General features: G+C 32.1%; 2 protein-coding genes across 2 annotated transcripts; one reads left to right on the forward strand and one right to left on the reverse strand.

Moving 5' to 3' along the window:
• The first annotated feature begins 56,402 nt into the window (after positions 1–56,402).
• mAChR-A (muscarinic Acetylcholine Receptor, A-type) lies at positions 56,403–116,993 on the forward strand. Its single transcript, XM_065513791.1, has 4 exons — positions 56,403–57,334; positions 103,370–103,553; positions 103,614–103,750; positions 115,924–116,993. Exons 1-4 carry the CDS (start codon positions 56,415–56,417, stop codon positions 116,735–116,737), a joined length of 2,055 nt encoding a protein of 684 aa, XP_065369863.1. The 5' UTR covers positions 56,403–56,414; the 3' UTR covers positions 116,738–116,993.
• Positions 60,523–91,764, reverse strand: LOC135959717 (uncharacterized). The gene is made up of 3 exons (XM_065510745.1): positions 91,702–91,764; positions 90,518–91,637; positions 60,523–60,627 (listed from the first exon to the last, which is right to left on the reverse strand). Exons 2-3 carry the CDS (start codon positions 91,565–91,567, stop codon positions 60,523–60,525), a joined length of 1,155 nt encoding a protein of 384 aa, XP_065366817.1. The 5' UTR covers positions 91,568–91,637; positions 91,702–91,764.
• Positions 116,994–144,179: the final 27,186 nt, after the last annotated feature.

Raw genomic sequence — 144,179 nt, forward strand, 5'->3', positions numbered from 1 at the left:
AGTAGTGCAGAATAAGTCACTAGAATCTTGGGGTGAGTTAAGAAAAGCCTTGCGTGTACAATATAGGTCTAATCGGCGTGATTTTGAAGAACGTCGGCAAAAAGCTGCAGAGTCTATAGATGATTATTTCCAGACAATGAGAAAGCTACGAGCCAGATTGAGAATTGCATTACATGAATACGAAGCGATTCGAATTATAAAAAGAAATCTTCGCATGAACATATCCCAGATGGTATATCCTTTACAGGTAGTTTCTGTGGAACACCTCAGAGATGATTGCAAAGAAGTAGAGAGAAACTACCTAAAGTACGATGTAACAACTATGCAACAGGCAAGGCACAATTTTCCCAGAAAGAGAGTAGATGACATTGTAGAAAACCAAGACGAAGCAATAGAGGAAATATATACAAATCAAAATGAAAATAAGAACTCACACAGCAACTCTACTAGCGTAACGTATTGGAATTGCCGTACTCCTGGCCATATGTTTATGGATTGTACTTCAGCACAAAGGAGTTTGTTTTGCCACAAATGTTCGAAAAACGGAGTATGGAGTGGGAAGAAAACGGCGGAATCACGCTCCACACAGACCACCGCCGAAAATCCCAAGATATAGGTGTCCAAACTAACAATTTAGATTCTAGCCACATAAATGGTAGTACGAAGTTCAAACTTCTGAAGAAGGCAATAAGAAATGTTAATTTAGAAAAAGTTGAACAGGTTAATGAAAATGTCCTAAAGGAAATAGAAAAAAATATGAGAAAAAGTTGAAAATTTATACGAAAGTAAGGAATAGGATATTTAACGAAGTAGATAGTAAGAAATTGGTGAAAATTAGAAAAGATAGAGACAGATTTAAACAGAAAAAGTTATTATACAAGAATTTAAATAGTTCAGTTAGAACATGTAGTGCGATGATAGTAAATGAACAAGCTGATCCTAGGGCATATGCAAAAATTCAGATAGGTGACTTAGAAATAAACGGTCTGTTAGATAGTGGAGCATCAATTAGCTTGTTATGAAAAAACTCTTTAGAATTAATTGACAAAATAGGAGCTAAATTAATACCAATATTAACAAAAGTTTTTACAGGCGGTGGAAAAGGGTATGATGTTTTAGGTAGAGTTAAGATTATGGTATAATACAATAATAGGAAAGAAACGATAGTTTTTTATATATGTCCTGCTGTGATCTTGTTAGAGAGGTATATTTAGGTATAGACTTTTGGAGGAAATTTGATATAGCCCCAGAGATTTTTAGAATAGAAGAAATAAATCCAGAGATCTTATCGGAAAGATTCCCTCTAGATTTAGAAAAAGTAGAAAAACACATCCTAACCGTGGAACAAGAAGATGAATTAGATGAGGTTAAACAATCATTTCAAACGTTTGAAAGGGACGGCTTAGGACACACAAACGTAGAGGTTCATAGGATATATTTAAAGGAAGATACTGAACCAATTAAGGATAGACACTATCCAGTATCTCCTGCGGTTCAGGAACTAATATATGCTGAAGTGGACCAAATGCTAAAACTGGGGGTAATCGAAGAAAGCCAAAGTCCTTGGGGCAACCGTTGCACATTAGTTAGAAGACCAGGGAAAAATCGTTTATGTTTGGACGCAAGAAAACTAAACGATAAGACCATTAAAGATGCGTATCCTATCCAAAATATTGAGGGAATTCTAAGTCGATTGGAGGAATCCTACTTTATAAGTAGTGTAGACCTTAAATATGCCTTCTGGCAGTTTGATTTAGATAAAAATTCGCGGGCTTACACTGCTTTTACGATTCCCGGCAGACCATTGTATCAGTACGTGGTAATGCCCTTTGGATTATGCAACGCGGCTCAAAGACTATGCAGACTGATGGACAAAGTCATTCCACAGAAACTAAAAGCTAGTTATATCATCAACTTTTGAAAGCCATATGATATTATTAAAAAAGTAGCAGATTGTCTTAGAAGAGCAAATCTAACAATAGGACTTAGTAAGTCTAAATTTTGCTTTAAAGAACTGTCATATTTAGGTTTCATAATTGGTGGCGGCTGCATGAAAACAGACCCTAAGAAAATCGAAGCTATCAGAATGATACCATTGCCGAAATCCGTAAGAGAAGTGAGAAGTTTCTTGGGAACAGCGGGATGGTATCGACGCTTTATCAAGAAGTTTTCCTCCGTAACCGCTCCACTAACGGATTTAATAAAAAAGTGAACAAAGTTTATCTTAACTGAAGAAGCCATATCAAGTTTTAATCAACTGAAACAAGCTTTAACCACAGCTACAGTTTTGGCTCATCCAAACTTTAAGAAAAGATTCTACATTCAATTCGATGCCTCTAGCTATGGCATAGGTGCCGTGTTATTCCAGAAAAATGATGAGGACAACGAAAGACCAATCTCCTTCTTTTCACAGAAACTTAATCCAGCGCAAAGAAAGTATAGTGTCACTGAAAAAGAGTGTTTAGCGGCAGTGATGGCGATTAAGAGGTTCCGACCGTATGTGGAACTTATTCCATTCACGGTAATAACAGACCACGGCAGCTTGAAATGGATTATGTCTTTAAAAGATTTAGATGGTAGATTGGCTAGATGGGCCTTAAAATTAACATCGTAAAGGTTCGGATAATGTAGTAGGCGACACGTTGCATAGAAGGGTGTGAAGTTAAATTCGTAAGTTAAATACGTCCCACATATATGTTAACTACTTAACATAGCACTGTTAAATAAAGTAAATTTGAAAAACATAGTTTTTTTTTGACAAAAACATAATAAAATTAATTATTTTTATTCACCAATTAAAGAAAATACCTTAAATTTAAACTTTTAGTTAAAAAATAAAAAAAACGTCTTCATATTAAGATTAAAATTACAGTTTGAATATGTAGTATTCAAGTTCATTGGCGGGCCACTTAGGACAGACCTGAATGGGGTTTGGATATGGTAGGTGAAAGCTGGGAGGGAGTAGATATCAAAACTATATAGGGTATACCCAGTTGTTTCTCAGGGAAGGCGCTACAAGGGGCGGAATTTGTTCGATTACTTTGTTTACATTAATGTTCAAAGCGTTATAGGGGCCATTTAGGACAGACCTGAATGGGGTTTTGAGATACCGGGTGAAAGCTGGGAGAGAGTAGATGTCAAAATTATATAGGGCATATCCACTTCTTTCTCAGGAAGGGCGCTACGAGGGGTGCAATTTGTTCCAAAATTGTTGTAATGTTAAAAGTGTTATAGGGGCCATTTAGGACAGACCTGAATGGGGTTTGGATATGGTGGGTGAAAGCTGGGAGGGAGTAGATATCAAAACTATATAGGGTATACCCAGTTGTTTCTCAGGGAGGGCGCTACGGGGGGTGGATTTTGTTCCAAAATTGTTGTAATGTTAAAAGTGTTATAGGGGCCATTTAGGCCAGACCTGAATGGGGTTTGGATATGGTGGGTGAAAGCTGGGAGGGAGTAGATATCAAAACTATATAGGGTATACCCAGTTGTTTCTCAGGGAGGGCGCTACGGGGGGTGGATTTTGTTCCAAAATTGTTGTAATGTTAAAAGTGTTATAGGGGCCATTTAGGACAGACCTGAATGGGGTTTGGACATGGTGGGTGAATGCTGGGAGGGAGTAGATGTCAAAACTATATAGGGTATACCCAGTTGTTTCTCAGGGAGGGCGCTACGGGGGGTGGATTTTGTTCCAAAATTGTTGTAATGTTAAAAGTGTTATAGGGGCCATTTAGGACAGACCTGAATGGGGTTTGGACATGGTGGGTGAAAGCTGGGAGGGAGGAGATGTCAAAACTATATAGGGTATACCCAGTTGTTTCTCAGGGAGGGCGCTACGAGGGGTGGATTTTGTTGAATTACTTTTTTAACATTTATGTTCAAAGTGTTATAGGGGCCATTTAGGACAGACCTGAATGGGGTTTCAACATGGTGGGTAAAAGCTGGGAGGGAGTAGATGTCAAAACTATATAGGGTATACCCAGTTGTTTCTCAGGGAGGGCGCTACGATGAGTGGACTTTGTTCAATTACTTTTTTAACATTTATGTTCAAAGTGTTATAGGGGCCATTTAGGACAGACCTGAATGGGGTTTGGACATGGTGGGTGAAAGCTGGGAGGGAGTAGATGTCAAAACTATATAGGGTATACCCAGTTGTTTCTCAGGGAGGGCGCTACGAGGGGTGGAATTTGTTCCAAAATGGTAACTGATTATTTGTTTTGTTTGTTTATTTTGTTATTTGTAGCTTTGTAAGCGAAGTTTTTGCTGAATTTCTCAAACTACCCAGCAAAAACTTCGCTTACAAAGCTACAAATAATGTCTTTTTTAATAACTTACTTTTTAAGTATACTGTTTTTGTTTTTTAGACTTTACTATAAAATAAACAAACAAAACAAAAAAACTGTTACTTTTTTTCAATTTGCCCATTTTTTTTATTGCATGTTTATTTTTAGAAGAACAGAAAAGAATATTGCATTACTGTGTGAAAACCATTATTTGACGCACAATAAAATAACTAAGTAGTGGTGTAGTGAGTACAACAAGAGACTAGCAAACGGATGGTTGATGGTTCGACTCTTGCCTGCGACTTATTTTTTTTTTTTATTTTTTGTTTGCAAATACAAAATTCTATAAATAACTCTACTAACAAAACAACTTATTTCCGTCCAAAATATTCCAGCAAAAACTTCTCTTACAAATAAGCCGAAAAATAAGGGGAATTTGACGATTCAACTACTTATTTTTCTACTGTAAGAAGTCATTATTTTTGTTCGCGATGTCCCAAAAGTAATCCTTTATATTTTGGCCAGAAATCAGTTGTTTTGTTAGTAGAGTTATTTATAGAATTTTTATTTACACAAAAAAATAAAAATAAAAAAATAATAAGTCGCAGACCCGATTCGAACCTACAACCTTCCGTTTGGTAGTCTGCCGTTGTGCTCACTATACCAGTGCTTAGTTATTTCATTGTACATCAAATAATGTTTTTCACACAGTAATGCAATATTCTTTACTGTTTTTCTAAAAATAAACATGCAATAAATAAAATGGGCAAATTGAAAAAAGTAACAGTTTTTTTGTTTTGTTTGTTTATTTTGTTTTTTTTAGACTTTACTACTTAAAAAGTAAGTTATTAAAAAAGACATTGTAGCCTTTGTAAGCGAAGTTTTTGCTGGGCAGTATGGTTTTAATTAAATATTTTTTGTATTTGGCGATTTCCAGTCGAAAAAAGTCGGCCTTTTAGATTGTTCAAAAAGTATTAAATATACAATAACAAAAATAAAAATAGTCTGCAATTTGGTACAATTCTATTTTTTATAGTGTAAGCAAAAATAAGTACGTACATGTTTACGTATTTCTACACAAAAATTCTTCAAAAAAGTATTTGAACAAATTCCACCCCTCGTAGCGCCCTTCCTGAGAAACAACTGGGTATACCCTATATAGTTTTGACATCTACTCCCTCCCAGCTTTCACCCACCATGTTGAAACCCCATTCAGGTCTGTCCTAAATGGCCCCTATAACACTTTGAACATAAATGTTAAAAAAGTAATTCAACAAAATCCACCCCTCGTAACGCCCTCCCTGAGAAACAACTGGGTATACCCTGTATAGTTCTAATATCTACTCCCTCCCAGCTTTCACCCGGTATCTCAAAACCCCATTCAGGTCTGTCCTAAATGGCCCCTATTACACTTTGAACATAAATGTTAAAAAAGTAATTGAACAAAGTCCATCCATCGTAGCGCCCTCCCTGAGAAACAACTGGGTATACCCTATATAGTTTTGACATCTACTCCCTCCCAGCTTTCACCCACCATATCCTAACCTCATTCAGGTCTGTCCTAAATGGCCCCTATCCCACTTTGAACATAAATGTTAAAAAAGTAATTGAACAAAGTCCACCCATCGTAGCGCCCTCCCTGAGAAACAACTGGGTATACCCTATATAGTTTTGATATGTACTCCCTCCCAGCTTTCACCCACCATATCCAAACCCCATTCAGGTCTGTCCTAAATGGCCCCTATAACACTTTTAATATTACAACAATTTTGCAACAAAATCGACCCCCCGTAGCGCCCTCCCTGAGAAACAACTGGGTATACCCTATATAGTTTTGATATCTACTCCCTCCCAGCTTTCACCCACCATGTCCAAACCCCATTCAGGTCTGTCCTAAATGGCCCCTATAACACTTTAAACATTACAACAATTTTGGAACAAAATCCACCCCCCGTAGCGCCCTCCCTGAGAAACAACTGGGTATACCCTATATAGTTTTGATATCTACTCCCTCCCAGCTTTCACCCACCATATCCAAACCCCATTCAGGTCTGGCCTAAATGGCCCCTATAACACTTTTAACATTACAACAATTTTGGAACAAAATCCACCCCCCGTAGCGCCCTCCCTGAGAAACAACTGGGTATACCCTATATAGTTTTGATATCTACTCCCTCCCAGCTTTCACCCACCATATCCAAACCCCATTCAGGTCTGTCCTAAATGGCCCCTATAACACTTTTAACATTACAACAATTTTGGAACAAATTGCACCCCTCGTAGCGCCCTTCCTGAGAAAGAAGTGGATATGCCCTATATAATTTTGACATCTACTCTCTCCCAGCTTTCACCCGGTATCTCAAAACCCCATTCAGGTCTGTCCTAAATGGCCCCTATAACGCTTTGAACATTAATGTAAACAAAGTAATCGAACAAATTCCGCCCCTTGTAGCGCCTTCCCTGAGAAACAACTGGGTATACCCTATATAGTTTTGATATCTACTCCCTCCCAGCTTTCACCTACCATATCCAAACCCCATTCAGGTCTGTCCTAAGTGGCCCGCCAATGAACTTGAATACTACATATTCAAACTGTAATTTTAATCTTAATATGAAGACGTTTTTTTTATTTTTTAACTAAAAGTTTAAATTTAAGGTATTTTCTTTAATTGGTGAATAAAAATAATTAATTTTATTATGTTTTTGTCAAAAAAAAACTATGTTTTTCAAATTTACTTTATTTAACAGTGCTATGTTAAGTAGTTAACATATATGTGGGACGTATTTAACTTACGAATTTAACTTCACACCCTTCTATGCAACGTGTCGCCTACTACATTATCCGAACCTTTACGATGTTAATTTTAAGGCCCATCTAGCCAATCTACCATCTAAATCTTTTAAAGACATAATCCATTTCAAGCTGCCGTGGTCTGTTATTACCGTGAATGGAATAAGTTCCACATACGGTCGGAACCTCTTAATCGCCATCACTGCCGCTAAACACTCTTTTTCAGTGACACTATACTTTCTTTGCGCTGGATTAAGTTTCTGTGAAAAGAAGGAGATTGGTCTTTCGTTGTCCTCATCATTTTTCTGGAATAACACGGCACCTATGCCATAGCTAGAGGCATCGAATTGAATGTAGAATCTTTTCTTAAAGTTTGGATGAGCCAAAACTGTAGCTGTGGTTAAAGCTTGTTTCAGTTGATTAAAACTTGATATGGCTTCTTCAGTTAAGATAAACTTTGTTCACTTTTTTATTAAATCCGTTAGTGGAGCGGTTACGGAGGAAAACTTCTTGATAAAGCGTCGATACCATCCCGCTGTTCCCAAGAAACTTCTCACTTCTCTTACGGATTTCGGCAATGGTATCATTCTGATAGCTTCGATTTTCTTAGGGTCTGTTTTCATGCAGCCGCCACCAATTATGAAACCTAAATATGACAGTTCTTTAAAGCAAAATTTAGACTTACTAAGTCCTATTGTTAGATTTGCTCTTCTAAGACAATCTGCTACTTTTTTAATAATATCATATGGCTTTCAAAAGTTGATGATATAACTAGCTTTTAGTTTCTGTGGAATGACTTTGTCCATCAGTCTGCATAGTCTTTGAGCCGCGTTGCATAATCCAAAGGGCATTACCACGTACTGATACAATGGTCTGCCGGGAATCGTAAAAGCAGTGTAAGCCCGCGAATTTTTATCTAAATCAAACTGCCAGAAGGCATATTTAAGGTCTACACTACTTATAAAGTAGGATTCCTCCAATCGACTTAGAATTCCCTCAATATTTTGGATAGGATACGCATCTTTAATGGTCTTATCGTTTAGTTTTCTTGCGTCCAAACATAAACGATTTTTCCCTGGTCTTCTAACTAATGTGCAACGGTTGCCCCAAGGACTTTGGCTTTCTTCGATTACCCCCAGTTTTAGCATTTGGTCCACTTCAGCATATATTAGTTCCTGAACCGCAGGAGATACTGGATAGTGTCTATCCTTAATTGGTTCAGTATCTTCCTTTAAATATATCCTATGAACCTCTACGTTTGTGTGTCCTAAGCCGTCCCTTTCAAACGTTTGAAATGATTGTTTAACCTCATCTAATTCATCTTCTTGTTCCACGGTTAGGATGTGTTTTTCTACTTTTTCTAAATCTAGAGGGAATCTTTCCGATAAGATCTCTGGATTTATTTCTTCTATTCTAAAAATCTCTGGGGCTATATCAAATTTCCTCCAAAAGTCTATACCTAAATATACCTCTCTAACAAGATCACAGCAGGACATATATAAAAAACTATCGTTTCTTTCCTATTATTGTATTATACCATAATCTTAACTCTACCTAAAACATCATACCCTTTTCCACCGCCTGTAAAAACTTTTGTTAATATTGGTATTAATTTAGCTCCTATTTTGTCAATTAATTCTAAAGAGTTTTTTCATAACAAGCTAATTGATGCTCCACTATCTAACAGACCGTTTATTTCTAAGTCACCTATCTGAATTTTTGCATATGCCCTAGGATCAGCTTGTTCATTTACTATCATCGCACTACATGTTCTAACTGAACTATTTAAATTCTTGTATAATAACTTTTTCTGTTTAAATCTGTCTCTATCTTTTCTAATTTTCACCAATTTCTTACTATCTACTTCGTTAAATATCCTATTCCTTACTTTCGTATAAATTTTCAACTTTTTCTCATATTTTTTTCTATTTCCTTTAGGACATTTTCATTAACCTGTTCAACTTTTTCTAAATTAACATTTCTTATTGCCTTCTTCAGAAGTTTGAACTTCGTACTACCATTTATGTGGCTAGAATCTAAATTGTTAGTTTGGACACCTATATCTTGGGATTTTCGGCGGTGGTCTGTGTGGAGCGTGATTCCGCCGTTTTCTTCCCACTCCATACTCCGTTTTTCGAACATTTGTGGCAAAACAAACTCCTTTGTGCTGAAGTACAATCCATAAACATATGGCCAGGAGTACGGCAATTCCAATACGTTACGCTAGTAGAGTTGCTGTGTGAGTTCTTATTTTCATTTTGATTTGTATATATTTCCTCTATTGCTTCGTCTTGGTTTTCTACAATGTCATCTACTCTCTTTCTGGGAAAATTGTGCCTTGCCTGTTGCATAGTTGTTACATCGTACTTTAGGTAGTTTCTCTCTACTTCTTTGCAATCATCTCTGAGGTGTTCCACAGAAACTACCTGTAATGGATATACCATCTGGGATATGTTCATGCGAAGATTTCTTTTTATAATTCGAATCGCTTCGTATTCATGTAATGCAATTCTCAATCTGGCTCGTAGCTTTCTCATTGTCTGGAAATAATCATCTATAGACTCTGCAGCTTTTTGCCGACGTTCTTCAAAATCACGCCGATTAGACCTATATTGTACACGCAAGGCTTTTCTTAACTCACCCCAAGATTCTAGTGACTTATTCTGCACTACTAGCCAATACGAGTCCTTTGCATCTCCTTTCAATAATTTATGAAACTCTCCCTGTATTTGTTCCCAAGAACAACGATGATATTTCATCAAATATTCCAAACGGAAAATGAAATCCTCAATGTATAAATGATCATTATTTCCGTCGAAACTTATATCCCACTTATCTATCTGAAGTTGTGCACTATTAGGATGCCTACAAATCATGGAGGTATATTTCGTGATTCATTACTATTATGATTTTCCGTTTGTATATTTACCGATTCGTTCGAATTATTATTTACATAAATCATACCAAAATCTAATTTTCTTTGTGGATCATCAGTTACTACATTTTTTCTTTTTTCAGGGGCTCGAGTAATATTCTCAGACTGCACATCTTCCTCGCTAGTAAGTGAATTTATTCCATCAGATCGTTTTTCAGAAATATTAATCCTTCTGATTTCCTTTATCATTTCAGAAAAGCGGCTTTGTAAACTCTTCTGAATGCGATCGTCTAACCTATGTTCTAATTCAGCCCTATACTCTTTGTTCGAAAAATTTAATAAAAATTCCATTCAATATTAAAAAGATCAAATTTGGCCCTTTGATTAAGAATCTCTAAACAAAATTAATTAAATTCACGATATCTAAAATTTTCTTTTTTAAATTTTATACTTAGACAATTACATAAATAAAAATTAAAACAGCACTAAACACAATATAAACTGATTACACAATTAAACAAAATATAATTACAACATATAAATAAAAACACAAAACATATTAATAAAATATATAAACTAAAAACATAAACATAAAACATTTAGTTAAAATATAAAATACAAAAACATAAAACATATAATTAAAAAAACACAAACAATACAAATTCAAATACTTTAACACAATTCTAATTCACATATGAAGGTTTTGGTTACAGTGGGTTTTCCGCTCTCTGGACAAATCGCTAGTGAATGTTGATATTGTTGACGATTTCCTTTATTGGCATTGTACTCCCTATCAAAATAAACTAATTTATCCGACAACTATAATTTATTACAACTTATAGGATCGGATCTCTAATTGCATTATGCAAGCTGGTTACCAGTTCAATGACCAGGACAATTGCAATTATGTATATCTGCTCAAAAAAAATATTATTATGTTTAGAAAACAATATGCAAACTAACTAACTCTATTATTCAGTTAGGACATTTGTCATTCTTAATCATAATAAATTATTTTTATCGCAGAATACTCTATTCAATTGTGTTTTATATGTTAATTTAAATAGTGTTTAGGATTAGTTTAAGAACAAAACAAAAAAAAAAGAAACCAAAAAAATTAATTGGAACATTAACAAGTAAGAGTGCTATATTCGGCTATGCCGAATCTTATATACCCTTCACCTTTGTTGTGGATGCATTATTATTTTTTATAATTAGTATATATGTATGTACATTGCCCAATTTCAGCGTACAGCATCCTAAATTTATCAAGAACACAAAAAACAACAACAACGCCCAACGAAACAAAACACCAAAAGAAAAAACAAAATACGCAAGGCAATGAAACCAACACACATCCAAACATACGTTTAATTGTATAAAAAACAACAACAACGCTAAAAGAAACAAAACACAAAAGAAAAACAAAAAAACGCAAAGCATGCACATCCAAACATACGATTTGTTGCTTTTTTGTCAAAAAAACCAACACACAACCAAACAAAAGTTTAGTTGTATAAAAAACAACAACAACGCCAAATGATACAAAAAACAAAATACGCAAAGCATGCACATCCAAACATACGATTTGTTGTTTTTTTTATCAAAAAAACCAACACACAACCAAACTAAACTTTAGTTGTATAAAAAACAACAACAACGCCAAAAGAAACAAAACACAAAAAAAAAAATACACAAAGCTTGCACATCCAAACATACGTTTTGTTGTTTTTATGTCAAAGCATGCAATACATTGTGTTTTTTGATGAAATTTTCAGAGGTTGTCTCGGATTGTTGCTCATATCTCCGCTATTTATGGACGGATTTTGCTGATTTTAAATAGCAAAATTCTCGAAAGTATGTCTGACAGAATTGTTGAAGATTTGGATCCCGGAGATAAGTGGGGCCTTCAGAAAATTGATTTCAACAGACAGACGGACAGACAGACAGACGGACATGGCTTAATCGACTCCGCTATCTATAAGGATCCAGAATATATATACTTTATAGGGTCGGAAATGAAAAATGTAGAAATTACAAACGGAATGACAAACTTATATATACCCTTCTCACGAAGCTGAAGGGTATAAAAAGGGCAATAATTTTTAGATTTAGCTAAGGGAAATATAAATAATTATTGTTACTTTTGAATTATTTAAGATTTTTCCTAGTAATTATTAATCGGGTTTATCATAGAAAAGAAACCATTCGATTCATTAAATAAGATATTAACGAAAATTTAAATTTATTTTAAAACAATCGTTAGTATACGACATAAAGAAATTATAATTATAACAAACAAGACATAGAATATATCTTTTAAATAATTTCAAGAAAAAAACGAATAAGCCACTTTTAGTTTAAATTATTTATGTTTGTATTGTTTTAGTATAAGTTTTTTTTATTGTAATAAATTGATGTAAAATAAATTTTTTTAAAATGTGTTGGTAAATTGTTGAATGAAGGTTAGTTACAGTGGACCGGCTGGGATAAAAATGAGGAATTAATATAATTCCGTATAGTGGGTGAGTAAAATGCATAGGGGTCATAAAGAATGGAAGAATGTGACCAAGGTTGGGCGGGCGACGAAATGGGAATGACATCTAACCCGTATATTTTAGTATTGTTCTCAATGACAGGGAAATGTTTGTCTAATGTTTGTTTTGTTAGGATTTTTTTTGTTGATGCGAAGCGTTGTGTGTGTATGCGGGTTGGGAATCCACGATTCAGATGAGCTAGCTGAGGTGGCATCACACCTAGACAGAATAGTACAGGTTTCGTAACAAGTTTTCTTCTAAAAGTTACGATATTCAGATACGTTTCGATGACTAAATTTGTTGCTAATTGAATTATTCTATTATATCCATAGATTTTTTCGGTTCTAGCTAAAGATAGTCAGTTGGCAAATATTACTGTTGAAATAATCGAATTTTTTTCACTCAACTCAAGCCACAGCAGAAAAATTTGGTTATTATGAATGAATCAAATTTAAAGCTTACGCTTTTAAACGAATTATTAACCCTTTAATGCATATTGTTGCCAAATGTCTACATTACAATTCCACTTAATTTTAGTCGAATATAAGCTTGATACTAATTCTGATTCTAATTCAGAAAAATCAAATGGAGTACGAAAAGTTTCAGCTAAAGAAATTCTAAATCAAACTAAAGCTAAAGGAAAAATAATAAATAAAAATCAACTAAATATTTGATACTTTATAGAAAAATAGAAGTAAAAATCATGCATTTAAGGGTTAAGATGCCTAACATTACAACTTTTAGGGATATTCAATAAATATTATTTATATTTAAATAATATAATAACAATAATAGTGGTTCAAATTTGTTTATCTACAATCAGATTTGAAAAATGTCTCTAACTACGCATATTTTATAGATTTAACATGGTCGAAATTCTTAAATTTTTTAATTAAACAAAGAATTTATTGATTTTATACTGATTAAAACAACGACCGATCAAATGCCACCATTAAATTAGAAACCCTTATAAAAACTTGGCCAATAACCAAATATAGTTATTTTATACTTCTTTTAAAACCCTGGTAAAATTATAAGTCAATTTATCCGAAAAAATTTTTCTGGTGAGTCTAATGAGCAAATGAATAAGATATTTACACGTTTCAGAACTATTTAAGAATTTTTGCATCGATTTGTTAGTGCATATATTTGCATATTTTACCCTTAAATGCATATTTTTGCATATATTTATTTTAATAGCATGTTTATGTCATATTTTTGCGTTTTTAGAGCATATTTTAATAGCATATTTCGACTTTATCAAAAACAAATTTTGTCTTACTTATTTTTCGCTGTTGTGTTACAGGTTTTTACTTCGTTTGTTTAAAATTCAAAATTTAAAAATACATGGCTTTTTTTTAATATAAATTTTTTTAATATAATATTTGAATAATAGCGCCATATAAATATCAAATATTAGTTCTAATTCAAACTTAACCGTTCTAAGTGTTAGATAAATATTGTCTTTTAAATTTGCTCCTATAACATCAGTTGATGTTGAAAGAACATTTTCTATGTATAAAAATGTTTTCAGATCCAATAGACAACGATTTTTTTGGAAAATTTAAGTCAATATTTTGTAATTTATTGCAATAATTGAAGAAGTGACTTTATATTTATATAAAATATCACCAAAAAATACATCTCGAGTCCTTTTCATAGCTTAAGTTCCTATTGTTTTTATGTTGTATTTATTTTTTGTTATACTTGTTTTAGTTCATGTTATTTTTGTTTATGTTACTTTACCTTTTTAGAAATGAATTGTATTGATTTTTTTAAATAAAAGTATATTTTTTGGTTAAAAATTATGTAAAAGTTTGTTTTTTTAAGAGTTTATTTTTTAAATTTTAAGAGCATATTTTAAAGTTTTTACTGCATATTTAAAGAGCTTAAAACGCTTTTTTAGAGCATATTTCCGGTTTCCCTGATAATTACTATTTAAATACGAAGTAAAAAATGGCCTCATGGAGAATGATTCAGTTTTGTATTTTTAGCAAGAATTTAAAACAATTTAACATCTGTGAACTTTTGATGAAATCCTTTGTTAAAATATATGATATTTTATATTATCAAAGTAAATAGTGTCCACACGCAGAGAAAAAACTTGGTTGGACATGGTTACGACAACTATACTATGTTCTCTGTAACAATATATTGTTGTCGTAAACATATAATTATTGTTTTAATTTAATTTCAACAATATTATAGTTACTGTAAACGTTTATATTTTCATCGCAATTATAAATATGAATATGGTTTTCGAACACCTAAATAATGACAATTAGGTAAACATATTATTTTTATGTACAACCATTAAATGTTAAGTTTATATACTCGTAGTCATAATATGTTTAAGATGTTAACAGAATATGTTTAACATGCAAACAAAATATGTTTACTTTTAATAGTCTGTTTTCCCACCATTTGTGAGTGTTGGTGTTAGTCTAAGCTATGTTATTTTTACAAGTAAATTTTGAGTGTCTGTAATTCCCATTCGCTCTATAGTTTTATTTGTATATTATCTTTAACTTTCCTAGAGCGAATAACAATAAATTTGATTTAATCAATAATATTTTAATTGTGAATTTAGTACTTTAAAACTAAAAGTTATTCAAATTTTGTATTTCCAAAAATAAATTTTAATAATATGATTATTTTGGATCATAATATGATTTAATTGTATCATAATACGATTTAATTGGGTCATAAATATGATGACTTTGGGTCATATTATGATTGATTTATATCATAATATGATTATTTCAAAACATATGATTGATTTTTATCATAATTTGATTATTTCAGAACATATTATGATATTTTATGATACTAATAATGATCATAATATGTTTTGGACTACAAGCAAAAATCTGATCATAATATGTTGCTCTTAGTTTATGGTTGCCACAACCATGTTTTTTCTCTGCGTGCAGGGAACAAAAAAAGTCTCGAAATGCATATCTAAAATTTTTGCCTTTTTCATCAAATTCTGAAGAAATGTAATTAACATTTCTAATTATAGATACAAATGGTTACACCCCGTCTACAACAGACATGAAATGCTGGTAAAACATGATGTTATAAGAGAAAACACATGGTTTAACAAAACATTGATAAAGGCCTAAAATGATGTGTCTATACCTAATACTCACATTATGTTAGTGTTAATGTTAAACATTTCATGCCAGTTGTAGACATAGTGTTAAGAAATAAAATATTACACTCTGCTACAAAATAACACTTTTTGTCGGAACTTGAAAAGCGACCTAATGGAGGTTGGCCTAGGTGAGGACATAGTAAAACCGTTTTCAAAGATTTTGAAACACCCTAAAAATTTTGAATTATTTTGAAAAAAACTGTTTTAGGGTAGGTCGTAGAACTTAGGAACCTTGTAACTCACACATTTTTAGACCGGTTTCAAAATTTATGGATAGGCAAAGAAGCTTTCATAAAATGCATATTCCAAAAAATAGAGTAAATTTTTATAAAAAATTTAAAATCGGTTTATATTTGCAAAAGTTATTGAACATTTTCGAAAAAGGTTTGTAAAAATTTACCTTGTAAATTAAAAATTGTACAAATATTTTTTATTGTATAGTTTTTTTTTATTCATATGCGCTGGGTGAGAAAATACTAAAAAGGTGTTAATGAAAAGTTGAACAGATTTTTGTTAATATTAATTAATATTAAATATTGAAATCTCCAATTTGGGGACAAATCCCCACATCTGGCTATACTGGTACCAATACGTAATTATTTTCTACAAAGATGCCGATTGTACACTTTAGCCTAGTACTCTGTTCATATTTGCGAAAAACGATGGTTTTTTCATGCGAAAAATTTTACATGCTGTTTGACAGCTAGCTGTTCGTGCGAAAGAAGTGCTGCGTATGTTATTTCGTGTGGAAAAATAAGGTTGCCAGATGTATTTCACATGTTTTCCACAATAAAAACAGAGTACAACTTTTGCGAAATTATTTCGCATATATTTCATTGCAAATATATTATATGTAGTTTGACAGCATTTCGCACGAAATTTTGAACAGAGTACCTAGCTTAACAGTGTAAAATGAAAATGTCCTTTGTGAAAGGGTTTTTGGATATGAAATCCAATTTTGTGTGGAATAAAAGTAGGGTGTATTCGGCAGGATTCGGTTAACTGTTTACATAGTTTGTTTAAATGGGTTGTTATCTATGTCAAGTTCAAATATTGGCTGCAAGTTTTTGCTAAGTTTTGAGTTTTTTTAAATTTTTAATTAAAATGGCAGAGTGTAAACGCACCCTTTTTTTGATATAGCTTTATACATTTTTGTGCAAAAATTATAAGGAGTGGTCGTAGAGCATTGAATTTTTGGCACCGATAATTGTATGGACTAAATTAAGAAAAAAATTAATTTTTATCAAAATCGTTCACGCCTAGTGTTTATAAACCGGTTAACCGAAAAACCGGTTTTTCTTAGAAATCTCGTTTTTTTGCGAACCGGTTAATTTAAAATGTTGATTTTCGGTTAACCGGTTTATCCGGTTTTTATCACTCGGTTAACCGGTTTTTAAAATTTAGGTCTACAATTAAGAAATCTCATGGTTTTGTACATTTTTTATATTCATTGTACACACATTATTGGTCTGATTTGAAACCTAAACTACTGATTTACAATACAAACCTATTTAGATTGATATTTTTAAGAATTAAAATGATTCTAAATAGTAGAGGACGATGAATTTACTTAAAAACTTTTTTCAGAATAAATTGCTCTTAATGAAACTATTAAAAATTAAATTTCGCATAATTCTATAAGTTAATCTTAATCTTAAAAATTATTAATGATAGATTTAGTGATGATTTTACCAAACGTTAAGTTGAATTTGATGTACATACCTTCTTTCAATAAATTTGACTTCATTAGAGTGTTTTGTTCTTAAAATTTTTTTTTAAATTATCATTTTTTTAGCTTAGTTAGAGAGAGAGCTTAGGAGAGACTAAAAACGTTATATTTTATTTGAAATCTGATAATGGAGTTTTATTACTTACCTATTTGGTATGATTTATGATGACAAATAATCACAGCTAAGACGAAGTTCATTTGCATATTATAGGTCCTTTTTTGGGACTTGTAACATTTTCTGTTTCATATCAGAAAATCGATGTGATAATAAATTTCAAAATTATCAAATATTTAATTAAAAAATGGATTTGCATTTTTTGGTTGAAATTTAATGAATAAACCAATAATTAAAACAAATATTATATATTTAGTAACATATTTATAATAAATTCCATTTGACTGAGATAATAATTTTGGACTGGCTAAATTTAGCCCTTTTCAATCTTGTTTAGCCACAAAAAAAATAATTTAGCCTTTAGCCATTTTTTTAGCCTTTTTTATTTTCATTTAACCATTTTTATGACTAAATCTTTAACTTTATCTGGGCGATGTATTTTTTGATCTTTAAATGTTAGGTTCCTCTAAAATTAAAATTTGACGTTAATTATAGTACTTTAAAAAATATTTTATAACACCTTATACATGTCATGTATATCGTTTTCGAAGACTACAATCCAACCAATTTAGAAAGAAAAATTCATTTCATTATCGATAATAATTATTTAGCTATGATCATTTATATCTAATCAAATATATAAAATTAACTTTTCTCCAAAATTAAATATTTATGTTTACATATTTTGGGTACCTTAGTTTTGATATCTTTACTAACTAATGGCAAAATTTATGTTTTTATCAATGAAAATGAATTCTGCCCGGCGACGTGTATAATTTTTAGAATATTTTTTTCTGCATTAGATGAGAAAATATTCTCCATCGATTTCTTTCATATAAAAAATTTGCGTGGCCACATATTACGTAATTTTAAAGTTAAGGATCAACATACAGGAATAAATATTCTTATTTTCTTGCATTTGAACGTGTGTTATATTCATACATTTTTGTTTGTCTATTCGGCATAGCCAAATGTAACATTATAAGTTCTTTTTGTGTCAAATGTATGTATTTTTTTTAATTAAAAATGTCAGCCATTTTTGGCCCTTTCTTAAAGCTGGCCACACACGGAATGATTTGTTCGCCTGATTTGTGATTGAAAATTTTCAATTACTTGTGATTTTGTTCGCGCACAGCCCCATTAACAAGTCGAACACGAACAAATCGGACTCACAAATCATCCGTGTGTGGCCAGCTTAAGCTACGTACACACGGTTGTCAGATTTTACAATGTTGTCAGGTCTGGCAATGTGCTCCAATGTACTGACAATGAAATATTATTACCAAAAGGTAAATTGTCAGTTTAGACGATTGTAAGAAAACCTTACAATTTCATTGTCAGACAATTGTCAAACAATAAATGTATATGCCAACAAAAATTGTCAGTTCACACGGTTGTCAGATTGTTGTATGGCAAAGGTAACCAGATCTCTTGTTAGACATTGTCAGAAGAAAATTCAAATCTTTTTACAAACAATTTTAATTGTCATCTATGTGTATTTATTAAAAAGTTGGAAATTTAAAGTATTATTATGGAACAGAAAAAAGCCATTGCATGACGGATGAAGGCAAAATAGCAAAAAATCGTCGTAAAGTTTAGGTAAAGGATTGGGTACTTCGCCATCAGTAGGAAGGATTTTACGCTACATTGCTCATCCACTTACGAACTGACGAGCCGGAGTTGTATCATAATTTATTGCGAATGGTCTCCGAACAATTTGATCAATTTTGGCGATTTTTTTTAAATGTGTGCCGACTAAATAATACAGCACAACATAGAAGTGTGGACTTGATCATACTATTTCAACAAACAATCTTTGTTTTAGAGTCAAAAAATAGTAAAAACGAATGTGCTATTTAGAGGGACTAGACGTTCATAATGCATCGATATGTTCACAAGAGTTATTCAGATTTACCGTAGCTACAACATTACTCAATATTGTTAGTGACAAATTAGGAGTCCCTGGAAGTTATTCTAAAAAAAGTAAAAAAAAAATTGTTCTTCCTATATTTTTTTCAAAAAAAGTGCACGAAAAATCTATTTTTTGGAAAAAATGTTAACAAAATTTGTTTGGCGGACTCTTAGCTATATTATTGCCATATAAAGTTAAGCGGTATTACCAAGTCTGAATTAGCTTTTGGCCAAAAATTAATGACACCATTTTTTGAGAGCCCACTGATTTTCAAAATCTTTGGCCCATAAAAACAAAAATTGGTCACCAAAATGGACAAACTGAGTATAGGGTCATGATCGTGTGTTTTTTGCACTGACAATGATGCCATTGTCAGATGCATAAACTTCGCACATATGACAATAAAAAGTTTCTGACAATGATCTTACAATGATCTGGCAATGGCAACGTAAGGTGTTTACACGATTGTCAGATGTCTGATAATATTATTGTCCTACAATGTACTGACAATACTTTTTCTGACAACGTTGTAAGACAAAAATTGTAAGTTTACACGGTTGTTAGACATTTTCTGAAAATTTTTCTGACAATATTGTTAGATCTGACAACCGTGTGTACGTAGCTTTAGCCTTTTTTTAAGTATTTAGCCCTTTTTGTTCACCAATAATCGGCAACACTGCTTAGCTCGTTTGTACATTTATAGTTATTTAATATTGTTACGAAATTGTACTTGAATTCAAATTTAACGATTTTAACGGCTGATATTTTTTTGAGCGCTAATTTGATTTACATATTTTATTATATTAGCAACACTATTTCTGTTTTGAAGTTGACAAAAATAGAAATTAGCCTAATTGGGCAGCAGCAGCAAACGAAGTCGTGTCGTCATGAAGTTGTGCTGTCGTCAAAAGAATTGTCTTCATATAAACGTGTATTCTATTTTTGACAGATTGAGGTCGGAAGCCTGATGTCTTCAATGCGTAATGCTTTTAAATATCAGTGCCCAAACTGTAACATATTTGCGGGCATTATTAACATTGAATAAAAGCATTCAGTTGACCATTGATCGTAAGTATGGCAACGCTGTTTGCTGTGACCGTATATTCGAATTCGAATATTCAGTTAAAGAACAACTTAGTGTACTGTGTTTTTCAAGTGAATTCGTGTACATTATAAAGTGTGTCTGTATTTCTGCGAATTTATAAACATATATAAAAAAAGTAAGAAAGTATGGTCGGTCAAGCCCGACCATATAATACCCTACACTAAGTAAAAGAGCAAAAAAAATTTGTCTGTTAAAATTTCATTAATTTATATTTTTGAGTGATTTTCGGAAGTGGGCCTTATCACCATGAAATTATGTCGTGTGATTTATGTCTATATTAAAGTTAACTATGTTGAATTTTGTGTGTTTACCAAAATGTTTAAGCGATTTATGCACGTTAAAGTGATTTCCCGTGATGGACCGATCGTAACAAATTTGGTGACATGAATTTTGTGTATATAAAACTTATTTGGAGCGGAATTTGTGGAGATACATATATAAATTAAACATTTATGACCGATGAAGTCGACTCAGAAAGTGATTCTAAGTTGATCGGTATACTTTAAGGTGGGTGTTAGACTAATATTTTTGGGCGTTACAAACATCTGCACAAACGCATAATACCCTTCCCACTATGGTGGTGTAGGGTATAAACATTGAGTGACTATTAAATTCTGTTGTTGCACATTTTAAATAAATAAAGAGTTGTTACAATTTTCAAACTACTAAACGGATTTTATATGCAATCAAAAGTATCCGGTTTATTTGAAGGAAATAAACCAACGTTTTGAAAAGGTTAAAACGTAACAATATTAACCATTCCTGATTACTAAAAACTACACACTTTAAAGCTGTATATACTTTATTGGACATTTTATGTTTTCTACACATACATATTCACGCCCAACGGCCAACCCCCACTAATACAAATCGAATTTTGCGCATAAAATTTGTTGTATCCAAGAAAAAGTATAGAAATTTGGTACATAAATTTTCTGAAACAAAAAAAGAACACAAGCTAAGTTATATAAAAAATGCCCACCGCATACCACCCATGCAATCCAAATCGATTTTTTCGCATACAATTTTTTTTATCAAGCCAAAGTCTAGAAATTTGGTCTATACATTTTCTGAAACAAAGATCGCATGCTGAGTTTCAATAAAATCGGTCACGCCCACCGCCCACGCGGCTGGTAAGATTTTGAAGATTTTTTTCACTTTTCATGACCTGGTATCTCCGGAACCATTTGGTCCAGTAATCCAAAAGCTTGTATTTGTCTTAACCATGTAGAATACAATTTTTATACCGAATTTCGTCAAGTTTGGAGAGGGTCAAGTCTAAAATGTATATTTTGTTGCTTGGTTATATATGGAAGTACCCATATACTTAAAAAACAAGCAAATTTTAAAATTTAATATTAATTCATTAAATTTTAAAATTTGCTTGTTTTAAATATATTTAAATATATATAAATTAAAAAAAAATAAAAAATTCATTCACAATATTTTATGGTTTTAAAATTATTAACAAAGCGCCGCTAGGTTGGGTACTTCGGCCACTGTGCAGCGGAGTGAAAATTGTTTTAGCAATTGCAATAGTATAGTCTATTATTCCAAATTTATTTTTAAAATCCTCTTTTTTAAGATAAAAAGAAAAAAGAATTGCTTAAAGTAGGGTCGAACCTTCTTTAAAATTTGTACACTTACCAATTGTTTATCAAAAGTATTTTAAGCTATTAATCGTTTATGAATACAACTTTATGAAAATTTTCCTATAATTGGTTTATAAACCTTTTGTAAATTTTTATACATTTGGCTAGCAATATATCAAAAAAAACGTTTTTTCCAACTTAAAGATATTTATACCAAATTACTTCTAAATCGGGGGATACATTCGGCTATCTCAAACGGACATTAGGGCGGCTCACATTTATCCGTTGTGTGAAATTGTAAGGAACCTCCGGTTACTCCGGGTTTGAAGCTGGCGTAGCGCTCAGTCTAGTCCAGGGTCCTTAACATAAAACACTTTGCTTTTGTTCTTTTCACGTTTTACTCTTCACTCTTTATTTATGTTTTAATCAATTTCTTAATTATATTTATTGAGCCAGTGTTACCAAATCCAAATTTAATTACTCCCTAGCACAGCTCTGTTACTTGTTATATATTTTTTTTTCTTACCGGCTTGTCACACGTCTTACTTGTTCACTTGTACAACACAAAAGAGATCGACTGCTCTGTTACATTAGCTTATATATTATTGTTTCTCTACAGCAGAGGTTCGCAAAAATAAATCCTCTCACCAATACACTTACTCTCACCAACACATTCAATTCTTTCTTTTATTCAGTGCACTTACAAACACACAAATACAAAAACTGAAAAAATAAAGAAGAAGTCATACGCCAGTGCTCATCAGGGGTGCCAGATAATTTTGAAGGAAAATCGGCTACTTTATCAAAAAAAATCGGCATTTATCGGCATATAGATTTAAAAAATCGGCAAATTATCGGCAATTAAAAAAACACTTGTTATAAATGTATGAAATCAAACATTTTTATTAAAAACAAGTAAGAGAGCTATATTCGGCTGTGCCGAATCTTAAATACCCTTCACCAAATTATACTTTAAAATAAAAATTTTAAATATTTTTAGGTAAACACAAATTCAATTTTATTTTTCCAATTTTTTGGAATTTTTTCTCGAAATTGTTTTTTAATTTTTTTAAAATTTAATGAAAAAAAAATTTGGGTTAAAAAATATTTTTTCGATTTTTGACCCATTGTAGGTCCAACTTACTATGGTCTTATATACGTCGTTGCAGTGTAGAACAATATTTTCTATAGAAAATCTTGTGTAGAACAATATTTTCTATAGAAAATCTTGTGTAGAACAATATTTTCTATAGAAAATCTTGTGTAGAACAATATTTTCTATAGAAAATCGTGTGTAGAACAATATTTTCTATAGAAAATCTTATGTAGAACAATATTTTCTATAGAAAATCTTATGTAGAACAATATTTTCTATAGAAAATCTTATGTAGAACAACATTTTCTATAGAAAATCTTGTGTAGAACAATATTTTCTATAGAAAATATTTTCTGTAGAAAATCTTGAGAATAACAATATTTACTATAGAAGATCTTGTGTATGACGATATTTTCTATAGAAAATCTTGTGTAGAACAATATTTTCTATAGAAAATCTTTTGTAGTACAATATTTTCTATAGAAAATCTTGTGTAGAACAATATTTTCTTGTGTAGAACAATATTTTCTATAGAAAATCTTGTGTAGAACAATATTTTCTGTAGAAAATTTTGAGTATAACAATATTTGCTATAGAAAATCTTGAGTATAACAATATTTTCTATAGAAAATCTTGTGTATGACGATTTTTTCTATAGAAAATCTTGTGTAGGACAACATTTTCTGTAGAAAATCTTGAGTATAACAATATTTTCTATAGAAAATCTTGTGTATGACGATATTTTCTATAGAAAATCTGGTATAGAACAATATTTTCTATAGAAAATCTTGCGTAGAACAATATTTTCTATAGAAAATCTTGCGTAGAACAATATTTTCTATAGAAAATCTTGCGTAGAACAATATTTTCTATAGAAAATCTTGCGTAGAACAATATTTTCTATAAACAATCTTGTGTATAACAATATTTGCTGTAGAAAATCTTAAGTATAACTATATTTTCTGTTGAAAATCTTGAGTGTAACATTTTTCTATAGAAAATAAAATAATTTTCTATAGAAAATCTTGTCTATAACTATATTTTTTGGACATGTTGTGTATAACAGTATTTTTTCTATAGAAAATCGTATGAAAAACAGCATTTTCTTTAAAAATCTTGTCTATTATAACAGCATTTTCTATAGAAAATCTCGTATTCAACAGCACTTTCTATAGACAATTTTGTGATAACAGATGACTGTTTACAACATAAAGCTACAGTAATATTAAAATTTTAAGTACTCTGGTGATGAAGAAAGTAATTTTTTAATACTATTTTAATACGGAACAAAAATATAATTTTCCATCCCTGTATATAAGATTAAAATTAAATCTTAAAATAGGAGAACACATATGGAACCGTAACAGCAAATCCAATATAGAATCGTTTACATAATCTGTTGAAATTTCATAAAATTTTATAGAAATTGCAAACGGAATGACAAACTTAAATATACATATGTTATAGCCTTGCCACTTATGATGAAGGGTATTAAAAGAATTAAACACAACAATCGAACAAAAAGCTTTTTCTAAATGTTTGTTATTTACTTTCATGTTTAAAAACGGCTAAAAAAATAGAATAACAATATGGGAGTCAAGGCGAATTGTTTAGACAAGTGAACTGTCAATTCACTTGTGATTGTTGTGGCGAAAAATACAACAAACCCAAAAGCAAAAACAACAACAGGCAACTTTGACAGTTCGACTATCTTTTAACAAAAACAAAGTACCTGTTGTTTTTGTACATGTTGTAGTTCTGTCGTCACCTTCTATAGATTCGCCTTGCTGGGAGTTGTTGCGTTGCTCAATTATTTGTTGACAATAGCAACAAACAACAACAAAAATTAAATAAGCGCAAAAGCAACGTGCTCAAGAAACGTGGTTGTTGTTTTTGTACAATATGTGTTCTATGCAGTGTTACCATATGTCAAGTTTTCCCTTTTTAGCAAGGTTTTTGAGACGCAAAAAGTTTTATTTTAAAAAAAAAGTTTTTTTGGAATATTGATATCAATAAGTTGAACCGATGATTTCAAAATGATAGTCCCCAAATTCATTCACTAAATGGGGAGATTGATTTGAATATATTGAAAGTGTCTCCAGCACTAAATTCACATAAATTATCTCAGTTTGATTACATATATGTACGAATTGGGTTTTGTAATTTTAGTATGTACTTAGAAATAAAAAGTTTTCTTCAAAAAACATATAGCAACACTGGTTCTGTGTACGCGTGAGAGAGTTGCTCTTTTGAGAACACATTATAAAAAGCTCTCTCTCAAGGCGAATTTTTATATTGTAGGTGGTGTTGATAGCACAGCTGATTAATGTGTTTGAGCTGTCAATTATCCTGTGATTGTTGCGGCGAATGCTACAACAAACGTAAAAGTAACACAAACAACAGGCAAACTTTGACAGCTTAAACCACATAAACAAAAACAAATTGCAAGTGGTTTTTGTAAATGTTGTACTTGTTGTGGAATCGACACCACCTGGTATATAAATTCGCATTGCTGAAGATTGACAAAAAGCACACACATACATTCATACAAATAAAGATTTGTTTGTTATTATACATATATTTGCATGACGTCATGGAAAACAATAACAAATTACATTGTGTTTTGGTTTTTTTGGTTATATCTCAGCCCAGGTCCAACTTACTATGGTCTTATATACGTCGATGCAAAGGTCTCTGAAATATCTATCATTAGATATCCATATTGTCTATATTAATGACTTAGTAATCCAGATATAGGTAAAAAATCGAGGTTGTCCTGGTTTTTTCCTTATATCTCAGCCATTTGTGGACCGATTTTCTCGATTTTAAATAGCAACCGAGCCGGAAGAATTCCGGAGATATTGATATATGAATCATGTATGTATGTTATTTGGGGGCTTCGGAAAGTTGATTTCAACACACAGACGGACAGACGGACATGGCTATATCGATTCCGCTATCTATAACGATCCAGAATATATATACTTTATGGGGTCGCAAATGAAAAATGTGGAAATTACAAACGGAATGACAAACTTATATATACCCTTGCCACTCATGGTGAAGGGTATAAAAATATATATCAAAACAAATGAAATCAATTCAGCAATCAACATATTAATGTTATGTTATACAAAGATAAAATTTTATGTCTAAATTTTCATTATTTTTAATTTTTATTTATACATTAGGGTGGGTGATTTTTTTCACCAAAAATCGTATAGCAGAAACGCATTCTACGGAAAATTCTATGAAATTTTCCCCAAGAAACCACAGGTCTAAAATCAAATCATATCTTACACATTTCGTCTTTTATCCAATGATATTTCAGTATTATTTTTTTTAATGTATTTTTATTGGATAATAGACGAAATGCGCAAGATAGGATTCGATTTTAGACCTATGGTTTCTTGGGGAAACATTCTTAGAATTTTCCGTAGATTGTGTTTCTGCTATACGATTTTTTACTTTTTAATCGTCGATACAATTCGACCCGGCGTAATGTACATACATATATAGTAAATATATACTTTAATTATATGAGATATGTTCAAGTTTTTTAGTTAAATATTTAAGTAAAAATAATGATGAAATGAAAATTGGTTTTACATTTTTAAGAATACATGCTTGAGTTTGTCAAGTTTAAAATATCTTTCTTAATATCTATATCAAAACAATTTAAATTTTTATATTTTAAAAAATCTTTAGAATAAAGAACACCTTCTAAAGGTACGGTTACAAGGGAACATGGACATTTAGTTTTATTAATACTAAAATACGTTTAACATTCCCAGAAGAATGTGGCAGTATCATTATTTGTTGAATAAATTTTTCTAACAATGGGAATGCAGATGTTTTACCGCCACGCTTTTGTCCACAAACTGTTTTTCAAAACGTTGGTAAATTAATTTCAAAATCATCATATATTTATATTTTCCTTCCATAATAAATTGAAGATTAATCATATTTAAAGATTTAAAATTGTTATTTCCTTTTCACTATCTAACAAAATAACATACATATTTTGCAAATAGTATTTTTTAATAATTTTTATTCAACAACCTAGCCTATTGGCCATAATCGGTTATAAATTTCTACTTAAAAAAGTTAGTATTGTTGAAGTATTTAGAGTTGCGAAAATATTCAAAATATATAAAGTAACCAAGTTTTTAGAATTAGGTAAAAAATCGGCATTTTTGGAACAAAAATCGCGAAATCGGCACTTTGCTATTTTTAAGGTATAAAATCGGCAAAATGCCGATAAATCGGCAAATCTGGCAGGCCTGGTGCTCATGCGTATTCCTAGCAGAGAACCAAGCCGATCGGCTGAAAATCGGCGGCTAACCGCCGCTGGTGAATTTTTCATTATCACGCCGCCGCCGACTTGAATCGGCTTAAAAGCTGAGCCGGCTCAAAGAAAGCCGCCGATTATCATCTGCGCCGCTGAAACCAATTATGTGTTTTATTTTACACATCAATATTATTTTAGAAATAACACATGGAAAAGTATGTATTATTTTTCCAGTGTTTTAGAAAAAAATTTAATAATATTTATTAATATTATCGGCTGCTTTTCTTATGTATCGGCTGCTTTTTACATTTTATGGAGAAAAAAAATAATTGATTTGTGTTTCAGTAGATTAATCAAAGGCATGATGATCAGTTGTAAATTTATTTTGTTAGGATTTTATGTGGAAAATTTTTTAAAAATAATACAACTTTCAAATGAAATATTTATATCACCTTCTACAAAAAGTTTTTTGTAGAATTTTGTATGAAATCATCATCAAATATTGACGACTAAGTTCTTTCAACATCGAAAAATTTTGCAGTAACTCTTCGTCGTTTCTCTATCAGAAACTGAAAATTTTCATTTCAAGAAATGTTGTTCGAAAAAGTTTAGAGATATTTTTATATTTAGAGATAAATTAAATGTATTAATGGTATCAAAAACATACATATTTATACCCTACACCACCATAGTGGGGAGGGTATTATGCGTTTGTGCAATTGTTTGTACCGCCCAAAAATATTAGTCTAACAACCACCTTAAAGTATACTGATCGATTAAACGATGTCCGTCTGGCTGGCCGTCCATGTAAACCTTGTGCGCAGAGTACAGGTCGTAAGTTTCAATATTGTTACGTTTCAACCTTTTCAAAACGTTGGTTTATTTCCTTTAAATAAACCGGATACTTTTGATTGCAAATAAAAGCAGTTTAGTAGTTTGAAAATTGTAACAACTCTTTATTTATTTAAAATGTACAACAACAGAATTAAATAGTCACTCACTGTTTTTTATACACGTTTATAAATTCGCAGAAATACAGACACATTTTATAATGTACACGAATTCACTTGAAAAATACAGCACTCAGTTGATGTTTATTCGAAAAGCGTCTCTGATAAACTGACTAACGCCTGCAACCTCTGCCACTATTTATAACAGTGATGTTCATCCCATACAACAATTGTTTAAAAAATGTAAACACATTTGTTACGCTCTTTTAAAGAGCGTAATAAATGTCTCATTTTTTCAGAAATTCAATAAGCATTGTTGTTGGTTGGTTTTTGGATGAAGCATAGCAAACACACGCGTTTCAATTACAATTGAACACAAAAAAAACAAAGTTAAAAATAAATAAAAAATTTGAGAGTATTTCGGCCGTATAATGTATATTCTTTCATTTCCTTAAAATTTAAATTATATTCATTTAATAAATTGGTTTTATTTGACAAAAATTCTAAATTTAAACTTTCTTCATTTTGTTGTTATTTTAAGTGTTTGACATTATGTTTGCTGGGTAGCTCTCTCACCAAATATCTTCATTTTTATTTTTGAACATCACTGTTGTAGGTGCACTGAATAAAATAAAGTAATCGAATACAAAGTGTAAGAGTCAAATTGTTCTAAATCTTCAAGTAAAATAAACAATTTTAAAATATCTATTTTGAATAATATTATAAATAATCCTGGCTCCATCTTCAACGAATTTGTGCAAGAAATTAATGCAAAGTTAGCACAAAGCGCAAATGAATGGCAAGTTCATAAACAGCACAATCTTATTTTAAAAGAGTAGCAACTGAATGGTTAGCACCTGTCATTACATTAGCGTCATCCGCTAATCCTATTAAATATTTTTGATTATCAATGTTATTTTGGTTGAAAACATTAACAATATTTTCATACATTTTTAACAATTTCAATAAAAAAAATCACAAATCTTGTTTTGTTGTTGATATTTCATAATATAATTCTTCAATAATGATATTGCTCTTGTTCTTGTGCATGACATTTTTTAAGGTCTCCGAATCTTCGACTGTACTTTGAATCAGTGGAGTTAAGTGATCGATTGCCAAAAAAGGAATACTATGTTTCGCACAGAAATCAGTTCAATTGTTTGACACTTTCTTATTAAATCTTTCCGTATTACTAAATGCTAAACTACCCAGCAAAAATTTTGTGAATTTTTGTAATGGCAACTAGTTACCACATACATTATTTTGTAATGAGTGGTGGTTACCCAGCACCTTATTTTATTTACTAGAATAGGTACTTATTTGTAAACAGGTTGGTAATGAAATTTTGCATTTAGCACAGCTATCTAGTGTGTTTGACTGGAAAATGTGAGGTTAGTGGTTCGCCACCAGTCAAAGCCATTCATTTTTCTGTTCATATCGCTTTGAAAATAGCGCCCTTTTTTACTATAATTCAGTAGTGCGCAGCCCATAGCACAATTGTGCAGAATCAAATCACACGTATTCTTATGCTCTTACATTTTAGTAGTCGTTGTCCATTCAACGAGACAACTGGGAATACGCATGAGCACTGGTGTATGACTTTTTCTTTATTTTTTCAGTTTTTGTATTTGTGTGTTTTTGTAGGTGCACTGAATAAAATAAAGAATTGAATGTGTTGGTGAGAGTAAGTGTATTGGTGAGAGGATTTATTTTTGCGAACCTCTGCTATAATTACTGTTTTTATGTACTTAACGTTTATGTATATATATACTTTTGCACTTGTATAAGTGTAAGAGCGAAAAAACAAGAAATGAGAAATAGTTGTACTCTCATCTTCACTACGAAACAGGCATGGAAAACTGAACATGTTAACTAACCTATTTGTCTAGCAATTATTGTGTATTAAAAAATAATAATTTACAAGAAACTTCTAAAAACCTAATTAAGCATCTAAAGGTGAGAGAAAAAACATTTAAAATTGTTTATAATTCTAAAAACTACTTAATATGTAGTGTAGATGCTAAAAAAGGTACAACAATAATATGAATTATCCACCTCTGCATTAACATTTATTCATAAACAAAAGCAAGAAACCAGCGACAACGCAACCTTCTTCTGTGACAAATCATATGAGACTGAATCAAGAATGATAGAAAAATAGATTACGCATTGCGCATGTTTTTTTATTTTTTAAAAAATACATATTCAATGTACTACGTCACATCAGCAATAAAATTTTCAATATTTTATTATTTTGAAAATAAAAATTGTTAAAAATATATAAAAACGTGAAAAAATTTTGTAAACAATTTAAAAAGTGTATATGTAAATTGAAAACATGAAATGCATTGTAAAAAATTGTAATATCACCAACAACTCTATGGCGTGCGAAATGATTTTTTTTGTTTCCAACGGACCCAAACATTCTAAAGCAATTGCTAAGTTTTTATGGCCGTAGAAACCGGATTAAAACACACGGTATATTTGTGAATACGTTCTGATTTATCGCCTTAATCAAGACGTACTCGAAAACTTTTTTTGTATAATTCGATCCAAAGGAGGTTTACATGATCACCCTGATCAAGAAGAGGTCATACATACTTGGTCGCAACGATGGAGTAGCAAACGTTAAGGTCTATGACACACCGGATTTGGAAAGAATACAAAAGTCTATTACATTATATTTAGCCAAATAGATGTACCACATGAAGATCCAGAAAGCGGTGAACAGGAAGAACTTATTTGCTAAATTTGGTTTAAAAACATAATCTGTTAAATATTCTTCACTACTAAAACCAAAATGCTTTATTTTCCTTTAATTTATACAAAATTTTAACTGTTTGTTTATGCTTTACTTTTGTTTTTTTCAAGTACTAGGCTGATGTGACGTACATGCGCAGAACGAAAACAATTTTAAATACTGAATGCTTAATCTATTTTTCTATCATTCTTGAGACTGAATTGTGTTTTCTATGCGTGTGAGCAGGGATGCCAGGTACTTTTGATGCCTGTCCCCAACCAAAATTAAAAATATCCCCAAAAATCCCCAAATATTGTTTTTCTTAAAATTTTCACAAAAACCAAACTTCAAATTATTTGTTAAAATATCAAGAAGGTTCCTTCAAACCCAAATTCTTGTAAATTTGTCAAAGATTCTTTTGAAAATATTCATTCCAATTGGTTGAACATTTTTTTTCCTGCATCTCTTCAAATCTTGTAGAAAATTAGTAGTGGTATATTTTTTAACCAAAGATTTTGCATAAACCGACTTGATAATAACCTATTGTAAATTCAATTTAACTTTACCATCTAAATTTTGTTGTGATCTGCACATAAAATTCGACAATTAGAAAACTTTTTGGAGATACTGATTTGGATTTAAAGATTGTATCATATTATGTGTTATGATACCTACATTTAATAGATTTACACATCTCCATTTTCAATTCAAAAACATGAAATAAAGTTAAATTATTTTTAACTTATTGCTATTACCGGTAATAAAAACAAATATTTATCCCCATAAAATCCCCGAAATATTTTAATATATCCCCAATAAAATCCCCAGTACCCAAACGAAATTTTCTGTCCCCAAAATCATTACAAAATCCCCATCTTTGGGGACAAATCCCCAATACTGGCATGCCTGCGTGGGAGTAGTCTGTGTAAATTTAGTAACGCCCACAATGCACAGTGCATAGGAGTTGCCGATCCCGGGTTTATGCCAAAATGATTTTGTTTTTATAGTTAGTCAGTTATAAGTAAGAACTCAATAAAGCAAGAAGCTTGTACTTAGGTTTATATGAAACCTGTTTGTGTTTTATTTCGAAACACACTCAATTTATTGGGAAGAGGAGTTACCTCACACCAATATACCAATATATAGTCCTTCAAAAAGTCCGAGAATAGGCTAGGACAGGAAAGAATTAGTGACTTGGAGTCTACTAAATTGCAAAAAGATCGGCAGATTGCACCTCCGGCGGCAACTCCATCAACGCAAAGACAATAGGTTGTCTTATAAAAGGGTACTTACTTCATCGTGCTTACGGCAGAAGAAGTAAGGTGATACTTCATTGTGCATCCCGTGTTAGTGAAGCAGTCAACAACAGGAAGACTATTTGTGCATCCCATCCTGGAAAAGTACATCATACTAAACAAAAGTATATTGGAGAAGATTTGGCAAAAACGCAGAAGAAAAAGGTATGTACTGTGTTTATTAGTTATTTTGTGCGACATTGTCTTTACTCAAAAATTAAAAAGTAAAGGCTAATTACAAAAATAAAAATCATCATAACCAAGAGAAAAAGACAATTTACAACAACACAAATATATGTACCTTTAACCTAAAATTATTTAGTTAAAGTACATTACAAAAGTAATACAATTTAAAAATACCACTAAATTGTATTATCTCTAATAACCGCTAAACATTATACCACTAAATAATATTGTCACCACTAACGAATTTCTACATGAAAAGGAAAAGAAAATAGAACGAGACATCTGTATGCATTATCACTAAAACAACAATGTCGCTGCCATCTTTACACCACTTAATACCGGCAAACGTTTCATACCAACTCGTTCCCATTACTGCACACAACTTCACGAATGAAGTAATAGAAAACACAAATTGAAATTAATCGTGATAATGCGTGAGTGCAAGTTTAAATAAAATTTAAAACAAACCATTAAAACATAAAAAAACTACATACAAAAAAATCATTAACTAAAAACAGATAATAGTGGTGGTTAAAAAAAACAACAACAAATCCTAGTGGTGTGTACAACAAATAAACCAAAAATTTAAATAATAAAAAACCAACTTCACGTTGCACAGTGGTTTAGAAACTTTTTTTTTTGGAAATAAGTCGGTATCTTGGGAATTATTGGATATATTGTTACGAAATTTCACAAGGTTTGAGCTGAGGTTGATTTACGTTTGTTCAGCTTCCTAGCGATAATGGGGGCCAGTGCGTAGCCCCTCAAAGTTGGTCACCTCGCCAAAAATCCATTTATGATCCGAATGAGCTGAAATTTTAAATATAAATAGTCCTTGAGAAAATACCCTTACAAGTGTAGGTTATCTCTATTAGTTGAAGAGATATTCAGGTTAAATGATTTATTTTTTTTAATTTTGCTCGATCTTTTCATGGTTTTTTAGATATGGCGGGCCTACAGGGGGTCGATATTTATTTCTAAAATTTCAGCTATATTGCCGATAAAATTCTAAATAAAATAAAAAAAACTTGCTTACAGTTATCTGTTCCCTATAAAAAGTTATACGCTAAGTTATATATGAAAAAACGTACAAATTTGTCAAAGGGGGCAAAGTTTGTGGAACTTCTGAGGAGTAAATAAAGGCTTTTTATATAAGTATTCGATACTGTTGAAAACAATATGACCTGAGGATTGGCATTTTAGTAAAATTAAACAATTTTATAAAATTTTGGGACTTCATTTAAAAATTTGACTTAATGTAAAATGTTAACAGTTAAAGATATCATAACAAAATTTGGAACCAATATAGACTCAAATGTCCTTAAATCAATTAGAATTTTAGACATTTTTATTTTCAAATACCGAAATTCCTAAAACGGGGAAAATGTGTTTCAAAAACTGAGTTTTTTCAGAAAAGTGCATTCTGTGATGTTATTTACCGTGTGATAGTAAAAACACTTAGTATTTAAGAAACATATGGAGTTATACAAATATGGAGCTTTTTCGTGGATCCGTGCTTTGCCTTTTTAGAATTTTCTACTCAAACCGAATTTTTTTTTAAAAAATTGGCCAAGTTTGGATAGATATGTGGGGTGATATGTCCGCTTTACGGAGCCAAATTTTTCTAAACACGCTTTTGCATTAATTTATCTTTCCGAATCATATAAAAATTCTATATAGTCCCGAAGAAAATTTTTTTCTACAAAAGAAAAAATTTATATTTAAAATTTCAACTCATTCGGATCATATATTGATTTTTGGCGATTTTTTTTAAAAAATTTGAGACCCGAGGTAACCAACTTTGGGGGGCTATGCATTGGCCAATATATATATAATATAATTCCAAAATAAAATACTAAATTTTTCAACAAAATTAATTACAAACAAAATCCCGTTACAATATTTTATGAAGACAAAACAAGTGTCTCAAAAATAAGAAAAACAACAACACTAATCAACCGGTGCACAGTGGTATGAGAACAAAAAAAGAGGGAAATAAATCTGTAACTTCTAAACCCTTACGCCGATTTGAATGAAATTTCACAATCGCAAAGAGGAAGTGTAGTCGAGCTTAAGTTTTGAATTTGGCCTCATGACCCCACCAAAAAACGAAAAAATCCCATTTTTGGGATTTTTCAAGATTTTTTGGAAAAAAAATGTTCATGGAATACTTTTTTGAAAAATATGACAAAAATGCTTTTTATTGAATTTTGCATATATACAAATTTTTCAAATTCAAATAAAATTTTTATTTATGAATATTTTTTAATGAAATTTGACAGTTATGTAGATTTTTCTATTTAAAATGGAAAAATAAAAACAAATTTTGAAATTTGTAATCAAGTATCCCGCAATTTTCAAAAAAATCTTGAAAAATTACAAAAATGGGATTTTTCTCGTTTTTTGGCTATAATATCCATAATAGGGGCGGGGTTATCGGAACCCTTTACAAGATAATTAAGAACTTATTGGGCCATCTAAAATAGGTTACTATATTTTGATATAGAGTATGCGATTTGAGAATTTTTGCCCTAAAGTTGAATTTTACATAAAAAATAGGCATTTTTTGAATGGACCTGATACCGTCGGTATCAAAAATTATAAATGTTTTTTTCATTTAAAATATTTGGCGTAAAGTTAGCTTTTCAAAAAGTACAAACTCATTATACATCCTCTTAGAAAATTTTAGATAACTTAAAAAGAATAAAAGTACTTTTTTCCACAAAAAATTGCGAAAAATCGCCTTTTTTAATTTTTTTATATTCAAATGCATGTAACTTTGGACTCAGTCATGATTTTTAAACACTTGTTTCTTTATTTGATATATAGATCTATTGTTAATCCTATAAAAGAAAAATGGATAAAAGCGGAGAATATTTGGAACCGCGGTCACCAAAAAACTGGTGTAGGATGGTTAAAATTGTTGAAAATTAAATTTTCAAATGCGAATATCTCCTAAGCTAGAAGGGATAATTGATAGCTACGTATATGTGTAATTTTTTTTAAATCGAAACACAAACGAAGAAATAGGATCATTTTAAAAATTGGACATACCCGAGGTGTCCTACTTTGGGAACCCCTGGTCCCGCTCCTGGTGGGGTCATGAGGTCCAAATTCAAAACTTAAGCTCGACTACACTTCCTCTTTGCGATTGTGAAATTTCATTCAAATCGGCGTAAGGGTTTAGAAGTTACAGATTTATTTCCCTCTTATTTTATTCTCATACCACTGTGCGGTGCACATAGATCTGGCGAACCACTTTTTTTGGCCAAAACTAAAATATTCACTTAATACATGAATTCAAACAAAAGATACAATTAATAACAAAAAAACATAAATTTTATTAAATTTTTAATAATTAAATTTTTTTCTTGTTTTTGACTTCCACTCTGCTAAACTCTGAGTAAATCATAATTTTTGAAGCAAAAGTTTCCTGAAATAAAAATTGATTTCTTCAAAATAAGCAAAAACTAGCAGAAAGATATTGGTGATTCGTAAGCACAAAATATCACTGTAATTTTGTGCATTTTTGGTTTGTTGAAATCGGTTGAAATTATGTAAGTTATACAGTAGTTTTGACTTACCTGCCTTTCACTTAAGAGCATTTTGCATATAAGTGCACAAAACTTGTGTTTTGTATATTTATTTATCAAACTCCATACAAATTCGTTAATTTAAGTGCATTGTTCATACCTGCATACATTTACATTTAAGATAAGTGCATAATACTTTTGGAAGCTATAACTGGTTTTCATGAAAAAAATTTCATTTAGCTGCTTAATATAAAATTAAATCAAAATAAAATAAGAAAAATACGTTTTTGAATAACAAATTATGTTGTAAACTTCTTAATAATTTTAAAAGTAGCTAAAATACCAAATTTGTCGTTATTTTTAAAGGGAAACATCACAAAACTTCATGTAAATTCTTTGCCGTTAGCTGCTTTTTTTGGGCAGTAAACTTAAATGCACTTACCAGCATCAATGAGCAGGTAAGTTAACTGATGTTAACTGCACTTTTAACTTACCTGCACAAAATATCGTGCAAAGTTGGTTGTGCAGGTAAGTCAAAATTACTGTATAGTGTAGGGTATTATATGGTCAAGCCCGACCATATAATACCCTACACTAAGTAAAAGAGCAAAAACATTTTTCTTTTAAAATTTCGATAATTTATATCTTTGAGTGATTTTCGGAAGTGGGCCTTATATGGGGGCTATGACCAATTATGGACCGATGACCATGAAATTAGGTCGTGTGATTTATGTATATATGAAAGTTTACTATGTTGAATTTTGTGAGTATACCAAAATTTTTAAGCGATTTATGCACGTTAAAGTGATTTTCGGAAGCGGGTCTATATGGGAGCTATGACTAATTATGGACCGATCGTAACAAAATTTGGTGACATGAATTTTGTATATATAAAACTTATTTGGAGCGCAATTTGTGGAGATACATTTATAAATTAAACATTTATGACCGATAAAGTCCAATTTCGGAAGGACATTTGTAAGGGGGCTAGGTGAAATAATGGACCGATTTCAATAGGTTTGGTCCTTGGGCCGAAAAAATAATATGTACCAAATTTGGTCGACATATCTTCAAAATTGCGAACTGTACTCTGCGCACAAGGTTTACATGGACAGCCAGCCAGCCAGCTGGGTGTTACACTAATATTTTTGGGTGTTACAAACATCTGCACAAACACATAATAATACCCTCTTCACTATGGTGGTGTAGGGTATAAAGATTCATTCGGTCACTCCAGCTCAAAATGAAAACATCAAATCTCTTGAATTGCCCGATTACGATCCTTTTTATTAATGAATGGGAAGTTTCTTTAAAAAATCACAGTGAATTGCCTACATGGCAACAATTAATTGGTTTCCTCTCGGAAAGTGTAAAAATTCTAGAAACCATGACCGATAGGAAAAAGCCCACGCCTAAAGAAAACCAGTCTTCAAGAACTCATGCATTTTACACACAGAGTGATCAAACTTCAAGTTGCAGAAAATGCAAACAAAATCACCCCCTAAGAGTTTGCAAATCATTTAAGTAACTGTCACCAAGTGAGCGCGTTAAATTTGTTTTTGCCAATAAATACTGCGTTAATTGTTTATCGCCTACACACTTTAAATCAAAATGTATGAGTATAAATACTTGTTCTGTATGCCACAAAATGCATCACACATTGCTAAATTTAGAAAAATCTGAAAATTCAAAAGCCAATGATCCCACTGGCCATTCCCAACAATCTTCACAAAATGAGAAAAGTTCAACTTCAAGTACTCAAACCGAAACCAATGCTTTTAATACTCAAGTCGAAAGTTCGCATGTTTCCGATAGCAACCTTCAAGGTAGTATTCAAGCATATTTTGTTCATCGTGAAGGCACTACAGTGTTACCTACAGCACTTATTCATATAGAAAATTCTGGAGAATTATTTACCGTAAGAGCTCTTCTAGATGCTGGTGCAGAAACGAGTTTTCTTACAACTCGTATCCAACAAAAGCTTGCAATTCCATTTGAAAAGCATCCTCGCCAAATATCAGGTTTCGGTGGAACAATTGTAGAAAGTTCCAAAGGAAAGTGATTTGTCACTGTAAAATCGAGAGTTTCAAACTTCAAAATAAAAATCTGTCCTATAAAACTCCAAAATTATGCTGAAATACAAAATTAAACCTAGCAGATCCCTACTTTTTACAAGGAAGTGAAGTTAAATACGTCAGTTAAATACGTCCCACATTTTTGTTAAATACGTTCCAAACACTGTTAAACTAGTTTTTAAATCGGTAAAAATAGATTTTTTCAATAAATATTATAAAATTGTTGAATTTTATGGAAACAAATCAAAAAAAACATAAACAAATTAAATTTTAAAAAATTAATTAATTATATAATTTTTTGGTGAAAAAAATTGGTTTTTACCCAAAAATTTATGAAAAATGTGGAATTTTCAAGTGATTTTTTCCCAAATTTAGAGAAGACATGAATCGGCTCACCGCCAGAGTGGGAGTAGCCTGGGACTAGTAGATTCCAAAACTATATCGTATATGTCTGGAACCAGCCCTGAATTCGAGTTAAAATTTTTTAAAAAAATTGTTTTTTCACCAAAAATTTATGAAATATATGGAAATTTCAAGTGAATTTTTCAGAAATTTAGAGAAGACATGAATTGGGTCACCGTCAGAGTGGAAGTAGCATGGGACTGGTAGATTCCAAATCTATATCGTGTATGTCTGGAACCAGCCCTGAATTCGAGACAGCATTTTTTGAAAAAAAAATTTGTTCACCAAAAATTTATGAAATATATGGAAATTTCAAGTGAATTTTTCAGAAATTTAGCGAAGACATGAATCAGGTCACCGTCAGAATGGAAGTAGCATGGGACTAGTAGATTCCAAATCTATATCGTGTATGTCTGGAACCAGCCCTGAATTCGAGATAGCATTTATTGAAAAAAAAAATTTTTCACCAAAAATTTATGAAATATATGAAAATTTCAAGTGAATTTTTCAGAAATTTAGAGAAGACATGAATAAGGTCACCGCCAGAGTGGAAGTAGCCTAGGACTAGTAGATTCCAAATCTATATGGTATATGTCTGGAACCAGCTATGTATTCGAGATAAAATTTTGGGAAAATATTTGTTTTTCACCAAAAATTTATGAAAAATATTAAAACTTCAAGTGAATTTTTGGGAAATTTAGAGAAGACATGAATCGGGTCACCGCCAGATTGGAAGTAGTCTGGGACTAGTAGATTCCAAAATTATATTGTATATGTCTGGAACCAGCCCTGTATTCGTGATAAAATTTTTGGAAAAAATTTATTTTTCAAAATAAATTTATGAAAAATATGGAAATTTCAAATGAATTGTTGAGAAATTTAGAGAAGACATGAATCGGGTCACCGCCAGAGTGGAGGTAGTCTGGGACTAGTAGATTCCAAAACTATATCGTATATGTCTAGAATCAGTCCTGAATTAGAGTTAAAATTTTTATAAAAAATTGGGTTTTCACCAAAAATTTGTCAAATATATGGAAATTTCAAGTGAAATTTTGGGAAATTTAGAGAAGACATGAATCGGGTCACCGCGAGAGTGAAAGTAGCCTGGGACTAGTAGATTCCAGAACTATATTGTATATGACTGGAACCAGCCCTGTATTCGAGATAAATTTTTTGGAAAATATTGGTTTTTCACCAAAAATTTATGAAAAATATTAAAACTTCAAGTGAATTTTTGGAAAATTTAGAGGAGACATGAATCGGGTCACCGCGAGAGTGAAAGTAGCCTGGGACTAGTAGATTCCAAAACTATATCGTATATGTCTGGAACCAGCCGTGTATTCGCGATAAAACATTTTAAAAAAATATTTTTTTCTTCAAAAATACATTTAATTCATAAATAATATATTACAACTGCAGTCAAGAGTTGAATTTAAAATTTACAGCATGAATGAAAAATGTGTGAAACATAAAAACAAAATTTTGACTTTTTATGAAAACAGGCTGTAAATGGTTTTATGAATGAAAAATAATCGTATTTTGTTTTGTGTGAAATAAGTAATGTAATGTGTAATACATACAAGTTGAATTTTTTATTCAGTCATAAAAATGTTCAGGTAGAACTGTCAGATGTGTTATTTTTATTATTGTGTGCCTTTTTTTCCTCTAAGTTATAAAAGTTATTTCTTAAAATAAATGGATACTCCCACTCTGGAGGTGGCCCGATTCATGTCTTCTCTAAATTTCCCAAAAATTCACTTGAAAATTCCATATTTTTCATAAAATTTTGGTGAAAAATAAATTTTTTCCAAAAATTTTATATCGAATATATAATATATTTTCAAAAAAATATATCTCGAATACAGGGCTGATTCCAGACATATACGATATAGTTTTGGAATCTACTAGTCCCGACCTACTTGCACTCTGACGGTGACCCGATTCATGTCTTCTCTAAATTTCTGAACAATTCATTTGAAATTTCCATATTTTTCATAAATTTATTTTGAAAAATAAATTTTTTCCAAAAATTTTAACTCGAATTCAGGGCTGGTTCCAGACATATACGATATAGTTTTGGAATCTACTAGTCGCAGGCTACTTCCACTCTTTCGGTGACCTGATTATTGTCTTCTCTAAATTTCTGAAAAATTCACTTGAAATATCCAAATATTTCATGAATTTTTGGTGAAAAACCAATTTTTTAAAAAATTTTAACTCGAATTCAGGGCTGGTTCCAGACATATACGATATAGTTTTGGAATCTACTAGTCCCAGGCTACTTCCACTCTGACGGTGACCCGATTCATGTCTTCTCTAAATTTCTGAAAAATTCACTTGAAATTTCCATATATTTCATAAATTTTTGGTGAAAAACCAATTTTTTCAAAAAATTCTATCTCGAATACAGGGCTGGTTCCAGACATATGCGATATAGCATTGGAATCTACTAGTCCCAGGCTACTTCCACTCTTTCGGTGACCCGATTCATGTCTTCTCTAAATTTCTGAAAAATTCACTTGAAATTTCCATATATTTCATAAATTTTTGGTGAAAAACCAATTTTTTCCAAAAATTCTATCTCGAATACAGGGCTGGTTCCAGACATGTACAATATAGTTTTGGAATCTACTAGGCCCAGGCTACTCCCACTCTGGCGGTGAGCCGATTCATGTCTTCTCTAAATTTGGGAAAAAATCACTTGAAAATTCCACATTTTTCATAAATTTTTGGTTAAAAACCAATTTTTTTCACCAAAAAATTATATAATTAATTAATTTTTTAAAATTTAATTTGTTTATGTTTTTTATTGATTTGTTTCCATAAAATTCAACAATTTTATAATGTTTATTGAAAAAATCTATTTTTACCGATTTAAAAACTAGTTTAACAGTGTTTGGAACGTATTTAACATAATTGTGGGACGTATTTAACTTCACACCCTTACTTTTTACAGCCTGCTGCTATTGATATGATAATAGGCAGCGATTATTTGCCCTTCATTAACATTGAGGGCTTGCGATAAAATATATCTGGTAATTTAGAAGCAAGAGAATCTCATTTTGGCTGGTACTTGTCAGGACCAGGTAATTCGTATGAAATAAATGCGTTTTCAACTACTGTGTCTACGTCAGATAATTTTCTTCTCCAGGATCAAATTAAAAAGTTTTGGGAACTTGAAGATGTCGAAAAAGATATTATAATAACTGAAGCAGATTCATGTTATGAAAGACAATCGGATGGTCGCTACATTGTCCGCTTACTATTTAAAGAAGAGTTTCCAACAGATATTTTTTTGGGTCCTTCAAGGAAAAGTGCTTTGGGTAAATATTATAGGATGGAGAAAACTCGAGTGTTTTCGAATTTAAAGAAAATTATCACAAAGTTCTTCAAGAATATATTGATTTGGGTCATATGGAACCAGTATTTCGCCAAGAAAATAACTCTCAAAAGCAATTCTCTTATTTTCTACCACACCATGCGGTTATTCGACCGGAAAGTAAGTCGACTAAAGTTAGGATAGTCTTCAACACCTCTAAGAAAACGAATAGTGGATTTTGATTGAACGACGTCCTTCATCAAGGCCCAACTCTTCAGTCTGATTTGATGCAGATAGTGCTTAGTTGGCGTTATTACAAATACGTCTTCACCGGCGACATTGAAAAAATGTTCCGTCAAATTGTGATGCATAAATCTGATCAGCCATATCAGCAGATATTTTTCCGTAATGAGACGGATAGTTTTTTGAAATCATTCTAAATGAAAACAGACACTTTTGGATTGAATTGTGCGCCATTCCTGGCAATTAGAACTCTACAGCAGTTAAGTGACGACTGCAAACATACATTTCCAAAAGCATCCATGATTTTGAAGAACGAAATTTTTGTGGATGATATTTTGTCTGGAGGACATGTTCTTGAGGAAGCATAATTGAAACAAACTCAAATAACGCGAGCTTTAAATTCAGCAGGCTTCCCCTTGAAGAAAATTACAGCCAATGACAGTTTTCTACTGAATAACTTGGCCCGGGAGGATCTTCTTGATAAAGATTTCTTAAAGTTTGATGATTCTATCACCATTAAAACCTTTGGAATTCGTTGGAATGCGAAGTCAGACTTTTTCTATTATGTAGTAGAACCGAACCAAATTTCGCCCTCCCCCACAAAAAGGCAAATTTTATCGGTTATTGCAAAGCTATTTGGCCCTCTAGGTTGGCTAGGTCCAAATGTGGTAATAGCTAAACTCTTGATGCAAGAGTTATGGGAACTTAAGGCAGGCTGGGATGAGGGTGTCCCACCGCATATACTTGTAAAATGGAACACATTTTTACAAAATTTACCACAAATCTCCTCACTGAGAATTCCTTGATGGGTACATTTCACACCGACTCATCAAATACAAATTCACGGTTTTTGCGATTCATCGGAAAAGGCTTATTGCGGCGCAGTCTACATTCGAACCTCGACATCTCATGGAGAAATAAATTGTAATTAGCTAGTAGCAAAAACTAAGGTTGCCCCAATAAAAAAGACTACAATCCCTAAACTTGAATTATGTGGAGCGGGTTTACTCTCAAAGTTAGTAAAAGGACTAATGGAAAACGCAAAGTTCCCCTATGAACTTTATTTGTGGACGGACTCCTCTATAGTCCTCGGGTGGCTACAAAAACCGCCACACTCTTTAAAAACGTTTGTTGCAAATCGTGTAACAAAAATAATAAGTATTGCCAGTAATAGTCTCTGGAAACATGTGAAAACTGAAGACAACCCTGCGGATATTGGTGCTCGTGGTTGCTCTCCCCAAGAACTCATTGAGAGTCAAAGATGGTGTCACGGAACCACCTGGCTAATCCAGCCCTGTGGATGTTGGCCAAAACCTCGAGGTTTTGATCCAACAGACTTGGAGACGAAAAAGGTTTCAACTTTTCACCTGAAAGCTACACCAGTGGATGCACGCAGCAAAAACATTGTTCACCACGAAGAAATTGATGCTGACATCATAATTAAAAGATTTTCGTCTTTCGCCAGAACACTTAGAGTTATTAGTTATTGTTTTCGATTCATTCATCGCATTCGAAAACGTCAATTTGAAACCGAAGATTTCATTACAACAAAGGAAATTCGATTTTTGAAAAAGAAATTCGATTTCTGTAAAGAATACGAATGTCTTCAAGATAAAAGGCCTATAAACCAAAAGAGCAGATTACTGACTGTAAGCCCATTTGTGGACAAAGATGGCTTGTTGGAGGTAGACTAAGTTATTCCGGACTTAGTTTCGAGGAACGCCATCCTGTAATAATTCCTGAAAAATCACACTTTGCTACTCTTTTTGTCGATTTTGCTTCACGCTGAACACTATATTATGCTAAGGGCTATACGAGAAGGGTTTTTGGTAAGAAAATGTATTCGGAATTGCAAAACCTGCACTATCTACAAGCATAAAGTTCAACACCATATAATGGCCGCACTTCCCCCCGAAAGAGTAAATTTTTCGTTGCCGTTTACTTATACTGGCGTTGACTTCGCCGGTCCATTCAATCTAAAAGCATCCAATTTACGCAACGCGAAATTAATTAAAGGTTATGCAGCCATATTTGTTTGTTTCTCCACGAGAGCAGTACACTTGCCAGCTTGCTCCGATATCACTACCGTCGCATTCTTAGCTTGTTTCGACAGATTCAATGGAAATTTCCTTGGAGCCAGTTTAGCAGTACTTAAAAGTAATAATGAATTCTTAAAAACCACGGAGAAGGCACTCGTAGACAAATATAGTGCTTACGGATTCACTTGGTCATTTATCCCACCTTATGCACCCCACACTCAGACATTGGCCTCTGGGAGGCTGCCGTAAAAAGCATGAAATCGCATCTTAAAAAAGTAGCTAGCAACCTCAATTTTACGTATGAAGAATTTTCAACAATGCTAATCAGAATCGAAGCTGTACTAAATTTGCGCCCAATGTCCCCATTGACCAAAAAAACCATCCGAACTACTTCCCATGACACCAGGTCATCTCTTGAGAGCTGCACCAATTATAGCTCCACCAGAAGCTCCTGAAGAACCTCCGTTAGAAAGCGTGAGTTTTATTAAATGCTGGGATCGTCTAAAAGCTCTACAACATATATTTGCACGTCGTTGGAAAAACGAATATATAACTGAGCTTCAACGAAGAGTCAAATGGAAAGCAGAACAACACAACATTTAGCCAAACGACTTCGTCATCGTAAAATATGATTTATTACCACCCACTGAGTGGCGTCTGGGACGTATTGCTAAAGTCATCCACGGAAAAGACAGCAAAGTACGAGTTGCAGAAATCAAAACACAAAATGGAATTATAACACGTTCTATTGCTAAATTTTGTATTTTACCAACCTTTCACACAGATGATAAAATTCCCAACAAATCTTTAAATTAATCCACCTGATTTAAAATTTAAAGTCACATATAGAAAAGAAAAAAGTCGCAAAACAAAATTTCTAATAACACAGTATAGTATATATTTTTCTTTTCTTCCTCTCTAGCCACGTTGTAATTTGTGCCTTAAAAATCACGCACTCAGACATTGTCCAGTATTTGCAGCTAAGTCGGTAGAAGCCCGAAGATAATATGTCATTAAATGGAACTACTGCCTAAATTGCTTAGCACATACACATCCACGTCCTACATGCGAATCGACCAACCGTTGCGCAATTTGTGGTTTCAAACATCGTTCAATGATGCACCGTGAGCGTCCCTATGACGTCACATCTTCCAGTTTTGAGGAAGAAACTGATGCTCGTATTCCTATCGAAGAGACAAGGTATATAACAGTCGAAGAAACTACGCAGAAAATAGAAGACGAGTACCCAAAAGATCTCTCACATTCGCTAGACAAATTGCCTACATTGCCACCTTATTGGGCAAATATCATCCCACCACTCGTAAGAGTAAATTTAATACATAAGGGAAATCTTATGTGGGTCAATTTCTTGTTGGACCCAAAGAGTGAATGCTAATTATTAATAAGAAACGTGGCCAATTTATTTCCGAATTTCACACCCGATTATCGTCAAGGAGAGAAAGAGTTTGGTGTATTCGATATCTCCCCAACATATGAACCCCGTAAACACTAGGGCCCCATCCCTCGTTGGAATTTGTTGCTGAAAGATGCTGATGTGATTGTCCCACCACCAATTACAGACCCCCGGCTGGAGGAGCATTTTAAATTTCTAAACCCGAAAGCACACCCTAAATTTGCTATGTGCGGCGAAGTTGACGGTATTATTGGCCACAAAACGTTAGCAGTCATAATGTCCAAACACGAAATCCTCCAAGATGAAGGACTCCCAAAAGCAGAGCGCTCGATTTTTGGTTGGGTTATCTCAGGACAGTGGCATGGCTGTACTTGCCACTAACAATTTGCGCGGGAGTATGTTGAAGCCAGTTCAACAAAGATTACCCATTTTCTTTGGCTGTAATAAAGTCTCTCTTTGTATTTAAATTTTAAATATTATTTCACTTTTTATTTTATCATTCTCTTTGAATTGTTATTGTTCCTCATGAACTATTTTAAATTCGCTTTGAAATTAGTGCCCATTTTTTCTATAATTACTGTTTTTATGTACTTAACATTTATGCCAAAATTATGTTCATGAATTTTGTTTTTATAGTTAGTAAATTAGTTATAAGTAAGAACTCAATAAAGCAAGAAGCTTGTACTTAGGTTTATATGAAACCTGTTTGTGTTTTATTTGGAAACACACTCAATTTTTTGGGAAGAGGAGTTACCTCACACCAATAACCGTTAAAATGAATGTGTAAAAATATGTCATAAATGAAAACTTTTTGACACTTCTTTACACTGTTACAGAGAATATAACTCATATAACTTTAAATTGTGAAAACAATTTGTTTCATTTTCCTTGTTCTTTTCATATGAAAACATTTGAATTTATTTATAATTTTTTAACTAAACGATAATCAGAAACTCTATGAAACTCAGCAGTGAAACATTGTTTTGGACACCTCGGTATGTTAATTTTTTAAAACGACCCTATTTCTTCGCCTGTGTTCCGATTTAAAAAAAATACTTTTTGCAAGTTTTTCCTCCTAATGAGTTGGGGTTTCCTTGTTATATGTAATTCACTTATTATTTCTATGATTATTAATATACCACGGGTCATTCAAATGAAGTTTTAATTAATTGGCAGGTAAGTTGCAAAACATGGCAAAGTGCAATGCATTGGTTCTTTAGCTCGGCGCACAGTTGTTGAACTGGACGTACAGTCCGATTTAAATAAAATCCCATGACTATAGATGAGGTGTAATAAAATAAAAATTATGAAATATTTTTGTTCTCGATCCGATTTGTAAGATTTTTATAAGCTTATATCGAAAAAATCCATATAACTATATGTATATTATCTTTTTTTAAAATTTAAATTTTTAAAATACAATAAAATCTACAGTTCTATGGAAATTCTTGATAAAAACACAAACGTGAAAAATTGAGATTTGTTAATGAGAATCCCAGAATTCTCAAACAACTTTTTAAAGATCCCAAAAATGGAATTCATTTAGAATTTTGGCTCTATTGACGGTATTAAGATCGGGGACAAAGTATACCAAGCAGGGATGGCAAAGTTGGTACAATTGTACTTTTTTTGGTACAATTCGAAGATGAAAAGTACCATGGTACATCAGTCACATATTTGGTACAATTATTTCTAGCTTAAAAAATAAATTTAAAAACTTTATTTCATTAATTAATAATCATAGTGTTTTCATCACACTGTGATTGAAATTGGACGTGTTTTATTTTTACTCCGAGTTAATTCGTTATTTTAATGATTCTTTTGGAAAATAAATAAAAATTACACCTGTTTATTAATTACGCGAAAGGACGCTTTTATTTTAATAATATTATTAAATAAAAAATCAAAACAAGAACTAAAAGACAAATAAGTGAAAATTCTTTATTTTTTCTTAGAACTTTGTGCATTAACTATTAAATATAGATCAAGAGTGTTAAATAAAGTATTTACAACTACTTTTTTAATGAGTCTCTTTAACGAAAACAGTGAGCGTAGGTTAGGTGTAAACGGCAAAAATGCATACGTTACAGTTAATGCAGATGAAAAAAATATAAACAAAACAAACAGAAGAATTGATGACAGCCTGTTTTTAACCGCCAAGCCTGTTAACCGTGCTCGTTCTTGTTCCCCCGCATTGTCAACAACTAATGATTGGCAAACGAAAGAAAACCCAACAGCTGTTAATCTGGAGTTACCAGAAAATACAAATATTTTATTTACGCCTGAAAGTATGCTAGCTATATCAGCTTCAGAAACGAAATCCACCACACCGACTACAAATAAAATTAACCCATTAAGCGGCACTATACCCAAGATTAGTCAACCATTAAATAAAGATAATAAATCCCAAATACAGGTTGTAATGGACCGGTATGTTACAGTATTAAAACGGGCACGAAGTCCCAAGTCTTCGAAAGCGGCTCCCTTGGCTAAATTGTATAAGGATAGTGAACCTGCTAGACTAAACAATGAAAATCGTTTTTCTATTCTGGAATGTGAGCTGAAAGGAAGCAAGGGGTACAAGGTATAATAAAGAGTATTGACTGTAATGTTGAAGCACTCGAAGTAAAGCTTAGAAGATAAAGGTTTTAAGACAAAAAACCTTTATCTTCTTAAATCGCGAAAAAAACCCCAACCACTCTTTCGTGTTGAACTTGAACCCGGTGTCATAAATCTTATAAAAAATTAAACACATCCCATATATAACCTGAAGTATTTATTAAATCGTAAAATTACGGTAGAAAAACCACATTAACGATTTGTCCCCGACCAATGTATGAATTGCCAAGAATATGGACATACCAAGGCATATTGCAAATGCCACCCGTATGTGTTATTTTTTGAGAGTTGCATAACACATCCCAATGTAACAAATCCAAGGATGATCCTAAAATGAAAAAATGCAGCATTTGCGGAGGTAACCACACAGCAAACTACAGGGGTTGTCCTGTCTACTCAATTGTTAAAAAATCACGAAGCCATAAACCGAAGATTTTCCCCGCTCAACCATTAAATAACATCAATTTTAACTACCCGCGGTTGCAACAGACATATGACAACAAAGAAACATATGCAAATGTACTAAGAAACAACCAAACTTAGACGCAAGTCCGTCAACCACAAAACCAAAATATGAACCCAGAGGTAAGAGAGCAAACGCCAATTTTCAAGAGTATCTACAATAGAAACTCTTGTGCAATCGGTAAATAACTTTACAAACTCAATGAGTTGTAAAGTTATTTGCAGGATGTGCTTAACAGACCATGAACTGCCTAAGAATATGTTTTTTGGAACGCTAACGGCATTCGCGAACATAAAAACGAACTCGATTTTCTTAAAAGTCATGAAGTTGATATAATGTTAGTTTCGTAAACCCATTTGACGTCTAGAAGTTTATTTAAGATAAATGGATATGTTTTTTATTGCACAAATGATCCAAGAGATAGAGCATGTGGAGGTTTAGTTAAAACCCGTATCATACACCATTAAATGTGTGATATTTGTGAAGATTATCTTCAAGCTACGACAACCTGTATGGATGATTGCTACAGAAACCTATTAATTTCGTCGATATATTCACCTCCAAGGTTTTCGATTACTGAAAACAAATATGAACATTTTAACGAATCACTAGGACCCCGATTCCTGGCAGCTGGCGATTATAATACAAAGCATACTCACTGGGGATCAAGACTTGTAAACCCGAAAGGTCGCGCTTTGTTTAAAACAATTTCTAAATTGAATTTGAATGTGCTGTCGAGCGGAGAACCAACATACTGGCCTACTGACCCAAGCACAATACCCGATGTCATTGATTTTGCAGTTAAAAAATTTACCAATGGAACTAATGCAGGTTAAATCTTCATTAGAATTATCCTCGGATCACTCAGTAGTATCCCCGACTGGTCAGTCTGCAATACCAAGCACGAAAATAAATTGGTTGAAATATAGAAAATATATTAGCACACACAGTACAGAAAATATACCGCTAAGAACACCAGAAGGTATCTCACTCAAAAATTTTGAACAAAACTTAAAACTTTTTATTATATTCCAACTCAATTCGGATTTCGAGAAAAACATAACACCATAGAACAAACACACAGGTTGGTAGAAATCATATCAAAGACATTTGAAGAAAAAAATATTGTTCTGCACTCTTCATCGACGTTTCGCCTTCCACAAAGTATGGCATGAAGGATTATCGATAAAAATAAAACAATATTTACCAGTGAATACACATAAGCTTCCAGAAAGTTATTTAAGTCCTCGAAAGTTCGTTCTTAAAGAGGGAGACTTCATAAGTTCACCACAGCCTATTAAAGCAGGCGTACCCTAAGGAAGTATACTTGGTCCCTTCCTATATTTGCTATATACTTGTGATATGCCTTCAAACAGTCGAACCCACATATCAACTTTTGCTGATGACACAGCTATACTAGCCATTCATGAAAACGCCCAAGAAGCACTGCACTTTTACAAGACCATATACTCGACATAGAAAGGTGGTTAAAACAATGGATAATAAAAGTAAACGAGCAAAAATGTATACATCTTTATATTTAACTGAAGTTAAATATCTAGGTTTGCATCTAGACCGACGCACAGTGGTATGAGAATAAAAAAATATGGAAATAAATCTGTAACTTCTAAACCCTTACGCCGAAATTTCACATGCGCAAAGAGGAAGTGTAGTCGAGTTTAAGTTTTGAGTTTGGACCTCATGAGCCCACCAGGAGCGGGATCATTTTTAAAATGATCCTATTTTTTCGTTTGTGTTCCGATATATAACATGTCTACCTTATGTTTTTTACGTGTCAAATAAATTAGGGAAAACTTAACAACTCGCTGAGAAATCGGGGAACCGCGGTCAACAAAAAACTGGAGTAGGGTGGGTAAAAATGTTGAAAATGAAATTTTCAAATGTGAATATCTCCTAAGCTATAAGAGATAATTGATAGCTACGGTTTTATGTAGTGCTTGACGAGGAGATTCTATTTGTGTAATTTGTTTTAAATCGGAACACAAACGAAGAGATAGGATCATTTTAAAAATTGAACATACCCAAGGTGTCCTACTTTGGGAACCCGTGGTCCCGCTCCTGGTGGGCACATGAGGTCCAAACTCAAAACTTAAGCTCGACTACACTACCTCTTCGCGCATGTGAAATTTCATTCAAATCGGCGTAAGGGTTTAGAAGTTACAGATTTATTTCCATCTTTTTTTATTCTCATACCACTGTGCGACGTCTTACCTATATAGATACGAAATCGACTCAAATGAAGTTAAAATTACTACAAATTTACTGGCTAATTGGTAAAAACTCGAGATTGAGTTTAAATTGCAAACTTTTTCTGTACAGCTCAAAACTAAAACCCATATGGTGCTATGGAATTCAATTATGGGGCACGGCCTCAGCTTCTAATATTGAAAAAATTCAAAGATTCCAAAATAAAATATTAAGAATGATAACAGCAGCGCCTTGGTATGTGAGAAATATTAACATTCATAAGGACCTAGGTGTCTTCCTGGTGAAAAATTAAATAAAAAAACAAGCGGAGTCATATTTGAAAAAGTTAGAAGTTCACCCTAACCCACTTGCACGAACATTAATGAGAAGTAATGGCTACATCCGACTAAGAAGAAGTAATCCAACAGACCTGCTCTGATGATAGGATCTATAAATTAAACATAATTTTTCGTCCAACTGTGGTGGGACGTAAATAAAAATTAATATTTAGATTTAAGATTTGAACAAATTATTTATAGTTCACATTATTCTATAAGTATAAGTTTTGTCTTTAAAGTTATGTAAATGTTTGTAATAGTTCCCCTCTCACCGCATATATCCTTTAAGAAGGGATATATTAATATCTTATAAACCAATACAGATACAAAAAAACATTTAAAATACAGAGTATACATTCGAACATATAGCCCAGGGCACACTTAAAAAGGTGACTGCGATGAAACAGCTGATTATTTTTTTATTCATTTTGAATTGTCAATTCACTTGTGGTTGTTGTGGCGAAAAATACAACAAACCCAAAAGCAAAAACAACAACAGGCAACTTTGACAGTTCACCTACTTTTTAACAAAAACAAAGTACCTGTTGTTTTTGTATTGTTGTAGTGTTGCAACCTGATATAGCCCCTGTTTATACTTGATCAATTTTTATCATGATAAACGTCAAAGTGGTTGTCAAGATAAAAAGTTATCAGGTATAGTCCCGATTTATTAGTATTATTGCTTCGTTATGACAAAATTGTTACTGCTTTTGCACAAACAACTTTGTCTTGACAATAAACGTCAATTATTGTTATGATAAATATTTGTCATACATTGACTCCTACAGACATACGACAATTAATATAATCTGGGTCAACAGTTTGGTATATTTTTCAAGACGGTAAAGGAAAATTGTTACATTTTCTTCTAATGACACCTTATAACTTATCTATAACAAATTTATAATCAAGGCTTAATGAAATAAAAGTACCGAAAAGAGAGACCTTTTTAATTTTCTGTAATAATTTACCTAGAAAGATTAAACATAGCCATAATGAGGCTATGAGAGAATGGAATCCTTATCTCTCATAATAAATCCATATCAGTTAAATTAAAGAAATGTTCTGTCTATTTAAAAAAAAAATACAGAATGACTTAGTTTCAAATATTAATATATATTTTAGTACAAAATTTGAAAATATATTTTATATTTCTTATCTTATTTTAAGTGATTTGGCACAATCAGTTTCAAAAAAGTACAATTTTTAATGCTTCTTAGTACAATTTATAAATTTCATTTGCCATCCCTGATACCAAGTAGTCCGACTCTCAATTTTTTACAATTACTCTCTCACATATATATACGGGTACCATAATATAACAAGAATTATAGAAACATAGATTGCGCATTCAGTATGTAAAAAAATGTTCGTTCTGCGCATGTACGTCATATCAGCCTAGAACTTGAGAAAAATAAAAGCAAAACATAAAAAAAAAACATTTTTTAAATTTTTTTTTTAGACGACAATCACTTTATTTGCTGATGTGACGTAGCACATCGAACACCTGTTGATTTAAACCAAAAAAAACCTGCGCAATGCGTAATCTATATTTTTATAATTCTTGATAATATAACAATAAAAGGTAGAATCACTACAAAATATGTTCTCAATTCTACATGCCTTGAATTGTCAAACTAATATAAAATAAAAAATAAAAGTACAATTGAAAAAAAACATCAAAAATTAACTAAATTGAAAAATATTTTAAATTCAATTTAAATGTTTATTTGAACAAAATGTCGTAAGATTTATAAAATGTCCTGAAAATAAAATTAAAATGGAGTGCAGCCTGCGGTGTTGAGCTGAAGAAACACTCACGGATTTGCATGCATCATTTCAATGACTCCGATTATATTGACCTGTATTTCAAATATAAACAAAATATTTCTCAATTTTCATTTGTTATTATTCGTATTTTTGGATTTATGTTTTTTATTTTTCTATTATTTGACGTAACAAGGCATAGCATTTTAAACTCTCTCCCTAGTGATTATACCTTCTAATGGTTGTATCATGTACGGGTACCACGTACCAGAGTACAGAAATAAAAAAATCGAAACGTTTGCTATCGTTTTGTTTTGTTCTTTGCAGTGAGTAAAACAATAACCAAACATAATCAATGAGAATGATTGTCCCATTTTGTTTTGTATTGTTTTTGCTCATGAGCGCAAACTGTACATTAATATAAACGTACGCAGCTAGAAACGAAAAGAGTAAGAACAATATTGAAACATTTTGATAAAAAACGTTTAACAAACGTTTGGTAATTGATTTACTCATTATAATAGAGAACACAGTACAAAAAACAAACAAAACGAATAAAAAGTACGTTTCTCTATCTGTTTTGTACTCAAATGTACGATTGTAATGGTAAATTAAATAATGTAGATGAGTGAAAAGCTAATCGTTTCGTTTTCTCTCTTTGTCACTTGAAAAGTTTTTGTTTTATTTTTGCTCATGTACAATACAATATAAAAATTTTGATTTGTTTAGTACATTTTGCAAACGTTTGCGAAATGTCTTGTTTGTTTTCATACTCTGCCAGGTACAACACCCTTGTGGGAGATGTAAATACATCAAAAATCTCGAAATTTTAACTGAAAATTGTTGACTAAATATTAGGGTGATCGGACCGGTTTTTTTGTTAAGGTCGGTTTCGGTTTTTTTTAAAAGCTCAAGTTTCGAATATCGAAGAAACCGGGTTTTTCTCCTCGAATAGCCTGTTTTTTCTAAAAGTTTCAAAATCCAAAAAAAATTAAAACAAATACTTCAACTATTTTAGAAGACTTTTTATATTTACAAAATGTCACAAGTGATCTGGCCTGAAAACTTACTCAATGCTTTGTTTTCTATATGTCCTACAAATACACCAAGTAAAAGATAATTCTCAATGTCTAGTTTTATAAAAACAAAAAAATCGATATATGTACTTCAAAGCATTTAAACTGTGCTTTACTTATTCCTAAGAGATTATTTTACCTTCATAAGGTCTTAAAATTTACTGACGTTAACGATCTTCGGGCCAAATTTGACCCAAATGGAAAATAGATTTTTCAAAAAAAACCTAACGTAATTGTTGACGTTTGAAATTAAATTAAAGTCATAAAATATCAAAAATTGCAACTATTAATTTTTTAAAAAAATGCAATTTTAATTTCCAAATGGATAACATTTTACCCGAAGACCTTATGAAGGATAAGAAAAACAGTAGTTCAGCAAGTATGATGAAAAGAGACAGATATATATTAGAGCTGCCAAAGATATATTGTAGTGCTACAAAAGCACTGAAAAATGTAACTTAATTGTACGTAACAAAAGACCTTAAGTCCAAACAAATTTATAGATATTTTTTTTGCCAATTTGTTTTTCTATGAAATGAAATAAAATTCATAAAATATCAATAATATCAACCACTTACTTTTAGAAAAAATTAAATATTAATTTCAACATGGATCAAATTTGAACCGAAGACCTTGTGAAGGATAAAAGAAGTAATCAAAATTGTTTTAATCACTATTATTTTAATAAATAAAACTTTTTTTCTTCTTATTTCTAGACGTTTTTATATTTTTCCAAAAAACCGGTTAACCGCTTACTATAAAAAAACCGAAACCGGTTTATATTAAATTGCAATTTTTCGAAGAAACCGAAAACCGGTCTCTAAAAAATGTCGAGTTCACGTTAATTCATTAACACACATAATTTTATAATTTTTTTCTACATTTTCATTTTCAAAACACGTCCAATTTGCACAAACTGAAATATATTTTTTTTAATATTTTTGACATTTTATTTTTGCTGTGGTAGAATTTAACTATAGAACAGAGTTTAAATTTTTGGTATTGAAAATAGAACAAAATTTAAATAAATTTAATTATTTTTATAGAACCCTTTGTGTCTGGTGGAAATTAAAAAGGCACCAACTCATATACATTTTTGTTACTAACACACATTTAGACTTAGGTACTTTTTCACTAACACATGTATATAATTAGGTACTGCTGTCAAAGAGTTGGACTACTTGTTATACTTTGGTCGGGGATATAAATTCCCTTTGCATAATATTTAAGATCATATTGGGAAATACAGAACAGGATAGTAATGACGATGCATCTATTGTAAGAGATTAACAGGTATTAGATATTGAAAAATTATTCTCAATAAATCGCAATGAGATGATCAAAAAATTCTGAAATTTGTTTAACAAAATTTTTAAAAATTTGAAAATGGAGTTTTGAAACTGCCGTTAAAATTTGTTTATATTTTTGGTCATTCCTGCGAATAGGGTAACGGTATCCTTCGAAGACAAAAACTCATATACAAGTAAATATGGATATATTTTAAGTAAAAATTAGCTCTTATTTTAATATTTCTCAAAAAATGTTTATTTTGTTCCTACATTTCTTGTACTAGTGGCCTGAGACACCTTAATGGCCTGGCGATTTTTTAATAACTTTGAAATTTTTTAACCAATTTTTGTGTTTTATATCGTATTAGAACGACAATTACATATCGATTCTTTTAAATTAATTTATTAAGGGCCACCCTAGGGCACACGAAATATTAATAGCCAAAATGTAAGGATTTTCATCAAAGGTCATAATTGTTCACAGCTAACATGTGAAACCTTTTTAAATTTAAAAAGTGAATTTAATATTTTTTGTTAGTTTTATCTTTTTTTATTAAAGCAATCAATTTAATCAATTTAAAAAAATTCAATAAAAACAACGAAGAAGAAAAAACAAGTTATTTATATTTAATATTGGTTGTTTTGTGAACAATTTTGTCCCTAACTGTATGTATGGATGGATGTATGATTTCCACTGCTATTTCAGGGTTAGCTTGGAGTAGCTCCTGGGTAATGATTTTAAACAATGATAAATTCAAATAATTTAATCCGAATTAAAAATGGCTGTGAATTAATTCTAAATACAATGAATTTTTTTATGGTCTATAAAAATGGTTTATAAAAAACATTCACAACAAATTTAAATGTTTATCTTGAATATTTTTAATACTTATCAGCTTTATTTATTATAATTTTTAAATAATTTTTGTAAATTTCTTATATTTCTTTTCAGTAGAGATCGGATATTGCATTACAATGACTCCCTTCATAAGTCTAGCTCTCGCAGCTCATGGCCCACCGAATATTTTAGAACCACTTGTGCCATCATTTAGAACGACGACTACCACTTCTACCACCACAACAACATTTGTTCCTTTAATATCAAAAAATTCTTTTCAAGGCATAAGTATGTCTGAAGATTTAGACAATATAACAACTGTTATTGTTTTTGGAAATAATACCGTTTTAAGCCAAACAAATCTTACAAATATTATGGATCCTCGTGGGCCTCGATATTCTCTGTCATCAATGATTCTCATGGGTGTTGTTGCTGGCCTTCTAAGTTTACTGACCGTTGTTGGCAATGTCATGGTGATGATCTCATTTAAAATTGACAAGCAGCTCCAAACAATAAGCAATTACTTTTTATTTTCTTTGGCTATTGCTGATTTTGCGATCGGTTTAATATCAATGCCCTTGTTTGCTGTATCTACAATACTGGGATACTGGCCTCTAGGGCCTCATATCTGCGATACGTGGCTGGCTTTAGATTATCTGGCATCAAATGCATCCGTACTTAATCTTCTCATTATAAGCTTTGATCGTTATTTTAGCGTTACAAGACCTCTTACATACCGTGCTAAAAGAACGACCAACAGAGCTGCTGTTATGATAGCTGCAGCTTGGGGAATAAGCTTAATTTTATGGCCTCCTTGGATATATAGTTGGCCATATATAGAAGGCAAACGCACAGTTCCGCAATATGAATGTTATATTCAGTTCATTGAGACAAATCAGTATATCACGTTTTTAACGGCATTAGCAGCCTTTTATTTCCCGGTTACAATCATGTGCTTCCTATATTATCGCATTTGGAAAGAGACGAAAAAACGTCAGAAAGATTTACCTAACTTACAGGCTGGTAAAAAAGATGCATCTAAGCGATCGAATTCAAGGTAAGATTAATAAAATGATGTTGTTTATGGTATCTGTAGACGGCAGCTCTATATTAAAATATTATAGATTATAAAGGGCAATCAAGATAATACTTTATTTTAGTGTAGTCGCGAAATGCAAATACTGCAAGCATTCAATACAACGCACAGTGGGGAATTTGTGAAAAAAAGTGGAAATAAATCTGTAACTTCTAACGAATAGACTGATTTTAATAAATTATCATGGCTATAGAGGGGGTGTTGATAAATTTAAGTTTTTATTTAAATTTAGGCTTATAAAGCCAAGGGGTTGCCAAGCCACAATGCCCCAAAGTGGGGCACCTCGGGTATATCAAAAATTAAAACTGATGCCAAATTTTTGTTTCCGATACGATTTAAAAGATTTTTATATGTGTGGAATCTACTAGACGAGATCTACAAAAAACAATGCTTTAGCCATATTATCTCTTATATACTACGTTTATACGCACGGCTTATTCGCAAATAAAAATGCCGCATAAACAGTGAATTAATTTTTTATTTGCGAATACCTAACTCACGAAAACAATTCCTGATTAACGACACTATTTGCAAATAAGGTATTAAGCATTGCCATATGTTTTAACGCTTTTAGTTTATTAAAACAAGAATTTTCCGTAACTAATGTGACATATAAACAGTGAGTTAGTTAATTGCAAATAATTTTTATTTGTGAATAGGCTACGTATAAACGTAGTAATAGTTTACGAGTTATTCGCATTTGAAAAGAAAAATTTTATGTTTTTCACCTACCTTGGTCTGCTTTTTTGAAATATAATTTTTTTGAATTAACAAGACATGTATTAATAATAGTAAGAAAGAATGGTTTAAAAACCTCTAAAAAAAATAAAAAAGTAGTTTTTTCGCCATTTTTTTTTTGAAAAAAGTACTTACATTATTTTTAAATTATACAGAAAATAAAAAAAAGAGAAATAGTGTATTTATATTTTACTGAAAGACAACATTTCGGGTAATATTATAAAAGCAAAATAATATCAAAATTCGTATTATTGCGTGGTCCAGAGCCTTCCGAAGTAGACCTATTTTTTATATAAATTTCAATTAAAATCGGGCTATGCGTTTAGAAGTAGCAGATTTATTTGCACTTTTTCTCAGATCCCCCACTGTGAGACGTTGTCCTGTCCAAATTAAAATGAGTAAAAATAGTTAAAAAGAAAAAAAAACGTATTTTTGAATGATAATGTTTGATATACATTTGATTTTAAAATATGCATGTATCTACAACGAATCTTATGGTGTTCTATTTAAATTTTGATTGAAAGATCGATGTTAAGGTAACCAATTAAAATAAATATTTTTTTTCGATTTCTTTGCTGTGATACGTAATTTCGTTCATTGTAATGCTCTATGATATACGACATTTTTTGTTATTGTCTGGCACGTAAACAAATAATGGTGATGGTGTTCCAACACGGGAACAGGCGACATGTGGAGCCATAGGGATCCGTGGTAACAATACGTATTGTCCTTTGTACTTCCTTTAAGTATTGTGTCTTCGATGACGTTGTGCATCAGCCTTTTTATTGCATGTCGGGTGCAATATAGGTATTAAGCATTGCCATATGTTTTAACGCTTTTAGTTTATTAAAACAAGAATTTTCCGTAACTAATGTGACATATAAACAGTGAGTTAGTTAATTGCAAATAATTTTTATTTGTGAATAGGCTACGTATAAACGTAGTAATAGTTTACGAGTTATTCGCATTTGAAAAGAAAAATTTTATGTTTTTCACCTACCTTGGTCTGCTTTTTTGAAATATAATTTTTTTGAATTAACAAGACATGTATTAATAATAGTAAGAAAGAATGGTTTAAAAACCTCTAAAAAAAATAAAAAAGTAGTTTTTTCGCCATTTTTTTTTGAAAAAAGTACTTACATTATTTTTAAATTATACAGAAAATAAAAAAAAGAGAAATAGTGTATTTATATTTTACTGAAAGACAACATTTCGGGTAATATTATAAAAGCAAAATAATATCAAAATTCGTATTATTGCGTGGTCCAGAGCCTTCCGAAGTAGACCTATTTTTTATATAAATTTCAATTAAAATCGGGCTATGCGTTTAGAAGTAGCAGATTTATTTGCACTTTTTCTCAGATCCCCCACTGTGAGACGTTGTCCTGTCCAAATTAAAATGAGTAAAAATAGTTAAAAAGAAAAAAAAACGTATTTTTGAATGATAATGTTTGATATACATTTGATTTTAAAATATGCATGTATCTACAACGAATCTTATGGTGTTCTATTTAAATTTTGATTGAAAGATCGATGTTAAGGTAACCAATTAAAATAAATATTTTTTTTCGATTTCTTTGCTGTGATACGTAATTTCGTTCATTGTAATGCTCTATGATATACGACATTTTTTGTTATTGTCTGGCACGTAAACAAATAATGGTGATGGTGTTCCAACACGGGAACAGGCGACATGTGGAGCCATAGGGATCCGTGGTAACAATACGTATTGTCCTTTGTACTTCCTTTAAGTATTGTGTCTTCGATGACGTTGTGCATCAGCCTTTTTATTGCATGTCGGGTGCCATTACAAAGACGTGGTCCGATCAGACTTTCAGTTGGAGATTGTGAGGCGGCAATCCTGGTAATTCCAGCGAGATGGATAGTTGACGACATCAACTTGGGAAGTAACAGAATCCACCGATTTGTATGTCATCATTCGACATCAATATCACTTTGAATCTTAAAATTCAATTCGTCGACATCAAAGCTTTTCGCAGCCAAATAACGTGCTATGTTGGCTGCGACCAATCAACCAATCATGATTTTTGTAATTTTGTGCAATGTTTGGAAACACCTTTTGATACGGTGAACTGTCAGAAAGCGATGTGAAATGTCAATCTGGATTTTTCCGTTACCAATGTCCAGCAATTGTTTGGAAAATACTTCTCCAGATTGATCGTTCTGCAGCTCGACACACATGTTCACAGTCAATTGGAGTTTCTTGATGAAGCAAGCAATATCATTCTACGAGCGTATCGTTGCCAATATCAATGAGATCAAAACGTTTTTCCAGTTCAACCGGGAGCGTGTAAAAAAATCCTTCCAGTTCCATCTTTCACAACTTTCATAAGTGTGTCGTACGCATATTTTTGTTGACGATTCAATAGTGGAACGTTTGTTCGAACTGATTACTTTAAGGCATCGCAATCATATTGTTTTTCGCATTGCAACTCTTGATTAAATGCGTCGTGCATCGAACGATTGGGAGCTGTCATGCCTAACTCAGATAATACCTTTTTCGACATCATCAATCACATGTCCTCAATTAATATCAAAGCCTCGTTGAAAAATTTTCTCCCCAGTTGCAAATTTGGATTTGATGTTCTAATACGCATCTGATGCATAATATCATCACACATGGCATATTTGTACTTACTTCACAAATCAGTCGGTTTATCTCAACATGCTTCCCATATGTTGAGATGTACGTATTTAATGAGCATTTTACGAAAGCACTGCATCTCCGAGGGAGTATTTCCAACGAGTGTCATTATCTAACAATCGCTAGCGTTGACACCATCTCTATACGTTACACAATTCAACATTTATAGTTCGTAAATCTCGGAATGATGTTGGGCCACGAACGTTGACTAATAGCAAACGCAAATAGAAACACTCATCGTTTCTTGGATGGACTGTGTAAATGAGACCTAAAGCGTCGTATAAAAATAAATGTAGGAAACCTGGAACTGGATCTCCTTGTTTCCGAAGTTGAAATCTCGTTGTCGAATGATTCCAAGTAATATCTTGGCATTTCGGAGTATAGCAGCGTTCGGGCAAATTCATCATTTCGGCACATTTCTAAACATCTGGTCAATGTTGTAGATAGCGTTCGATCAACTCGTTGTAATACATTCTCCTCAGTAAAGTACACTTTTTGGCCATTTTCCAAATGTACGGCTAAATGAACAACAGTTGGATGTCTTTCATAACATAGCGGCACATTTGAAGTTGATTGACTTCATCGTTGGAATTCTCCACACTAACTCAGCCAAAACACTGACTTTGGTTACACATTTGCAGGTGTATTTGATAAGTGGGTGTGTACAATTTTTCTTTCTGTAAAACACTTTTGTGCACTATTGCGAACATTTAAAAAAAAATTTTGCCATATCTGTGTAGCCGTTTTTGAATTTTAGATAAATCGAAAAAGTGGGCGTAAAAGTAGGCATGGTCAATTTTCCTTAAGTTGGAGTATGAGGAACATTTCACAAAAAAAAATTGTCCAAATCGGTCCAGCCGTTCTCAACTGATGCAATTACCAACGAACGACATTTGATTTTTATTTATATATGTAGATAGATTTAGACATTTATTGCATAAATTTACAATTTCGGAAAAGTAGAGTGTTAAGATAGTTGAGGTATAATTTTGTATCTTTTGCCCCGTGTAAGTTTTGAAAATACCGCCATTTTTCACTTATTTCTAAAATTGTCCAGCTTTTTGCAAAAAACAAACTGGCAACCCTAGGCCCTATGCACCTTATATACTGATAGAAAAATCGTCATAACGCTGATGTATTTTGACATCAGTTCTATGTCAAGTGTCTTCGTTTTTGACCCCATGACACTTTTCATCATTGTCATGTCAGCCTTTACATCAATTGATAAAATTGTCATCAGGGTGAAAATGTCATCAATGTGATGACATATCGTCATCACAGAGATGGCCAATCGGAGTAAGTTTAAAAAAAAAATGTCATCAGTGCGGTGACACAGTAACATCGGAGGAATGACTTTTCGGGCTCAATTTGATGACAAACTGTCATCAATGCAATGATACATTGGTATTAAAAAAATGACTAATCGGCATCAATTTAATAGCAAAAAGTCTTCAATTCAATGACACACTAACATCATAGGAATGATTAATTGACACCTATTTATTGACAAAATGTCGTTAATGCAATGACACAATAACATACTTTTAATATCAAGATGTCATATAAGCAATAACGAATCTTGATAACTTTAAGACATGTCATCAATATTATGTTTTAATAATAATTTGATGGCAATATATCATTAAAGAAATAAATAACTGTCATTAATATTATGTACAAATAAAATAATTACAATATATATTACTAAAAAAAATTATTTTATTTCCAATAATTTTATTTCCAATTGCATTAAGAATAATCCTATTTATTTTTATACCCTTCACCTTCGTGAGAAGGGTATATATAAGTTTGTCATTCCGTTTGTAATTTATACATTTTTCATTTCCGACCCTATAAAGTATATGTATTCTGGATCCTTATAGATAGCGGAGTCGATTAAGCCATGTCCGTCTGTCTGTCTGTCTGTCTGTTGAAATCAATTTTCTGAAGACCCCAGATATCTTCGGGATCCAAATCTTCAATAATTCTGTCAGACATGCTTTCGAGAATTTTGCTATTTAAAATCAGCAAAATCGGTCCACAAATGGCTGAGATATGAGGAAAAAACCAAGACAACCTCGATTTTTGACCTATATCTGGATTACTAAGGCATTAATATAGACAATATGGATATCTAATGATAGATATTTCAAAGACATTTGCAACGTATATAAGACCATAGTAAGTTGGACCTACAATGGGTCAAAATCGGAAAAAAAATTTTAAACCGAATTTTTTTTTCAAAAAAAAAATTTTAAAATTTAAAAAAAAAAAATTTTAAAAATTTAAAATAACAATCGAAAAAATTTTTTTTCCAAAAAATTTAAAAATTAAATTTTGTTTACCTAAAAATATTTAAAATTTTAAGGTATAATTAGGTGAAGGGTATATAAGATTCGGCACAGCCGAATATAGCACTCTTACTTGTTAATACTATATTACGCTTTGAATATTATCCACCAGAATGGAAGGTTTCTTTAGTAACAATGATACCTAAGCTGGGAAACGATAACACTAAAGTAGAAACATATAGACTCATTAGCCTATTGACAAATATATCTAAGCTATTCGAAACACTCTTAATGCATAAGTTAAAGCCGATAGTGAATCATTTTGATTATATTCCAACTCATCAATTCGGATTTCGAGAAAAACATAACACATAATAGAACAAACTCACATGCTGGTAGATATCATATCAAAGACATTTGAAGAAAAAAAATATTGTTCTGCGCTTTTCATAGACATTTCGCAAGCCTTCGACAAAGTATGGCACGAAGGATTATCGATTAAAATAAAACAATATTTACCAGTAAACACACATAAGCTTTTAGAAAGTTATTTAAGTCCTCGAAAGTTCGTTCTTAAAGAGGGAGACTTCATAAGTTCACCACAGCCTATTGAAGCAGGCGTACTCCAAGGAAGTATACTTGGTCCCTTCCTATATTTGCTATATACTTGTGATATGCCTACAAACAGTCGAACCCACATATCAACTTTTCCTGATGACACAGCTAACCTAGCTATTCATGAAAACCCCCAAGAAGCATTTGTACTTTTACAAGACCATATACTCGACATAGGAAGGTGGTTAAAACAATGGGGAATAAAAGTAAACGAGCAAAAATGCATACATCTCACTTTCACATTGCGTAGAGAATCGTGCCCTCCAATCCTAATAAATAGTCATATAATACCTCAACAAACTGAAGTTAAATATCTAGGTCTGCATCTAGACCGACGTCTTACATGGAAAAAGCATATAGATACGAAATTGACTCAAAGAAGTTAAAATTACTGCAAATTTACTGGCTAATTGGTAAAAACTCGAGATTGAGTTTAGATTGCAAACTTTTGTTGTACAGCTCAATAATAAAACCCATAGGTGCTATGGAATACAATTATGGGGCACGGCCTCAGCTTCTAATATTGAAAAAAATTCAAAGATTCCAAAATAAAATATTAAGCAGCGCCTTGGTATGTGAGAAATATTAACATTCATAAGGACCAAGGTGTCTTCCTGGTGAAAACTGAAATAAAAAAACAAGCGGAGTCATTTTTTAAAAAGTTAGAAGTTCACCTAACCCACTTGCACGAACATTAATGAGAAGTAATGGCTACATCCGACAAAGAAGAGGGAATCCAGCAGACCTGCGCTGATGATAGGATCTATAAATTAAACATAACTTTTCGTCCAACTGTGCACAGTGGTATGAGAATAAAAAAAGAGGGAAATAAATCTGTAACTTCTAAACGCTTACGCCGACTTGAATGAAATTTCATATGCGCAAAGAGAGTGTAGTCGAGTTTAAGTTTTGAATTTGGACCACATGAGCCCACCAGGAGCGGGACCAGGGGTTCCCAAAGTAGGACACCTCGGGTATGTTAAATTTTTTAAATGATCCTATTTCTTCGTTTGTGTTCCGATTTATACAATACACATATATAATACGCATATATAATCTCCTCGTCGAGCACTACATAAAACCTCGTCGTAGCTATCAATTATCTCTTATAGCTTAGGAGAACATTTTTACCCACCCTACTCCAGTTTTTTGGTGACCGCGGTTCCAAATATTCCCCGATTTTATCCATTTTTCTTTTATAGGATTAACAATAGATCTATATATAAATAAGGAAAGAATGTTTAAAAATCATGGCTGAGTCCAAAGTTACATGCATTTGAATTTAAAAAAATTAAAAAAAGCGATTTTTCGCAATTTTTTTTGGGTTATCTAAAAAATTTCTAAGATGATGTATAATGAATTTGTACTTTTTGAAAAGCTAACTATTTTAAATTAAAAAAACATTTATAATTTTTGATACCGACGGGATCAGGTCCATTCAAAAAATGCTTATTTTTTATGTAAAATTCAACTTTAGGGCAAAAATTCTCAAATCGCATACTCGATATCAAAACATATTAACCTATTTTAGATGGCCCAATAAGTTCTTAATTATTTTGTAAAGGGTTCCGATAACCCCGCCCCTGGTATGGATATTATAGCCTAAAAACGAAAAAATCCCATTTTTGGGATTTTTCAAGATTTTTTTGGGAATTACGGGATACTTGATAACAAATTTCAAAATTTGTTTTCATTTTTCCATTTTAAATAGAAAAATCTAAATAACTGTGAAGTTTCATTAAAAAATATTCATAAATAAAAATTTTATTTCAATTTGAAAAATTTGTATCTATGCAAAATTCAATAAAGAGCATTTTTTGTCATATTTTTCAAAAAAGTATTCCATGAATTTTTTAATTGTCAAAAGATATATACATTTTTGAAAAGTAGACAAAATCCTCTTTCCATTGATATATAACATGTCTACCTTATGTTTTTAACGCGTCAAATAAATTAGGAAAAACTTAACAACTGTGCTGTAGTGCTCGACGACGAGATTCTATATGTGTAATTTTTTTAAATCGGAACACAAACGAAGAAATAGGATCATTTTAAAAATTGAACATACCCGAGGTGTCCTACTTTGGGAACCCGCTGGTCCCGCTCCTGGTGGGCTCATGTGGTCCAAATTCAAAACTTAAACTCGACTACACTTCCTCTTTGCGCATATGAAATTTCATTCAAATCGGCGTAAGGGTTTAGAAGTTAAAAAATTCATGGAATACTTTTTTGAAAAATATGACAAAAAATGCTTTTCATTGAATTTTGCATAGATACAAATTTTTCAAATTGAAATAAAATTTTTATTTATGAATATTTTTGAATGAAATTTCACAGTTATGTAGATTTTTCTATTCAAAATGGAAAAATAAAAACAAATTTTGAAATTTGATATCAAGTATCCCGCAATTCCCAAAAAAATCTTGCAAAATCCCAAAAATGGGATTTTTCGTTTTGTGGCTACAATATCCATACCAGGGGGGGGTTATCGGAACCCTTTACAAAATAATTAAGAAGTTATTGGGCCATCTAAAATAGGTTACTATATTTTGATATCGAGTATGCGATTTGAGAATTTTTGCCCTAATGTTGAATTTTACATAAAAAATATGAATGGACCTGATCCCGTCGGTATCAAAAATTATAAATGTTTTTTACATTTAAGATATTTGGCGTAAAGTTACCTTTTCAAAAAGTACAAATTCATTATACATCCTCTTAGAAATTTTTTAGATAACTTAAAAAGAATAAAAGTACTTTTTTCCCAAAAAATTGCCTTTTTAATTTTTTTTAAATTCAAATGAATATAACTTTGGACTCAGCCATGATTTTTAAACACTTCTTTCTTTATTTGATATATAGATCTATTTTTAATCCTATAAAAGAAAAATGGATAAAATCGGGGAATATTTGGAACCGCGGTCACCAAAAAACTGGAGTAGGGTGGGTAAAAATGTTGAAAATGAAATTTTCAAATGCGAATATCTCCTAAGCTATAAGAGACAAGTGACAGCTTTATGTAGTGCTCGACGAGGAGATTCTAAATGTGAAATTGTTTTTAAATCGTAACACAAACGAAGAAATAGGATCATTTTAAAAATTGAACATACCCGAGGTGTCCTACTTTGGGAACCCCTGGTCCCGCTCCTGGTGGGCTCATGAGGTCCAAATTCAAAACTTAAATTCGACTACACTACCTCTTTGCGCGTTTGAAATTTCATTCAAATCGGCGTAAGGGTTTAGAAGTTACAGATTTATACCACTGTGCGACGTCTTACCTGGGAAAAGAATATAGATACGAAATTGACTCAAATGAAGTTAAAATTACTACAAATTTACTGGCTAATTGGTAAAAACTCGAGATTGAATTTAGATTGTAAACTTTTGCTGTACAGCTCAATAATAAAACCCATATGGTGCTATGGAATTCAATTATGGGGCATGGTCTCAGCTTCTAATATTGAAAAAATCGAAGATTCCAAAATAAAATATTGAGAATATTAACATTCATAAGGACCTAGGTGTCTTCCTGGTGAAAAATTAAATAAAAAAACAAGCGGAGTCATATACGAAAAAGTTAGAAGTTCACCCTAACCCACTTGCACGAACATTAATGAGAAGTAATGGCTACATCCGACTAAGAAGAAGGAATCCAACAGACCTGCGCTGATGATAGGATTAAATAAATTAAACATAATATTTCGTCCAACTGTGGTGGGACGTAATTAAAAAAAAAATAATATTTAGATATAAGATTTGAAAAAATTATTGATAGTTCACATTATTTTGTGAAGATACAATAAATAAAATATGAAAATAAAAAAAAATAAAATTTCCAATGCAAGAATTTCATACATACATAAAAATAATTTTATTATTAATATATTAATTTTAATTTCAGAATTAAACAAAAATAAATAATGAAAAATCAAAATAAAATCAGTTGATTTGTATATCTTATAAAGAAACTGTTCGACGAAAATCCACATTGGTCTGCATGCAAGTGGATAATCTAGATTAAACAAATGATAAGTTTTGAAACAAATATCAACTGCTCTAATAAATGAACTAAATATACAAAATTTTTTGAAACTTTAAGAGTATTCTTGTCCCCAAGTCCTAAAATAAATGGCTGTATGGGCTGCTTTTTCTTCAGTAATTCCGCTACGTGGTTTTCTAGAGACTACATAGTCTCATTTATAAATATAAAGGCGTCCTGTGAATCACGCACAGTAAAAGTCTTGTATTGCCTTTTTCCATCAGCCTCACTTCTTTACGCGTTTGTAAAATTAGGTAGTGTAGGCACCACAATATCTTTAAATAAGTATTTTCGGAATCTATAAAGTAAATATTTTAATAATTATTGACTGAATACATGACCCGTTTAAACTTAACATCACGTTTGTCCAATTGCTTAAAAAGTTAAAAAACGGTATTTCTAAGCCAGAGTGCTATCATTTATGTCAAATATTTTATTAAAATCGATATCAATCTGACAAAAAAAGAAAGTAAATGTTACGTTAAGGATAATTAAATTGCAACATTTCAATATACATACCAGTTTAACTCCACGTATTTCATTATAATGGGGCCATAGTTTAAATATTTCGTCCATTGTTTGGCAGTCATTTTTTATTTGATAAAATCTTAATTTTGAACACGCAGACCACGTAGAGTAAAATTCCTCTGGTGGCAGCTCATCATAGCGAAGACTTTTAATTAGAATCAGATATAAGTCTTAGGGTACTAAAATGAAAAAAGACACAACCCAATTAGGCGATTATTGGTAAATTCAGTAGATATTCTCACCATATACTTCGGTTTTGATCGATGTTCGCCACTTTTTTTGAGAGATTTTAATGATATTTTATTATTTTTGTATTATTTCGTGTATATTTTGCCACGTCTTCCAGTTCGGTAAAAGGAAAGTTTTTCATTTAGAAATATTTTCAAAATTTGATTTTCAATCTTGTAGCTTGTTTGCGTTTCCATATGTATATCTTTTGATTGAAAATATTCGACTATAATATTAATCAACAAGTTACGGTGTTCGGGAGTAATATCTTTGGTTGTTTCATAAATTTCCAAAATTTTGCATCCAATTTTGAGTTGTTGAAAGATTTCCGTAACGCAAAGATTTGTGTTTGAATAATCATCATCACTAAATGATGATTTTGATGTTGATGGCGAAAGGGATTTTGAGCAATCGGTTGAGAAGTTATGAGGTAAAAGTGGAATGTTTAAATCTGACCGCCACTTTATGAAGTTGTGCTTAAAAGTAACTTTATCTCCGAAAGTCATTTTACTTGTTAGTTCATTTAAATCATTTTGGTCCATAAGTTTTAAAACATTTACATTTATGTTTTCATCTATAGAAAAGTAAACAAAAATTATTTTATTTTATGTTTTCTAACATTAAGGTGTGCTAAGAGTGGACATACAATGGCTTCATAAAAAGGTAGTACTTGCTTTTAATTTTTATTGTTTTTCAGAACTACGCTACTTATTAATATTACTTTTAAATTTCAATTAACTTTCTTATTGGAGCCACTATTTATACTATTGTTTCATTTTGTATGGGTAACTTACCTTTACAAAAATGTAATATATGTATGTTCTAAATTCCAAGTTTGAAGCAGACTTGTTGGCTGAAAGGGAATTGGAATTTGGAAAATTTAATAAATTTCTTTAGGGCGTATAAAAACCTTTGCTGACGATGCACAGTGGTTTAGAAACTTTTTTTTTGGAAATAATTCGGTATCTCGGGAACTATTGGATATATTGTTACAAAATTCCACATGGTTGGAGGTGTTTTCGAGTTGATCTACGTTTGTTCAGCTTTGTAGCGCTAATGGGGGCCAATGCGTGGCCCCTCAAAAAAAATCGTCAAAAATCCATTTATGAACTGAATGAGCTGAAACTTGAAATATATATTTATATATATAAAAAGTATATTTAAAAAATATCAGCTATATTGGTGATAAAATTCCAAATCTAATAAATACAACTTGCTAACAGTTATCTGGTCCCTATAAAAATTACACGCATCCAAAGTTGGAACATGTAAAAGGGGCCTATTTTTTACGTTTTTTCCCAAAAAAGACCATATATTTGTTCTGTAAAAAAAAATTTCTTCTGGACTATATACAATTTTTATATGATCCGGAAGGAAAACTTAATGCAAAAGCGTGTAAAGTAAAATTTGGCTTCCTTAAGAGGACCTAGTCCCCACCAGGCCTATCCAAACTTGGCCAATTTTAATAAAAAATTTAGGTTTGAGTAAAAAATTCTAAAATGTCAAAGCACCAATCCTCGAAAAAGCTCCATATTTATATAACACTATATGTTTCTTAAATACTTACATAGTTTTTTTTACTATGACACGGTAAATAACGTCACAGTAGGCACTTTTCTAAAAAAACTCAGTTTTTGGATCATATTTTCCCCGTTTTAGGAATTTAGGTATTTAAAATAAAAAAATGTCAAAAATTAAAATGCCATTAATTTAAGGACACTTGGATCTACTTTTTTTACTAAATTTTGTTATGTATCTTTAACCGTTAAAATTTTACATTAATTCAACTTTTATATTTTTCTTCGTGGAAAATCACCATATTATAATTTTTTTAGTTTTTAAAGTAAATGACGTCCCAAAATTTTATAAAATTATTTAATTTTACTAAAATATCAATCTTCAAGTCCTAACAACAATATCAAATACTTATATAAAAAGCCTTTATTTACTCCTCAGAAGTTCCACAAACCTTGCCCCCTTTGACAAATTTGATGTGTGATAGTAAAAAACTTTGTAAGTATTTAAGATCATTCCCCAATTATAGTATGTTATTACGGGAGGACTAACATTTCAAAATTTCATACTGAAACATATTACTTTAAAACAAATTGGCTTAAATATAAAAAATATACATATAAGCAGTCATATCCACACAGATCTTTTTATTCAGTGTGAGGAAGATGTAGATAAAAGTGTCAATGACTTTACGTCATTAATTGTATCGGCTCTAAATCATTTAAAGAGTCAAATATTTTCTAAAACGGATATGCACATTTCCAACTCAGATATTGAACTTCTTTTAGAAAAGAGAAAACTCAGAAGAGAATGGCAACAAAATAGATCATCTGCTGCAAAGAAGAGGCTGTCTGCTGCTAGTAAAAACCTGAGGATCGCAGAAATAGAACTTAAACACACAAATTTTTCCCTTTGGAAAGCAACGAAAAATATCAAGCCACCGGTAGAGGGGCAAAGGCCTTTAAGGAAAGCTGATGGTACCTGGGCTCGCAGCACAGAGGAAAAGGCTAAAATATTTGCCGATCACTTAAGTACAGTCTTTCAACCAAACTCGCCAACAACTGTTTTTGAACTTGAAGAGCCACCTGTGTCAACATTATCTAATGATGACATATTAGATATAAGCCCAGAAGTCATTAACGAAGTAATCAAGGATAATATAATATTAAAAAATCACCTGTTAATGATTCTGTTACACCTACTATGATTAAAAACCGAGTGTGGCAATAATTGTGCTGTCTACAATATTTAATGCGATCTTTAAACATGGAGTTTTTCCGACAAATTGGAAAACTTCTCAGATAATAATGATACCAAAGCCAGGTAAGGACTTGACCGTACCATCCTCCTATAGACCAATAAGCTTGCTTCCTTGCTTATCGAAACTGTTCGAAAAAGTGTTTCAAAAGAAAATCATACCATTTTTAAATGAGAAAAATATAATCCCAGTTCATCAATTTGGTTTCCGGGAACGCCACGGAACAATCGAACAAGTTAATCGTATAACCGGAGAGATAAGAAAATCCTTTGAATTAAAGAAATATTGTTCAGCTATATTTTTGGATGTCGCTCAAGCCTTCGACAAAGTATGGCACAAAGACCTGGTATATAAAATAAAATGTTTGCTGCCACCATCTACTCATAAACTATTGGAATCTTATCTATCGGACCGTATATTTACAGTTAAGTACAATGATTACGTGACAAGAGAATATAGGATTGGAGCAGGAGTACCACAAGGAAGTGTTCTTGGGCCTACCCTCTATTTGATTTACACCTAAGATGTGTGGAAACATGGTTAAACAAATGGAGAATACGTGTAAATGAGTTAAAAAGCAAACATGTTACGTTCACACTGAGGAGGGGATGCTGTCCACCTGTCAAACTTAACAATATTAATATACCTCAGTCCGATTATGTTACATACCTTGGTATTCACATAGATAGAAGACTTACTTGGCGCCGTCATATCGAAACCAAGAGACTTCACATGAAGTTAAAAGCTCTAGCCTTCACTGGTTAATAAGTGATCAATCAAAGTTAAGCCTGGACTATAAAGTCACCCTGTATAAAATCATTTTAAAACCAATTTGGACATATGGAATCCAATTGTGGGGAACGGCCAGTAATTCCAGTATTGAGCTTATACAGAGGGCCCAGTCGAAAATTCTTAGGACCATGACGGGTGCACCATGGTACATAAGAAATGAAAACATCCACAGGGACTTGGAAGTGTCACTAGTGAAGAATGAGTTTAAGAAAGTCCGCGATAAATATATACTGACCCTGCAATCCCACCCAAATCCGCTTGCTCGGCTTCTCGCACAGAGCCAAACCAGATCAAGGCTTTGTAGAGGAGATCTACCACCTCGCTAAGATGAGGTCCATGCATCAAGCAATGCTCTCTTTAGAGAGCAATTAGTTTCAATTTTAGTTATAAGATTTAATCACTTATTGTTAGGCCTAATGATATAGGCAGATTCAATAAATAAATAAAAAAAAAAGTATTTAAGAAATATATAGGGTTATATAAATATGGAGAGTAGTGAGTCAATATATGAAATTTTGGCTTTAATTTATCTTCAAAAAGTCTTAAAAACATTTCATTGTGGGAAACAATGTTTTGTTTGAATGAATCAATGAAATGGTTACTGATTTTGAACAATAATGCAAAATTTAATATCTTAATTAGAAGAATACAAATAACCAAACTTCATCATTTTCAGGCACCAAATCACTAACCATCATTGGAAAGTACATGACAAAAGTTAACATTTCTCGTGAGTGCATTCTCAAATGATTCTTTTTCAAATGAATCATTGAAATATCTTGACATGTGTTACCAATTTCTAATTCACGGTACTGAAACAATTTTTTTCGTTTGTTTAACCTGTCGAGAGTGAAAAATTTTAATTATAACTCAATTTAATTCTAACTCATCCGAATATAAAAAGTACGGAACAAGCATATTGTTTGGTTACAAATCACACTTTTTTTCCACAAATTCATGTGATTATGAAATGAAATTAAGCATAGCTAATAATTTGTCATATTTCTCTAGAACTTTTCTAAATGTATTCTTCATAGACACAAAAGCAAGTTTGGTTTCTTTTCGAAAACATTCAAGATTACCTTTTTGATATTATAAGACTGCATTTGTTTCTACGACGACTTCTTTGATGTTTGAAAATAGATCTTCTTTTGAGAGCATCATTTTTAATTTATGTTGAGTCTTAAGATCCTTAAAATAGCGATTTATCTCACCTGTAACATTAGAAATTTGTTGAAAAAAATGTTTATCAAATTTTTGGCTAATTGAATAAAAACTCATAAAAGCGGTTCAATAATTATACTAAACAGATTTTCACAAATCTTTTCCGCATCAGTTCTTGCAAAATTACATTTAGCATATAGCTCTGTTTCAAATACCAATATATTCTTATGCATTTTTTTAGAAGTTTTTCATCACTTTCAAATGTATTGTTTTCAACATTTGCGTTGTTTTCATTGTTACCAAAATTCTCTTTAAAAGAGCATAACAAATGTCTCATTTTTTTCAGAAATTCATTAAGCATTGTTGTTGGTTGGTTTTTGGACGAAGCATAACAAACACACGCGTTTCAATTACAATTGAAAACAAAACGACAAAGTCAGAAATAAATAAAAAATTGGAGAGAATTTCGGCCGTATAATGTATATTCTTTTATTTCCTTAAAATTTAAATTACATTCATTTAATAAATTGGTTATATCTGGCAAAAATTCTAAATCTAAAAATTCTTTATTTTGTTCTTATTTTAACTGTTTGACATTATGTTTGCTGGGTAGCTCTCTCACCAATACAATGACAGTTTTAGTTTTGGCAATCTCTGCTATAAAGTATATATATTCTGGATCCTTATAGATAGCGGAGACGATTAAGCCATGTCCGTCTGTCTCTCTGTCCGTCCGTCTGTCTGTCTGTTGAAATCAATTTTCTGAAGGCCCCAGATATCTCCGGGATCCAAATCTTCAACAATTCTGTCAGACATGCTTTCCAGAACTTTTGCTATTTAAAATCAGCCAAATCCGTCCATAAATAACGGAGATATGAGACAACCTCTGAAAATTTCATCAAAAAAAACACAATTTATTGCATGCTTTGACAAAAAAGCAACAAACCGTATGTTTGGATGTTGCTTTGCGTATTTTGCTTTTGGCCCTAATTTTATAAAACGCAACGCCTCCATTTTATTTGCGTTTCATTAAATTACAGTTTGCAAATCACTGCGTTCAAACAAGTGACTGCTCGCGTTGTAACATCTGATTCTTACGTTATTGTGATTGCAGTTGTTTGAAATTGTATAGTTTATACAACGCAACGCTTACTTTTTTGTCACTTTGATTGTCAAATTTAACGCTTCAATTTTCTTGGCGTTAGTTTAAAAAGTGGTCAAATATTCTTAAAAAAATAACAAATATTTAAACATTTTTAATTATAATTATTTCTGAAATAAACATACTTATGTAACTACTTTAGGTTTGGACTAGCATCAAATGTCTGCCCAGTACCGCAATTCTGTAAGTTTTTATATATTCCTACCGATGTCGTTAAGTAACGAAAAATATCGGTTGCTCTAACGAATTTAATATTCAGTATTTGAAGTTAACGATTTCTCTCGGTAATACATATTAACGACGAATATATTTAAAAATATAAATTTCAATATTTTTAAAATTAAGAAAATCATTTTTATTTATTAAAATGTTCACTGCATTTTCGTGTTGGTAGATAAAATTGTAGTCGTGTGAATAAATAATCGCATTTATATTTAAAAATCAAACACCAGCTCCCCCAAATACATATACAGAAGAACAAGAGTTTTTTTCTTCTAAAAATCAAAGTAACCCAGTGTAATCCATATGTCTATGCCACCACAAGTGATCATTGATTCAGAATTTAGATATTAGTTGTTATAAGGACCGTCAAAAAATTCGGATGAATTTCCTTCTAAGAAAACGGTCTTAAAAACGATTTTTTAGCTTTTATATAAGTTTATACTCGTATCACATCGCTAAATAAATTGCTCACTAGGAAATTTGAAAATAGGGATAAACATTATACACTCCAGAAATGTGTTAAATAAGGATATTATGCTATTTTTTAAAAGCAAATGATAATTAAGGCAAGTTAATTTGTATATTTTTTAAACTTAAATCAGTCTGTATCTAACGAACACAAGAAGGTTGACCAATCGTACTTTCAAAGAACGGCTTATTTCAAATATTTATGTTACAAAACTAACTTCTTAACAATTATCGTTATGGCTTAACTAGAACATTTTATTTGTTGTTAACCTGACAAATGTCTTTATTTACCGAATATTTTTAACGAAAATAATTCGTATAATTCAATTCGGAGTATCTCTTAACGATAAGTATTGTTAACTTATGAATTTTGATAACTTAACGACAAAATTTGTTACAGAATTCCGGTACTGAGCTTCCACAAGTATCGTTCTCTATCCCAACAGAAAACTTCACTTTTATGTTTTTAATATTTATTTTGTTATATTTTTGTGTCTTCTTTGAACAAATATTTTATGGATTCAAAAGTAAATAAACGCCATACAGCTGTTTGGTTTACAGTATTGCCAACGCGATATAAGTACATTTTTTTGTATGTTTTTATTTTAAATTTTAGTATCAACTTATAAAATGGCAACCACGGCTACGTAGAGATTTGACAATAAAAGTGACATCGTAATATTTCGTCGTTGACTAAACGCAATGTCGTAGTGATTTATAAAATTTTATATTTTTTGTTACGCGTTCACAACAGCGTTGGTGAAGCGTTTAACGCAAGTGATTTACAAAATTAGGGCCTTTGTTTTTTTTGTGTTTTGTTTTTTTTTGGCGTTGTTGTTGTTTTTTATACAACTAAACGTATGTTTGGTTGTGTGTTGGTTTTATTGCTTTGCGTATGTTGGTTTTGTTTTGACAAAAAAGCAATAAACCCAGCAGTTAAGCAAGAAGTCAATGTATCCCTTAAAGACAGTAATTGTCACAAATGTCTTATCACTTGGCTGACTCCATTTTATATATTTTGGTCATTTGACACGTGTGTGCAATTTGTAGTGCAGAGAGAAGACAATTGGTTACTTTATACATCCAAAGTAATCTAGCGTGAAGACAATTGACACTTAAGTGTCTAAGTAATGTGTAGTGAATAATTCGTACAAACTGGTTTTTTACAAATTGTGTTGATATAATTCGCATACAGTTTATTTTTATTTTTGCTTAAGTATATTGATATCACATGTAACATATCATGAAGTCAATAGTCACTTTAGTGCCTCTTAGTAACCTATGGTGAAGTCACTTCAAACTTTTTTTTGTACTGCACTTTATTTTACGATCAGCTATCTGATAGTCACATTGTAATCAAAAGGGTCAATTGACCCCCTGCTTAGGACATGCACATGTTAAAATAACTAGTCAAGTAGCTGATCAAGTAACCAGTTACAAAGCTAGCAAGGTAACTGACGCTATGTAACCAGTATGTGAATCCAATGCGTTACCTACTTTGGTCCAGCTATTAGACAGTCCCATTGTAATCAAAAAGAGACAATTGACCCCCTGCCTAGGACATGCCCGTGTTAAAATGACTAGTCACGTGGCTATTGAAGTAACTAGCTCCCACCCTAAATGATGGGTAAAATCACTAGTTCGGTACTGTCTCCTAGAACTGCTGGGAACCGTATGTTTGGATGTGTATTGGTTTCATTGCCTTGCGTTTTTTGTTTTTTTTTTGGTGTTTTGTTTCGTTTGGCGTTGATGTTGCTTTTTATACAATAAAACGTATGTTTGGATGTGTGTTGGTTTCATTTCTGTGTTTTTTGGTTTTTTGTTTCGTTTGTAACTTCTACAATTTTTAAAAGTGTTCTTGATAAATTTAGGATGCTGTACGCTGAAAGTGGGCAATGTACATACATACATATATACTAATTATTATAAAAAATAATAACCCAGCGGCGAAATTTTTGAGGCCTTCAGCTATAAGGCCTTCTGTAAGACCTTCCTGGACCTTTTTTTAGATCCAGTACTCATGCTCACTTGCCTTCTCAGGAAGACCTTATGGAAGGCCTACCTGCTCCCTTCTTTTTGTTGCTACAAATATAGTACAAGCAGAAAATACCGTTAAAAACTCACATTCCAAAGACAAAACTACAAATACAAAAAAATGTAAAAAGTGAAGAGAAAAAAAGAAGTAAACTTAAAATAGTTCTGCTTTAATTCTTGGACAAAGCGGTTGTGAGAATTTTTTACTTGGTCATTATTGGATTTTATTATAAAAAAATTAAAATAAATAAGATATCGCTTAGGCCGAGTAAGTTATTAAATTTTAAACATAGTTTAGGCTTAATCAAAGATACAATTTATTTAACAAAATTTATTTACAAAGGCCTGAAAACAAGCCTGTGAAGAAGGCCTGCTACCAGGCCTGTTGAAGAAGGCCTTATATCAGGCCTGTTGAAGAAGGCCTTCTATCAGGCCTGTTAAAGAAGGCCTTGGCTGGCTAGGACATCGTGTGTAAAAAATGTATGAGTATGGAATGGGTCAATAAGTCCTTGTGTCTGCTAAATAAGGCCTTCCAGAAGGCCTGCTTACTACTTCTTTTCGCCGCTGGGAATGTATCCACAACAAAGGTGAAGGGTATATAAGATTCGGCATAGCCGAATATAGCACTCTTACTTGTTTTTCTGTTAATATTGTTATAAAAAAATTGCACACACCGCACTACTCAATGAGATTTAAAAATCAACTGAACTAGAACAAGGTGGTGTCAGTTCTACAAAAACAACGATTGGTCTTAACAAATGTCAAAAAACCAAAATGAAAAATTAAACAAATAAGTATTTAAACTTAATATAGTGTAGATAATTGAATAGTGAGGGCTTTACTTATTTATGTAAACAATAAATATTTTGTTAATAAGCTTAGAATATGTAGATATTTAAATATAAAAACAAGCTTTGACAGTTGTTAGAACCAAAAAGCGAAAAAAAAAATTATCAGCTGTTTGACTGACTCCACCTTGTATAAATTCGCCTTGAACTAGAACAAACAAAAACAAAACACATTTCCTCTTAAATAATTTAAATAAACTGTGTACACAAGGCGAATTCATACAAGATGGTGGTAGTTCTACAAAAACAACAAATGGTCTTAACAGATGTCAAAAAATTAAAAATTAAACAAATATGTATTAAAACTAAATATAGTGTAGATAATTGAATAGTGAGGGCTTTACTTATTTATGCAAAATATAAATATTTTGTTAATTAGCTTTGAATATATAGATATTGAAGTATAAAAACAAGCTTTGACAGATGTTAGAACCAAACAAGCGAAAAAAGAGTAATCAGCTGATTGACTGACACCACTTGTATAAATTCGCCTTGTGTGCAGGGTTGTCAGATTTTTTTTACCTCCATCGCCAAAATCTAAACTAAAAATCGCCAAATATCGCCAAAATAATTTTTTTGAGTTCTTTTTTTGTAAAATACGTATGTATGTATTTTATGTATTATAAAGACAATTTATTTCGGTTTAAATCTAGTGCATTAGTTATTTATATTGAATTGATATAAAAAGTATATATTGTATTACAATTAAACTTTTGTAACATTTTATCTGTAGGCTGAAATGAACTGCAACAAAATTTATTAACATTCTATAACTTATTATTCTCATCAATGAATCTAAAAGTTCATATTGAATTTTTTACGTAAGCGAGTTTTGGAATAAGTTCTACGCAAGGGTTGCTGGTTGGTAAAATTAACATATTTAGAACGGCTAAGTCTTTAATCGGTTAAGTCTTTAATCTAACAAAAATCTAACAAATTTTCTCGGAATTTCAGATCTAAGTCCAATTGATATATGCTAATTTTGACCTCTGCAACTTCATATTTCCCTGCAGATACTTTTGTATTTAAAAATATAGTTAATGATTTTTTAACTACCAAAAATTTCGATTCCATTTCAATATTGAAAATCGTTAGCTTAGTACGCAAACGACCCAAGTCCCATTTTTTGAATTTTACAGGAGAGACAAAAAACGTTCTATCTTTTTTTGCTTTCAATATTCTTTAGATCTGTAAACGCAGTTCTCTTCTATGATCTGTTAACATGAAGTATCAGTTGAAAAAATAAAATAATTGAAATAACTTTAGAAACTGAAGCCATTTTTAGGGACTTAGCTCTTTTGATTTTTATGATTTTGTGTTTTTTGGCTGGACTTAGCACATTTTCTTATAATAAATTTTAATTTCTCGTTTTATTATTTTACAAATTGGTTATATTATTTAAATACATAACAAAAAACAGTCTTATTTCATTGCTGTAAAACAAAATAACTCAAAATCTTAAATAAATTAGTTTTTTATTAATATTTCTTCAAAATTTATTTTTTTTTATTTTACAGTGAATTGTGTAACCATACCAGTGTTGCCAATTTAGCCCATTTTGGGCTAAATTTAGCACTTTTCAATCTTGTTTAGCCACAAAAAAATTAATTTAGCCTTTAGCCTTTTTTTATTTTCATTTAGCCATATATATTTACTCTAATGAAAATTATATAGTTACTCTAATGATCTGAAATTTTTGCTGCTGAAAATTAGTAAAATCAGTTCAAAAAAATTGGCAGGGATATTATGACAAAAATTAACTAAAAATGTTGAAACAGTAAACAATTTAATTGTTTGAACCTTCCATACATTAAAAAAATGCCATAACTAATATAGAGAAAATGGACGTTATTTGAATAAAAATTGTTAATAAATATGTTAATGTTTTACGCGCGGGTCCGGGCGTTTATAAAATCATATATAGGGTTAAAGAGAATACTTTAAACTTTATCTGGGCGATGTATTTTTTGATCCCTTTGAAGGTTAGGTTCCTCTAAAATTAAAATTTGATGTAAATATAGTACTTTAACAAAAATTGTATAACACATGCCATGTAGTACCGTTTTCAAAGACTACAATCCAACCAATTTAGAAAGAAAAATTCAGTTCATTATCGATAATAACTTAGCTATGATCATTTCAAATATACATATCTGATCAAATATAAAAAATTAACTTTTATCCAAATTTAAATTAAATATTTATGTTTACATATTTTGGCTACCTTAGTTTTGATATGTTTACTAACTAATGGCAAAATTTATGTTTTTGCCAATGAAAATCAATTCTGTACGACGACGTGTATATTTTTTAGAATATCTTTTTTTCTGCATTACATGAGAGGCATATTTGCCATATATTCACTTATCAAAATATTCTCCATCGAAGTTATCACAAAGGATTACTTTATACATAATTTGTCTTTCATATAAAACAATTTTCCTAGGAGCATTTTGCAGGCCAGGTGATAAAAACATCGGCATATGATATACGTGTGGCCCCATATTACGTTATTTGAAAGTTAAGGATCAACATACAGGAATAAATATTCTTATTTTCGCATTTGAAGGTGTGTTATATTCATACATTTTTGTTTGTCTATTCGGCATAGCCAAATGTAACATTCTAAGTAGTTTTTTGTGTCAAATGTATGTATTTTTTTAATTAAAAATGTTAGCCCTTTCTAAGTATTTAGCCCTTTTTGTTCACCATGAATTGGCAACACTGAACCATACTATAGTGATTACATCGAAAAATGTTAATCTTCAAAGTATTATAGCAAATAGTATTGAAAAAGTAGATTTAAATATCATATTCAATGTTTTTTTGCTGGACTTAGCATGTTTTCTTATTATTATTTTTTTTTTGTGGAGTTAGCACTTTTGCGTAGCACTGAAAATCATCAGTTAGAAGCAAAATAACAATATTTTTTATTTCAAAATATGTATCTTATGTTTTACTATCTTTCTGCATCAAAATCTTAATTTCAATCAAAAGTGGACTTGTTACGTTTGCGTACTAAGCTAACGAAATTCATCATATACTATAGAAAAAGTTACATATATTTTCTCTTAACCGTTTAAGTATTTCTTTTAAAAGATTTTTAAGTACAAAGAACTATTTTCTTGTAATGTTTCTACATCATATTCCTCCATTTTTATATTTTGTAATTCTATTTCAAATTCTGTGCCAAAATCGATAGATTTCGGATTCCAAAGAATCCTTCATTTTTAATGAGCATATTAAATTATCAATATTTCCATTATTATTTAAAAATGACAACTTACACATTTTAGAAGAAAAATTAAATATTGTTGAAACTATTTGATCATGTATGCTACCTGCATCTATATGATCAGATTATAAATGATTCATTTATTCCAATGACTATTGGGTTAATAAATATCAAAGAAATTATTTCAAGAAAAACAAATAATTTGTTAAAAAATAGCCAAGCAAATCGTCAACTAGTCTGTCAATCGCCAAAAAATCGCCAATTGGAAATTTTGGTCGCCAAAGGCAATGAAAAATCGCCACGTTTGGCGAGAAATCGCCACATCTGACAGCCCTGCTTGTGTGTACTGTTATGTTGGACAACTTTTTTCATTTCTTTTGTGTCTGGAATACTTTACTATGTTTGTTGTTGTTTATTTAACTCTTATCTTATTTAACTCTCTTCGCTCTCATTTGGTTTGATGCAAATGCAACATATGATGTCAAAGCAGGGATGATAAATGACATTTTCAAAATTGTACATAATTCAGTAAAAAATTTTACTTTTTTTACCCTAATTGTACGAGTACTAAAACGCAAAACAATATTTTAGTTTTGGTAATACCAATCATATTGTCCAATGGAATATTATTTTTATTTAGTATTCGTACAGTAGCGTCAAATATTCCATTTGCTGTAGAATCCTCGATTGGAGCCAATTCCAAAAACCGATCGCGGCATCGACCATCAAAAATTCTTATTATTATGGCCAAATTATTAGAAACTGAACAGTCTGTACTTTCATCAATTACTAACGAATAATATTTTTCTTTACAAAAATTACTTATTTCGTTACTATTTTCTGGACGAGTAATATTAGTTATGGTTTTTGAGCTATTGGCCTGTTTATTGTAAACATTTTAGAAATTTGTGAATCCGTCACACCTTCTTTGATAACATTGTTTAGATGGTTCAGAATTGAAAATGATAAATTGTGTTCCGCAACAAACAAGCTTAACATAACTTCTAGTTTTTTAGCGGATTCTGCCATAGGACATGTGGTTGTTTTTACAAAATTATTTATTTTTCGTGTGGTCTTAACTGCATAATATTACAAATACCACATTTTTTGTTGGTCCCGTCTTTAATAATCCACGGAAATTCTTTCACGCAATTTACATGATTATTTTTTTTTCATGTTTGCCCAGACATATGTTTTCATGTTTGTCGATGATTGTTGGTGCGCGGGGTAGAGAAGAATGGGGGGTAAGAAAACAAACATGATTTCGGGTTTTCATGTTTCTTTCTGACATTCCTCTTTACACTCATTCGTATTGTTCTTATTATGTTTTATAATTTTTCGTTTGTTGAAGTGAAAACATTATTTATATTAAAAGAGCAATTTTTTTTAAAGTTAAATCAAACATTTCTTCAATTATTTCATCACACATTTTGAATTTAATTTTAAAAAACAATTTAATTTTAAAAAACAATTTAAAAAATTGTCCAATTTATTTTACACAATCAAATAGTATCAAAAAATATTACGAATTTAAAACAACTAAAGAGAATCAACAATTAAATGTCAAAAACAAGACAAACATAATTTCATGTAAAAAATCACCGTGTAAATGTTCATGATTTTTTGGAAGATTCTCAAATGGGAATTCGAAGAAACAGACGTCTGAAAAGTCTTAATGTAAATTGCGCTTTTGGTCCATGCTTCTCTGAAGGCTGTTGTATATGGTTTGCGCTTTATACTCATTCTGCAACACAATGAAAAACATATTTTACATATTGAAATCCATTTATTTTGTCTTCAACCTTACGTTGCTTCTTCTAGATCCATTAAGGAAATTAAAAATATTTAGTTGCAATTATTAAAATTTATAAATTATATGAAATTAAATCGTTTGAATATATTTGTATGAGCTTTATTGCATAGTAAGAAATTTGTTTTAAGAAAAAACATAAAAGAAACCGCCAAACATAAAATACAATGCAACAATGAAGTTTATATCAATTGTATGTTTTTTAGCTATCAAAATCCATTTATAAAAACAAATTGAGTTGTCTTAAGACTACACCTTAGTTTTTTACAATATCTATTGCCCCCGAGAAGTTAACAAACTCTGGCCAACAAACTTTTTTGGTTTTACCAGTGTTGCCACTTTATTTGTAATTACACATATTGTGTGTAGTTTTAACTTTTATATGTAGCCCATGGGTAATTGAATGCATGTGTAATCCATGTGTAATTTTAAATTCCAATTATATCCAAAAATATATGGTCAATGTATGTCTTTTATCTTTATTTTGGATTTTTACTGAATACATGATTCATGGATTATTCAATGTTTCTTAAATTTACCTCACCACATTCGGATAAAGTATAAAACATCATCACTATTTAGTCGTGACACTTTAAAGTATTTTTCAGTCCTCCAGAACTCTGTTGCTGAAGAGTTAAAACACTGGATCAAAAATGTCTTCCATTTACACTAAAATTTATTATATTAGAGTAAGTTCGGGTAATGTGATATAGACGGGCATATAGAGCATAGGAATAGCGGTATCAAGCTTAAGAGTTTTCTGATCTCAGAAAATTAACATTGAGTGAGTGTACTTCAATTTTGCAGGTCATGGAAATAGTCAGTTGTAAAAAATCAGCATTATCTTGTGGTAGACTTTTTTTTGTGATCTGTTAAAAATTAATTTTTTCTAAAATCACGTGTTTTAAACTTCAATAATTTAATTTTAAAGTCAAATGGGAATATTTTGGTATTGAAGAACACATGCAACAATATAGCATATTTAGTGTATATGTTTAATTTTATAATAATTTCAATAAACCACGTGGTTGGCTAATGTGAAAGATGTGAAGTATGAAAATGTGCAGCGGAAGGTTTGAAGAACGCTATATGAGTTATTAGAAACAACAAATGGACATTTTTTTCGCATCAGTCATTCAATGTCTCCTACGAAGCGAAAATGTATTGAGGAGCTTCTGGTAAGCTTGGTCAGCCGCCATATTTAACTAAATCCATTGAAGATGATTTAAATAAAACGTAACTCATTTACAAATTAAAATACTATGCACCGGCTATGTGGTTGAGTATACAATATTAAAAGAACATGGTATACCACATTACCCGCCAATTTTTTCAATGGCTTGTTTATGGGCTTTTTCTCTTTTTCCCAAATTTCTCTAAACTTGAACTTAAAAGACTTTTTTACTTTCATGGATGTAAACCTAACACTTGTAGTAGAACACCAGCTGAGAACTGTTCCAATCGAATTAAGATTTTAAAATTATAGTCAAATAAAAAATAGGTATACCACATTACCCGAACTTACTCTATATGTTTTGTTACTCAGTATATTGGAATTAGATGAAGATATGAAGCAAGTTTTAACCAAATTAACATAGAGGTTTGCAGATAAATACGATAACAAATGGACGCTTGAGATAGTTTGATTTGTCTATAATTAGTAATTGAAACTAAATTTTTGTTTAAATTAAAGACATTAAATTTCAACAAGGACAAATATTATTCATATAAAGGCTCTTCAATAACTACACATTTTTACTAATTATTTCTGGAAAATTTACTCTAAAAACTTTCAAAAAATAAAAAGCGTAAGAATTTTTGAAAGAAAAATGTTTTACAAATTGTTGTTAGTTAGTTTTTCTACTTATAAGAATTATCCAGTATGAAATTCTGCAACTGTTTTGTGTTTATGTTATTGTATGCCTATTTTAAATGCAAATTAAAATTGACTTACTATTTAGTATTTTTGGTTTATTTACAAGTTTTTACTGGAAATGTGTTTTTTTACATTTTCCTATTTTTGAGTATTTGATAGACAAATTCTATAAATTTTTTACTTTACTCATGCATTACAAGTATTTACTGAAAAAGTATATCTATCAAAGCAGTTACTTATGGTATTTAGTGATTTGAAATTAGTGTCAAGTTTCCGTTTCGATAAATTTGTCTGCAGGCATTTTACACCGTTATACCTATTTGTTGAAATTACGGGATTATTTGGTATCAGCATATTGACGGATCACAATCATTCATTAAATTCGATAATTTCACGAATAAAATACAGATTGCTGACTTTGCTTTTATACCCCTAGTTATCCAATTCCTGGATAAATTGAAATCACCGCAAGTGAAAATAATCCACAATTTTGTCCATTGTCACTAAAATGGTCGTATTTGCTCCAACCATCCCAGAGTCCACTGTGACTAACATTTTGAATTCATGAATGTACTATTTTAAAAATCTTGTATTCACAAAAGAACCACCAACAAATTCATTGATCATGAAAATTTATTTACATGTGTAATTTTTTGTCGAATGTGTAATGTAAGTATGGGGCATGTGTAGTTTATAATTTTCTTGCTGGCAACACTGGGTTCAAGGCAAATTTATTTACAGGTATACCCAATTCTACAACAAATACAACTTTACCAAAAACAACATGTACTTTTTTTTTGTAAAATTATTTGCTAGCTGTCAAACAGATAAACAACAGCAGACTTCAAAAATCAAAAACAGGGGTGAAAATAAATAAATACGTGAAATTTACTTTCAATAAGTACTCCATTCACTTTTATATTATCAATTATTCACTTTTCTACTATTTAATATTTTTTATTAAAAGAAAACAAAAACGTTAATTTAAATTAATAAAGAAATGTAAACAAACTTTGACAGCTAGAAGTGAAAAAACAAATCGAGCAAAAAATAGTCAGCTGGCTTTTCGACGTCACCTTATTAGATACTCCTTGACTGGGTTTTACTCATTTTGAAGAGAGTAAATAAAAAATACTCTCTGAGAATAATTTGCAGCAGAGAAAATTGAGTGTTTTCTGCATAGAATAAACCATAGTAGAAAAATAGAAGGTAGTTTCATTCTCTCTTTATTTTTTAAAATTCTACGTCTGACATGCTTAAGGATTTTGACGTTTTCGTTAAAATAGTAATACCATATTAATTAAAAATTTTCCCATATATTCTTTGAAGTTTGTGAAAAATTAATACATAATTTTCATTAATTTGAAAAATATTTAAAAAAATATAAAAAATATTTACTATGAAATTGGGATCAAAGGTAAGATTTTCATTTTCAAATATTTCAAAGCTAATTTGTGAACATTATTTTAAGATTTAACAAACATGAGTTGCATTTTCCCCAACTGCGAAAATACCAAATATTTTTGCAAAAATTCAAATGTAAATTTTTTTAAAGTCCCTACATTACCTAACAAACGACAACAGTGACTGGATGTATGTAAAACTTGCGAAGAAGATTTGCCAAAAGAGTCAATGGTGTGCTCCGACCATTTCCTTAAAAGCAATATTTCAGTTAATACAAAACGTGTGAGATTGGATAGAAAATTATACATATACAAATTTATTGTCAGAGGGTGGATTTTACAAACCAAACACCAGTTTTTTAAGCCTTTTGGAACGTTTAAATTAAATTTTTTTAAAATTTAATGAAAATTCTTTGTCAGGTAGCCCAAATTTGGATAAAAAAATTGTTAAAAGGTTTTATCTTGGGAGAACATATTTTCGAATTCGGTTTTTAAACCGCCATTTAAAAGATACAAAATATGTTCATAGTAAAAAAAAAAATGAAAAAATTCTTACTTAATATACCTATAAAAATAGTCAACGTGTTTTATTTATAAGTAAGCGAATGTTAGGACAACATACTTAATACATTTTTATTTAAATACTAAATTAAAAATTACACATTTTTTGTAAAAAATTTCTCTAAAATAAAAATCATTTTTAGGAATGTGGCAACGCTTTTTATAATGCTCACAAAATAAGGAAACTTCAAAAAACCTTATTTGAAAAAAAAAAAATTTGATTGAAACTACCTTCTATATTTTTATCATGGAATAAACACATAGAACGGAAGGAGAGAGTAATATATATGGAAAAATTACTCTCTTTTCACACATACGGGCAAGGTCCGGCTAGATCTAGCGATTTTATTTTCATTTAGCCATAAAAAAATGGCTAGATTTAATCTAGCCGGAAGATCTATCCATTTTATTTTGTCTTACCCTTTTTTATTTTATACTTTTCTTGAACATTTTTGGAATTTTTTAAAAATAAAACAGTATTTTTTTATCAAATGACAAAGATTTGATGAGAACATTATTGGTTTTTTTGAAAACAGGCTTCGAAATTGTTTCCAAAGCAAACACATCAGGCATATTCAAAAATCAATTTTGCATTTCCTCAATGGATCCCATTTTGAATGTAAGTGCCCAGAAATTTGTTTAATTTATCAAAAATGAATAATAAATTATTGATATTACAATATTTATCCCCATTTCCCAATCTCTGATTATTTTTTATCGTGACGACATACTGACAGTTCTCATACAAAAATTCTATTAATTGGAAGTATATCGTTACGAAAAACGATAACCGGAGATTGAGAAAGCAGATTAACCCCCAATCTGCTATGGGGTTTAGCACGAAGTCGCCAAAAATTATTTTTGAAAACTGTCAGTATAGCTATTAGTTAATACATAACCAGACTTCGTGGTAATGGAGGCAAGAAATGTAATATTTATGAATTTGTATTCAGTTATTTTTGGGTTTTAGCCATTTTTAATTCAAAATCTAGCCATTTTCAGAGCTGAAGAGTTGGCAACCTTGCATACGGGTGATACAATAACAAAATACATGCAATACATTCTCATGAATTAGGTTTTTGACAACAGACTTAGGTTTTTGGCTCTCTGTTACCTATCTAGTTGTTGTCTATGGTTTTCTGCTTCACAGACCGAATTTTCAGTGCTGCCAAGTTTAAATGCACACATTATTACTGAATTAATATGAAGCTGTTAATTAACAATGCATTTTCGGCCTCTAACAAACAAAAAACAAAAAAAATTTATGTTAAAAAACACTTATGTTATGTATGCTTCAAAAGCAAATAATAACGTTTATACAAAAAAAATCACTCAAACCACTTTTTAGCCTATTGTTTAAAAATGGGACCTTGTGCCAAAATTTGGAAAACGGGGCGTGATAGAGGAAGGTCTTGGCTACATTCCCCCATTCCAGGTTTTTTCCTGTACGGATAGGTTAGGTTAGGTTCCATGGGTAGCCACTCTTCAAGCAGCTCACTTGGGTCCATTCAAAACTGATCCCATTGTGATACCCAAGGGGTAAACATCTTGGTATTAATTATACGTCCGTTGTTTCCAGGCTAAACCAACCAGATTCTCTGATGAAAGAGTAGATTCGTCTAAGACTTATCCTTGATAGCTCATCTAAGCATGATAGGAATGGTGTTCCGAAGATGCGTTCCCTCAGATTTATCAGAGCCGGGCATTGACAGAATAGGTGTGACACCGTCTCATCCTCTTCTTCATTATGGCAGCTCCTACAGTAGTCATTATACCGTAGGCCCAATCTCCTAGCATGTGTCCCAATTATACAGTGTCCTGTAATGAAGGAGACAATTAGCCTTATTTGCTCACGACGAAATTCCATAAGTAGATTCGTCCTGCTGGCATCATATACGGGCCAAGTAGACCTCGTTGTAACACAGGAAGACTCATTGGTCCACCTGCTTTGTGCAGATTCATATAGTGTCCGCTGAACAGCCATCTTGCATATAGCAAGGGAAATATCAGAAAAGGGGTCGATCTCATCATCATCCATCATCGCCCCCATTTTGGCCAGTTCGTCAGCTATACAATTACCCTGATTACCATCGTGGCCAGGGACCCATATAAGCGTTATCCTAGAATGTCTCGCTATCTCATTAAGGGATACCCGGCATTCCTCGGTTAACCTAGATGTCGTAAAGACACCCGCTATTCCTTTAACGGCAGCCTTGCTATCGGTAAATATACATATATCACCAGATATTTGATAAAACCTCAGCCAGTTGGATGCACGTTTAATGGCCGTAATTTCCGCCTGAAGAGCCGTACAGAAGTTAGGTAGCCTGAAATAGGATTTAATCCCATAGTTCTCAATAAAGAAACCACCACCGACCCTATTGCCCCTCTTTGAGCCATCAGTAAATACCCTTATGACATCATCAGGGGGTAAGAGTCCGCGCTGCCATGAATCCCTATTCGGGATCTTAATATGGAAATGCATATCGAAAAATGGTTTTGCGATGCAGTAATCGACATTACTATGTAAGTACCCATAGTAGTTCAGTATCTTAGAGTGCCCATGATCTTTACCATACCACGAACATCCAGAATTTAGTCTCACAGCAGAGTTGAGAGCCATTTGTATCACCATCAAATCAACTGGTAACCAGTTCAGGATAGTAAAAAGTGCCTTAGAGGGGGTAGTCCTTATAGCGCCTGTAATCAGTATCGCAATAGTCCTGAGAACTCGTTCCACAGCCTTACGGTGAGTAGCATTATCCAAGGCGTGCCACCACACCAACACTCCATAGAACAAGATGGGTTTAACAACTGCTTTGAAGATCCAACTGATACCCTTCGGCATAATACCCCAGTTTGTACCAATTGCCTTCTTACAGGAGTAGATGGCTACATAAGCCTTGTTAATCCTGTTTTGAATATTCAAATTCCAGGACAATCTTTTATCTAGAATGATGCCAAGATACTTCGCATTATCTCTAATCTCAAGACTGATTCCATTCAGTCTAGGTGGTCTGAAGTCATCGATCTTATACCTCCTAGTGAAGAGAACCAGTTCCGTTTTTTGTGGGTTCACACTAAGTCCACATGAAATACTCCACTCACTCAGTGTACTTAATGCTGATTCCATACAACTGGATATTGTATCCAGAAATTTACCAGATATAAAAACTGCAACATCGTCAGCATATGCGACTATCTTGATCCTTCTGTTGTCCATCCTGATCAACAGGGAATTCATAGCCAAATTCCACAGAAGTGGTGATAAAACACCCCCCTGCGGGGTTCCACGATTGGCCACTTTTAAAACACTTACACCACCTAAAGTAGCACAAATGACTCTATAACCGAGTATCTTTTCGACTAGTCGGCGAACACATAGATCAATTCCCAGTTCATCAGCCAACTAGCGAATGTAGTGCTGTTTCCACAGATCTGCCTTTGGTGTAGGCATGTTGGGATTTAGAGATGAGTTCCGACGGAATGGTCATTCTCAGATATACGTCAATCACCCTTTCTAGGGTTTTCAGCAGGAAGGATGCAAGGCTAATTGGCCTATAATCCTTTGGTTTAGTGTGAGTCGCCTTACCACCTTTAGGAATGAAGACTACTCTGCATCTCGTCCACCATGTGGGGATATAGGTCCATCTAATACACGCTGTGTATATTCTAATGAGCCATGGTACAACTATTTCTTCGTTCTTTTGAAGATCAGCAGGAATAATGCCATCCGGCCCAGGAGATTTAAACGGGTCGAAGCTTTTGATTGCCCATTGGATTCTATCCCTGTTTATCGGAACAGAGTTATCACCCGGAGCAACAGAATCGGCAGCCCCATTCATAGTCTCATCATCGACTGGAAGGCAACCTGGAAAATGAGTATCTAATAGGACCTCAAGTGTTTCCTTACTATTCAGAGTCCATCTACCACAGGGTTTCTGGATATAGCTTGGTACAACCGGTGAAGTTGATAGAATTTTACGTAATCGGTTAGTCTCAGAGGATCCTTCCACGCCGCTACAGAAGTCCCTCCAGGCTTTCCTTTTCGCATTCCTCGTAAGGTTCTTAAAGTGGTTCACTGAGGACTTATATTCCGGCCAGTTACCCAGCCTCTTTGCCTCGTTGAACAATTTACGACACGCCCTTCTTGCGTGTGCAATCTCAGGGTTCCACCAGGGTGGCTTATTCCTACCCCTGCAGATATTCGGCTTACAGGCCAAATTAGTAGCTGATTGGAACGCTTCTGTAAGTGCCTCAACTGCTACCTCAATATCGTCCCTATTTTCAATAGTGGGCGGGTTTGGTAGAGACCGGGAGAGTACATCACTCTGCAACTCCCAATTGGTCTTCCTCCTATTTAGAATGGTATTATCATTCCTATAAGTTACACTGATATTGAAATCAATATATAGATGATCAGAAAAAGAGCAGTCGTCGGAGACAGCCCAATTGTTAATCATACTGTGGTGCTCAGCACTCACAAGTGTTAAGTCTAGTACCTCACTTCTGTTTGAAACAATGAAGGTAGGTTCTGAACCTCTATTAACTACTTCCAAACTACTATTAAGTATGAAACTGAAAAGACTCTCACCTCTTGTGTTGGTGTCGCTGCTACCCCATACAATGTGGTGCGAGTTAGCGTCAGCACAGATAACCAATGGTATCCTGGACTCATTCGCCTTTTTCACAGCACTACGGATATCATCGTTTGGTGGATGCTCCCCGTGGTCATGCGCCATGTAGCTGGATATCAGCCATAACAAACAGCCTTCATTAGTTTCCCATGAGACTGCTACTGTATCTTCATTACTGTAATCAGACAGAATGAAGATTTTCAAAGAGCTTTTAGCCAATATACAGGATCTAATTTTACCTGCGCCTTTAGCGAAGTAGAGCTTATAGCCCTTCAAACATAGTCCACAGATACGGTCCTGATGGATCCAAGCTTCCTGGACCATGACTAGCTCCTCCCCGTTCTGAGCAATTCGGAGGAGCAGTGCAGCTGATGCTGCTTTAGAGTGGTGAAGGTTTATCTGGGTCACCCTCACCATGCTCCATTTTTACAATAGTGACGTCGGCGTCCTCCTGGTCAGAATTCAGGAGGGCGTCCTCGTCCACCACCTCATCCATCCGTTCAAAGAATGTACCAACTAGTTCGGAGACTGAGTTGGTATCTTCAGTGTCGGCTGGATCAGTGGCGTCATTGCAATCCATGCCCTCTTCCGAGAGCATGGGCTTTACATCACCTGAGGATGTATCGCCTTTGTTGTCGCTACGGTAGACACGCAGGATGATCGTACCAAATCCATAGTAGACCTTCCCTTGTGCCTTCCTTAGCGGCCCCAAAGAGTCCTTATTCAGGACAACGATCGCTTTCCTTGAAGAGCCCTCAGCGTCCGTAACCTTAACAACTTTCCAGTCTTGAGTTGGAAGCTGTGGGTTACAGCACTGAAGGATCTCCAAGATCTCCTCCGGGCTAGATGGCTCAGCTGGTATTTTAGCTATGGATCTAGGCTTTCGGGGTATCTCACTCACAGATACCACCTCAAGCCTAGACCCCGGCCAAACCTCACCCAGTGATGCGACGGCAGTCTTTAGTAGCAACGCTGAGCGTTCATCTACACAAGACATAAGTTTTACGTGACCCTGGTACCAACCAGCGTCATCGCATTGTGGAGGAGTGCCTGGGTTCTCTTTGAGAACTTTCCAAAACACCCCTACCAGTTTTTGCTTCACCATATCCCAATTCAATTGAGATATGGATCCGTCATTCGCACTCCGGTCGATAACCGCCCTAACAAGACTGTCTTTGACAATCTCGCTAAAGGATTTAGCTAACGACCTTTGTGCCGCTTTGGGACGTTTAGGTCCCGGTTGCTGGCTCTTGGTCGCTGTATCCTCCTCTGAACGTTGCCGTTTAGGCCCCGCTGGTAATTCAGCAGAAGGAGGAGCGGTCTTGAGACCAGCAATATAGGCTTTCGCCCAGGAAAGCGAAGCTTGTTGCTCCTTAGTGAGATCCTCGACTTTTTTCGAGCCAAGTGCCTCAACAAAGCGGTAAGCGGAACGCCTGGTGGTAGCAGCCCTTCTAGCAGGGTTTTTATGCCTGGGGTTAGTTTCAGAGCCGGGATTGGCCAGGGGTGATGCGTCTTCAGGACAGGAGGATTCCTTCACAAGACCTGAGCGCACAGTTGGCATATGGGAAGCATCCGTGAGGGGCGACTTAGTCGCTTCCCCCTTAGAGGCACCCGAAACAGGGGGTTTAGCCGCCTTGGGCTTTCGCGGCTTTGGAGGTACTTGGAGAGAAGTCCAGAGGTACCTCACCGCTTAGGTCACTACCACCTATTGCCTTGGATTTTTTACAATCAGCCAATCTGGGTATGCCAGATTGACCTCTTGCGACACCAGTAGCATGCAGACTAGTCTGGCCCGGTGTGATCACCTGACTAGCCTGAGTTGCAGTAGCATTCGACTCACCACAGCCCGAAACCATCGCTGTGGGAGTAGGGTCCCCGGAGATTATGAAGCCCCCGACCGGGTACATGGGGCATGCCTTATCCTCTTCCATGTGTCCTGATGGACAATTACTTGCATTTTATACCTGCTGCCAGGTGTTGAGATAACTGCCGCCCCATTGGAGAAACAGACGCAGACCACCAGCCGCCCAATATGGGATAAGTGTTCGAACAAACTTTTCAAAAAACTATTTTTTGAAAAATCACTCAAACTATTTGGGGACTTATACGGGAAAAATGGTTGTCTGCGCCAAAATTTGGAAAACGGGGCGTGATAGGTGATTTTTAAAAAAACTATTTTTTGAAAAATCACTCAAACGACTTTTTGGCTTATTGGTTAAAAATGGTTATTTGTGCCAAAATTTGGAAAACGGGCTGTGATGGGGGATGATCTTGGCTATATTTTGCTATAAGGAAAATTTAGAAAACAAATGAAAATGTTGGGTTTTTTATGAACTATAATGACATATTTGTTTTATTCCTGTACGGATAGGTGTTCGAACAAATTTTTCAAAAAACTGTTTTTTGAAAAATCACTCAAACTATTTGGGGACATATAGGGCAAAAATGGTTATTTGTGCCAAAATTTGGAAAACGGGGCGTAATAGGGGATGGTCTATTTTTTGAAAAATCAAACAAACTTTTAAAACTAAATATGCACACAATAACAGTAATAAAATAATAGCCTGCAGTTTGGTACACTAGCATTTTCGCTAGTGTATGCAAAAATAAATAAATTTTTATAAAATAACTAGCTGAACCCGGTCCGCGTTGCTGGCCCTTACAATAATTCTGTTTTATATTGCATCTCGATTTGAATATACAGTGTCGGACAAAAAAAGCACGGACTTCCCCGACCTGACATCGCACCCGAAACACTGAGGTGGTCATTTGACAAAGTTGTAGCAGATATCTATAAGTACAGTGGCATGATATGCCCTTAAATAAAAAGAAACGAATGTATTTAAGGCAAATGGGATATTATATTTATGAATTCATCTTAAGGATAGGGGATATACGTTCTTTTTTTTATTTACTCGGGAGCAAACCACATACAAAACATGAATTTTCCAAATATAAGCCAGCAATAGTCAACGATTGGCCTTATGCTTTGTCGTTGGAAATCTTGGTATGCGTGAAATCATTACGTCTTCGCATTTTAATCTGCCACCGATGATTGTTGCCTCAATTAAATTTGGTGAACATTTTTTGATGGTTAATCCTGTTCCGTTGCATAATTTTGGCGCGTTTATGTTGCGGAGAAACATTATCTGTGATCCAACCTTCAATGTTTCAGTAGCATAATTGAGCTTGTTGACATCATAATTTTTTGGTACCAAAATTGCAAAAAATTGGAGGACAATCGCCTTTTCTTAACGCAAAACTTATATGATTAGATTTTTCAGCATTGACACAAATATCCAATTTTTTAAGCCAGATTGCAATACTATCTAAATTATTTTGAATTAAATTTGAGGCTTTTGTTGGACAATCACTATTTACAATTAAAGCTGTATGTGTTGCAACTGTAACATCGTCAGTCAAAGGCATATCCGATGTATAGATTGTGTAAGGAACAGGACCAAGTACACTGCCTTGTGGTATTCCAGCTTTTATTTCACATATATTAGAAGTAGTATTATTGGTTTTTACATAAAAATAACGGTCACTTAAGTATGATTTAAGAAGCAAATAAAACGGTGCAGGAAGAAGTAATTTTAGTTTAAAAAGAAGACCAGGATGCCATACTCTATCAAATGCTTGCTTAACGTCCAAAAAACTGCAGAACAATATTGCTTTCTTTCTAAGGCATTTTGAACGATGTTAACAATTCGATGGCATTGTTCGGGCGTTCCATGTTGTTGACGAAAACCAAACTGACATTCCGGAATAATGTGTTTGATATCTAAAATTGGCTGAAGTCTTTTCAGAAATATCTTTTCAAATATTTTTGAAAATGTACACAATAAACTAATTGGTCTATAGGAACTTATATTGTTTTCGGGCTTATTCGGTTTAGCCACAGTAATTATTACCGCACATTTCCATTGTGATGGATAGTAATTTAGCCTTAAAATGGAATTGTAAATAAAAGTTAATAGGAGTATTGCTTTTTTAGGTAATATTTTTATGTCCTTTGATCCTATTTGATCATATCTTGGAGCTTTTTTGACATTTAGTATGGATATTTCTCGCTCTACTTCTTTGGGAGTAATATGTCTGATAGGCAAATCCATTTGGCAAGCACTATCCAAAAATTGATTAACATAATTTTTCATTATCATCATTAAATGAAAAAGATTGAAATGTTGTCTCCAAATATTCTGAGAAAGCTTGAGCTTTTTTAAGGTCAGACTTACACCAAGCACCATTTAGATATTTTATTGGTACATTCCTTTTGATAGGTCTTTTTAAATATTTTGTTACCGATATTTTTAAGATAGTTACTGAGTTGGTAATTTTTATATTCACGTAACTTACTTTTTAGTTCTTTATTTGCTCTGTTAAGGTCTGTTTTGTTTACTAACTTTCTTGTTATTTTCAAAGTTCGTCTCAATCGCCTCTTATCTCTAATTAGACTCCTTATTTCTGCCAAAAACAAAACTCTATTTCGATCATTCATAACTTCATTTCGCGAAGATAAATAAGCTGCTTCATGGATGAGGTTAGTTAGATCTTCAGCATTGTCTATATCACCAGCTTCTTTCAATTTGATATTAAGATTTATATTTTTCTCTAACCAGTATTTAAATGAATCTAAGTCAATTTGAGCTGACTTGACTTTATACTTTTTATTTTTATGTAAGCAAGTGTCATAATTTACAATCAAAGGTGAATGATATGAGCTTAAATCATCCGAATCTAAAATATTTAACAAATTACTGGGAATACCGGAATAAATAACAAAATCCAATAAGTCAGGAATTTTTCTTGGATCACTTGGCCAATATGTAGGTCTGCCTGAGGTCAAAATCGAGAAATTATTATCAATTACACTTTTATAAAGTTATTTTCCCTTTAGGTTGGTAAGTCTGGAACCCCACCAAGGATGTTTGGCGTTAAAATCGCCACCAACAATGAATTTTCTTTCAATCCTGTCAAAAAAGTCTTCATCATATTTTACATTATGTCTTGGGGGGATATAAATTCAATATATTGATATATTATTACAATTAATGCGTATACCGGCAGCTTGCAAGTGAGGTTTTTGATAATCATCTAGGATGGTATATTTTATGGATGTTTTTACCAATATTGCTGAACCACCATGAGCTCTATTATCAGGATGATTACAGGGAATAAGGTCAAAACCATTTATTTTGAAATGTGTTTTATTGGTAAAATGTCTCTCAGATATAAGAAAAATGTCGATATGATTAATATGTATAAATGCTTCAAGTTCTTCTTTGTGGTTTGAAAGACCGTTGGCGTTCCATATTGCAAACCGTAAATTTATTTGCATAATTTTTATATTAGCATAGTGATCATATTAAGGAGATTTGTTAACATAGATTCGATTCTATCCATTGTGTTGGAATTAATGTTTTCAGAGTTGTTGTTTCTCAATACTTCAGAATAAGATGGATTGTTGGTATGTTGATTGGTTCTTTGGGTATTAGTAGAGTTAAATTGCGAAAAATTATTAGAAATTTCTCGGGCATAATTAGATTGGCGGTTGCGAATAGTTTGTCGTTTAGAAATCAAATTTTGGTATATTTGACAACCTTTGTAATTGGCTTTTTAAACAGTTGATACAACGAGCTGGTGTGTTTAATACCCCAATTCTCTTCGACGATTGCTTCGTCTTGTCTGAAGAAGAAAAGTAGTCGAATTTACGATTCAGTAAGACAATATATATTTTTCGTCTGGGTTACGTGGTTTGTGTCTATGATTTACGATATTATCATGTTATTACTGCCAAGATATAATTTTTTTTAAATTTATAAATTCTTCTTCTAATTTTTTCATTAAATTTATATATTTTATTCGTTTGGCAATAATGTTTTTTATGAAATCTGAAAAATAAAAAAAATATTCATTAATAAATAATTGTTCAACTGTTGACAAAAAAAATAATTTTGGGGCATTTATAAATTCCGTTAGATATTCTAGCCCTCTCTTCTTGATTCTTAATTTTAAACGTATGAACGAATTATTCGAACAAGTTAAAATCTCTTATTCGTTTTATTCGAACAAGAGAAAAATCGAATACCCTAGAAAACACCATACACTATCAAAAAGTGACATCAAGCAAGCTAAAAATCAAAATGTTTTTGATTTTTCATCAAGCGTTGTCGGTGTCACACATACAAACACATTTTCACTAATACTACCATATTTTCATACACACATTTTCACTAATACTACTTGATGCGTATTTTCCCTGCAGGAAGTGTCAATAGTGAAACTATACAGACTTACTATTGACACAGTCACCAGTACTAGTGACTTATTTTACCCCAGACAATGCTATTTACTATAGACATTTAACATGTGCGTTTCATTGGAAGTTACTACTGACGATATTACTATTGACTAGGTACTTATTCACTAGTACATTTTAGTAATTCTAATCTACACTTTTGGTACTTTTCTGAAGTATATGTAAATAATGAAACTGCATATTTTGTTAACATTTGACGTTGTATTAAACAAATTAAAAAACGAAATGGTATGAATTCATAACAGATGGAAGAGTCGCCTTCGTTGAGGCTTCGTTGAGACAATGTCGCTAAAAAGTCACCAAAATAGTCGACAAAACTGGTGACTTGGAGACACTTGTCCCAAGGTTTCCTTCAGGGTTGTTTTTATTCATACATTACCTGTTAACAATACACAAAATTTGTAATCAAATTGATGTCACTGACATCATTGCATAGATGACACACAAAATATGACAAAATTTTATGTTAACGTTCGTCATTATATTGTTACGAAATTGTACTTGAATTCAAATATAACGATTTTAAGGGCTGATTTAAAAGTAGCATAATGCTTTCAAATAACAGAGCTGTAATAGGAAACTGTAACATATCTGTTGGCATTATTAAATAATAGCTTTCAGTTGAACATTGATCGTAAGTTGGCAACGCTGTTTGTTGCGACCGTATATTCGAATTCGAATATTCAGTTAAAGAACATTGTAGAAAGTACACCACAGAAGGCCTATGTATTAGTAAGATCTAGAATATTCGAACTTTGACAGAGCAATCTAGAGTGCAGATGGCAGTGTTATAAATAATGGCAGAGGTTGCAGTCGTTGGTCAGTTTATCAGAAACGCTATTTGAAGAAACATCTACTGAGTGCCTTAAAGTGAGCTGTGTTTTTCAAGAGAATTTGTGTACATTATAAAGTGTGTCTGTATTTCTGCGAATTTATAAACGTGTATAAAAAAACATTGAATGACTATTTAATTCTGTTGTTGTACATATTCAAATAAATAAAGAGTTGTTACAATTTTCAAACTACTAAACGGCTTTTATTTGCAATCAAAAAGCAGCTTGGATTTAAGCACAATGTTCGCGGCTATGATGGAAAAAATGGAAACAGCCAACGAGAAACTTCTGTCTGAAGTTAAAGAAGTTCAAGAAACTTCTAAAGTAAACAACTAGAACCTGGAAGCGAAATTGAACGAAAATTCTAGAACCATCCAAGAAACTTCTAAAGCTACAGACGAGAAACTTTAAGAACTTTGTGTGGTTATAAACAGCAGAGTAGATAACCTTGAAATGCAAGTATCCAAATTTGACAAAAACGTGTCCGAATTAGAGAACGGCCTAGAAAAACAATCCCAAAAAGTTGATAATAAATTTCTCGATCTGGAAAGGAAAATTAATAATCTTCAATGCCAAGACGGACCGGTGCGAGTTATTTCAGAAACATCGAGTAGAATAAAGGCTCCTAGTTTTGATGGCACCACACCATTTAATGTTTTCCAGTTCCAGTTTGATACAGTTGCCATTAGAAACATGTGGAACAATGAAGAAAAAGCTATAGAATTAATATTGGCCTTAAAAGGAAATGCAGCGGTAGTTCTTGAAAGCGTGCCAGCGAGCAACAGAAATTGTTATGATGACATAATGGAAGCGCTACAACGTAAGTACGGTGGCGAACATAAAAAAGAATTATACCGAATGGAATTCCGTGGTAGAGTGCAGAATGCCAATGAGACGCTACAAGATTTTGCGAAATCGAGCGTTTGATACAGCTTATTTATCCAGGGGAGAACCATCCGATTATGGAGCTTTTGAAGATAGAGGCATTTGTGAATGGTATTCGCGATCCAGAGATAAAATATGCGGTATGTGCAACACCAAAGTCATCATTCTTTGAAACCGTCTCATTCGCGCTGGTACAAGAAACAGCAAAGATAATTTCAAAGCCTCAGATGTGTATGTGCTGAAAATGATAGAAGTATGGTCAACGAATTAAAGGAATTAATAGAGGCAGTTTTAAAGGCTTTAAGTAAGAGACAAACTAAAGCCAAAGTTAAATGTTATAACTGTGGAAAAATGGGTCACATTCAGCGAAACTGCAGAGCACCAATAAAGCGAATCAGATATGTTTCAGCATCAAGAAATAACCAGCTGGCGAATCATCAAGCATTACAGGAGCCACCTTTAAAGCGAGCTTGCACTGAGGGACAGGATCTGACACCCACACCTGATGGCCCTACCATCTCCATATCAGTACTGCAGCAGGAAAATAACAATCTTACTGATAGTGGGTACATCAACGGCCGGAAGCACATCCTTACTATGGACACGGGAGCGTCGCAGTCTATCATCAGAACAGATTTAGTAAAGAAATCGATGGAACCAATTTGCAATGTAAGTCTACGCACCGCTACTGGAGAACCTGCCGTTGTCCATGGTAAAGTTAATGTGAAACTAACTATTGGTGGTATTAGCGTAAATCATGTCTTTGTTGTTGCCGATATTGTGGACGAAGTAATCATTGGTGCAGACTTCATGATTAACCACAGCATTACTTTGGACAAAAAGTCATGAATTGGCGAAATGTTAAAATACCCCTTGACGTCGGATATGAGAGCAAGTCTCAAGTAAGAAAGTTAGTTTTTGTTGAGCACAAAAGGTTGCCACCGCAGTCAGAGGATTTGGTATGGGCCCGTGGGGAAGTAGAGGATTGTATAGACAATGGTTTGTTGGTGTAACAATGGAGGCCCTCGTTGAACAGTGCAACGACAGAATGGTTCCTGTTGGAGTGCTTGGTTTGCTCCGCAGAGAAAATATCATCCGGCCGGGTTCAAAGATGGGTGAAGGTGCTTCAGCAAAAAAAAGAAATGCATGAACTCGTTCGGAGACGAATTAAAATGACAAATGACCAAATGAAAACCAGATATAGCTCACAATGTAATAAGGGTTTGTCATCCAAATTAAGGAATCACTGCAAAGGTCCGCATAGGGCAGTTAAGAAATTGGACGACATGGTTTATAGAATACGGAAATGTGGAAGACCGATATCGGGAATTAAGGTTGGACATCTGAAACGACTAGCTGCCTATGGGAGAAGTGAATCTATGCCTATTCGGGACGAACAGGCTTAAGCGGGGGGCAGTGTTACGAAATTGTACTTGAATTCAAATATAACGATTTTAAGGGCTGATTTAAAAGTAGCATAATGCTTTCAAATAACAGTGCTGTAATAGCAAACTGTAACATATCTGTGGGCATTATTAAATAAAAGCTTTCAGTTGAACATTGATCGTAAGTTTGCAATGCTGTTTGCTGTGACCGTATATTCGAATTCGAATATGCAGTTAAAGAACATTGTAGAAAGTACACCACAGATGGCGTATGTATTAGTAAGATCTAGAATATTCAAACTTTGACAGTTAAAGACCAATCTAGAGTGCAGATGGCAGTGTTATAAATAGTGGCAGAGGTTGCAGTCGTTGGTCAGTTTATTAGAGACGCTATTTGAAGAAACATCTACTGAGTGCCACATTATAAAGTGTGTCTGTATTTCTGCGAATTTATAAACGTGTATAAAAAAGCATTGAATGACTATTTAATTCTGTTGTTGTACATATTCAAATAAATAAAGAGTTGTTACAATTTTCAAACTACTAAACGGCTTTTATTTGCAATCAAAAGTATCCTGTTTATTTAAAGGAAATAAACCAGCGTTTTGAAAAGGTTAAAACGTAACAATATTGATGTATCTTTTTGTCTCATTGATATCATTTGTCATAACACTGATATCAAAATTCTGATGATAGGGCATCATCAATATGAAGATGCATTTTTATATGAGTGTATAGGAACAACAGAATAATATACATACATATATATATATATATGTATATTATCCTGTATATTAAATGCATATATATATATGTTCTGTAATTGATTTTAATAAATAAAATTGAATAATAATTATAAACGAATTTGTTTGAATTTTTCTCTGATCAGTGTTGTCCCATTTTGGAAATATCAAAAGGTGGCAAGTCTATTTTCATTATACTTTTAACTTTTGAATAAAACGTACATAGATGACAACTAGATAGGTAACTGCCATGATATAAAAAATTACAAGGTAGTTTCATTTATATTTTTTTGACAAGAAAGGGGATTTTTGAAGTTTATTTTATTTGTAAATATTCAGTGGAGCGTTGCCACATTTAGAAAAAGGTTACAATACTCCGAGAAATTTTCAATGAAATATGTGTAGTATGTAACAGTTCACAATACTGTAATTTATATTTAAAATAAATAAAAAACGGATTAATCTAACGGATAAATTAAGAGCTGCCCGAAGATAGTGATACCTTTTTCAATCAGACTTTAAAAAAATGGATGTTTTTAAATTTATCAGAGGAATTCTAACGTTGCCGCAACTGTTGCATCAAAAGGATTTTGTGGTCGACTTTCTTTTATAAAACTAGCCTATGCTACAAACGTGTTACTGCAGTCTTTACTGAAACTACTTTGTTGTTGGCTAGATATTTGAGAGAAGACTTTTATCCCTAATAATATGTTTGATCAATAGTCACGATGTTAACCAATTGGAGTGAACTTTTAGTGTCTTTCGTTTATCTATTTATGGTTCTTAAGCTTTATTTGAAACGCAATATATGCTTTGTCTTCAATTGTATACCCTTGCTGGACGAGAGACGCTATGAAGAACGTGTTACCAATTATGCCGTTTTTCATTATTGCTCGGGATGTTGGTGATTATGGCAAGTTCCTGGAGTTTATATTGAAAACTATAGAGCGTGAACAAGCTGATAGTGTGCAGGGCTGTGGGAGTTTATTGAGGTAAAGCGCAGCGTAAAGGGACAATTCCATTGCATTGCCGGAGACTTTTAGAATCTTTGGTAACGGGTAAGAAGATAAAACCACAACAGAGCCAGCTGTTAAATGATATAGTAGAATATCGTCAAATATTCCACTGTATCATTCATCATACCATTTATCTGACAGTTGTCCCAATGAAATTGTCTCTCAAATCTTATTAAGAGATTACACAAACGGTTGTACATTCGTAAAATTGTTCTCTTATTCGTGGAGGTGCAAGAGGTTTGTGCTGGCAAACAGCTTTGTGATTTAGTTGCAGATATAACCACAATCATGCATAAACTAAATCATTATGCTAACGATACTCAGGAATTGAAAACCTTGGCCAGAATTGTGTTGCTGTTCAATACCTAGGATAAACGCACAATAATATTTTGAATAAAATATTTTTTTATTTTATTTATATTTGAAGTATCTATACTTCAATAAAGGCAAAAATCGGATTAAGTTTAATGAATATGGTAGCTTTGTTTTAGACATAAACTTCAAATCCCCTTTATTGTCAAATGCTTAATTAGGTTGACATAAAGAGAAAATGAAACTACCTTGTATTTGTTATATCATGGGTAACTGCGAGGCCAAAACCTAATTGAAAAAACAATTTGTTGTTATAATTAATTTGTTAAACTGTTTTCCTGATGATGCTAAATAAATAAATAGAAAAATTAGACGTTATCATAATTGTAAATACTTATATTTAATTTTTAGTGACGAAAATACTGTTATAAATCATACTGGAATGCTGTCAATATCACAATTAGGTGCTAACGCAAATGATCATGACATTTGGAGGCGTCCAAGATCTGAATCTTCCGCGGATGCTGAAAGTGTTTACATGCCGAATATGATTGTTGATTCCAGTTACCAAGGAATGAATTCCAGAAAATCAAGTGTACGTATTTAATGTGTATATTAAACAAAATACATTAATTAAATTGTTCCTTTCATTTAGATTAAAAGCATAAAAATTAAAAAAAAAACATATCCATGCATTGGTAGCATAAAAGAATGGTGCATCGCGTGGTGGCACTCAGGGCGTGAGGACTCAGATGATTATCCATATGAACAAGAAGATCCATCTGATATTGGGTATGTTTACATTTTACATTTTTTTACATTTACATTTTTTGCAAATATCAAATTGGCCCTAGCATAGTCGAATACACCATTGAAAGTTATTTTCAAAAGATGATATTACTTTTTCGCAGTTGTCAAAAAAGTTACAATAAAAAAATAAAAAAAGTAATACAAATTTAAGAAAATTATGACTTTAAAAAATCGATTTTGGAGGTGAGGTTTTTATTACAAAACCACCCGATAAAAATGTTATCGTAAATAACACACCATTTGCCATCGCGGGGTCAAAATTTGGTTATAATCCTAATGTATATATACTAGGGTATTAAATCGATTAACCTTTAATCGGTTAACCGATTAATTTTGGACGGTTAACTGTTCGAATAATTTAAAAATGCCCATTTTCAAATAACAAATAAACCGATTAATTTGTGTCGATTAACTGAAATTCCTTTTTTTTGCACTTTAAAAAAAATTTTTGTATTTATGTTTCCCTTTCAATTCAAATACAAATTTCAAATCTTATATATAAAAAGAAGTGTACATTTTGATGTCACCACTAACTGCCAAAACGGGTCGACCGATTTCAACCAAAATTTCAGGGTACGGATGGTCTGTAGATGGTTTATGTGAAGTTTGCACGAAATCGCCATAGTGGCTCCGGAGATATGGCTGAACCGATTTTTATCAAATTTTTAGTGAATCTTCAGATTTTTTTATTTTCGGTCTGTGGGCGGAGGGGCGTTGTAAAATCAAATGTTTACACTATACCGCTAATGACACTATACCTAATGATTTCAAGGTCAGAAAATAAAAAAAAGTTTAAAAAAATCCAACAAAAAAAAAATTTTCAAAAAATTATTTTTATTTTTTCATTCGAGAAATAAATGCTACAACTTTGTCAAGTGACCACCTCAGTGTTTCCAGTGCGATGTCAGGTCGGGGGAGTCCGTCCTTTTTTTGTCCAACACTGTATATTCAAATCGATATGCAATATAAAACAGAATTATTGTAAGGGCCAGCAACGCGGACAGGGTTCAGCTAGTTAAAATTATATATTTTTTGAACATCCAATGAACATGATTAGTGAGTATGTATAACAACTGACATATTTAATTTACATGTCTTTGCAACTTTGTTTGTATTTACATGTATAGACGAAACTTTTTTTAAATGTGTTTTTTTATCATAAATAAACGAAACTATTAAATTAATCAAAATCTAAAACAATCCAAAAAGGAATATTCTTTATCATGCTTTTGATTTCTCCAACATATACAATCAGCGAGAGAGCTTTTTCCAAGAAAAGTTTTATTAAATCTAAAGAAAAAAATCGTTTAAATTATTTTCTTTTTATAAAAGATTATTTCAGAAGATCTCACTAAAACCCTAAACATCTCACACATCGCTCATTTGCTGCAAAAGTCGAAAAAGTCAAAAAAAGGCGTTTCGAGAAAAACGTCTTTGAATGTTTTATGACATCTATTTCTTAAATAAATGTTCAACAAATCATGCGATTTCAGAAATATAAATAGTAGATTTTAATATCTTTATAATCTTTATTTAACCCAAATTTTTACTTATCAAATATACGAGAAAACATGAATTTGAATTTTGATGTTTACAAAAAAAACACTCTCACACAAAAAATAATTAACTTTTTTGAAAACTGATAAAATATATGAAAAAAATATTAACCGAATAAATCTAAACCTCGATTAATTATTTGCTCGATTAACCGATTAAACCAGAAACCCCATTAATTGAATACCCTAATATATACTAGAGCAACTCACTCCAAAATAAACCTTGGTTGGTTTTATGATGTTTCTCAAAATATGTTCGGGGTAGTCATAACCGTTAGTAAGCCGGACCGTTTAAAAACACATTTTTATTAAGTTCTTTAAAAAACTATATTTTATTTTTTTTAACGTTTATTGAATACAAAACAAGAATATTTACACTATAATAAACACTACTTAACAATATTTAATATTTTTTAATATATTCAACGTCCCATGTTCGGACTCTCTAGTATTACTAATATAATAATTGGTTTTAACAAATTTGAAATGAGGTTTTTACTATAAATAAAAAATATATAATGAGATATTGTTTTTTTTTGCAATGAAAAGTTGTTAAAAAAATATATATGTGGTGTCATTTTAGACCTTTCCTACCTGACGGTACTTATAAATACAAAATATTTGTTTGAATGACTGGATCATCCTTATTAACATTTGTACACTCTATTTTAATTGAACCAGTAAATATTAGGTTAAACGGCTACCAAAACTGTGCTAAAGTCCAACACCATGGCGGTGAGTCTTTGATGGTGTGGGAGTGGTGTGGGCTGTATGTCAGCTGAAGGACTTGGGAATCTTGTATTCATTGCAATTACAATGAACATCCGAGACTACTTACAAATATTAAAGGACAATCTGAAAGTAAGTGCTGAAAAATTAGGTCCTGTAACACCATGGGACGTTCAGAAAGACAAATACCCAAAGCACACAGCAATAATTGTTAAGGAGTGACTATTTTATAACGTGCCTAAGCAGTTATATTAATCCGTAATCTACAGGCCTTAACCCAATAGAGCTCCTGTCGGAAATTTTAGACCGGAATATTGGAAAACGAAGCATTTCATCTAATGACAAACTCCGAAATTGGCATTCTTCCTTCTAGATTAGGTCTGCGGTGTCCCTCCTTCTTAATCGAGTGTGGCCACGGTTATCTAGTATGTTGCGGGCCAGCGGGTTTGGGTGAACTTCAAGTTTTTTTTAAATATTTTTGTACGTTTTTCGAGATTTCAGTTTTTACAATGGGCACGTTTAGATCTTTGTGTATATTCGCGTTTTTGATATACCAGGGGGCAACTGTGATCATTCTTAGAAACTTGTTTTGGCGTCTTTGGATTTTTTCTACATTTGACGCTGAGGCCGTGCCCCATAACTGTATGCCATAACACCATATCGGTTTTATGATCATTTTATAAAGTAGAAGTTTACAATCTAAACTAAGCGTGGAGTTTCTGCCAATAAGCCAATTAATTTGAATTGATTTCAATTTCATTTGAGTCAACTTTGCATCTATATGACTTTTCCATGTAAGGCGACGATCGAGATGTATTCCGAGGTATTTCACTTCCGATTGTTGAATTATTGTTTGGTTATTGATATGAATAGGGGGGCATGATTCTCTACGCAATGTAAATGTAATGTGTGTACATTTTTGCTCGTTGACTTTAATTTTCCATTGTTTTAACCATTTTTCTAATTCAAATATGTGGTTTTGTAAGTAACGAGACGCTTCTTGAGGGTTTTCATGAATGCTTAGAATAGCAGTATCATCAGCAAATGTTGATGTATGAGTGCGATTGTTAGTTGGCATATCAGACGAATACATCAAATATAAAAAAGGTCCCAGGATACTGCCTTGGGGGACTCCAGCTTCAATGGGTTGTGCAGTACTTAAAAAGTTTCCCTCTTTAACCTTAAATGTTCGACCAGTTAAATAGCTTTCCAACAGCTTATGTGTGTTTGCCGGTAAATTTTGACTCAATTTGTATATTAATCCAGTATGCCATACCTTATCAAACGCTTGAGAGATGTCGATGAAGAGTGCAGAACAGTATTTCTTTTCTTCAAACGCTTTTCTCACCATATTTACAAGTCTATGGGTTTGTTCGATAGTACTGTGTTTTCTTCTAAATCCAAATTGATGATTCGGAATACAATTGTTTTCAGTTAACATCGGGTACAACTTGTTCATAAGTATCTTCTCAAATAGCTTTGATATATTAGACAATAGGCTGATGGGTCTGTATGATTCTACTTTTGTGTGATCTTTTCCCGGCTTGGGTATCATGGTAATCAGTGAAACCTTCCATTCTGGAGGATAATATTCAAGTCGTAATATAGCATTAAAAATAAAAAGAATTATTTTTATTGCTATCCGGGGTAGCTCCATAAGCATCTTGTTGCTGATCTTGTCCATACCAGGCGCTTTCTCGGGATTTAAATCAGCAATAGCATTTTCGATCTCTCGAATCTCAAAACGTAGGGGTACGGCTGCTCCAAAATAGGGTGCAACAGGTGGCAACTCAATTGCTTTGTTTGATATGTTCGGTGTAAATACTTTTTTTTAAATGATTAACAAACAGATTCCCTTTTTCAGTATCATTTCTTGCCCAACCACCACTTGAATTTCGCAAGGGGGGCTTACATATAACGGGTCTTTTAAGATTTTTTGTTGCACGCCATAATGAGTAATCCGATTGCGGGGTTGCGTCTAGGCTTTCTAAATATTTATTCAGTGATTCCATTTTTCGAAATTCCAAGAGCTTTTTAAGTCTTTTTATACAATCTTTAAGCTTCGATTTTAGTTGGGGGGATTTGTGCAATTGCCACTCTCTTCGAAATCTTCTTTTTTCATTTAAGAGCCGTTCGACATCTGCAGAATTAATTATATTATATCTGAATTGTGGGGGGGTTTGGGTAGCATGTTGAGCAGCCATTCTGAGATTTTTATCGAAATTGATAAGAGAGTGATCGATGTTTTCTGGTGTTCTTTGCGGTATGTTTTCCGAGCAATGTGTACTGAGGTATTTTTTATATTTGAGCCAATTTATTCTTGTGCCTGCCATCGCTAAATTACCAGTCGGGATACAATTTATAGGGGGCTCAATAAAGTAATAATAGTGGGTGAGTGATCTGAAGATAGTTCCAGCGAGGATTCAATTTGAATCATTTCTCTAGGGATATTTTTCATCACGCTAAAATCAATAACATCCGGTATTTTTCGTGGGTCAGTAGGCCAGTAAGTAGGTTGGCCGCTCGAAAGCACATGCAAACCCATTTTAGAAATTGAGTCGAACAAAACACGACCTTTAGGGGTAATCAGTCGTGATCCCCAGAATGTGTGCTTAGCATTATAATCACCAGCAGCCAGGAAACGGGGGCCTAGTGATTTAAAAAATCTATTATATTGACTTTCTGTAATTGAGAATCTTGGGGTGAGTATATCGATGAAATCACTAAGTTTCGATGAAAATCTTCAAGACAGATTATAGTAGCTTGAAGATAATCTTCGCAAAAATCACACATTAAGTAGTGTTTTATTCGAGCTTTTATTAAAATTGCCGAGCCTCCGCATGCTCTACCTCTGGGATCTTTGGTGTCATATATTACATATCCATTTATTCGAAAGGAACTTCTGGACGTCAAATGAGTTTCAGAAACCAGCATTACATCAATTTGTTGGTTTCTTAAAAAATATTCGAGTTCGTTTTTGTGTTGGCGTATGCCGTTTGCATTCCAAAAACATATTCTTAGGCAGTTCATGGTCTGTTATGCACAGCCTGCAATAACATTGATTGCATCTTAAGCATTTCTTGCATCATGTTACTCATTGAGTTTGTTAAGTTATTTACCGATTGCACAAGAGTTTCTATTGTAGATTCTAGTCTGGTAAAATTGAAAATTGGCGTTTGCTCTCTTACCTCTGGGTTCATATTTTCGTTTTGGAGTTGACGGACTTGCGGCTGAGTTTGGTTGTTTCTAAGTACATTTGCATATGTTACTTTGTTGTCATATGTCTGTTGCAGTTCAAATTGATGTTATTTAATGGCTGAGCAGGGAAAATCTTTGGTTTCTGGCTTTGTGATTTTTTAACAAATGAGTAGACAGGACAACCCCTGTAGTTTGCTGTGTGGTTACCTCCGCAATTGCTGCATTTTTTTATTTTAGGATCATCTTTAGATTTGTTACATTGGGATGTGTTATGCAACTCCCCGCAAATGACACATACTGGTGGCAATTTGCAATATGCCTTGGTGTGTCCATATTCTTGGCAATTCATACATTGAACGGGGCCAAATCGTTTGTGTGGTTCTTCTACCGTAATTTTACGATGCAATAAGTACTTCAAGTTATATATGGGATGTGTTTCATTTTTTTCAGGTTTATGTCACCGGGTTCAAGTTCAACACAGAAGAGTGGTTGGGGTATTTTTTCGCGATTTCTAATATTTATCACATTTTTTGTCTTATAGCCTTTATCTTCTAAGCTTTGCTTTATTTCGAGTGGTTCAACATTACAGTCAATACCCTTTATTACAACTTGTAGACCCTTGCTTCCTTTCAGCTGATAAGTGTAAAAACTTTTCTTTTGAGTTTCAAAATATGTTACAACCTTTCTATAATCGTTTTCACTATTGACCTGTATTTTAGTTTCATGAATCGTGCCTTTCTTGATTGGGATTACGTAAAAAGAGTTCTCTCCTATTAATGAGATCAGGCTCTGAACCAGTGGATTCGAATTATTTTCTCTCAAGTAAATGGGGGGTGGTTTTGTAGAATGGATTTTATTTACTGGTTCATTAGTTTCACATTCCAGAATAGAAAAACGATTTTCATTGTTTAGTCTATGAGGTTCACTATCCTTATATAATTTGGCCAAGGGTGCCGCTTTCGAGGACTTGGTACTTCGTGCCCGTTTTAATACTGTAATATACCGGTCCATTCCAACCTGTATTTGGGATTTATTATCATTATTTAATGGTTGACTAATCTTGGGTACAGCGCCGCTTAATGGGTTAATTTAATTTGCAGTTAGTGTGGTGGATTTCGTATCTGAAGCTGATATAGCTAGCATACTTTCAGGCACAGATAAAATATTTTTATTTTCTGATTGAATTGAATTTTCTTTTGTTTGACAATCATTAGTTGTTGTCAATGCGGGGGAACAAGAACGAGCGCGGTTAACAGGTTTGGCGGTTAAAAACAAGTTGTCATCTATTCTTCTGTTTCTTTTGTTTATATTTTTTTCGTCTACATTAACTGTAACGTATGCATTTCTGCCGTTTACACTTAACCTTCGCTCACTGTTTTCGTTGAAGAGACTCATTTAAGAGTATTTGTAGTTAATTTCGTTAACACTCTTGAGGCCCAACTATAATATGCATAAGCTAGCTTAAGGTAATGTCAAAACCGAACGAAAAGTCTGTCAAATGCTTAAGGAAATTCAAAGAAACTTTTAGGTGGCTATAATGTACTTACGTGCATTCAAAACTATTTAGCCCCATTTGAACATTTATGTGCAACTTGCAATTAAAAAAATACGTATTTCTTATTATTTTATCAAAATATATAAATTTTCTTCATCATTTTCATTTATTTCTTTATTTTCTTTGTATAAAATAAATAAACAGCTGATTCCGTACGGAATGTGCGACCAGCTTCGCCCTTTGCTTAAGCAAATAAAATTCGACGAAACTTGACGAAACTCTCTTATGTACATTATAGTTTGTCACATACGTTTTATATGTATTCGCACATTTGCTTAAGCTGACTTAAGCTAGTGTATGCATATTATAGTTGGGCCTTTGATCTTTATTTAATAGTCAATGCACAAAAAAAGGTTCAAAAAAAGAAAAAAAATATAAAGAATTATTTTGCTTATTTGTCTTTTAGTTGTTGTTTTGATTTTTTATTTAATAATATTATTAAAAAAAAGCGTCCTTTCGCGTAAATAATAAACAGGTGATATTTATATTTATTTTCCGATAGATACATTAAAATAACGAGTTAACTCGGAGTAAAAATAAACACGTCCGAACTGAACTAGAAAAATAGAGGTTATGCCACACGCAATTGCATATGTACGTGTGAACGTTATGTATGTATGGAATATATGTCCCAATTAGGGTTTTTAATTTCCAGACCTTTTTTGATTCCCGGGAATCGGTAAAATTTTTCTCTACATTCCCGGCTATTCCCGAAATATATAATAATACTGTAAACTATTAATATTTTAGCAAAATTTCATATAAAAACTTAGTGTTATAGTCATTATATATAGAGCTTCGTATTAATTAATTATTGTTGATTCAAATCTACTAAAAATTTAAAGTTAAAATGATTTTTCTTCATTCAGATTTATTTAGCTTTTAATCATTTTCAAAATTAATTGAAAAAAAATTCTTAAGCCTTTTAGTAAAAGGAATGAAATGATAAAATTTATGTTGATCTCGAAAACTTCTAAATTATTTTACAATACAACAATCTTCACCTAAAATGCAAAATAACGTAACATAACTTTTCATAAGTTTATAGGAGAAGCTAAAAACTTATAAAATGAAAACTACTTGAGATATTGTAACAAAATTTTGAAATCTGAATATCAATGACACTAGAAATATATTTTATAAAAAAAACAAATTTTTTCAAAGCACACTTTAAGATATGTGAATTGTTGTTTACTGAAACAAAAAAACGTATCATCAATATAAATTTTCATGAAAAAATAAAAACTTAAATAAAAATATTTTTTTTATTTTAAATAAATTTTTTATGTATTTCTTATTTTAATTACTAACAACTACTTTTTTAAACTAGAAAAGGGTCCTTCATTAAATTTTCATAAAGACTGCAAAAAATATTCAATATTCAGTACTTGATGATACTTTAGTTTCAGTTTTGGTTATAACTTGGTTATTTTTGATAGTAAAAGTTTAAAATTGTGTACATATGTAATATGATGTAGTGAATCGTTATCAATAATGAAGTCAATTTCTATTTTATTGATGATACATTGTTTAGCATTTTAGGTGACGATATACACTCATTATAAAGCTGTCATGTTAGCAAAATAGACAAAATCAATTCTATACTTGAAAATACCAAATGGTGTGCCGCCATCAAAAGTAGTTCTACTTTTGGAATAATTTGCACCGGTCAATCTTGACATTGAAGATTATTCACCATTATTTATATATCGTGTAGTTTTCCATATGCTTTTTTAAATGTTCATTCGAAAAACCCCAAATAAATAATAATAAGCGGTCTATTATTGCCGAGATATAAAGGAAAAACTGTAAAACAAAAACTTTTCATTTAAAAAAAAAAAATAGAGTTCTAACTTGTTTTCTATGTAGTTTCGTCAGTTTTTAATTCCCGGGAATCCCGACTAAAAATCCCGGGAATCGGGTAGTGAAAAATTGGCAAAATTCCCGGGAAATTTGTCCCTGGAATTCCCGGGATAAAAACCCTAGTCCCAATACATAAGGAATGCATTCCGTGTGACCCTCCTTTAAAGGGGGTCATTACGGAATGTATGTACGTTAACACGTTCATATGTAATTACATGTGACATAACCAGCGAAACCGGAAATATGCTCTAAAAAAACCTCTTTAAGCACTTTAAATATGCAGTATAAACTTTAAAATATGCTCTTAAAATTTTAAAAATATGCTCATAAAAAAACAAACTTTTAACCAAAAAATATACTTTTATTTAAAAAAATCAATACAAAGTAACATAAAATAAACAAAAATAAACTAAAAGAAGTATAACAAAAAATAAATACAACATAAAAACAATAGGAACTTGAGATATGAAAAGGCCTCGAGAGGTATTTTATGATGATATTTTATATAAATATAAAGTCTCTTCTTCAATTAAGGCTATTATTGCAATACATACATTACAAAATATTGACTTAAATTTTCAAATAAAAATCGTTGTCTATTGGATCTGAAAACATTTTTATACATAGAAAATGTTCTTTCAACATCAACTGATGTTATAGGAGCAAATTTAAAATACAATGGCCCATAATCATAGTCAGAAATAAAGAATACTTTAAGAGAATTAAACTCGACTTTACTTAATAGTGGACTTTAGGTCTATCATAGACAAGTTAAAGTATACTTCTGACGCTGAAGTCGACTCTAAATATAAAACTAGCTGAAGTTGTTTTTAACTCGTTTAACAACAGCATCTGCTGTTCTTCGCCGAGTAAAAATGTTCGACAAAATGTTTAAGTTACAAGATATTGGTAGAGATTTTGCAATTATTGAACAGTTATTAATAAAATTAGTACCAAAATATCGTAATTGTGATATTAATCTTATATTTTCCATTTTTCCACAACAAAAAACTTTTTTTCTGTAGTTGTCCCGGTTACTTTTATTGTTTACCTTTTTTGTTTTTTTTTTAATTTTGTATGTCAGCTGTTTGGCGTTGCCACTTGTCTGTATTTTGTTGTATATTGTATGAAAACATTTTCTACATTTGCGGTGGCACCCATTTAAATTCGGTTCAATTTAAAACATACTTCAATTTTGACTATAGTTGCAAAATAATTAAAAGCAGTTTTTTATTTTAAAGTTTTTATTTTAAATGTGCACTTTTGCTTGTTGGTTTTCAGTAATTGTTGTTCAGTTTGTTCTGTAAATTTTACAGTTAGGTACCTTAATATTTTTGAGTTTTATACGTTTTTTTTATTATACCTCTAAGAAAACACAAACTATTAATTTTTATGCCGTCTTTTAGACAATTTTTTATATTTCAATCTTTCATTACACTATTTTTCGTAAACAAATGTATGCATTATTGCCATACTTTCTACTGAATGCTTTGGTTAAGTAATCAAATGATGGTGAAACGTAAATCGGTAACCGTTGGTTAAATGGTCCCCGTTAAACAAACCGACAGTTAGTTAATTTTCCGGTTAAAATGAAATAATCGTACATTGTGAAAATGGCCGTAAACTGTAAAATATGCTCTAAAAACGCAAAAATATGACATAAATATGTTCTTAAAACAAATATATGCAAAAATATGCATTTAAGGGTCAAATATGCAAAAATATGCACTAACAAATCGATGCTAAAATTCTTAAATAGTTCTGAAACGTGTAAATATCTTATCCATGTGCTCATTAGACTCACCAGAAAAAACATGCATTTGCATATTTTGGTTTCCCTGGACATAACCTTTATTAGTTTATATGTTTGTTGTTTTTAACAATGGCCCATAATCATAGTCAAAAATAAAGTACATTTTAAGAGAATTAAACTCGACTTTACTTAAGAGTGGACTTTAGGTCTATCATAGACAAGTTAAAGTATACTTCTGACGCTGAAGTCGACTCTAAATATAAAACTAGCTGAAGTTGTTTTTAACTCGTTTAACAACAGGATCAGCTGTTCTTCGCCGAGTAAAAAAGTTCGTCACAAAGTAAAAAATGTTTAAGTTACAAGATATTGGTAGAGATTTTGCAATTATTGAACAGTTATCAATCAATAAAATTAGTACCAAAATATCGTAATTATGATATTAATCTTATATTTTCAACTTTTCCACAACAAACAACTTTCTTTCTTTATATGTCCCGGTTACTTTTATTGTTTACGTTTTTTGGATTTTTTTTTAATTTTGTATGTCAGCTGTTCAGCGTTGCCACTTGTCTGTTTTTTGTTGTATATTGTATGAAAACATTTTCTACATTTGCGGTGGCACCCAGTTAAAGTCGGTTCAATTTAAAACATACTTTAATTTTGACTATGTTTGCAAATTAATAAAAAGCAGGTTTTTATTTTAAAGTTATTTTTAAAAAGAACCGACTTTAGTGTTTGACTATGATTATGGGCCAATATATTTATTTAAAACATTTTTTAATCATAATAAATATATTTAATGCAATGAAACTTATGTTGTTATGATTTTTCTCTACTCTATTTTGTTTTGTGTTTTTTTTATTTTGCACTCACACAGTCTTGTATTTCAAAATACAACACTAATAGGGGGGTCAGACGGCATGTATTGCTTGTGTATTGTGACATGTATTCGATACATATGGAATTCCAAAATTCACGTTATACATACGATTCATAATTTCCACGTTCAAACGTACATATGTAATTGCATGTGACATAACCTCTATTAGTTTATATGTTTGTTGTTTTTAACAATATATTTATTTAAAACGTTTTTAAATAACAATAAATATATTTAATGCAATGAAACTTATTTTGTTATGATTTTTCTTTACTCGATTTTGTTTTGTTTTTTTTTTATTTTGCACTCACACAGTGTTGTATTTCAAAATACAACACTGTTATACACACGAAAATAGAACATGCTCTAATTGCCAAAAATGTCACGTGTAATACACATGTATTTTACATACACAAAGTTTCATACGGATCACACGGTATGTATATGTTTACATATGGAAAAATGTCCCAATACATGGCACAAAACACAAGCAATACATGTCGTCTGACCCCCCTTTAAGGATTTAATATTTGAAAGAGTTATATCACTAATATTTAGATATTGTTGGATTTTCTTTAACTAACATATTGGTTTCTTCTTTTTCTTTTGTGATTTAAATAGGTGCCATTCTAGTATGATGCGCGATACGTATTCTTTAGGTGGAAGTGTAAGCGGTGTACGGCCACCGAGTATATTACTACCAGATGTTTCACCTATTCCACTGAGGCATCCACTAACACCACTATCTCAAGTTCAAGATATAGCATCAGTAGCAGGAACTCGTGAGTCACGATCTTTATGCAATAATAAAATCGGAACACGTTCAGTTAGCCAGGAATCAGTTTATACTATACTAATACGATTGCCACCAGATTGTGGAAATACGAGTAATGGTGTAGAAATGACACCATCAATCAAAATGATACACGAAGACTCCCCAATTCCACCCACTAATTTACTTCCACGTCGAACATTACCATCTCGAGACTCGGAGTACAGTTTGCCTCTTGGGCGTCGAATGTCACATATCTCTCCTGATGTTAGAATCCCACTAAATGCAAAAATAATTCCTAAACAGTTGGGTAAATCTGTACATGCTGCAGGAAGGAACCTTGGAAAGAAAAAGAAAAAATCACAAGAAAAACGCCAGGAATCCAAGGCCGCAAAAACTCTATCAGCAATACTTTTAAGTTTTATTATAACATGGACTCCATATAATATTTTAGTGCTAATTAAACCACTAACTACCTGTTCTGATTGTATACCAAATGAGCTATGGGATTTTTTTTATGCTCTTTGTTACATTAACTCAACTATTAACCCGGTGTGTTACGCTCTTTGCAACGCTTCATTTCGAAGAACTTATATAAGAATACTGACGTGTAAATGGCATACTCGAAATCGAGAAGGAATGGTTCGTGGCGTTTATAATTGAACAACTTATTCAAATAAACAAAAAAAATAAAAATCTAAAAACTCAAGTATTGAGAACATAATTTAAAAACAAAATGCAGAAATGATTTGAGTACAATACTACTTAATTTACAAAAAAAATGCACAATTCTACAAATTTCATTACTAATTATGTATACATTTGTGTTTATAATAATAATAACCTTCATTTAAGGTTGATGTCTTTACATAAAATTTTTTGTTACCCGAAAATAAATATTGATTATAAGAAATACCTATTTCAAAGTTTTTATTTATTTTTTAGACTATAATAATAAGAAATATCACAACTGAAAATCGGTATTAAGATATCTACAACAGATGGTATTTATTCGGGACTGCAGCGTTAATCTATAGTGGTCGCAGATGATAATTATCCAAACAGATGACTGATTATTATATTTAGCATTTTACGACACGGTCATTCACCTTACAAGTTAAATAACAAGCTGTAGTCAAGTGCTTTCATCTTCACCAGGACACTCAACTTCAAGTATGTGTTACCAATCAGATAGTTCTGATCCAGCACTACCATCTACATCTGAAAATTACGAGTTCATTCCACACAAACATTTCTCGTCGATACCATGAAAACAAGACCAGCTTAATGATGTAATAGAGACCTTGGATTCTCTAAGAGATCTTCTGAATTACTTGCGTCCCGGATGAAATAAGCATATATCATAACTAAAGTTTCATATTACCGTGCACGAGAAAAAGGCTTACAGTAAGTTCGGGTAATGTGGTATAGCTACTTTTAAGAGTTTTATGATCTCAGAAAATTAACATTGGGTGAGTGTACTTCATATTTGCAGGTCATGGAAATAGTCAGTTGTAAAAAATCAGCGTGATCTTGTGGTAGACTTTTTTTGTGATCTGTTAAAAATTAATTTTTTCTAAAATCACGTGTTTTAAACTTTATTAATTTAATTTTAAAGTCAAATGGGAATATTTTGCTATTGAATAACACGTGCAACAATATTGCATATTTAGTGCATATATTTAATTTTATAATAATTTCAATAAACCACGTGGTCGGCTAATGTGGTATAGCTAAAGAATTTCAATTAAATAATATTACAAAGAAAGGTGAAGTAAGAAAATGGGCAGCGGAAGAGTTGAAGAAAGCTATCTGAGCAGTTAGAACAACGATATGGACATTATTTTCGCAACAGTCATTCAATGTCTCCTACGAAGCGAAGAATGTGTTGAGCTTCTGGTAAGCTTGGTCAGCCGCCACCTTTAACCGCATACATTGACAAATTAAACTCAACTCATTTACAAATTAAAAAACTATGCATCGGTTATGTGGATTAGTATACAATATTGTTTATGGGTTTTCTTTCTTTTTCTTTTAAAAGACTTTTTTACTTTCATGGATGTAAACCTAACACTTGTAGTAGAACACCAGTTGAGAACTGTTCCAATCGAATTAAGATTCTAAAAATTATAGTCAAATAAAAAATAGGTATACCACATTACCCGAACTTACTCTACATATATTTCTGGTTTGATGGCCGCCATGGGCCGTTTACTTATCGGCTCATCAAAACGCATCTTGCAGTGTGTCCTATTGCATAATGGAAATAAATTTTTCTCCTTGCCATTCGCACATTCAACCAAAGTAAAAGAATACTCTGTTATTGCATTGGTTACGAAGAAGATAAAGTATGATGAACATAAGTCAGTAATTTGTGTTTATTTTAAGATGGTTTTTATATGATTATGGGATAGCAGTGCTAATGCTGAACATTGCACTATGGCCAAATTTCCAAAATTGGTGGCAAAAAGTAAAATTTTTCAACCTCATATTCCATGAAATTAGAAGCGGATAGAAACGATTAAACTGTCCATGGTAATTTAAGCCCTATATCATCTATTACGATATATAAGTTAGGTTTCCAGGCAGGCGCGAAGTAAGACAGGAGAGAAGAGCAGCTCACGTGGGTCTAGTCAATATGTCCCTTTGTGTTACCTGAAATTATAAAGATAGAAAAGAGGGACAGATAGAAATGATAAGAGAAGGGGACAGTCTGATGTGATGTGGAGATGGAAAAGTGAAGAGGAAGAAGGTCCGAAAAGAAGAGAGGAGATTAATTACACACCAGTGAATTGGCGGTTATTAGGTCACTCCTTGGAGATTCCCGTGTCTGGCCTGATTAGCCAATTACTATTTCTTATAAAGGCACTAATGCACTCTAGCCTCATGTTCGAGAGTTCAGAAAGACTATGTAGGGAACGATGTCCCAGAAACTTAGCTGCCAGATTTGACGATTTATCGTCATTTTGACGATTTTTGGTTTCAAAAATAGCAATTTGACGATTTCTTTCTCGAAAATGACGATATGAAAATATGGTACTATTTTATGAAATAGTTAAAGTGAATATTTACCCCATTCAATTGAAGCCGCCAAGCTCGAATTTATGCTTTAATCTCAGGCATTATTACCTTCCTAATGGACCACATACAGCGTGGTGCTATATTTTAAGGAAATTATCTTCAAAAAGTAATGTCAGTGATTGTTCTTTCGGGTCATAATAAAGATTTAGATATTAAATTATATTTTATGTGTTTTATTTAAAAAAAAACTTCTGAATATACATATATTATAATTAAATTGAGCTTTACTTTTTGGTTTTAGTGATCCCTTATTTATAAAATTAAATTTTAAGAAATGTTTTTTAATAAATGTGATGTTTTCGTTCACTTTTTAAATAGAAATTTAAAATTCCTGTTAGAAATCTTGACCGTTTTAATTTCTGATTTTTTTCGACGATTTTTAAAATTCGAAATGACGATTTTTTTCTTTTTTATCGGGATATTGACGATTTTTCCCAAATTCATCTGGCAACCCTGCCCAGAAACCTTAAGCGTAGATTTCCTAATGCCGGACAGTGACAAAGAAAATGAAAAATGGTCTCATCCTCATTGGTCTCATTTTGACAACTTATACGGAAGTTGTTTAAGGGCAATTCATGTCTCCAAAAGTGCAGTGTCCGGTAATGACCGCCACTATAATATTTAAATAAGCGCGTGTCAAGCCAAGGATGTATGTTGTCCGTCCACAATTCAGTCGAGGCCATATCGTTCTGATTATAGTACATGTGGGTAATAGTACATGTTGGTTATAGTACATGTAGGTACGATCTCCCTTCCTAGAACCGTTCGTATAGACTGAGAGACTTGTTGTGTTATGTAAAGGTCCGTCCATTACTTCCGTATTGTGCGGAATTGAGAAACCGATGTTTCTCGCCATGATGGGCCTAGTATCAGAGCACCTGTCATCAGGATTACCATTGTTCTTAAAACCATCTCGAATAGCATACAAATTGAGACTTTTTCTAATGACTTCCACCAGATAGAGACCACATAGAATAGTGTCGGCTTAATGACCGTATCACATAGCCAGTTAACAAACTGTAGTCCGATACCCCACTGCGTACCTATGGCCTTCTTACAGATATACATTGCCGTCAAGGCTTTTGATGTCCTTGAAAGGGTATTGGGTATCCAGGAGAGTTTACTATCTCGAATAACTCCCAAGTAATTTGCATTGTCCGATAGTGTTAGTTCAACACCATTTAATCGTGGAAGCGAGAAATGAGGAATTTTGTACTTCCTTGTGAACAGTACAAGCTCGGTTTTGCTTGGGTGTACATTTAATCCACTGTCAGTACTCCACCGACTTAGTGCATATTCCAGAGACTGCCACTGCAATGTCATCCCCGTAGGCGACAGTTTTATAGCCCATGAGATCCAATTTCCTGAGCAGACAATTTATGGCTAGATTCAACAGAAGGCGTAGCCATAGTGGCCATTCTTGTTATCATTGCATTTCCTTTTTCGGAACGAATGATCCTGTATCGTAGAAGGTTCATGATGAACCTTACAGTTGATTGGTCCAGACCAAGGCCACTAATTTGAAATTACCAAATTCAAGGGATATCTCAATATATCCCACTAAGGTACGACCATATAAGACAGGCATGATAAATAGCTATCAGTCAAGGAGTGACTAGATCTATATTATTTTGTATATCAGAAGGTATTATTCCATCCGAGGCCGTTGACTTATAAGAATCAAAACTCCGTATAGCCCATTTGATCATATGCTCGTCAATTATATTGACGGAGTTATCCGATTGTTCGGTTGGGATCCACCAACCATATCTAGTGGCAGGTTTCCCTGGAAAATGAGTGTCCATGAGTACTTCTAGTGTCTCAAGCCCATCAGAGGTTCATCTACCATCCTGTTTTTGAATATAACCTTGAACAGTTGGTGTTTTGTGGCCTCAGTAACAGAAACTGTGAGCTTTTCCAATTCCTAATAAGTTCCGAATGGCTTGCATTAACAAACATAATGTCCAGAACCTCCTGCCCATTTGCCACCACGAAAGTAGGTTCTGAACCTCGATTGATAACTACCGGATTAAAGTATAATATGAAGTCTAGAATGTACTCACCTCGTTCGTTGGCATCTGGTTTAACACCGGAAGTTTCGGGGTCGAGCTTATCGTCACCACGGTAGGTGCGCAGCTTGATACTATCAAATCCGTAGTAAATCATGTAAAGGATTCCTTATTAAGGACTACGACCACCTTTCTGTACGCACCTTCAGGAACGGAAACATTAACCACCATCCAGTTGTGGGTTGGTAGGATAGGATTACAGCTCTGGATGTACGTCAGAATTTCCTCAGGTTCATGTGGTTCCGCCGGAATGACTATTACCGCTGTTGATTTTCATGTTGAATCATTACGATTTATACAGTGGCGGCCAACTAATTAGAGACAAAATTTTAAAATAATAATTGATAGCTACGACGAAGTTTTTTATAGTGCTGGACAAGGAGATACTTTATATGTAATGTTTTTGAAATCGGAACGAAGAAATAAAGAAGTTGCCACTTAAAATTGGTAGGGATTAAAGCGAGCATAACTTTTAAATGAAACAACGTATGTTAACATTTTATACATGAAATTAAAGGTAATTTATTAAGCTTTAAAAAAATATAACTGTAGGTTTATGTGTTTTTATGCCTCCCATTAATAGCTGCACAACTTTTCTCTCCATATTTATTCCACTTTGTTCTAATCAAAATTTAGTTATTTACTATAGCTGCACTATTTTTCCATTTACGTTTCACAATTGCCCAATATATCTCGATTGGAAGAAGATTTGGGAAATTTGTTTAATTGATGTATTTTGGTCTAACATCAATATTATTCTCATTATACCACTTCTTAGTTGTATTTGAGTAATGACAACTTGGCTAAAACTTTGTATCAGATATGTGATGTCTTATAAATGACAGCAATCGCTTTTCCAAACTCTCATTTTATATATACTTCTGACGTAATTTGTTAAACATTTCTGAAAAGCTTGACTCTTCAAACCGCAGCTGCGGATTGCTTGCCAAATTAATATTTTTGTTCAATTTTACGTATTCATATTTAAAGGTCAAACAACCTCGAGCTGCCGAGACGTAAAATTTTTGACCAGAATCTGCCAAAAATCAGATTTTGGGTATATTTTAACCCGACAAAGACGGATTTTCTAGTTATTTGTGCACAATTTTATCTCTATCTTATTTTTCCATTGTGTCTACACTTTTTAAAACCAAACATACATGTATGTTCTGCATATCACATTTTATAAAAGTGGTTTAAAATCACATAAAAGGTGTTCTGTGTACATAATTTTGTGATTTTAAAACGTTCAGCAAAGTCACTAATGTTTTCAAATCACTTGGTTATTTCTGCGGTTATTACATGGAAAATATTAAAATAAATTACTTAAATAAATTAAACAATATGTCCTTTATTGATTTTCATATAGAAATAGTTGTTTTATTAAAAAAAACACTTAAAATTTAATAAAAATCTAGAGTCACCTTTTCTGCTGTAAAAAGTTCATATGCAATGGTTGTCTAAAATATTGTTACGTTTTAACCTTTTCAAAACGTTTGGTTTATTTCCTTTAAATAAACCGGATACTTTTGATTGCAAATAAAAGTATTTGAAAGCATTATGCTACTTTTAAATCATCCCTTAAAATCGTTATATTTGAATTCAAGTACAATTTCGTAAAACTGCCCCCCGCTTAAGCCTGTTCGTCCAGAATAGGCATAGATTCACTTCTCCCATAGGCGGCTAGTCGTTCTAGATGTACGACCTTCATTTTAGATCTCGGGCTCTTTTCTTTCTGTATTCTGTACACCACGTCGTTTAATTTCTTAATCACCCTGTATGGTCCATCCCAATGAGTTTGTAGTTTGGGAGACAGTCCTTTCTTGCGTTGTGGGTTATATAGCAGTACAAGTTGGCCTTCAATAAATCCCTCAGAATTCGCTGCTCGATCGTATCTGGGTTTCATTTTGTCGCTGGTCATTTTTATTCGTCTGCGTACGAATTCGTGAAGTTCATTAAGGTCATCTTGCTCTTGGGAAGTGTTTTCATTATTTGATGAGGGCTTAGTACCGAATTCTAAATCACCAGGAGTAGTATAAATATAGGGTTTCTGGGCCGATTTAGAGGATTTTTTTTCCTCTATGCTGGCAGTGAAGAGGAATATTGAAAAATTGTTATGAGGAATATTTGGCAGAGAAGAGGAATATTGAAAAATTGTTATGAGGAATTTTTGGCAGAGAAAAAGGCAGCGAAAATTTGATGACGAGGAATTTTTGGCAGAGGAAAAAGCAGCGACAATTTGTAAATTTTTGTTTTCTTGCTTCAGGTAATTTGAGTAATGTAGAAAAAATGCTTTGTGTGTTGTATTGTGTGGAATTGATTTTGTTTTTTTATTTCATTAGTTTTGTTGTACTATTGTGTAGAGGCTTTTAATGCAGTTTTAATAGGAAGGTTTATTTTTTGTTAATTAGTCTACATTAGGGTATACAATTTTTAATGGGATAATTTTTTTGTTTTTATTCACATTAAACATATTCAAATCTAGAATACTTTTAAAATTAGTATATGGCTCAATATTTACACAACGCACGTAAATTCACATTCTTCTCAATTTGAAATTACAAAATGAAAATAGAATTTTAAAGTATACGCCACTTAAATTGTACATCATAATGGCAAATATAACCACAAAAATTAAAAATCTCCTCAGTATAACATAAAATCTAAACAATTTTCATAGAAGCAAATATAACCACGAAAAATCTCTTTATTCAAATAAAAATTTAAATAACTATAACAGGTCTCACTAAGCCTTTAATTCACAAGTCTCCACTAAATATAACTTTAAAACGAAAATAAAATGTTAATAAAAGTCTTTACTTTAACCAAATTTTAAGAAAAAAAATGAATTACTTACTTAAAACAATATAAAATAAATCCCTACACCAGTTTTACAAATTTCAAACATTTTAATCTCAGAACAAGGTCTCAGATATAAAAATAAATTCACAAAATAAATATTTTAATCCAAATTTCATCCAAAATTTAAGAAACAAATACCAATTATTTAACTGCTACAAATCAATAATAAATTATATTCAAACTTAGTTTTCAGTCTTTATTTGGGAATTGAACTCTCAATTTCCTAATTGAAAAAATTATAAAAGTAGAAATATAAAAAAGTAAAAAGTAGAAAATTTTTAAACTTGAATTGAATATATTATTCATTAGTTGTTATGCAATTGTAGAAATTTTTAATATTTATAGTTTGAAATATTTTGTAGACCATATTATTTTATGTAGACTTTGATGTAAACTTTGAAAATTTTGGAGGCTCTGATATTGGATTTTATAATTTGTGGTTAAAGTTGTTGTTGATTTAATTTTATGTTTTAAAAACGATAAATTTTATTATCTGCTTAATTAGCTTTTTGAATCTAAAATATTGTGTTAGAAATGTGAGATTAAAATGGATGTTTTTTATTTGTTTGACAAAGTTAGGTTTGAGTGGAGAATTTTATAATGGATGTTGTGTTGAAAATTCTGAAAAATTCTTTTTGAATCCTTATTATTATTATTTCGATCATTAATGCTCTTGAGGTAGTTTAATATTAAAATTTATATTTTTGTATTTTGAAATCTTTATTTGATTTTGAATTAAAAATTATTAATCAATTTTTATTATTCTTCATTTCATTAATTGATAATTTTATTTACTTTATAGGGGATTTCATTGATTGTTAAAATTATGTTTTAGTGGAGTTATAATAAGTGGAGACTTGTAATTATTTTTAATGAGACCTTGTTATACATCTAATATTGTTGTTTAGGGTTTAAAAAGTAATTTCAATAACCAGAATTTTATTAAGTTATTATTATATAGTTGAGATGACTCGACAGGCTATTTGGTAATGAGCTAATCTATCAATTAGGAGGTTGAAAGTTCAATTCCCAAATAAAGACTGAAAACTAAGTTTGAATATAATTTATTATTGATTTGTAGCAGTTAAATAATTGGTATTTGTTTCTTAAATTTTGGATGAAATTTGGATTAAAATATTTATTTTGTGAGATTAAAATGTTTGAAATTTGTAAAACTGGTGTAGGGATTTATTTTATATTGTTTTAAGTAGGTAATATATATTTTTTTCTTAAAATTTGGTTAAAGTAAAGACTTTTATTAACATTTTATTTTCGTTTTAAAGTTATATTTAGTGGATACTTGTGAATTAAAGGCTTAGTGAGACCTGTTATAGTTATTTAAATTTTTATTTGAATAAAGAGATTTTTTGTGGATATATTGCTTCTATGAAAATTGTTTAGATTTTATGTTATACTGAGGAGATTTTTAATTTTTGTGGTTATATTTTCCATTATGATGTACAATTTAAGTGGCGTATGCTTTAAAATTCTATTTTCATTTTGTAATTTCAAATTGAGAAGAATGTTAATTTACGTGCGTTGTGTAAATATTGAGCCATATACTAATTTTAAAAGTATTCTAGATTTGAATATGTTTAATGTGAATAAAAACAAAAAAATTATTCCATTAAAAATTGTATACCCTAATGTAGACTAATTAAAAGAAAATAAACCCTCCAATTAAAACTGCATTAAAAGCCTCTACACAATAGTACAACAAAACTAATGAAATAAAAAAAACAAAATCAATTCCACACAATACAACACACAAAGCATTTTTTCTACATTACTCAAATTACCTGAAGCAAGAAAACAAAAATTTACAAATTGTCGCTGCTTTTTTCTCTGCGAAAAATTCCTCGTCATCAAATTTTCGCTGCCTTTTTCTCTGCCAAAAATTCCTCATAACAATTTTTCAATATTCCTCTTCTCTGCCAAATATTCTTCATAACAATTTTTCAATATTCCTCTTCACTGCCAGCATAGAGGAAAAAAATCCTCTAAATCGGCCCAGAAACCCTATATTTATACTACTACCAGGGAACTTGAGTTTTGTCCCGAAGATAATTTTTGCAGGTGTTCGAGAGGTCGAGTCATGAACAGCTGACCTGTATGCCAATAGAAATTTTGGTATGTGTTCATCCCAGTCCTTCTGGTGTGCACTGACTACTTTTGTTAAATATTCGTCCAGGGTGCGATTGAATCTTTCGACCATGCCATCAGATTGAGGATGCAGTGGCGTTGTTCTGGTTTTTCTTATTCCGTATAAATCGCACATTTCCTTGAATACGGCGGATTCAAAATTTCTACCCTGAGCCGAGTGCAACTCCAGTGGAACACCATAGCGACACACCCAGTTGTTCACAAATACGCTTATAACCGTTTTAGCTTCCTGATTGGGTATTGCACATTTGCTGAAATAATCCATAACCACTAGAACGTAACGGTTTCCAGCATCACTGACAGGAAAAGGGCCTGCTACATCCATCGCAATCCGCTCGAATGGCGCACCTGAGTTATACTGCTGAAGTTGTCTACGACTTCTTCTTAAGGCTGGGTTAGCCGACCGTTGATGTAATGTAACCATAATGTTGATGTAACGTAACACTTTAGTGCAATTATAGAAATTTAAACAGCTGTTTGAAAGTGTTATCAACACATTTAAATACTGTTCAAGCGATTTTATAATTTTTTTCTGCAATTTTAAAAAAAAAATTATTAAACTTTTTTGGTAATAGTATTAAAAAACCGTATGTTTTTACACATAATGTATTCATCATCATTGTGAAGTGCTTCGAAGTGACTTCATATATGTTTATATTATCCCATTAGGAGACAATAATAAATATTATTATTTATAAATTCACTGATATTTATTGTTGTGGGATATGCTAGTTCCTTTGTCTAAAGATATTATACAAATCAAACTATAGAGTGAATGAGAATTACAGACACTCAAGCTTTATTTGTAAAAATATCAAAGCTTAAACAAAACATCAACAATAAACAGTGAGTTTATCTTTTCTTACATTTTGTTTTTTATTTATGTATTTATATCATGGAAATATTTAAAACATTGAAAATATTGTTAAGCGTTCTGAGCATAAGTATTTTTTATACATGACTTTTAAAATCAACAAGTTGGCAACACCGTTAGTAAATGTCACGTAGAAACGTAAAGATATTCTGTTTTTAACAGGTTCAAACGTTACAGTTAAGTTACATTTTGTCACTATAACTGCTTTAACTACTTTACACACAATAGAAAGGATCAGCTGTTCCGTTCCGTTAAGGTTACATTACATTACAGTCGGCTAATCCACCCTTTACTGGGCCCTTCGCTGCTATGCATTGTGAACAATTGGCTACCCAATCGGCTACTACTTGCTGACAACCCACCCAATAAAAACGTTGTTTTAGCTTCTCTAAGGTTTTTGTCACACCAAGATGACCACCACTGATACCGTCATGAAACTCTTTCATTACTTCGTTTATTTTAGAGGATGGTACAACAATTAGATTTGTCACTGTTTTACCGTCAGCACTTTCCCATATGCGGTATAAGCAGCCATTTAACAATTGTAGACTATTCCATAGGGCTCAATATGATTTCATCAGTGGACTTTCGGCCGATATTTCATTGCGGGCTGGCCTTCTGCCTTCTTCTTTTGCCGATATTATTTTTGATAGTATGGGGTCATTTCTCTGCAATACAGACCAATCTGCACTGGACTCTATATGTATTAGTCGAACATCAATGATACATTCCTTTTCCTCGGCTTTTGCGCAATGCTTGCATTCCACGTTGCAAGGCCGTCTTGAGAGAGCGTCCGCATTGCCGTGTTTCAAACCCTTCCTGTGTTCGATGCTAAAGTCATAGCTCTGAAGCCGCTCAATCCAACGAGCCAGTTGCCCTTCAGGTTGTTTAAATTGAAACAACCACCTAAGGGCAGAATGATCGGTTCTCAGTTGGAAGTGCTGACCATACAAATACTTGTGGAAATGCTTCACACACTCTAATACTGCCAGAAGTTCACGTCGCGTTACGCAGTAATTTCTCTCAGGCTTGGAAAGTATTCGGCTGTAGTAGCCTATGACCTGTTCCGTTCCGTTGATCACCTGCGAAAGCACACCGCCTATTCCGTATCCACTCTCATCGCTGTCTAACACAAACTTCGCCCCTGGGATGGGATATGCCGAAATTGGTGCTGTACACAACAATTCCTTTAACTGAAGGAATGCCTGTTCTTGAGATTCACTCCACAGGAACGCTCGCGAATTCTGCATTAGCTCATGTAGGCTTGCGGCAACACTGGCAAAATTCGGTACAAATCGTCGGTAGTACGTGCAAAGGCCTAGAAAACTGCGCAATTCGTGAAGATTTCTCGGACGAGGCCAGTCCTTTACGGCTCGTATTTTATCCTCATCTGTTGATATGCCGTCTGCTGTTACGCGATGCCCCCCTAAATACTTAACTTCTTTCTGGAACAATGAAAATTTGTTTACGCTAAGTTTTAGTCCAGCAGCAGCTATTCGTTTAAGGACTTCTTCAAGGTTTTTCAGGTGTTCATCGAAAGACTTCCCCATGACAATTATGTCATCGAGGTACACCAAGCATGTCTTCCAGTGGAGTCCTTTCAACACATGTTCCATTAAACGCCCGAATGTGGCTGTAGCATTGCAGAGTCCAAAGGGCATCACATTAAACTGCCATAATCCATCACTAGCACTAAACGCAGTTTTCTCTGTCTTTGTCTTTCTCTGCAATCTCTACCTGCCAATAACCACTTTGCAAGTCCAATGTGGAGAACCATTTTGTTCCAGCTAATGTGTCCAGGGTGTCGTCAATTCTTGGTAGCGGGTAACTGTCTTTCTTGGTAACGTCGTTCAGCTTTCTATAATCGACGCAAAACCTAGTGCTGCCGTCTTTCTTTTTAACTAACACAGCAGGCGAGCTCCAAGGACTTGAAGATGGTTCGATTACTCTACCCCGCTCCATTTCATTAACCAGCTCCTTCACCTCACTTCGTTTTGCTAGAGGAATACTTCTGGACGCCTGCTTTATGGGCCTCGCTTCGCCAGTATTTATTTGATGTTTTACAATTGCCGTTCTACCTTGGCTTTGACTTTTTAAGGCGAAGACCGTGGTATGTTTCTTCAGAAGCTGTTTGGCCTTGTATCTGTCGGCCGGCGCTAATCCTCCTACCCATTTCCTCACATATTCCGCTAGTAGCTCGTGTTCCTTGGTGGATTTATTGGCATGTTCCGGGTTTTTCTCGCAATTGATAACTGCCTCTGCTGAAGTGCATCGACCTATTTTGGAATTTGGCTTAACGACTTTTTCATAGCTGGACAGGTTAAGCACTCTTATAGGAACTATTTTGTTATTGCAGGATTTAACGAGGGTTTTTGCTGTTATAAGATCACTTTTTATTTCTGCTGGTTCTACCACCCACAAACTGTTGTCCTCACAATCTCTCTCCATACAGGCCCATACTAAAGTTTCTGACTGTGGTGGTAGTCTCTGATGCTCGACGGTAACTAGCTTTCTTAATTGAGTCCTGTTTTCATATCCGACGTCAAGGAGTATTTCAACATTTCGCCAAATCATAACTTTTTGTCTCATATCTGATTACTTCGTCCACAATATCGGCAACAATAAATACATGATTGACGCTAACATTGGCAATGGTTAATTTCAAATTTACTTTACCATAGACAGTGGCTGGCTCCCCAGTGGCTGTGCGCAGACTTACTCCTGTGTCTATAGTAAAAATGTGCTTCAGACCGTTGATGTATCCACTAGCCGTAAGATTGCTATTTTTCTGCTGCATTACTGATATGGAGATTGTGGGGCCCTCAGATGTGGGAGCTAACTCTTGACCCATAGTACTAGCTCGTTTTAGTTTAAAGGTGATTCTTGTGAAGATTGGTTGTTTCTTGGAGGCGAAACAGATCTGGTTCGTTTTCTCGGTGCTTTGCAGTTTCGCTGAATGTGACCAGATTTACCGCAATTATAACATTTTACTCTGGCTTTGCTATGCTTATCTTTAAACGCCTCCAAGACCTTTTTTAATTCGTCGACTATATTTCTCTCGTCTTCAGCAACAACCTCGATATTGCGCACCTTGCATATTTCCGGCTTTGAAATTATTTTCGCCGTTTCTTGCGCCAGTGCAAATGAGACTGTTTCAGCAAATGATGGTTTAGGTGTAGCACAAACCGCATGTTTTATTTCAGGGGATAAGTGAGCTGAGCGTTGGAAACGCTCGATTTCCAACGCAAAATCTTGTAGTGTCTCATTAGCCTTCGATATAATTCTTTTTTATGTTCGCCACCGTACTTACATTGTAGCCCCTCCATTATGTCATCATAACAATTTCTGTTGCTTGCTGGCACGCTTTCAAGAACCACTGCGGCATTCCCTTTTAAGGCCAATATCAATTCTATAGCTTTTTCTTCATTGTTCCATATGTTTCTAATGGCAACTGTATCAAACTGCAACTTGAAAACATTAAATGGTGTGCTTCCATCAAAACTAGGGGCCTTTATTCTGCTAGATGCTTCTGAAATAACTCGAACCGGTCCATCTTGGCATTGAAGATTATTAACTTTTATTTGCAGATCGTGCAGTTTATTGTCGACACCAATCTCTAAGTCGGAGAGTTTTTTATTGACGTATATGGCTTGGATTTCTAAACAGGTTTCTAAGTTGGACACCTTTTTCTCAATGCCATCCACTCTGCTGTTTATAACTTCCGATATTTGCCGAAGCTTCTCGCCTGTCGCTCTAGAAGTTTCTTCAAATTTCATTTCCATTATTTTATTTTCTTCTTTAACTTCAGCAAGAAGTTTCTCGTTGTTTCCATTTTTTCCATCATAGCTGCGAACATTGTGCTTAAATCCAAGCTGCTTGTTGTTGAACGTGTAGAAACTTCCATTTCTTCCTTATACTCGAATTCGTAAGCACCGATGTCAATATCACGGTGTTTAAATTCATCTATGAGCCTCTTCTGCAATTCCGCCTTTTTGCCTGCTGTTGGTAACTCCAACTTACTCAGTTCTTTCTTGAGTTGTTCAACTTTTAGTTCTTCAAACTTCATGCTTATTAATTTGCAATCCCACTTCTGACACCAATTGTTACGTTTTAACCTTTTCAAAACGTTTGGTTTATTTCCTTTAAATAAACTGGATACTTTTGATTGCAAATAAAAGCCGTTGAAAATGGTAACAACTCTTTATTTATTCAAATGTACAACAACAACAGAATTAAATAGTCACTCAATGTTTTTTATACACGTTTATTAATTCGCAGAAATACATACACAATTTTCCATTTTGATAACAGGGGCGTTGTTATGATTACTGTGTTATGTTTGCGCTGGCTTATGTGCGCCAATAATATTAGAAACAGATTCCAAAGTTCTATCTCATACAATCCATTGGGATTGTTCCCAAAGTTAGAGAGTAACTTCAGTTAATCGGGTTGAGCAAATAAATACAAAAATAATATCCCAATTTCGAGTTTATATACATACTTAATAAAAACAAATTTTTGATACATCCATTAATTGTTTTATTGAAGGACCGGATTCTTTTTATATCAAAGGGAGATTAAAAAGTGCTTTCAATTGAGCATTAAATAGAACACGTTTGTTCTCATACCGGTCTACATATCAAAATCTTCATTCATTATCGGACAAGTGCAAATTATATCACGTGCTTCACCTTCAGTTTTTTGCAACAAATAATACATCTTCAGAATATCCCCACATGTGTGTTATTCTTATGCAAGGCCGAAAACATATGTATATCTAATAAACGTTTTTAATGTAAAATTCAACTGGTATGGATTAATATCCACTTTTGGGATTTTTCAAAATTTCATAAAAAAAATATTCATAAATAATATAATATTATTAAAAATTTAATTTTGTTAGGTAGGGTTTTACCTCAAGGTCATCTTATATAGCTACCTGTAAGGAAACGTTTGACCTGTTAGGTAGCACATCATTTGATGAATTGTTTCTCAATAGTTTTTGAGAATAAAACTTCAAAATTAATTAAATTACAATTTTTAAAATAAAAGAATTTAGGGACAATTTGAAATAAAACAAGTAAGAGTGCTATATTCGGCTGTGCCGAATCTTATATACCCTTCACCAAATTATACTTCAAAATTTTAAATATTTTTAGGTAAACAAAATTTATTTTTTTTCCTGTTGTTTTCGATTGTTATTAAATTTTTTTTTTTTTAAATTTAAAAAATTTTTTTTTTTTAAATTTTAAAATTTTTTTTTTTGTTTTTTCAATTTTTTTTTAAAAAAAAAAAAATTCGGGTTCAAAATTTTTTTTCCCGATTTTGACCCATTGTAGGTCCAACTTACTATGGTCTTATATACGTCGTTGCAAATGTCTTTGAAATATCTATCATTAGATATCCATATTGTCTATATTAATGTCTTAGTAATCCAGATATAGGTAAAACAAGTAAGAGAGCTATATTCGGCTGTGCCGAATCTTATATACCCTTCACCAAATTATACTTTAAAATAATTTTTTTTAAATATTTTTAGGTAAACAAAATTTAATTTTTTTAATTGTTTTTCAAATTGTTTTTTAATTTTTTTTAAAAAAAGTTTTTTCCAAATTTTTTAAAAAATTTTTTTTTTTAGTTAATTTTTTTTTTTTTGAAAAAAAATGTATGACAAAAAAAATTTGTTGATGAAAAAAAAATTCGGGTTAAAAAATATTTTTCCCGACTTTGACCCATTGTAGGTCCAACTTACTATAGCCTTATCTACATCGTTGCAATGGACTTTGAAATATCTATCATTAGATATACATATTGTCTATATTAATGACTTAGTTAGTAATCCAGATATAGATCAAAAATAGGTCAAAAATCGAGGTTGTCCCTGTTTTTTGTTCATATCTCCGTTATTTATGGACCGATTTTGCTGATTTTAAATAGCAAACTTCTCAAAAGCATGTCTGACAGAATTATTGAAGATTTGGATCCCGAAGATATCTGGGGTCATCAGAAAATTGATTTCAACAGACAGACGGACAGACGGACATGGCTTAATCGACTCCGCTATCTATAAGGATCCAGAATATATATACTTTATAGGGTCGGAAATGAAAAATATAGAAATTACAAACGGAATGACAAACTTATATATACCCTTCTCACGAAGGTGAAGGGTATAAAAATAGGTCATAAATCGAGGTTGTCTTGGTTTTTTCCTCATATCTCAGCCATTTGTGGACCGATTTTGCTGATTTTAAATAGCAAAATTCTCGAAAGCATGTCTGACAGAATTATTGAAGATTTGGATCCCGAAGATATCTGGGGTCTTCAGAAAACTGATTTCAACAGACAGACAGACAGACAGACAGACAGACAGACAGACGGACAGACAGACAGACGGACAGACAGACAGACAGACAGACAGACAGACAGACAGACAGACAGACAGACAGACAGACAGACAGACAGACAGACAGACAGACAGACAGACAGACAGACAGACAGACAGACAGACAGACAGACAGACAGACAGACAGACAGACAGACAGACAGACAGACAGACAGACAGACAGACAGACAGACAGACAGACAGACAGACAGACAGACAGACAGACAGACAGACAGACAGACAGACAGACAGACAGACAGACAGACAGACAGACAGACAGACAGACAGACAGACAGACAGACAGACAGACAGACAGACAGACAGACAGACAGACAGACAGACAGACGGACATGGCTTAATCGACTCCGCTATCTATAAGGATCCAGAATATATATACTTTATAGGGTCGGAAATGAAAAATGTAGAAATTACAAACGGAATGACAAACTTATATATACCCTTCTCACGAAGGTGAAGGGTATAAAAACGACCGTAAGGTTGGTATTTGAATTTGCAAGTAATTATGCATTTATTATATATATCGGTCATATGCTGCAACAACGTCATAACACAAAATCCGGGTGTTTTGAACTGATCAATACAAAATATGCGCCGTTCTTTAGTCTTTCATATAGTTTTATCAGTTTTTAAAAAAGTCAATTATTATACCCTTCACCATGAGTGGCAAGGGTATATATAAGTTTGTCATTCCGTTTGTAATTTCCACATTTTTCATTTGCGACCCCATAAAGTATATATATTCTGGATCGTTATAGATAGCGGAATCGATATAGCCATGTCCGTCTGTCCGTCTGTGTGTTGAAATCAACTTTCCGAAGCCCCCAAATAACATACATACATGATTCATATATCAATATCTCCGGAATTCTTCCGGCTCGGTTGCTATTTAAAATCGAGAAAATCGGTCCACAAATGGCTGAGATATAAGGAAAAAACCAGGACAACCTCGATTTTTTACCTATTTTTGACCTATATCTGGATTACTAAGTCATTAATATAGACAATATGGATATCTAATGATAGATATTTCAGAGACCTTTGCATCGACGTATATAAGTCCATAGTAAGTTGGACCTGGGCTGAGATATAACCAAAAAAACCAAAACACAATGTAATTTGTTATTGTTTTCCATGACGTCATGCAAATATATGTATAATAACAAACAAATCTTTATTTGTATGTATGTATGTATGTATGTATGTATGTGTTTTTTTGTCAATCTTCAGCAATGCGAATTTATATACCAGGTGGTGTCGATTCTACAACAAGTATAACATTTACAAAAACCACTTGCAATTTGTTTTTGTTTATGTGGTTTAAGCTGTCAAAGTTTGCCTGTTGTTTGTGTTACTTTTACGTTTGTTGTAGCATTCGCCGCAACAATCACAGGATAATTGACAGCTCAAACAGCATTAAGAAGCTGTGCTATCAACACCAGCTAGTATATAAATTCGCATTGAGAGAGAGCTTTTTATAATGTGTTCTCAAAAGAGCAACTCTCTCACGCGTACACAGAACCAGTGTTGCTATATGTTTTTTGAAGAAAACTTTTTATTTCTAAGTACATACTAAAATTACAAAACCCAATTCGTACATATATGAGATAATTTATGTGAATTTGGTGCTGGAGACACTTTCAATATATTCAAATCAATCTCCCCATTTCGTGAATGAATTTGGGGACTATCATTTTGAAATCATCGGTTCAACTTATTGATATCAATATTCAAAAAAAAATATTTTTTTAAAAATAAAACTTTTTGCGTCTCAAAAACCTTGCTAAAAAGGGAAAACTTAACATATGGTAACACTGCACAGAACACATATTGTACAAAAACAACAACCACGTTGTTTGAGCACGTTGCTTTTGCGCTTATTTCATTTTTGTTGTTGTTTGTTGCTATTGTCAACAAATAATTGAGCAACGCAACCACTCCCAGCAAGGCGAATCTATAGAAGGTGACGACAGAACTACAACATGTACAAAAACAACAGGTACTTTGTTTTTGTTAAAAGATAGTCGAACTGTCAAAGTTGCCTGTTGTTGTTTTTGCTTTTGGGTTTGTTGTATTTTTCGCCACAACAATCACAAGTGAATTGACAGTTCACTTGTCTAAACAATTCGCCTTGACTCCCATATTGTTATTCTATTTTTTTAGCCGTTTTTAAACATGAAAGTAAATAACAAACATTTCAGAAAAAGCTTTTTGTTCGATTGTTGTGTTTAATTCTTTTAATACCCTTCATCATAAGTGGCATGGCTATATACATATGTATATGTAAATTTGTCATTCCGTTTGCAATTTCTATAAAATTTTATGAAATTTCAACAGATTATGTAAACGATTCTATATTTGATTTGCTGTTACGGTTCCATATGTGTTCTCCTATTTTAAGATTTACTTTTAATCTTATATACAGGGATGGAAAATTATATTTTTGTTCCGTATTAAAATAGTATTAAAAAATTACTTTCTTCATCACCAGAGTACTTAAAATTTTAATATTACTGTAGCTTTATGTTGTAAACAGTCGTCTGTTATCACAAAATTGTCTATAGAAAGTGCTGTTGAATACGAGATTTTCTATAGAAAATGCTGTTATAATAGACAAGATTTTTAAAGAAAATGCTGTTTTTCATACGATTTTCTATAGAAAATACTGTTATACACAACATGTCCAAAAAATATAGTTATACACAAGATTTTCTATAGAAAATTATTTTATTTTCTATAGAAAAATGTTACACTCAAGATTTTCAACAGAAAATATCGTTATACTTAAGATTTTCTACAGCAAATATTGTTATACACAAGATTGTTTATAGAAAATATTGGTCTACGCAAGACTTGCTATAGAAAATATTGTTCTACGCAAGATTGTTTATAGAAAATATTGGTCTACGCAAGACTTGCTATAGAAAATATTGTTCTACGCAAGATTTTCTATAGAAAATATTGTTCTACACAAGATTTTCTATAGAAAATATTGTTCTACACAAGATTTTCTATAGAAAATATTGTTCTACACAAGATTTTCTATAGAAAATATTGTTCTACACAAGATTTTCTATAGAAAATATTGTTCTACACAAGATTTTCTATAGAAAATATTGTTCTACACAAGATTTTCTATAGAAAATATTGTTCTACACAAGATTTTCTATAGAAAATATTGTTCTACACAAGATTTTCTATAGAAAATATTGTTCTACACAAGATTTTCTATAGAAAATATTGTTCTACACAAGATTTTCTATAGAAAATATTGTTCTACACAAGATTTTCTATAGAAAATATTGTTCTACACAAGATTTTCTATAGAAAATATTGTTCTACACAAGATTCTCTATAAAAAATATTGTTCTACACAAGATTTTCTATAGAAAATATTGTTCTACACAAGATTTTCTATAGAAAATATTGTTCTACACAAGATTTTCTATAGAAAACATTGTTCTACACAAGATTTTCTATAGAAAATATTGTTCTACACAAGATTTTCTATAGAAAATGTTGTCCTACACTAGATTTTCTATAGAAAAAATCGTCATACACAAGATACTCAAGATTTTCTATAGAAAATATTGTTCTATACAAGATTTTCTATAGAAAATATCGTCATACTCAAGATTTTCTATAGCAAATATTGTTATACTCAAGATTTTCTACACAAAATATTTTCTATAGAAAATATTGCTCTACACAAGATTTTCGATAGAAAATATTGTTATAGACAAGATTTTCTACAGAAAATATTGTTATACACAAGATTTTCTACAGAAAATATTGTTATAGACAAGATTTTCTACAGAAAATATTGTTATACACAAGATTTTCTATAGAAAATGTTGTTCTACACAAGATTTTCTATAGAAAATGTTGTTCTACACAAGATTTTCTATAGAAAATATCGTCATACACAAGATTTTCTATAGAAAATATTGTTATAGACAAGATTTTCTATAGAAAATATTGTTATAGACAAGATTTTCTATAGAAAATATTGTTATAGACAAGATTTTCTATAGAAAATATTGTTATAGACAAGATTTTCTATAGAAAATATTGTTATAGACAAGATTTTCTATAGAAAATATTGTTATAGACAAGATTTTCTATAGAAAATATTGTTATAGACAAGATTTTCTATAGAAAATATTGTTATAGACAAGATTTTCTATAGAAAATATTGTTATAGACAAGATTTTCTATAGAAAATATTGTTATAGACAAGATTTTCTATAGAAAATATTGTTATAGACAAGATTTTCTATAGAAAATATTGTTATAGACAAGATTTTCTATAGAAAATATTGTTATAGACAAGATTTTCTATAGAAAATATTGTTATAGACAAGATTTTCTATAGAAAATATTGTTATAGACAAGATTTTCTATAGAAAATATTGTTATAGACAAGATTTTCTATAGAAAATATTGTTATAGACAAGATTTTCTATAGAAAATATTGTTATAGACAAGATTTTCTATAGAAAATATTGTTATAGACAAGATTTTCTATAGAAAATATTGTTATAGACAAGATTTTCTATAGAAAATATTGTTATAGACAAGATTTTCTATAGAAAATATTGTTATAGACAAGATTTTCTATAGAAAATATTGTTATAGACAAGATTTTCTATAGAAAATATTGTTATAGACAAGATTTTCTATAGAAAATATTGTTATAGACAAGATTTTCTATAGAAAATATTGTTATAGACAAGATTTTCTATAGAAAATATTGTTATAGACAAGATTTTCTATAGAAAATATTGTTATAGACAAGATTTTCTATAGAAAATGTTGTTCTACACAAGATTTTCTATAGAAAATGTTGTTCTACACAAGATTTTCTATAGAAAATGTTGTTCTACACAAGGTTTTCTATAGAAAATGTTGTTCTACACAAGCTTTTCTATAGAAAATGTTGTTCTACACAAGATTTTCTATGGAAAATGTTGTTCTACACAAGATTTTCTATGGAAAATGTTGTTCTACACAAGATTTTCTATAGAAAATGTTGTTCTACACAAGATTTTCTATAGAAAATGTTGTTCTACACAAGATTTTCTATAGAAAATGTTGTTCTACACAAGATTTTCTATAGAAAATGTTGTTCTACACAAGATTTTCTATAGAAAATGTTGTTCTACACAAGATTTTCTATAGAAAATGTTGTTCTACACAAGATTTTCTATAGAAAATGTTGTTCTACACAAGATTTTCTATAGAAAATGTTGTTCTACACAAGATTTTCTATAGAAAATGTTGTTCTACACAAGATTTTCTATAGAAAATGTTGTTCTACACAAGATTTTCTATAGAAAATGTTGTTCTACACAAGATTTTCTATAGAAAATGTTGTTCTACACAAGGTTTTCTATAGAAAATGTTGTTCTACACAAGGTTTTCTATAGAAAATGTTGTTCTACACAAGATTTTCTATGGAAAATGTTGTTCTACACAAGATTTTCTATAGAAAATGTTGTTCTACACAAGATTTTCTATAGAAAATGTTGTTCTACACAAGATTTTCTATAGAAAATGTTGTTCTACACAAGATTTTCTATAGAAAATGTTGTTCTACACAAGATTTTCTATAGAAAATGTTGTTCTACACAAGATTTTCTATAGAAAATGTTGTTCTACACAAGATTTTCTATAGAAAATGTTGTTCTACACAAGATTTTCTATAGAAAATGTTGTTCTACACAAGATTTTCTATAGAAAATGTTGTTCTACACAAGATTTTCTATAGAAAATGTTGTTCTACACAAGATTTTCTATAGAAAATGTTGTTCTACACAAGATTTTCTATAGAAAATGTTGTTCTACACAAGATTTTCTATAGAAAATGTTGTTCTACACAAGATTTTCTATAGAAAATGTTGTTCTACACAAGATTTTCTATAGAAAATGTTGTTCTACACAATATTTTCTATAGAAAATGTTGTTCTACACAAGATTTTCTATAGAAAATGTTGTTCTACACAAGATTTTCTATAGAAAATATTGTTCTACACAAGATTTTCTATAGAAAATATTGTTCTACACAAGATTTTCTATAGAAAATGTTGTTCTACACAAGATTTTCTATAGAAAATGTTGTTCTACACAAGATTTTCTATAGAAAATGTTGTTCTACACAAGATTTTCTATAGAAAATGTTGTTCTACACAAGATTTTCTATAGAAAATGTTGTTCTACACAAGATTTTCTATAGAAAATGTTGTTCTACACAAGATTTTCTATAGAAAATGTTGTTCTACACAAGATTTTCTATAGAAAATGTTGTTCTACACAAGATTTTCTATAGAAAATGTTGTTCTACACAAGATTTTCTATAGAAAATGTTGTTCTACACAAGATTTTCTATAGAAAATGTTGTTCTACACAAGATTTTCTATAGAAAATGTTGTTCTACACAAGATTTTCTATAGAAAATGTTGTTCTACACAAGATTTTCTATAGAAAATGTTGTTCTACACAAGATTTTCTATAGAAAATGTTGTTCTACACAAGATTTTCTATAGAAAATGTTGTTCTACACAAGATTTTCTATAGAAAATGTTGTTCTACACAAGATTTTCTATAGAAAATGTTGTTCTACACAAAATGTTGTTCTACACAAGATTTTCTACACAAAATGTTGTTCTACACAAGATTTTCTATAGAAAATGTTGTTCTACACAAGATTTTCTATAGAAAATGTTGTTCTACACAAGATTTTCTATAGAAAATGTTGTTCTACACAAGATTTTCTATAGAAAATGTTGTTCTACACAAGATTTTCTATAGAAAATGTTGTTCTACACAAGATTTTCTATAGAAAATGTTGTTCTACACAAGATTTTCTATAGAAAATGTTTTTCTACACAAGATTTTCTATAGAAAATGTTGTTCTACACAAGATTTTCTATAGAAAATGTTGTTCTACACAAGATTTTCTATAGAAAATGTTGTTCTACACAAGATTTTCTATAGAAAATGTTGTTCTACACAAGATTTTCTATAGAAAATGTTGTTCTACACAAGATTTTCTATAGAAAATGTTGTTCTACACAAGATTTTCTATAGAAAATGTTGTTCTACACAAGATTTTCTATAGAAAATGTTGTTCTACACAAGATTTTCTATAGAAAATGTTGTTCTACACAAGATTTTCTATAGAAAATGTTGTTCTACACAAGATTTTCTATAGAAAATGTTGTTCTACACAAGATTTTCTATAGAAAATGTTGTTCTACACAAGATTTTCTATAGAAAATGTTGTTCTACACAAGATTTTCTATAGAAAATGTTGTTCTACACAAGATTTTCTATAGAAAATGTTGTTCTACACAAGATTTTCTATAGAAAATGTTGTTCTACACAAGATTTTCTATAGAAAATGTTGTTCTACACAAGATTTTCTATAGAAAATGTTGTTCTACACAAGATTTTCTATAGAAAATGTTGTTCTACACAAGATTTTCTACAGCAAATGTTGTTCTACACAAGATTTTCTACAGCAAATGTTGTTCTACACAAGATTTTCTACAGCAAATGTTGTTCTACACAAGATTTTCTACAGCAAATGTTGTTCTACACAAGATTTTCTACAGCAAATGTTGTTCTACACAAGATTTTCTACAGAAAATGTTGTTCTATACAAGATTTTCTACAGAAAATGTTGTTCTACACACGATTTTCTACAGAAAATGTTGTTCTTCACAAGATTTTCTACAGAAAATGTTGTACTACACAAGATTTTCTACAGAAAATGTTGTTCTACACAAGATTTTCTTTTTTTATACTCTGTTTATTCACTTGAGGTTAAAAAGGAAAAATTAGTCTTACTAACAATTGTTATATTATTTCAGTTGTTATACCATCATATTAGGGTGGAGGGTATTTAAGATTCGGCACGGCCGAATATAGTACTCTTACTTGTTTTTTGTATGTGTTTTAACGGGTTAGAGGGGGATAGATCGTTTCGGGTACTTACGCGAATTAGGAATTAGGGTAAATAAATAGAACTTATGTATATAGTTTCGGGTAACTTTATAATATGTAAAATATATGTTTATTGAGTATATTAAGGTTTACATATGTAGGTAAGTATTTTAGTGATTTATTATGCACAAAATAAATATTATTGGTTTAAGTTTTTTAACAGCGTAAATATTGTAGTCTATGATATATTTTAATTTTAGATCTTTTACTTTAGATGTAAGGATTTATTAAGGGAGCTGCAGTTGACATTTGTGTACAACCAAAAGTTGGCTGCAGTTGTGATGATGGTGATGCTTGTCATCAGGGATGGGGATATGATATTGTTCACTCATGTGAAGTGTTTTTTTGTTGTAAACGTCAAAATTAAAATTCATGTTTTCTTGTATATTTGACAAGTAAAAATTTGGGTTAAATACAGATTAGATAGATATTAATATATATTATTTAAATCAAATTTTATTTCTGAAATCGCATGATATGTTGAAAATTTATTTAAGAAATAGTAAAATGTCATAAGACAGTCAAAGCCGTTTTTCTCGAAACGACTTTTTTGAATTATGACGTTGTTGCAGCAAATGAGCGATATGTAAAACTACTTTCTTAAGCCTATTTATGTTCAGCGTAAGGGATTACTATATAATAAATTAAAGCTAATGGTAAGTAAATGACTTAAATATTAGTAGGTTATATAAATTCATTATTATTTTTATTATATTATTGTTATTAATTCATTTATTATTATTTAATTCATTTATTTATTATTAAGTATTATTGTTATTAGAAAATTAATTTTTAAAATTATATATATAAAAAAATATAATTGGATAGTAATTCGGACACCACTTTTCAACAAGATCGGTCAAGAACTCTCTGAGTTATAGGAGGTCAAAATTTGACATTTTGGCCAAACAGGTGTTTTTTTTTATCCATATAACTTATTACCTATTGTTCTTAGCAAAATGTGTCCCAAATAGTTTAGATAGCTATTTATGCAATCTTTCGAAAAAAAAAATTAAAAAAATTTAATAAAAAATTTTTGATTTTTTTTTTTAAATCAAAAATATTTTTGACTTTTTTTTCAAAATGGGCCCTTTTTTTATTTTTTTTAAGAAAGCTTAGGTCTTTTCCTAAGTGACCTATATGGTCGCTTAGTGGGATGCGAGTGGGATATCTATCAAAAAAAATATTTTGTAACTCAAGATTTAAAATTTTTGAATTTTTTTGCAAAATCAAAAACTTTGTTGACTTTTTTTAAAAAAATGGACCCATTTTTTAATTTTTTTTTTTGCTCAGAAGAAAGCTTATGTGTTTTCCTTTAACACCCTTTTTGTCGCTTAGTGGGATGCGAGTGGGATATCTATAAAAAAAATGTTTTGTAACTCAAGACATACAATTTTTTACTTTTTTTTGAAAAATCAAAAACCTTTTTGACTTTTTTTTTCCAAAATGGACTCTTTTTTTATTAATTTTTTTTCTCAAAAGAAAGCTTAGGTCTTTTCCTTTAAAACCTTTTTGGTCGCTTAGTGGGATGCGAGTGGGATATCTATCAAAATAAATGTTTTGTAACTCAAGACAATGGTTTTTAAATTTGCACTATTTTAATTTTTTTCATATTTGTGTGTAAACCTTAAAAATTAAACTTACGCAGAGAAACTAGACACATTAGCCTTTCCGATGGTATGTAACATACACAACTATACTGTAATACCCATAATATGTTAACCTCAGGAATAAAAATCACTTTTTTTCTATGGAAATGTTGAATAATTTAATTTTGTTATTTATTTGTAATAATAATTAATTTAATATATAATAATAATAATAATAATAAAAAGATGAATAATTTAGTAAAATTTAATCTTAATCACAATAGATCAATTTATATAATAACTATTTTTACACTTAATTTATGAAGTTTTTAAATTTTCAAATATCCATACTTTTATCCTCCTTATTTGTCACCTTTATTAGGTGCTTTTTTTTGTCAATCCTTTCTTGGCGTTATTAGATTCAGCTACTGATTTCGCTGCTGGCTTCTTTTTTGGCTTTGGAAAGAAATCGCATTGAGTAGATGCAGAAAACTTTTTTAATTTGAGTCTTCCATCGACAAGCGGTATGAAAGCATGGTATTGAGCAGTGCCATCGATTGTTACCGCAGCATCGAATCTGCTCTTTAGTGTTTTCAATGTTTCCTCATGATCCTCTTTGCTACTAAAAACTATTTTAGTTTCTTTACAATAATTCTTTGTCCAATGGAATAAAGCAGTCGCATCTAAGATGCGATCTTGATGAGAGCACTGGAGGCTATACTTCGCTGCATTTCTTTTGAGGTTTGCTCCAATACCATCACATGCTCCTTTACCATGAGCAGTAGGATGAAAATGCCACTCAGCTGGCATTCCAAAATCTTTTTCATGAGCTGTAAGATTTGCGAAGCTACTTTTGTTTTTAAAATGTTGACGAGCTCCGTCCGAAACGTAGTATACATTTTCTACTGTAAATTTTGATTTTAGATAATTTAGTATTATCTTCTGGTACTCATAAACTGCAACGGTGTCATGTTTTAAATCGTCGGATATGATTGCCATACTTTTGTGTTCCAGGTTTTCTTCTTTCATGTAGTAAATAACTACTGTGAATATAGTT

This window comes from Calliphora vicina, chromosome 5 (genome assembly GCF_958450345.1).
Source record: "Calliphora vicina chromosome 5, idCalVici1.1, whole genome shotgun sequence".
Lineage (NCBI taxonomy): Eukaryota > Metazoa > Arthropoda > Insecta > Diptera > Calliphoridae > Calliphora > Calliphora vicina.

Excerpts from the sequence above, each read along its gene's own strand:
- mAChR-A (XM_065513791.1), top strand. The coding sequence starts at position 56,415 with ATGACTCCCTTCATAAGTCTAGCTCTCGCAGCTCATGGCCCACCGAAT. Across the intron at positions 103,554-103,613 it reads TGAATTCCAGAAAATCAAGT|ATTAAAAGCATAAAAATTAA; the intron begins GTACGTATTTAA and ends CCTTTCATTTAG. Across the intron at positions 103,751-115,923 it reads GAAGATCCATCTGATATTGG|GTGCCATTCTAGTATGATGC; the intron begins GTATGTTTACAT and ends TGATTTAAATAG.
- LOC135959717 (XM_065510745.1), bottom strand. The coding sequence starts at position 91,567 with ATGGCGCATGACCACGGGGAGCATCCACCAAACGATGATATCCGTAGT. Across the intron at positions 60,628-90,517 it reads TTCAAAAGAACGAAGAAATA|GTATTATCTGAGTTAGGCAT; the intron begins GTTGTACCATGG and ends ATGTCGAAAAAG.